Source organism: Mixophyes fleayi, chromosome 6 (genome assembly GCF_038048845.1).
Source record: "Mixophyes fleayi isolate aMixFle1 chromosome 6, aMixFle1.hap1, whole genome shotgun sequence".
Classification (NCBI taxonomy): domain Eukaryota; kingdom Metazoa; phylum Chordata; class Amphibia; order Anura; family Limnodynastidae; genus Mixophyes; species Mixophyes fleayi.
The window spans coordinates 140,071,323-140,215,501 of NC_134407.1; the positions used below are offsets into that span (position 1 = coordinate 140,071,323).

Genomic DNA, 144,179 nt, shown 5'->3' on the forward strand with positions numbered 1-144,179 from the left:
AGTATTTGAATTTCGATGCCAATTTTAACTGTAAGCCTTCTAGCATTTTCACGGGACACTCCCATCCCAGAGAGAACACGCTAGATTTATCCCAATTAATTTTTAGGCCGGAAAAAAACCCAAATCCATCAACCACCCGCAGCAAATGTTTTAGGAAAGTGTCGTGATCTGAAAGGAACAGCAGCTTATCATCTGCATATAATGCCACCTTATCCTCTCTGTGCTCTGATCTAAGTCTCACAATTTCTCTATCATGCCGGATCTTACAGGCCAGCGGCTCTATTGCTAATGCAAACAGAGCCGGAGACAACGGGTATCCCTGTCTAGTACCCCGCTCTAATTGAAATTGTTGAGAAAGATGCCCATTGACACAGACCCGCGCCACTGGATGTGAATACAAAAGTTTAACCCATTTTATAAATTCCGGACCCACTCCAAATCGGGACAGTACCTCCCACAGGTATGGCCACTCCACCGAGTCAAACGCCTTGGCTGCGTCCAAGGACACCACAACTTCGCTCTCAGAAGAGGGTGACCGCACCTGCAGGAGAGTATACAGCCCTCTAAGATTGATAGACGTGGACTTGCCCGGCATAAATCCCGTCTGATCCGGATGAATTAATTCCAGCACCACTCTACTTAACCTCAAAGCCAGTAATTTTGCCAGAATCTTAACATCATTTGACAAAAGTGAAATCGGGCGGTAGGACTCAGGGTACAAACAAATCTTTCCCTGACTTAGGCAGCACCACCACTATTGCCTCTGCCATTGAAGGGGAAAGAGCGCCAGTCTCACCCAGCTCGCTGAATGTATCCAACAACCTAAACACAAAAAAGGGCCGGTGTTTTTTATATAATTCAATTGGGATTCCATCTACTCCAGGGGCTTTACCATTAGGGAATGACATAATAGCTATATCAATCTCTTCAAGAGTAAAGGGTGAGTCCAAAAACTCCCTACTATCATCGGAGAGCACAGGAAGGGAGATACCATTCAAATACCGCTGTAACGTATCCATGTCATATCTGACCTGTGACTTATATGTATTAGTGTAATATTTATGAAATACCTCAACAATATCAGGCATCAGATACCTCTTAACCCCACTGTCATCACAGATAACCGGTACTGCCGCATCCGCCCTCTCCGCCCTTGTCAGATAAGCCAGGAAGCTACCATTTCTATCGCCCTCTGCATATCGTACATGCTTAGAAAACAGAAATTTACATTTGGATTTCTCAAATACATACTCTACCCACTCTCTCTGGGCCAACTGCCATGTTCCCCTTGCAACCTCAGTTTTGTCCGCAATGTATTGGGCTTCTAAGGATTTACACTTTTTCTCTAATATCTGTTCTTTTTGTCTGGACGACTTTTTAATTTCAGCTATGCCAGAAATTAATGTTCCCCTTAAAAGCGTCCCAAACTATAGGTGGCCTTGCTGTTACCAGATTATCTACAAAGAAGCCTTCCCACTGTGTCACCAATGTTGCTCCTGTACCCATCAAGGAGAGCCAGAAGGGATTTAATTTCCAAAAGGACTGGTCTCTATCAATTGCAAAATCAATAGATAGGCAGAGGGGCGAGTGGTCAGAAATTCCCCTAGCCCTATATTCCACGCTCTTTACCAGCGGTACCAGAGAGTGTGACAGCAGAGCCAGATCAATTCTTGAAAATGCATTATATGATGTAGAAAAGCAGGAGAATTGGACATCTTCTGAGTGCCTTAAACGCCATACATCTACTAACCCCATTTCCTCAACCAGAGCAGAAAAAGCCGACTTAGAGTTGCCAACTACAGCATTTTTCTCTCGCCATCTGTCCACCTCTCCATTTATCACATTATTAAAATCCCCTATACAAATGGCTGGAACCTCTGGGAATAATGCCATGAATTCTCCACATTTCCTTAACACCTCACCATTATACAGTGGGGGTATATATACAGCTAACAGAATCACCGGAACCCAATTAATGACAGCCTTCATCAGTACAAACCTGCCCCCTGCATCCACTTGAATTTTTTCCAAGGAGAAGCAGAGACGTTTATGTACCAATATAGAGACCCCTCGAGAATTAGTCGTGTAAGTAGAGTGGTATGCCCTACCTACCCATGCTTTTTTAAGAGCGAGTATTCTATCACCGTGTAAGTGAGTCTCCAATAGACAAACAATATCAGGATCATTTTTTCTAATTTGTCTTAGTACAAGAGAACGTTTCACAGCATTATTTAGGCCCCGCACATTCCAGGAGAGAATTTTCAGCTCCTTATCAGATGTACCAGAATACATATAATAGTAGTCCCTCTTATCCCACTACCCCGCATCCCACACCCCTGCAGAGCATACATTGATATACTTATAAGCACATATAATCCTTGTCTATATATTTGCGATAACATTAAAAGTACCCACAACTTAAATAACTTTAATACTAAACCCACACCCCCACCCTGTATATTCCACCCAACTTAAGTATACCTTAAACCCTAACTAAAGTTACCTTAAGATTTTCAGCAATGTCAACATTTTAATCCAGTCGACCTAATGAACATGTTGAAATTCTGAATGTTGACCTTTAACTGTGGTGACATTCTGACTGTCAACATTATTATGTCAACATTCTGAATGTCAACAGGTTCATTGTTGACATTTTGACTACATCCCGATTCTAGCACAAGATCACATTAGTCACAATACTATACTGTGAATAATAATATAAATAAATGATGATGATGATGATAATAATGCAGGTACTGACACAGGTCTAGTGTAAAGTTTGCATACTGGTCTGGCAGCCTCCAAGAAACAGACAAGGGTCATCTAGGTGACCTTTGACCTCTGCTCTGGACTGTGAGGGAATAGTCACAGTCCAGAGCAGAGGTCAGGACAGGGGATGATACAAATAGTAGTAAGAGTTCAGAGCTGAGGTCAGGGCAGACAGTGATCTAGAGAATCAGAGTCAAAAGCAGGGTCAGAACCAAAACCAGGACTACACATACTGACATGCAGGCATATCACAGAAACAGAGTGACTGCAACTATAATCAGTATAGCAGTTCTGAGCTCCCTGTATAGTGATTTGATGTAATGCGATCACATGATTGCACTGCACTGCCCGACCAGCTGGGAGGCATCCATAGCAACCGAACAGTCATGTAAAGAGCAAGAGGATTATGATGGAGCGCGTCTACGCTGGCCACTCCCTACACTTATATAGTCAATCTTTGCTGCATGGGAATTTAGTAATAATAGCTAAGATCTTTGTACAATTGGATGTATCTGTAAAAAAAATAATCCTGGACACTCTTGACAGAGAGGAGGAACCAGTGACATGTGCGGTCCATCTTGTAGAGCTCCCCTGGAGAGATCTGTGTGTGCATTACTTTATAAAATCTGCTAGTAGGGAAACTGGCTGTTCCCTCATGTCACTCAGTGGGATGATTGCTGCATGTGTAAATACGTAAATGTGCGAGCAACGCATATCAATAATGTGTCTTCAAACGAATGTCAGTACTTATAGTAATTTTTAATGCTAGTGCAACGCATGTAAACTATAACCTTAGTATGACTGTAATCCTTTATTGTTAGGTATATCCACACTATGCCAGAAAGTAATAGGCAGGCAACTCCACAAGTATCCACTAATACGATATTCACTGATTGGTTATTTTGGAAAACTACAATTGTTACAGTGCCTTAACAAAATGGTGTCAAGATCACAGTTCGATGGATGACATAGGGGAACTCACCCCAAACAATTTGGTGAGGAAGACAACAAGTGTAGAAACATACTGCCACCAAGTACTGTACCTTCGAAAAATGGCAATGTCCTCACACCATTATTATTATTATTATTATTAATTTTTATTTATAGGGCGCCACTAGGTGTCCACGGCGCCGTACAGGGACAAACGAGATTACAATACGAGGTGAGACAGCACAGAACAGTAAACAATAATCACAGTAACTCAATGAGCTCAAGGCACAGCTAGAGGGGCGGGGGAGAGGAAGGTCAGCCAACAACGGCACCTAGGAGGGAGGGCACGGATGAGAGGGAGACCCCCAGGGGGAAGAGGAGGGAGCGAGAGGGGACGGGGGAAGAGGGTCCTCGAGGAGGAAGGCAGGGTAGCTGGCGAGCATAGTTAAAAGTGGTGAATACAGGAGGAGAGAAAGCCCTGCTCAAAGGAGCGTACAATCTAAGGGGAGGGGTAGACTGACAGAGAGACACAGGGGAGAGAGGGAAGAAATAGCAACTGCTCAATGGTTGGAAAGGGCCAACAGCCAAAGTGATTAGCAATACAAGAACAGTAAGCAACTGTGAGCGTACCTTGATGCCCTGGTGAATACAATTAATTGCACTGAGGATGATGATGACTTGTTCCACCAGTTACACACCACCACGAAGAAAGAGAATAAAAAATGATAGGCATATTTGTACCAGCTTCTATATCAAATTTTAGACAAAGTCAACATTGCTGCAGAACTGGTCAATTGAAGTAAGATGACATTGACCTAGTTGCTCAGAAGTATTGTTTAAATCCAGTTGGTGCTGTCCTCCTACCTTTGACCAATTCATCAAGGATGGACAACATGCGGAAGTGGGGAGTGAAGCTAACAAGATTATTATTATTATTATTATTATCATTTATTTGTTAGGCGCCACAAGGTGTCTGCAGTGCCGTACATAGTACAAACAGTAAACCATACAGGGTTAAACAGTACAGAACAGTAAACACAAAGTACCAGTGCTTCAGAAACTCCGGGACAGACAAATGGAGTAAGGAAGGAGCAGAAGAACAGGTGGGGAGACACGAGGGAAGAAGTGCCCTGCTTACATCCTAAGGGAGGGTGGACGAAACAGACACAAGCGGGAGCGGTGATACCAGGGGAGAGAGGGAAGAGCGAGCAGAGTAGGTGAGGGGTTAGGTGGATGATTGGTAGACTTTAAGGAACAGGTGAGTTTTAAGTGCTCGTTTGAAGGAGCACAGCTTGGGAGCGAGACGGATGGAGCGAGGGAGGTCATTCCAGTGTAGGGGGGCAGCTCGGGAGAAGTCTTGGATTCTGGAGTGGGAAGTGGTAATGAGAGTGGAAGAAAGGCGACGGTCAGTGGCAGAGCGCAGGGATCGGGCAGGAGTGTGAATGGTGAGGAGGTCGGAGATGTAGGGGGCAGTAGACTGGGAGAGAGCTTTGTAAGTGGTGGTAAGGAGTTTGAAGAGGATTCTGTAGGGGATGGGGAGCCAGTGTAGGGCAAGGCAGAGAGGGGAAGCAGAGGAGGAGCGGCGTGAGAGAAAGATGAGTCGCGCAGCCGCATTGAGTACAGAGCGGAGGGGGGCGAGATGAGAGAGGGGGAGGCCAGTGAGGAGAAGGTTGCAGTAGTCGAGGCGGGAGATGATGAGTGCATGGATGATGGTTTTGGTGGCGTCTTGTGAGAGGAAGGGTCGGATGCGGGCTATGTTGCGAAGTTGGAGTCTACAGGCTTGGGCAAGGGATTGGACATGGGGGGCAAAAGAGAGAGAGGAGTCAAGGGTGACACCCAGGCAACGGAGTTGGGTAACAGAGGAGATGGTGGTGTTGTTAACAACGATAGAGAGGTTGTGGTGGGAGGGGAGTTTGGGGGGAGGAAAGACAATGAATTCAGTTTTGGAGATGTTAATTTTGAAAAAGCGGGAGGACATCCAGGAGAAGATGGCAGAGAGGCAGTCAGATACGCGAGAGATAAGGGAGGAAGAGAGATCAGGAGAAGAGATGTAGAGTTGAATGTCGTCAGCATACAGGTGATACTGAAGACCAAAGGAGGAGATGAGCTCACCAAGGGAGGAAGTGTATAGCGAAAAGGGTAAAGGGCCGAGGACAGAGCCCTGGGGGACGCCTACTGGGAGTGGGGAGGGGGTGGAGGAAGAGCCAGACATGGAGACAGAGAAGGTGCGGTTAGCGACGTAGGAACAGAACCAGGCATGGACAGAACCGGAGAGGCCGAGAGAGAGAAGAGTTTGCAGAAGGAGGGGATGGTCCACAGTGCCAAAGGCCGCGGAGAGGTCAAGGAGGATGAGTAAGGAGAAGTGACCCTTAGATTTGGCTGAAAGGAGGTCGTTGGTAACTTTGGCCAGGGCAGTTTCAGTGGAGTGAAGGGAACGGTATCCAGATTGGAGAGGGTCAAGGAGGGAATTGTCCGAGAGATATCTGGTGAGGCGACAGCAGACTATCCGCTCAAGTAGTTTGGAGGCGTAGGGGAGAAGTGAGATGGGGCGGTAGTTGGCGACAGAGGTGGGGTCAAGATTGGGTTTTTTGAGGATCGGAGAGATAAAAGCGTGTTTAAATGAGGAGGGTACTACACCGGAGGAGAGTGATAGGTTAAAAAGGTGTGCCAGGTAGGAGCAGGCAGTGGGAGAGAGAGAGCGAAGGAGGTTGGAGGGGATGGGGTCGAGAGGACAGGTGGAGGGTGGAGAGGAAAGAATAAGGGAGCGGACTTCTTCGCCTGATGTGGGGCAGAAGGAGCACTAGAGTTGATTGTTGGATGGGCGTGGAGCGATGAGGACAGCAGGTGAGGGTTTAGAAGCGGAGATGTCAAGTCTGATGGCTTCAATTTTAGAAGAGAAAAAAGTGGCGAAGTCAGCAGCAGAGAGGGACAGCGGGACCGGAGGGGGAGGGGGAGAGAGGAGGGAGGTGAAGGTGGCAAAAAGGCGGCGGGGATTAGAGGACTGAGAGGAGATGAGGGACTTGAAGAAGGTTTGTTTGGCGAGGGAGAGGGCGGAGCAGAATGAGGAGAGAATAAATTTAAAGTGGAGGAAGTCGGCCAGGGAGCGAGATTTCCTCCAGAGGCGTTCTGCAGTGCGAGAGCATTTTTGGAGGAAGCGGGTGAGTTTGGAGTGCCAAGGTTGGGGAATGAGGCGGCGTCGGCGAATGGGAGAGGCTGGGGCAACAGCATCCAGGGCAGTAGTTAGGGAGTGGTTGTAGATACAGGACGCTTGGTCAGGGCAGGCCAGGGAGGGAATGGGGGAAAGGAGAGAATCAAGAGAGGAGGAGAAGGCGATGGGGTCAATCGCTTCAAGGTTGCGTCTGGTGAGGGTAGCTTGAAGAAGGAGGTTTCTGTGGACAAATTGTCCCTAGAACATGAGAGTGAGATGGCATCGGCAACATGCTTTAGTGATGCAATTGTTAGCCCAGGTAACTGAATTGAAGATGGACATAGTTAAATTCCCCTCTTGTTCATTAGGAAATAGTGAAGGAACAGAGAGGGGCCACTTGAAATGCTATTGCTATGGCAAGGAGAGGCATTATTTGAGTTTGAATAATTTTCAGAATGCTAGACAAATAGATAGAATAGATAGAAGATGGAAACTTTAACATGAAGAACGTAAGCACTCAAAAAACATGGGAAAGGAGCAAAGGAATCATTGAAAAAGCTTACAGGTTCCTAGTTGAAGAAGTGAAATAATGGGCACCAGTACAAACATATTTGGCATTCTCACCTAATGGTGCCAGAGAACTGGGGAGAGGGCTATGCCTGCACCTTAAGTTTTCACCCTCATGTCCCTTCTGAATTATCAAAAGAAGGAAAACATCTCACCAATGAAAAAGGATAATAGAGTGGATAATGAAGAGAGCCTTTGTGCTTTCTCTAGAAGATTATATGGAGAGCCTGTGTCATGGTCAACAGGTGTCCGTGGGATCCCTAGAGCCTACTAGGTTCAGTGCCACCTACAGCATGGAGTCTAATGGGACAGAAGGCTTTCACCAGTGACCCCTGCAAGGAAGTTTGGGCTTAGCGGCTTCTGCCATGCAGATTGCGGCCCTCCAAGTAGCCACCCAGCTAGGCCCTGTGGAAAGTGCAGAATGGAAGATCTGCAGCAAGTATACACAGAGGTCTGGGTAGCAACAAGCAGGAGACTGGATCAGGCAGATAGATAATCTGCAGCAGTTATACACCAGGTTCCAAGTAGCTTGGGAGCTGGAGACTGGATCAGAAGTTTAAATAATAAACTGCAGTAGTTATACACCAGGGTCCAGGTAGTGGCAGCAGGAGACTGGAACGGAAGGCGCGATGTTCTGCAGAAGGTATACACAAGGGTCCAGGTAGCAGCAGCAAGAGACTGGATCAGAATGTGTGATGTTATACACCAGGGTCCATGTAGCGGCAACAGGGGACTGGATCAGAAGGTGCAATGTTCTCTGGCAGGTGTACACCAGAGTCCAGGTAGCAAGCAGGTGACTGGATCAGAAGGTGTGATGTTCTGCAGCAGTAAAACCCCTGGGTCCAGGTAGCAAGCAAGTAACAGAAACAGAAGCACAGGGTGAAATAGACACAAGATCTGGCAGAAAAAGAGAGCAGCCAGGTGTAAAATATATCCTGCCCATTAGAGGACACTGTCCAATGGGAAGGAATGGTAACAGATAGAAGATGGATCTGCACATGTGCAGAACCAAATCAAAGACAGTGATTGCAAGAGGCTGCAGCAGGAGACTAGGCCGGGGAAGTCCCAGGTAAATGCACCGGGACCCGGCCGAATGATTGGCAGGTCCAGTGTGTGACAGCCTGCAAAATTCCAGGGGTGTCACACATCGGTGTCTTAGCCGCACTTACCACATCTGCCACCGTCATGTCACAGCTACTGGAAACCCTCCTGGTCGCCTGCAGCATTCCTGTCCATCACATCTCCGTTTGTAAACAAACACACTGTTTGTTCTGCTGCATGAGCGTGGCCATCTTGGACGCAGTCAGGTGATCATTCCAGACCAACCAGATTCAGCAGCTGTGATCACATGAACTGTGCAGCCAATAGTTGTTTTGTGCACGCTATTTAAACCTGCTGTTGAGATCTGTTTATTGCCAGAACAACACACTTCTCTCCCGCGGATAGTTCTTGGGCTCCAGGTTCCAGTTGTTTCTGCATTGTTCCTGATTCCCTGAGTTTGCAAAGTAATCATCTTCTGTGTATCCTGCATTCTAAAGTTCTTCATTCTGAAAGTGCTTTGCACTTCCAAAATGCTCATCTTCCTGCAATATTCTGCATTCAGAAAGAGCACTTGCCTCAGTAAGAACTTTGCACTATCCAGTATCTATTCTGCAGTACCAGTGGTGGCTTTATCGGTATCACCTGTTCTGTTGCTTCGGCTGGTTCTGAGTCTCCAGGGCTTATTTCTAGTTCCATGTATCTGTACGTGGGTTTCAGGTCTGTGGCTGCCACACAGTACTGAGTTTGCGATTCTGTGTCACAGTTCTGATTTCCCTGTCTCCAGTTCCAGTTTGTTCTGTTCTGAGTTTCCATGTGTTTTCTATTGGAGTTCTTATTAGTGGGTTCCAGTCCCGTGTGCCTGGCTACAAGAGCCACGATTGAGTTCCCATGAACAGTTTAAGTCAGTTATTACTCCGGATTCTAGTCCAGTACTCGGCACAGACTCTGATCCTTAGTCTTCTATACTGTGCTACTCTGAGGACTCTAGATGAGCAGAGAGATTATCAAGGCGTCTAGCTTCCTTTTCAGTCCTGCTCCAGCTAGACCTAAGTGTCCTGAATCGGATCGAGAAATACAGATGACTGTGAAAAGGGGTGGGTTGGAGATATGAAATTAATTTTATATTTGTCAGGGAGACCTGACTCTGACGAATCGCTGATCATATAACTTATCAAATATTCAAAAAGGCAAACAATATATCACCTCTATTTTTTTTAGAAAACCGCTCCTAACTACCTTTATTAGTCACAGACCACACTCTGCACACTCATGACTTAGAAGTTTACTGTTAGAGAACATCCAGGATTCCTGCCTAAATCTTGAGCTCACCTATACCTTAGATTACAGATCTAACTGGTCCCTTCCCCAACACAGGCAAACATTTGCACACCTCCAGAGCTGGATTAAGGCTTTGGGGGGCCCGGGGCACTTAAGACAGGGGGGCCCCTAAGATCTAAAATTAAGGGCATAGTGACACATCCTGCATTACATCACCTACAGCCCACAGTATGACACTTACAGCTCTCCCAGAGGGCTCGCCTAGGTTGTCTGCATAAGAAAAATCATTGTTTCCACAAACTAAAATACTGTACATTAAAACAATCATCAAAACACCACATTAAAATTGGTATTGACACCACACAATAAAACTAGCAATGATACCGCATATTAAAAATTCCGTTGATAATGCACATTAAAACTAGCAATGATACCGCACATTAAAACTAACACAAAAAATAAACATTGATAACATAACGCCAATTTTGACTAATTATATATATATATATATATATATATATATATAATGTACTACAATTTTATTCAATATTTATTCAAAATTGCTAATGGATGTGTTGATGCACCCTCCTACAGACAAAAAGACCTGCATTGTTGTGTACACCATTGAACGGTCACCAAAAATTAGGATTGTCCCACTAGAATAACAACGTTTCACAGACTCTGCTGCTCTCTCCTACCTGTTCTTCTCACTTTCACCACCTGTGCTGCAGGTTTCCTTAGTTGCGGCTTGTCTGGATCCTGGAATGTTGGAGGACCTATTTGGAAAAAAATGGGGACATTTAGAAAATTACAGCCAGCCCTGGCGTTAAATCAATACCACCCATGATTAATAATTAAGCCTTCCTCCAGCCCCAACATTAAAATAATAGTATTCATATTTAATAAATAAACCTATTTCCCTCCCTACAAACAGCCCCAGCAATAAATTAATAGTATTTGCATTTCAGAAATATACCTATTTCTCGAACCTGTCACTGCCATTAAATAATTCATAGGCACATTTAATAGAGACCTCATTCTCCCCAAACTCACCCCCAAACTACCCCATCTTAAATTAATAGTCCCCACTATTGTGACTCTCTCCCCCCTTTTTCTATATACTGTGCCTCTCTCCCACACTTTTTCCTCATACTGTACCTGTTTCCCCATTTTTCCTCAATCTGTGCCTCTCCCCCTTTTTTTCTCATGCTGTGCCCCCCCTTTTTCCTTACTGTGCCTCCCCCCCCTTTTCCTTAATGTGCCTCTCCCCCCCTTTTCCTTAATGTGCCTCTCTCCTCTTTTCTTTACTGTGCCTCTCTCCCCCTTTTCCTTACTGTGCCTCTCTCCCCCTTTTCCTTACTGTGCCTCTCTCCCCCTTTTCCTTACTGCGCCTCTCTCCCCTTTTCCTTACTGCGCCTCTCTCCCCTTTTTCCTTACTGTGCCTCTCTCATCTCCTTTTTCTCATAGTGCCTCTCTCATCTCCTTTTTCCTCATAGTGCCTCTCTCATCTCCTTTTTCCTCATAGTGCCTCTCTCATCTCCTTTTTCCTCATAGTGCCTCTCTCATCTCCTTTTTCCTCATAGTGCCTCTCTCATCTCCTTTTTCCTCATAGTGCCTCTCTCATCTCCTTTTTCCTCATAGTGCCTCTCTCATCTCCTTTTTCCTCATAGTGTGCCTTTCTGCTTAATTCCCTTTCTTCACTTACCTTTCTATTAGCTTTTCTTTTCTTCTCCTCTCTTCTGTCTTCTCTCTTCTTGCTTCCTCTCCGCGCTGCTCCTCACTGAATGACAGGCGTGACTTGATGACGTCACGCCTGTCATTCAGCATTAACAGAGCAGAGAGGAAGGAGGGACGCCGGCGCTGAGATCAGGTGAGTAAATTTTTTTTTTTTTTTGCTACCCCGCTCCCCCCACCAACGAGGAGAAGCCCAGAACCTGCCCGCAAAACACCCAACCCCCCCCCCCCCCCCCGCCGCCGCCGCAAAAAAAAATAATCATGCCCAGAGCTGTCAGACAGCAACTGACAGCAGGGGCAGGTTAGGTCATACGGGCGACGGGGGGAAGCCGCGGAGAGAGGGGGGCCCGGAGCGGTTGCTGTCAGTTATAAACTGACAGCAGGAAAGTTCATGCGGCAGCGGGGGGCCCTTGGAGAGAGGGGGGCCCGGGGCACGTGCCCCCTGTGCCCCCCCCTTAATCCGGCTATGCACACCTCTTCCCAACTGCCATCATCTACGTATAAGTGAAGACTGCGCTATGATAGCAAAAATAGTTAACACTTCCCACACTGTTATTTAAAGGGGTTTAACAGGCAAGCAATAAACCTCTTCTAAACAGGCAGTGAAAATTCATTTAGAGGACAGTATGTGGTGACAAAGCCCATGTCTCTTTGTGTAAGACCCCCTCCCAGGTCGATTCCATAAAGTCTGTTCAGGTGCCAAAAACCACTCCCGTACCAGGACATAGCTCACCACATGAGGTCTCAGAAGCTGGTCATTTACCCCTACAGGTGTCAATGTTATCTTGTTGTCCTTGGTTCTGAGCAAGCAGAATAAACACAGGACAGTATTCCTGGCCTCACATTTTACACCTGTAGTTAGGTCATTAACCCCGTGAGAGCAGGCTTTGCTTTGAAGTAATTTGCATTACCCTGTAGCTTACTAAATGGAATAATTTGACATATAGCTTTTACAATACAGTCCCTTATGATTATGCTTTATAACTGTAATTCCTCCCTTTTCACTACACCTCCCCCTTTTAAGAAGGTGACAAGAAAACTGTCTATTGCAGGGTAGTTTTTGCATCCACCTGAAGCAATACTCATAAATTCAGGCACAAAATTTTAGCATGTAAGCATTATTTTCTCAGCATTTCCCTGTCCCCTATGCCAGTTTCTGTAACTGGCCTCTCTGTGAAGCTCAATACAAGGTTTATCTACTAGACCTCTACATTTTGTAAGCTTGAGATGGAATACTGGGCATGCTGCACTGCAGAGTATTTCACCTCTAATTCAGTAGCTTGGGACAGAAGCATGTGTATGCGGCCTTGGATCTAATGGGTTCTCCCTGATCCACACAAACAGGCAGACCTGAGTCCCTAAGCTCTATTCCAGAATTTCTTGTCTTTACTGTTCTGCAGGGAACGATATTATTACCCATCACTTTAGAGGTAGAAGGGGTTGCTATTACCTGTAATTGTTTCCTGACAACTCTGTGTTTTTATGTAGGGACGTAAAGTAGCAGGGTTGCTGGGTTCCTCAGCTACTCTCTCTGTGTCACTCACTGACTACGGGCTAGATTTACTAAGCTGCGGGTTTGAAAAAGTGGGGATGTTGCCTATAGCAACCAATCAGCTGCAGTGCAACTGCAGTGTCTAATTACATGTGGATAAAGGGACATTGTAGCTCATTGTAAATATAGATATTTTCTATTGTATACTGATGATGTGACAGTGAGGTCCTTAATGTGAAGCCGGGTGGGTTATGTGTAAAGATCAGGTGGTATCCAGGATACAGGTGAGGGGCCTGGAGCTACATTCATTCTCCCCCCTCCTTCCTCTACAGGAAGCATGGAACATCTGGGGATCCTGTGACATCACAAAGTAGTGTGAGATGTTGATTTTAGGAGGGGCTGACAGCTACCTTATCTTTGGAGGTGGGGGAAGCCAATTAGTATCCATTGTTCTCCATAGGACTAGTTCAGACATTTTGTCCGAGTCTCAGCAGGGGGCTTCTGTGGAAGCACAGCTGATCTCCACTCCCCCCTCCAACCCCCCTGTTTGCTGAGGGATGGGAGAGCACTGTGGAAATTTGACCCTAGATACAAGGAGCCACTCCAGGGGGGGGGCTCTCCGACCCGCCATCTCGCTGTGCGCGGGAACAATAAAGTTCTGTATATTCAACACAACACTGAGACAACGTGCTTCAGCGGAAACTACATCTCCCGTGATCCTCCGCGGCGCAAGTCTCTCCCCCGCCAGCCCGGCATCTATAATGAGTCCATGCCGGAGGGAGTAGAGGATTAGTCCCTGCAACCACCGGGGTCAATAATCCGCGACAGTCGCACACTTCCAGGAGTTGTAGTTCTTTCACATACTTGGTGTCATCGCAGGCACCATTGCAGGGGTAAAAGGCAGAAGATAGGGCTAGGTAGCGGGCAGCTGCTGCGCCCCCTTGGGCTTGCGCCCTGGGCGACGGCTCTGCCCCCCACTATAGTTTGGCATAGGCAGCCCCCCTCCCATTATAATTTAGCATAGCTAGCACCCCCACTATAGTTTGGCATAGGCAGCCCCTCTTCCCACTATAGTTTAGTATAGGCAGCCCCCCTCCCTATAGTTTAGTATAGATAGGTAGCCCCCTTCCCTATAGTTTAATATAGATAGACAGCCCCCCTATAGTTTAGTATAGATAGGCAACCCCTCTCCCTATAGTTTAGTATAGATAGGCAGCCCCCTATAGTTTAGTATAGTCAGCCCCTCTATACCACACAGTAGTGCCCCCAAAACAATGTTATGTCACATAGTAGTACACCCAAACTATGTTATGCCACACAGTAGTGCCTTAAACAATGTTATGCCACACAGTAGTGCCCCCAAACTATGTTATGCCACACAGTAGTGCCCCTGTTCAATTTATTGTCCTCCCCTCATCCCTCTCCCCTCTCTGTTATAATGACAGGCTTTCGGTGAGCTCACCTGTACTAACCTTTTTTCACAAACAACAATGGCTGGCTCTTTTCATCCTGTTCCTCTGGGCGGCAGCTCCTCCTCCTCTGTGGGCAGGTCTTCTTCCACATGACTGAACATCATTGCCGGCAACAACAAGGAGCAGAGAGCCGAGACGCGGCTCTCTGTAAGGGAAATCGCTCGTGACGAGCGGTCATCTGCTGCTCCGCCCCACCAACAAAGGGGGCGGGGCTTTCAAGCATCGGGGCCTACCCGGAATTACCCTGTCACCCTGACACTGGGTACAACTGAACATACCTTTTGCCTGTCACAGCCTGGTGCCTTGGAAAAAACATGGGTACTTTCAGCAGAGACAACATTATCATCAGTGGAGACATACTGAGATAGAATGCTCCCTAAATCAGTTCCAAGGACCACATTTGCAGGAATATTGTCTGCTGTCCCTACCTCATGACAAGAAGTCAGTGGAAAAACAGATTTAGATTCTATCACTGTAACATGTGTGCTGTTAACATCATTACTCATCTCACTATTATTAGGGGTTTCAAAATTTTCCCCTATTACCTCAGGTACTTTACATAAATGCACATCATTGCAGGAGTTAACACTGATACCTATCCACTTCTCACCTTCACATATCTCTATCACATTACAAGATACAAAATGATTATAGAGCATTTCAGGTTCTTTACACAAAGTCACACCATTGCAAGATTCAGCATTATCACATACTAAACACCAATTGAGTGTCCAGGTTTGACACAAGTTAACTACATCTACTTGACTAAGTCGAGTATATCAAAGTATAATAACCAAGCTATAACTTTACTTTGTGTAGTACCACTTGTCAAAGGCCTAAAGAGCTCCATTTGGTCAGCATTTGGCCCATTCTTTTTTTTTTCTTTTTATCCAGCACAGACTATTACTAAATAAACACTGTTGGCCTGATTCATGTTCAGGTGTCCGCCTGTGTAGCGTATCTTGTTTATGCAATTAATATTAAAAAAGAAGTATGAATATTATATATTTGAAAATAAATGTTCATATTAATGATTGTACCGATCAAGTAAAAATGTTATACGTTCTGATGTGACCTTTTATTGTACACATACGTGTGTACATTGCAGTCTATTCTGTGCTTCTATGTACGGCAAGTACTCTTTAGGCAGAGCGTACTTACACCCAAATTCAAATCGAAACGTATCTTGAGATATTGTTTGATTTGAATATGTTCGGAACTACGCTCAGGTTCTGTGCTTTTTTAAAACACTCAACTTGTGTACAAGCTGCATTCAGACTTGAATCAGGCCCTTTATGTTTCAAGCATGGTCAGGGGCCATCAGTGTCTCTCCCCACCAGTAAGACTACTCCACTTGGATCTTCTTTTTTGTGATTCCAATGCCACATAGTGAGGTCAAGGCATTGATACATTATATCTAGAAGGCTAGTCCATGACTGCATGGTAACATTTTCTCACCAGCATGATGGGTTAATCTGCTGCTAAAAATGTAGAAAAATGTCATGCTGATTCACTAATCTCATAATGTGATCCGATGCTTCTTCACAATAGAAATTGCAGTGTAAGGCCCCTTTGTGAACCCCATTAATTTATTTTTTTTTAACTGCACTGCTTTAAAGAGACAGTACTGACAGAAACATAATTGCCTTACGTTAGTTAGACAGGCTGACCCCAGACAATTAAGTGGCTTTTTAAGGTGTGTGTTGACTATTGTATTAGGATTTTTTTTGTTCTGAGTCTTCATCTACTACTTGTCAGGCTGTCCCCAGTTTAGAAATGGATGGAGATAGTACAAAATGTAACCAGATGATTAGAACACTCACAGAAGCTCAGACTGTTAAATTATGTGTGGAAGACTATTAGTGAGGACAGAGCAGCATATGACAAAGGTAGTGTCATGAAATGGGAGGTAAATTAAGACAAGTAGGGAGCCACAGACAGCACATAGTATGTTACTAGTGATGTGAGCCTCCTGTAATACACAGGCAGGATTGTGGCAAACGCACCTCTATATCAAACACAGTTCATAAATGTTGCTTTATGATAATATTACTTAACTTCTGTGCATTCCTGTACTGCATTGCAGAAACTAGGTTTTTATTCTCCAGAGTTAAACCAAGGCATTCTTCATCTTTTCTCCATTCTTTGTGTTGACAGTTGATGGATAAGCAGCAAGGATAAGTGGATCTCCAAACAAATACAAAACAGGATATGCTGACAATTTGTTAACCTTATCATCTGCTGACCATAAGATGTCTTCTGCTGACAGTGGTATATAAAAGTTAATGTGTTATATTGATCTAAAATGTACACATTTTTAAATGTGATCACGCAATTGCAGTACAGAAACAGAAATGACATTTAAGAGTATACTTTTTCAAATGAAAATGGTCTGTATGTATTATCTCTGTGATGATCCTATTTTAAGTGTTTCTGGAATAGACAGCTAATAGACCAAGAGGAGATCATGATTGCTACATACTCTCTGATAGTTCTTTGTGGAACCCTGTTGAAACTTTTATCTTCCATAAGCAAAAATATAATCTGTGTTCAGGAACCCTATCTTCTGTAAAAGCAAACGTTTATAAAACAAGCAGTGACATTAATGAAGCTGACAGGTTATGAGCATCAAGCCTATCATTTAGGGCTTTTAAACCTGAAACACTTCTGTTGATTTGCTGTGTTTTCCCATGTCGCTGTTCATTATATAATAAAGTTTGGCTTTTACCAAATATTGGGTGTCCACCATTTTCCTGAGCATGGATCATATTTTACTCTGTCACTGATTCTAAGGAGCTAGTCAATTTCTATATCGAGCATCACCGAGTGAGCCTGGGCTGCAGTGACTTTGCTTATTAATTAAACTGGACAGTGTGGTTGAACAGTTCTTATGTATCTTGAAAATATTTGATCTGGCAAGTAAAGTCCTGTTACAGAAGAATAGGGAACAATGAGCCCTCCAGCTGTAGTGGAACTACAACTCTTGACATACTATTTAGACAGAAATATTGGGAGTTGAAGATGATCATACAATGTATTATTCAATATCAGGCTGCTCTTATTTTCATTTACTAGTAAATTAAGATAAATTGGTTTAGCTTGGAAGCTTTAAATAAAGCTGACTTTTAATGCAAGATCTCTCACAAAGGTAAAAGCAATACCTAGTGGACATTCTAAGTGTGGCTGGGAAGCCCTTCCCCCTCACATGCTGCAGAACAGAATTCCGGAATTGGATATTTTTGTTTTCCATGAATGTAAAATGTTTTATGTGCCAAATGTTATGTTATGCCCGCTCCAGTCCCTGCACATGTTGCAGGAAACATTTTATGCCTAATAATATCAACACAATGCAGGTCCCAGCGAGGTTGTTTGGACTGCCTTCTATGCTCCCTTGCACTGGGAATGGGAGAAGGCAGCTCTGGGAGCTCCACATTGGCTCCTTACAGGGTTTGCAGTAGTGAGTAAAGTAATGACCAAGTAAAGTTTTATACGGCTGGCTGCATTATAAAAGTAAGGAGAAGGCTTATAGTACAATATTGTTGTATATACTATAATTGTGTGTATATATATATATATATATATATATATATATATATATATATATATACACACACACACATACACACCATAGTGTTCAATAGTACTTTGTATTAGTCTGTAAAGCTGCACTGTAATGTTTCTTGTTGACCAAGTCCTTCTGAAATAGGATAAAGTACACTGGTATCCTGCATTACAATATTGAACATGGTTGATAAACCAAGCCTCAATTGACGCCTGTATTAGGGAATTAGAGTAAAACCTGTCCCGATAGCTGGAACCATCCTGAGGGACCACAGTATCTGACTGAGGAGGGACATCACCAGGATAACTGATGTATTTTAACACTAGAGTGGAAGTGGTAAACTTCTTAGCTGACCAGTTAATGGAGAGTGGCCAAGAAGTGAAGTAGTGCCTTCAATGGGAAATAGGTGTTGTCGTTTTCTTTCAATCAGTTCATTTTTGTTTGTATTGCTTGAGCTGATTAATGCTCGTTTATGTTAAAAAGTCTGAGTTGCCTGGTGAAAACGCATATGTTGCACCTAACCACTGTATCCTTGACTTTGAGACTCTTCCCATCACATATAGGAGAAGTCAATTCAGCAGAAGGTCCTGAAGGAGCCTCATGTAACAAGACTCTGCAGGATTTTTGTTACCAAAAATATTGCCAATTTTTGCTCACACCTCATAAAGAGGGACCTCGCACTGAATTGAATTTCCTCCATAGTGTTCAATAGTACTTTTTATTACTCTGCAATGTTGCACTGTAATATTTCTCTTTGAGCAAATCCTTCTGAAATAGGATATAGTACACCAGTACCCTGCATTACAATATTCAACATGGTTACATAACACAAGCTATAAATTAACCTCATAGTTGACATGGTAACTTTGCAATACCCTGCATTGCTATTTCATGCATGGTAATACTATACTACTCTGTGACATACCATAAATGTTTAGCACTTAACTATGACACAAAACACATTTTGATTTGCATTTTATTGTTCAGAAATTATGGTTTCTTCACCATCATATTGTACACAACCCTTAATATATCCCTCCCAAACATTCTATTACTATTTCTCATTAACCCAACCCCCTAACTTCCAGTTCCACCTGGCGAGAATCCAAGGTCAAGGATCTGGGAGTTTTTAAACTTTTAGCAATAAAAAAAAAATCACAACTTGGCTCCATTCCAAGTAAATTCCAAATGTGCAAATAGCATGATCCATGGGTTATGATGACACTGCCTGCTGGTAACCAACCCCTCAGTGCCCCAGCCCTGATGGAAGTCTAACTGCTCAGTGTCTCCGCCCTGCTGGCATCATTGGAACACAAGCCTTCTTTGTGAATTTGGTCAATACCACCAGATGCCCATGCTCCAAGTCCTTACAATCAAATATTAATTCCCTGCATTAATCTTCAGTTCCTGAGCAAGTCAAATCTGAGAAATTCCCAAGAGGGGGGCCATGAATTAAGGGGAAAACAGCCATCCCCCTAGAAATAAGCCCCAGCTTTGAAGAATGAGCCCATCCCAGTTCCCAGCCCTCCCAACCCCAAAAAATATTTGATATCTTCCAAAAAAAGGGAATAGACCTCCTATCTTAGGATATAACCCTCTATATGGAATGCATTCCTGCCTCTCAGTACTGGCACTCTCTACTGTGCTGCCTCTTCTTATCCAGTCTAAGATATAGGCACACACTCCTCTGTATAAATATATATTGTGTTAGAGAGAAGATATGCGACACAGAATTATTGTTTAGTGTAAAAGAGGAGACTGAAAGACTGCTGTGTGGGAGAGATGTAGCTCAGACATGCATTATGTATACATGCACAGATTCTGGCAGTGGCAGAGATTAATGCACATGTGCATAGACACGTGGGAGACACAGAGCTAGACATATAGACAGAGCTGAGGCTGTATGGAGCTGTATAGTGGCTGGTCTCCCCCCTGCTATGTGAGGGGATCTGAGGTCAGTAACACTTCCTGAGAGCTTCTGAGGATAAGAGTGAGACAAAGGGGAGGAGTCGTGTGCAGAGTGGGGTCCTGAGGTTTATTGATGGTGTCTGAGACCCTGAATTACAGGGAAAGAGTCCTGAGGTCTTGTCCTGAGGTTTTACATTGTACAGAGGGGGATGAAAATATAAAAGATTTCATAGATAAGGGAGACAGACAGATAAGAGAGACAGATAGATAACATAGAAAGATGAGATAAGACAGACATATAAGATAATATAGAAAGCTGAGATAAGACAGACAAATGAGATAAATAGATTGATAGATAGATATGAGAAAGACAGACAGACAAGATAGACAGACATACAGACAGATAGTCATACAGACAGACAGCTAGACAGACAGACAGGTAGAGAGATACAGATAGATATGAACACAAGCATGAAGTCTCTCACACACACACACAAACACACACACGCATATGTCCTTACCTGCCTCATGGCTCTGGGATTTTTTGCACCCGGTTGGACTTCAGGAATCAGTCAGGACCAGGTTAACAGACAGTTAGTGACACATGCAGAGTGTGTATGTGTGTGTGCACAGTATGTCTGTCTTATAGGCCCAGAAATGATGCCAGCACAGTAGAGAGTGCTCAGATTGGAATGAAAGATCATTCTTCTGAGGGACAGCTAAAGAGAGTGCACTGAGAGACAGCGAGGAATTCAGACAGCAATGTGAGTGACAGCAGGGAGTTGTCTATGAGCCAGAAGCTGAAACAGACAGCAGAGAGCACCCTGAGAAACTGAAGCGTGTGTGTCCGGATAGACAGTTAGGACAGAAAGTGCTCAAAGACTGTAGAGAGAGTGTTCCATGCTTTCACCTTTCTCATTAGTCGGAGAAGTCTGTTGACAGTTCCACTAGGTGTTACCTGCTGCCGATGCCTCTCTGTGGGATGTAGGGTCTTCGTTTAGAATGAGAACACCAGGTCAGATACGCTTCCAAGGATATCACTCCCAGAAATCATCTCCACCACCTCAGGAGTGCAGTGATCAGGAAACTCAAAATGAGATCCGCTGCTCGGAAGGAGCTCTCTGTCTGGTGGGACGCTGAGGGAACTAGAGTAAAGTCCAGGCAGACTTTCATCCAGTTCCTCATCTTCCTCAACTGGCTCTGGGGAGGACGGCAATGAGCGGGCATGAGGGGGCACCTCTGGGCTACGTGCTGATGACTCCCGATTCTGCGTCTCTTCTGATTGGTCAACTTTATCCCCCCCCCACCCAGGACTTTCTTCCCCCCAGTGCATGCTGGATCCCAAATTCACTTCCGACTGGCATGGTGAGGGAGCAGGTTGGCAACTAGAGGTGGTACGGGGGAGCCTGGCACGTGTTCTGCCTGCTGGATCCCGGGTACGTCTGCGTGGCCGGTATTTGTAGTTGGGATAGTCAGCCATGTGTTTGAGTCGTAGACGTTCAGCCTCACGGACATAAGGTATTTTATCCGTGTCCTCCAGTAACTTCCAACGCTGGCCAAGGCTGCGAGAGATGTCAGCGTTGTGCATGTTGGGACACAGAGACATCAGCTTTCTTCTCTCAATCTGAGACCATACCATGAAGGCATTCATTGGACGTTTAATGTGCCCACTAGGAGTCTTACACCAGCTGGGCCCCCCAGGAACAGCATCTGGTGTTTTGGGGCTACTCTCCACAGTCTTGTGTTGTACCATCCTGAGACTTGAAAAAACAAGTTGCTACACAATAGCCATGCTGCTTCTAGTAGACAGTCCAAAATCGTGTGTAGGCAAGTAAAGTGGGCACCGAGAAAAGAGTGGAGAGAGGGGAGTAAGCTGCAGAGGGCTCAAGACAGGAAACAGGGCAGAGTAGAAAGAGAAGGGTATGTAAGGGTTAGCAGGACAAGGGCACCTACAGAAAGGAAGCAGGACAGGTGGGCAGAGAGAGTAGTGGAGCAGGGTGCTGAGGAGGGAGCTGACACAGCTAAATAAGGTCACAATGCCAGTTAGTGCCCAGGAGTTTTTATATCTACTCCCCCTGCTCTCCTTCTCTTCCTCTTCCTTCCTTTGTCTCTCGCTCTGCTCTCTCTCTGTCCCAGACGCTGCCTCACTGCCTGTCTCCCCACTTCAGTCTGGGGGGGTCGGTGTAAACACAAGTCTGCCTGCAGCCCCCCCTTCTCCTGAGCTGCTATTGGTTGCTGGGCGGGTCTGAGTCTGCACCAGCTCATTAATGGGCAGAGAGACGAGAACAGCTCAGACATCTCCAGCCCAGAGACCGTGTGTGACACTGTGTGTGACAGTGCACACAGCCATGTGTGACTGGGAGCCGGCCAGCACGTGTATGGTGTGTGTAGGAGGAACAGACACCTGCACCATGTCACATCTGTATGAAAAGATGCCAGTTACATACACAGAAACATTTCTACACATGCATAGAATCAGAATGGACTCCAAATTGTGTATATATCATATATACACAACTCAGGCAGACAAGATACAAATAAGTATTACTATCTGCCACCTCTGTATTTTATCAACATTGTCCAAGCACACATGTATATTATAAAATAAAAGGAACTCCAAGGACATCTTCTGTGTCATTTTCACGCTGTAATAACTGCAATAAGCACAAGTGCTTGCTGGTGGCAGTGTTGAGTTAATTTAACTCCTGAGGTCCTAACTAGCGTATTTAGCTTTCATTAAAAAAAGTCCAAATAAAGTAGTTCCAAGTTAACCCCAAATTTGACATTAAGGATTTTTGGATAATAATGATTATCCAGATTATGACTATGATTATAAACTCTACTATACATATAATATCATGTGTATTGGATTTCAGTATAGAGGTATTTTTGCAACTTAAATACTCCTCTTAGATAAATATTAACATATGAATCCAGGATATAATAATACATTGTCAGACATGCATCTGAAATGCAACTACTCCTGACTACAAGTTAAAGAGCACCTGTCAACTATACACAGAGGGGGCAGCCAGTAAGTGGGCTGAAATTATATTCATGAGAATGGTGCTTATGAATTCATTTTGAGCCAGTGTCTCATGAAAATAACTCAAGCTTCATTAATATTGGTCATGATTTGCCTCAGTGATGTCAATAGTTCCTAGTACGGTAAATTGATTGCATGCATTATCACTAATATTGCACCCTAAACTGCGGCCTAGTTTATTGGTTAATCAGGCTTTGAGTAAAAGTGAAGCTTTTCTACATTTCTGACATAATTGCTTCTGCTTTTTATTATTTGTCCTGTATTTAATTCTCAGTAAGGTAATTTACAAACATGCAAAATGTGCCCAGCACCATGTATGTTTTTTTTGTAGCATCTTGTGCAAATGCATTTGACATAGGTCTGCACATAAAGCATACTTACCCACTTTTGAAGGCAGCTGTCCGGGAGGGGGTCCGTCGAAGGGGCGTGGGCACGTGTGGTGCACCATTAGGCTCCGCCCCTGTCAATCTTATGCAATGCTGGCCAATCACAGCAGGGGGCGGGGCCACGGTGCCACATTTAGCCCCACCCCCAGCCATCTTCACAAATTTAGCATCTAATACAGGGAGGACTTTGGCAGATCAGAGCTTTTCTAGCTATATGTGCACTGGGCAAACCCATGAGCCTTAAATTACTACCACATGCAAAATTTAAATATGTATTACAAAATTTAAAGCAGATTCAGAGGTGAATAGCTAGCATTTACAGGCGTGTTCCTAGTTTGTAGGCTGACAGAGAACATCTTTCTACTTGTAAAAGGACTGGTTGTTACAGGCAGGGGCTAGCTGGCTGATTTTAGCATGGGGGGCAAGCACACTATTTTTTATTATTATAGCTGATAAATCTTAAATAATGAAAATAAATAATGCAACAAAAAACAAACCTCACTTTACATTGCATTTTATATTGTTATGTCCCTCCCCCTACATTTGTCTTTATATACCTGGCTGATTATAATGGGGTATATATTTATATCATATTATAGCAATAGATTAATTAATGTTGTTCAATTACAGTACTGAACACATGGGCTGATTTATAAAAGTGCAATAAGCCTTTTTGCTTTAAAAACCTGATGTTTTTACCAGCATAAGGGCTTGAGCAGAGCACTGGGTATCAATCTGACACCGTGGTCCAGAGCTGGATTAAAACTCTGGGGGGCCCGGGGTACTTAAGACAGGGGTGATCATTTCAGAAAAATTTTAGACTAATACACAGGCAAAACTGTGTGCACTACTGTTAGGTGCACGCATCTCTGCCTTCACTAGCAGTACAGCATAGTTGCCTACTCTCCCGGAATGTCCGGGAGACTCCCAAATTTTTGGGAGTTCTCCCGGACTCCCGAGAGAGCAGGCAAAAATCCCGGATCCAGCTGTCTACGTTGTTGAAGATGGGTGGGGGCGAGGCTAAACATGGCGTCGTGGTCCCGCCCATGCTGTAATTGGACGAATTTACATAAAATTGACAGGGGTGGAGCCTAACGGTGTCCCACGCATGGCCACGCCCCTTCGACGTACACCCTCCCGAACAGCTGCCTTCAAAAATGGGTACGTATGCAGTACAGTGTGAAGCAGGACATACCTCAAAACTGTCCTTGTAGTCGGACCAAATCCTAAGTGAGACAGTCACCCAAATTTGGAACTGCCCCACCAGTTTCAGGACAGTTGGACTGTCCTGCTCTCTACTACCTGCTTTTGTCACTTTCGTCACCTGTGACTACTGGTGTCTTCAGATCAGTTGCTGCTTGTCTTGATCCTGGAATGTTGGAGGCCCTGTTTGGGAAAAACTCAACCAGCCCCAGTGTTAAATCAATAGCATCCACGTTTTATAAATAGGCCTCCCTCCAGCCCCAACATTCAAATAATAGTATTCACATTTCATAAATAGACCTATTTCCCTCCAACCAGCCCCAACATTAAATTAATAGTATTCCCATTAAATAAATAAACTTATAAATAAACCTATTTCCCTACCTCCAAACAGCCCCAGCAATAAATGAAATAGCATTTACATGTAATAAATATACCTATTTCCCACACCAATCCCCGGCATTAAATAATTCATATTCACATTTAAAAAATATCCCCAAACTCAGCCCAATATTAAATTAAAAGCCCCAAACCACCCTGACATATAAATTAAAGGACCCATCACTTCATCTTAAATTAATAGGTCCCGCTATCAAATTAAATAGCCCCACCAATAAATGAAATTTCCCCATCACCCCACAAATAAAATAGCACCTATTAATAATTAGCCCCTAGCTAAACTCAACCTAAGCCCCAACCTAAAATTAAATTATTAGCCTACCTTCCACATTATATTAAGACCCCTCCCTCCCTTCCCTCACACATTATATTAACATACTCCCACCTCTCACACATTATATTACCATACTCCCCCACTCCCTTCCCTCACACATTATATTAACATACTCCCCCTCCCTTACCTCACACATTAACACACTCCCCCACTCCCTTCACTCACACATTATATTAACATACTCCCCCCTCTCAGACATTATATTACCATACTCCCCCCTCCCTTCCCTCACACAGTAACACACTCCACCCCTCCCTTCCCTCACACATTATATTAACATACTCCCCCCTCTCACACATTATATTACCATGCTCCCCCCTCCCTTCCCTCACACATTAACACACTCCAACCCTCCCTTCCCTCACACATTATATTGACATACTCCCCTCTCTCACACATTATATTAAGATCCCCCTCCCTTCCCTCACACATTAAATTAACATACACCCCCCCCCCACACACACACTTACCTTGTTCCATCCGCACTGTGTAAAAAAGTTGCTCTGCACAGATGGGACAGCACCAATCATGCGTCGCACGTGACACTGGGTCTCTTACACCGATAAGAGGCAGCCACACATAGGGAGATGGAGGGAGGGGGGACAGATTATAAGATTCACGGTCAATGATAGAAGGTGGCTGGTCCCGGAGAAGGGGCCACACACCAAGTACTAGAGAGGAATGGACTTTGGCTATGGCCCAGCCCGCCCCTGCTTACAGGTGCTCAGGAGGTGCCAGTAATCAGGAGTCATCATATACTTTCAATGCTAGCGATATTTTAAAGAAAATCAGTGAGCTTAGTCATTGGGGTGATGTTTGTTACTTTTTGCACCAGGCTCATTTCTGCCTGGCCAGCAACCCAACAAAAGTAGGTGCAGGGTGATGCCTTTCAAGTTAAATAGCAAAGCTTTGACTGACATAGAATATAGAATTGAAATGATACAATAAATAACCCATATTCCTCCTTACAGGGTTTAAGGGGAAAACGCATGTGTTCCTTCATAAGACCAGTTGAAGGATTGGCAAGACAGGGTTTTAACTTTACCAATAATACACATACTAACTGGATTTTTTTCTATCGCTGATGAGGGGGTCGGTATGTGGCAAGTGCCAAGAACAGAGATATTGTTAGATGTTGCTCTTATACCCAATATGCATTTTTTTTATATATAGACGTCACGCAGCTGCAAGAGGCCAGAACAAAGAAAATACTGGAGTATTATTCGGCAACATTGAAGTTAAATCTCCACGTATAATTGTCAAGTACTGTAATGTAATTATTTTCCCCATTTTTTTTTTGCTGAATACCAGTTCTCGGATCTAATTGTAGACAATGCTTGAGAGTCCAAATGTGAGTAGCAAAATAATAATAAAAAAATAAATTCAACTAAATAAGGGGCTGCTTCCAAATTAAGTCCCTGTGCAGATTAACCAAAAACAAGACGCATAGCAGTCCATGCCAGAATGTGTCTTAAGAAATGCAAACATCTGAGCGCATAATCTCCTTTGTGCGTTAGTTTCATCACCAAGCATCACTTGGGAAATACATGACAAGTATAGTACTTATCTATCCTTCTATTGAGGTGTCAATTTGACAGCAATTCGATTAGCAACATCCACAGTTTCTGCTATGTGGCTCTCCGTTAGTTGTACTGTATCTTCCATTTCCTTCAGATGTTCATGAATAAGCTAGTAGGCTTATTTCATTGTCTCCTTTTGGTCCCCTGACAGATGTAGCGTCTCATCTTGGGACTGCAGATGGTCAGCCAGTATCCTGAACCAGGCTTGTTGACCAAGTGTTGGCATTACTGGTGAAAGTGCCTGAAAATATCAAGAAAGAGTCAGTTATCAGGTAAGTTGTGTTTATTTGTTTAACTGGTTAATGTGTACAACACTGGTAGCATAATCTTTCCTAGGCTTTCCTCCTATACTTGACATTATCAGGGTTTGTGAAGATACGGGATTTAATGTAAACCTCTGTTCCGCACAGCTGGTACAGAGGTTCAAAATCACCCAGGCAAATATCCAAAATAAAATAAATAAGTTTATTTGACAAAATGGTAGCACCAAATAGCAATAAACATATTTAAATAATAACCAGCAACAAATAACACTACAGTCTGGCACAGGCAACATACAGGGTATAATGAAAGCACCTCACCAGTCTACTCTCAGGGACTGCTGTCTATCCATCCAAGCCTCTCCCCCTCCTCATTTGAGGCTACCAGCAAGGCAGTGGTCCTGAGTCACTGTCACTACGCTCTTGGCGGACACACAGCTCCCCAATACCTCTCCAGGTAGATCAGAGAAGAGGCAGTACTCCAGGGACCGATTGTCCTTTTCCTGTCAGAGGCAGAGGCCGAGGCCTCAACGCCAGCCTGACTTCAGCTATCACTGGGTAGTGAATGCTAATTTGCTGCTCTCTGGAGCTCCTTTTTATAGCCATAAATGACCTTCTCATGAGTTTCAATACCTGCCTGATTGGTCCTTTTCTGTGTTTACTTTTTCACAGGTAAACATACAGACAAAGGGATAGCAGATGAGTTACTCTTGATATAATTACGGATAGGTATTGTTCTGTGGATATACAGTAGAATTTGTTTAAACAGGAGAGATCACAATCTAGGCACATTACATTTCAATGCACAATGCAGTTCTCTGTAATTAAACATAGAGCTCTATCTGTGGACTTTTTCCTATCTTAACACATGAGACCCCCCTGGTGTGATGTACATTCATACAGGACTGGTGGACAATAATCATTTTGCCTAGGCTGAAACAATGGACTAGTCTGCAAGATAAGAAAACCATGCTGGTTGACATTTTAACTATTTACAAATAGAATATATACAAGTTAAATATGATTGACAAATATGGGGAACCAGAGGGCTACACAAATATAAGTTTTTATAGTCTACAGTTTGTGAGAAACGAGGTGCAGACTGGTTGAGGTGATATTAATACCTCGGTTCACCACAGGGTTGTATGCCATTTTTTCTCTGTTAGAAGTTAATGTTCCTACTAGCCTGAATCCCACACTCCAATTTTCATCTTTACTTTGAAGCTAGCAACAGTATTTTGAGAAAATCCACTTTATTATTCAAAACCTTATTCAAATCTTTGCTCCAACAGAGAGCACAAGTACTGTATAACCTGTTTAATGAAATGGGGTTCATTATGTTGTTCAATAACTTTTGGGGCTCCAGCAAGAAAAACACTGTGTTCAGAGTACTTATGCTTTCTAGTGGACTGTAGACTTGGTAGTAAAAGCTACCACCCAGTTTGTAAATACATACAATATCACCGGAACATACTGTGGCGAAACAAAGTGTTAGGACTATTTATATTCACCAGATAGCTGGTTTTCCACAGGACACGAGATGTTCTTGGGTACTTTTTATCCTATGTTCCCCAGATGTCCTCATGTGAAAGGAAAGCTAGATATCTGGCACTTTCAATAAAAGTTAAGTACACTCAACTGTCTAGGTTAGCCGCCTCCCTGATCTAATAACTTGTCAAATAACCAAGCAGTCAAACAAAATATCACCTCTAGTTTGTCAGGAAACCGCTCCTGACTATTTTGACCTGTCACAAACCACACTCTGCACACTTGTGACTTGGAATCTTACTGTAAGGGAACACACAGAATTCCAGCAATTCAATCTCACACTCGCCTCTCTCTAAGGTTACAGATCTAATTGGTCCCTTCCCCTACACAGCACCCACTTCCACACTTCTTATACACTTAGGTATAAGGCCCGTAGAACGCCTATAAATTATTAAACAATTGCGCACACTCTGCTCTCTTCCAGCGAAAATAGTTAACACTTTTCATACTGGTATTTAAAGGGTTAACATAGCCAAGCAATCAACCTGTTATAAACAGTCAGTGAATTCGTTTAGAGCAATAAGGACAGCACTTTTGGATTTAATATACAAAACAAAGTACAATGCTTACAGGTTACAAAAACAATTATTAAAAGGTGACAAAATATACAGCAAACAGATAAAATAAAAGTAGAAAGTTTCAGAGTATAAACATACATAAGAGTTGTATAATCTGCGCCAAGGGAAATTGGCTTGGAAGATGGACAGCTCCTCTTTTTAAGACACTATTTCCACCCATGCCCTCCTACTGGGATGTGGTCTCCAGGGGAGGCTTGTGACACATTTTAAAAGCACAATTTATATCTTTCCTGTTTAATCCTCAATGCTAAATTGTAACATATCTTTCCTAGGGAGTGTCACACACACAATTTTATTATTAATAAATACAATATAGATATCAAATATGCATAGGTCCAGTGGATTAGTTGAGCCGAGACGGATTTTCGCTCATTCCATGTGACAGACAGCTTTATTCGATGTATGGGTCGCCCTTCATCGTGCAATTTATGAATATGTGGTTGATCACTAATTATATTGATTGTAAGTGGTGTTTTGGAAATGAAATTATATTTGCCTATATAAAATATAGGGATGTGCATCGGCCACTTTTCGGGTTTTGGGTTCTGATTAGCTTGAGGTTTTGGGTTCTGATTGGTTTTGCCAAAACACCCCACTAAAGGTTTTGGTTCTGATTTTGGGTTCTGATTTTTTTTTTTTAAAAAAGCATAAAAAGTGCTAAAATCCATATTTTTGGACTGCAGGAACAGTGAACGTAGTTTAATCTCTGGTACTAATATTTCTGTCCTGCAGGAACAGTGAACGTAGTTTAATCTCTGGTACTAATATTTCTGGACTGCAGGAACAGTGAACGTATTTATATATTGCAGTACTAATATTTCTGGACTGCAGGAACAGTGAACGTATTTATATATTGCAGTAATAATATTTCTGGACTGCAGGAACAGTGAACGTATTTATATATTGCAGTAATAATATTTCTGGACTGCAGGAACAGTGACCGTAGTTTAATATTGCAGTACTAATATTTCTGGACTGCAGGAACAGTGAACGTATTTATATATTGCAGTAGAATTTTTTTTTATAGTTTTTTTATAATTTTTTTTTATTATTTTTGTATATTTTTTTTTTTTTTTTATAATTTTTTTAGAAATTTTTAATAACAATGGACTTAGCAGGACAAAGCACTGGACACAGCACCACTGGACTCAGCAGGACAGAGCACAGGACACAGCACCACTGGACTCAGCAGGACAGAGCACAGGACAAAGCACCACTGGACTCAGCAGGACAGAGTGACAGGACACAGCAGCACTGAAAAAGCCAACCTCCCTCTTCCCTGATCTGAGCCCGACTGAAGATGGCGGCGGCAAGCGGGGAATTTATAGAATCCGAGTCTCGTGAGATCCGACGGCGGGACTTGGAGCTCAGCCTTGCTTTCAGCGTTTCTTCCCGCCGGAAATACCCGAACAGTGCTCGGATCGCCGTCGGATCCGCACTGTTCGGGTGGGCTCGGATTGCGATAATCCGAGCCCGCTCATCTCCAATAAAATATAGCAAGCCATCATGTGGTCTCCCTGTGTAAGACCATATGCCGAGTGGTTCCTAAGTCTTTTCAGGTGCCAAAAAAACATTCCCCATATGGTCTTTGAAGCTGTTCAGTTCCCCATAAGGTGACAATGTTATCTGGTGACTCTGGGGTCTGCAGAGCTTTGCATTTGCACTACCCTCTAGCTTACACAGAAAAACAAATTATAAATGGATTAATTTGATATACTGTATTCTCAATGCAGTCCCTTATGATTATGATTAATACCGCTTTCATACTGCCGCCCCGGCAATATCCTGGGTTTTTGCCGGGGCTCGGAGCGTCCCAGCTCAGAAACACCATTCATACTGCACCTCGGACCCGGGAATTTCCCGGGTTGACCCCATTCATACTGCACAAGTCTGTGCCCTGGCAATTTGTGGGAGTCATCACCAGAGCAGTTTTCATTGGCTGAAAAATGGTGATGTCATTGAAAGGTGACTGTTTTTTTGACGCATAAAGATGATGCAAAAGTGGGTGGTGATTGTTTACCACATTACTTTTCTACCTCAAACTCAAACTCCGATTCTGCTTCAGCTTGATCTGCACTCCACCATCCACCATTTCTCCTAAACTCCTTCTCGAATCTTCCAGGGGCTCCCACCGATGACATCATCCTCCAGAGACAGGCTGACAGCCAATCAGCTTGTTTTCTGTGCAACCCGGGTCTGATCCGGGAATTACCCCTCGATAAATCCCGGGTTTTTAGACCTGGGATTATTGACTTGTACCATTCATACTGCACCAAGACCCGGGTCGTTTGAGCTCGCCCCGGCAAAAACCCAGGATTTTGGTGCAGTATGAATGGGGTATTATTCACCAGTTGTTATTTGTTAATCCTTACAACTGTAATTCCTCTCTGTTCACTACACCAACCATTTCCTCAGTAGACAGAATTCCTGTATTGTATAATAGTAATGGTGTTGTTAGTGTAACCCCTATATATTTCATTGTAAAATACTCCCTGGGATTATCTATACCACAGGGACTGCCTTAAACACCACCTTTTCCCCAGGATGTGCAAAGTACTAGCTGTCACGCAGCAAGTCTCAGGACTATATATATATATATAGATGGCTTGACCAGAAGTGCCAGGGAGTACGGAGTTCTGGATCCACAAAAAGACTGCAAATGTTTCATTCAGGGAGGTTACTACAGCCATCTTCCTCTGCAGTGAAACTCTGGAGATCTTGAAGACAGGACTGGCTAGGCATTTTCTCTCTTGCTGGACAAGAATTTGAAGCTACATAGAAGAATTCCGAGTATTGGATATTCTCTTCCTTCATATACGACTGGGTCTTGTGGAGATGTGTGAACACCAAAAGTAGGCAGGACTGCTGCCTTGCTGTCTGTAAGGCTGATTCTCTTGGACTATACCGAAGCAGGATACCCCAGGGATTGGACTAAAGAAACTGGTAATGATGATCTGTTTCCCCTTTATATTACATTGCAGTGTTTTACAGTGTGATTGCTTAACTGTTCATTAAAAGTGCTAAAGTACTGTTGGTGAATATGTGTTTATTAAATTACACATGTATTTATTCAACTATATTGTGGTGGGTGTTAGGATAAAACATTAAATCTGGGTACACACTCTGCTGGTTTGTGCAGGTAGATAGCCTTTAGGCTTAAATGTCAATGCTGGCCACTATAAGCCCACATCTAAGCCAAATGTTTAACATGGTATTGATGACTGTCACAATCTGCCTCCAGCAACACCCTTCATGGGGATGCTGCTTTCTGCAACTCCTGCCTATAAGGGACTATATTAGACTCTGCCATTATATGACCATTACCTGACACCTGCAGTACCTCTGTACCACCAAAGTGGCACTGTTGTACTTGGACTACTCTCCTACCTGCAGAAGATAAGCTCATTATTCATGGATGCTTATCACCTGTCTCTGGCCTTTAAAAGACTGCCTCTTCCAGCAGTCTTGGCCAGTTCATCCATTGTCTTAGCTGTTGCTGCTTGTTCTGTGTACTCCTGTATGGATCCTGATTGACTTCCTGGTATAGACTCCTGCTTGTCCTGTATTTGTATCTCGTGACCCTGGCTTTGCTGTGGACCTTGCTTGCTGATGCTCTTGCTTTCTCCCTGGCATCGTGGACTTTCTGAAACCTGGCGTGTTGGACCCTCCTCTTGTCCAGTCCTCCCACCATTGTACCTCTGCTGTTTCAGCCTCTTTGCTTCCTACCACACCAGGACCTCCATGTACTTCTACCTGCAGACCATTACACCTTCTCTGATCCAACTCCCGCGCCTGCAGACTACTGCACCTTCAGCTATCCAGCTCCCGTGCCTGTAGACTACTGCACCTTCAGCTATCCAGCTCCCATGCTTGCATCCTGCTACAAACTCTCCAGCTTGCCTGGGCTTCTGTGTTACCTGCACGTGCAGACTATCCCTGCTTAACCTGGACATTCAGCCTCTCTCAATGCTAATCATTTCACCTGCCTGGTTACCGTATTCCTCAGCCCTATCTGGCAATCCTTTCATTTGACAGTACCTGTGTTTAATTTGCTTAATTTCAATCCAATCTGTATGTTCCGTGCCCAGTAAATCACTTTGCTTCATTCTACATTACTCTCCGTGAATACCAGCTTCATTGTAGAGAGCTGAAATAGATAACACTGCTATTACTAATTTGTGTTATTGAGATACTGCCATTGCTGAACATCCCTCCAGGTATGCTGCAGTACCCAGCAGTGCAGGGCCTACATGAAGGCTCAGAAACTTCACCTGTAAGCATGTGAACAACAGATTTGGGACTATTTGGGATTCATTTTAAATGCTCTTTTCAGGAGGGCCTCCCAAACACTTTGAATTATGTCCATGTTTTGTTTTTCAGTTGGCCTAACACAGAAACATAGAATTTGATGGCAGATAAGAACCACTTGACCCATCTAGTCTGCCCATTTTTCTAAGCTACGGTAACCTCAAACCCTATTTGAGCCTTAGTTTTTTTGTAAGAATATACTTATGCTTATCCTTAGCATGTTTAAACTGCTCTATTAGCCTCTACCACCTCTCACGGGAGGCCATTCCACTTATCCACTACCCTTACTGTGAAGTAATTTTTTTCAAACTCCTCTGAACCTACTTCCCTCCAGCTTCAGTGCATGTCCTTGTGTTCTAGTACTTCTCTTCCTTTGAAGAATGTTTACCTTCTGTACCTTGTTAAAACCCTTTACGTATTTGAAAGTTTTTTTTCTTCTCTGCTCCATACTATACAATTTAAGATCTTTTAGTCTTTCCGGATAAGCTTTTTGCTGTAGACCATACACCATTTTAGTTGTCCTTTTTACAGTCTCTAATCTATTCACATCCTTCTGGAGATATGTCCTCCAGAACTGAACACAATATTCTAGATGAGGCCACAACAATGATCTATACAGTGGCATTATTACTTCTTTCTGCTACTGATTGCTCTCCCTATGCAACCAAATATCTGACTTGCGTTTCTCATTGCTTTGTTACGTTGCTTACCTGCCTTTAACCTGAAATAGGGACTCCTAGATTAATTTCCTCCTCAGTAGTTTTCATTATAGCGTTGTTAATGCTACATTTAGCCGTTGGGTTTTTAAAAGCCAATTGCATGATTTTGCATTTTTTTTTTAGCATTAAACTGTAGTTGCCACGCTCTTTACCAATCCTCTAGCCTACCTAGATAATCAATCATTTGTTTTACCCCTCCTGGTGTGTCTAACCTGTTGCAGAACTTTGTGTCATCTGCAAAAAGGCATACTTTCCTTCAATACCATTTGCAATGTCACAAAAAAACCATTAAAAAGCACTGGTCCCAGAATGGATCCCTGGGGTACTCCACTGGTAACCTTTCCCTCCTGAGAATCCACTCCATTTACTAAACTGTTTTTTATCCAGCAACCCTGATCTTATCCATTCAACCATTTTAGAATTTAATCCCAAGCTTTTCGAGTTTATTTAAGTCTGCAATGTGGGATAGTGTTAAAAGCCTTACTAAAGTCTAGATAAGCTACATCTACGCCCCCCCCCCCCTTTTATTACTTTAGTCACCCAGTCCAACAAGTCAATAAGATTTGTTTGACATGATCTTCCCCCATTAAATCCATGCTGTTTGGGATCCTGTAAAGTTCTGGATGTGAGATATTCTACAACTCTTTCCTTTAAGTGTTTCCATCAATTTCCCTGCTACTGATGTAAGGCTCACTGGTTGGTAGTTGCTTGCCTCTTCCTTGCTGTCACTTTTGTGCAGTGGGACTATGTCCGTTCTTTTCCATTCCCCTGGAATTACTCCTGTAGGTAGTAATTGGTTAAATTATTCCGTTAATGGTGTTACCAGCACCCCCTTAAGCTCTTTTAGTATCCTTGGATGTATCCCATCTGGCCCCATTAATTTATCCACTTTCAGTTTTAAGAGCTGTTAGGACCGTCTCCTCTGTAAATTTACTTTTATCTACCTAATTTTTATGAATATACTTGCAACTTAACTGTGGCCCCTTCCCCTCTCTTTCTGTAGTGAACACTGAGCAAAAATAATTATTAAGATCTGCTTTTACCTTGTCTTCCTCAACAAGACCCTCACTATCTGTCTTTAGTCTTATTATTCCTCCTTTTGTTTTTCTCCTTTCACTTATATACTCTTCAACTTGTGCCTTTGCACATTAAATTACCGTTCTCTTGTGGTCTTGTGAGATTACCACATCACATAAGGCAGGACTGTCCACAACCGCACTGATAGGCAACTGGGGTGATAAAATGGCTGGTGGGGGGGAAGGGGGGGGGGGGTAATGAATTAGCTTTGGGAACAAGTGACCAAATGGCTGGGGGGAGGAAATGGCTAGGGTGTAAGGAATTGGCTGTGGGGTCATGGATTGGCCACTGATGGTTGTTGTTGGCTGGTGATTGATGAAATGGCTGCAGGGATAATGAATAATGAATTGCCTGGGAGAGTTGATGAAACAGATGATGGTGGGGGCATGATCTCTGTATCGTGTGCCATTTACAAGGATGCTCTCTGTGGTCATTAGAATGCTAAATAGTCCGCTAAATCAGTCCGTGCTAAATACTGCATCCAAACTCGTCTTCCTCTCCCACCGGTTCTCATGTCTCCCCTCTCTGTAAGCTCTACACTGGCTCCCCCTCAGCTTCAGAATCCTCTTCAAACTGCTCATCCTCACCTACAAAGCCCTCTCTGACTCCACTGCTCCTCATCTCTCCAAACTCATCTCCACACATACTCCTTCTCGCCCTCTACTGACTGCTGCCTCACCTCCCATCTGGTCACCACCTCTCATTCCTACATTCAAGATTTCTCTCCTGCCGTCCCCTTTCTCAGGAATGAACTTCCCTGTTCTATCAGGCTTTCCACCAGCCTGCCTAATTTCAAACAGTCCCTCAAAATCTGTTCAGACTAAATTATCCTTCCTCCATCTAACCCTGCCCTCCTTTATCCCTCTTTACCTTCTTTCTCCACTTACCATACTTCACCTCCCATCACTTTTTCTCTGCTCCTTCCTACTCATGCCAACTCTCCCCTCTGTGTTCTTGTCCCGTCACCCTATCTTCCCACTCTGCGTCTCCCCCTGCCACCAGACTGTAAGCTCCCTTGAGCAGGGCCTTCTAGCCTCTTTACCTTTGCCCCCGGCCTCCCCTCTTTTCTCCTCTTTGCCACTTGACTCCTGCCGCTGTCTCTCCACTTGTCCCTTGCCTCCACATCTCCATCTTTGTCCTGACCCTGTTAGTAGCACCCTCACTACTGGGCACAGGTTCAGCCTCCTATTCTTTCCCCTCTATCCCCACTCTTTGTGCACTGGTAGTCCCTTTCACCTCTTTGTCTGTGCACCTGCTCTCTGCTTAGTTTGAAATGTTTCTACTTCTGCGCATTATTTGTACTTCTTATTTGTATTTACTGTCTGTACTTATTGCACCTTGTCTTTGCTCTGCTTGTATGCCTCGCATTGCTACCCTGTACTGTTAATCTGTACTGTTGTCCCATGCTCTATGTACGGTGCTGCTGCCCCTTTGTGGCGCCTCATAAATAAACAATAATAATACTAGTCAGATGGGGCTAGTAGATGTTAGTATTTGATTATAGCTCTTTGACATTTTTTCATTGTCTATATATGGCATTGCTAGGGGGTAGTTTTATCTTATGTTTGAACTAAAGAGGCTAATCATTCAGAGTTTGTTAACATTTTGCATTGTAATGCAATTTTTGCACATTTTCAAAACAAGACCAGAACTTTGCAGAAGCCAGACAAACAACAACAAATTTGCAAGAACAAGCAAGAGAAAATTAAATGCTGGATAATACTCCTTAATATTCACATTCAGGAGTATTCCTATACACTGGGGGTGATGGAGAGGCAGTGCTTCCGGTGTATTAGACTCGGGCGGCCAGAACACTTAATCAGGCCCTGAGTCAAGTACCTGGGCTAAAGTCCAATTAAAAAAATTGTTGTGTTTGACAACTCTATTTCGTCTTCCTCAACCTCTGCTAGTTACTCACCACCCATTAGTGGCAAATATTACAGTATAACAGGCCCAACATTATTTTAGAGTTACTGCTCAGGAGGAAATTTCCAATGGGCCTCAGATCGCTTCTGCAAGGGTTCTAGAACCTAAAGTGCACCCCCACCCGATCGGTTCAGATGGTGGTCCACTAAATGTGATTGCAAAGGTCCTGCTCTCAAGAGTCAATTTCCAGCAAGTTAACCTTTGGGGAATAGTCTACTGATAATCTTTCATTCATTGAAAGTGGTTCAGCAAGGAATGTTATGGACATGACAGTTGCCCAGACTGTTAAGATACCCACTTTACTACTTGAGTCAGATTTTGAACTATATGGGTTGTATGAGTCACTTATCTGGGGGGGTTCCATTGGTTTTTGTACTTCTCCGGGTATGAGTAAGGTTGGGTCATTGCATAAGGAGCTATGATGTTTTTTTTCTTGTGTATTGGGATTTACGTGGTTGAGAACTCATAATTCTGTGATTAATTAGAAAGAGATAGTCAAATGGGGTAAGGAATGTAAGACTGTATGTTTGTCTCAGCCCATTTAGTTGGCTACAACTTGTATACAGAATGTTTCTGCACAGTATATTGAATAAATAAATATAATGATGTATTTTGCAAGAAATTTGCTTCTAGATTGCCCCTGCATTGCGACTTTCACTGTTCTACTGAACTTATGCCAAACTCTAAAAAGTACGATTTTTTTTTGCCTTATCGAAGCTTAAATCTCATGCCATGGAAACTGATTGTCCTTGCATTGATTACAGGGGACTTAATAAAATTACCATTAAGAACTAATACCTTCTTCCACTAAGCTCACTTGTCTTTGATCAGATTTGGTGAGCCATAGAATTCAGAGCATCTTACAATTTCATTAGGATTAAAGAGAGTGATGAGTGCAAAACTACATTTAACATCCATACCTGTCATTATGAGTACTTAGTGATGCCATTTAGTCTATAACGCTCCAGCTGTATGTCAAAATTTTGTGAATGAGATATTTAGAGAATATTTGGGCAGATTCATGGTGGTATATTTGGATGACATCCTCATATTTTCATCCTCCCTGGAGGAACATCATTGTCAGATCAAGATGGTTCTGCAGAAACTAAAAGGAAAAAAAAAGCTGTATGCCAAACCAAAAATGTGAATTTGAAGTGGATGAAGTAGCATCTCTAGGTTATAGCGTTTCCCCCCTTTGGTTCTGTATGGATCCAGTTAAAGTCAAGACCATTATCAATTGTACACTACAATGCAGTCTCAAAAGCCATGCTGAGATTTCTGGGCTTTTCCAATTATTACAGAATATGTATTAAATCTTTTTCAACTATTGTGATGTCTATTATGACTATGACCAGAAAATGAGCTGAACCATCTTTGGTCACCATAGGCACCAGGAGCTTTTAAGTTGTTAAAACATAGTTTTATCTTGGCACCTGCGGCATCCTGATTCCAGCCATTAGTTGTTGAAGTGGGTGCCACAGAAGTAAAGGCATGAGCTGTATTTTCTCAGACTAATAGTGTGAATGGCAAATTACATCCCTATGCATAGTATTCCAGAAAATTTAATTTGGCTGAAAGGAATTATAATGTAGGTAACAATGACTTGTTGGCCATTAAATGAGCATTTGAGGAATGGAAGGTGCATTCCATCCCATTATGGTGTACACTGATCACAAAAAATACAATATATTGAGTCAGCTAAAAGACAAGCTGGCTAGGTTCTGTTTTTCTCTCACCTTGACTTCACTATTTCTCGTAGACCGAGGTCAAAGAACACTAATGTCAATGCTTTGTCCTAGAGTTTTTACAGGAACATACTGAGGTTTTGGAAAGTGTACCCTTGTGTGGGGGCCATTTATTAAGAGAGATACACAGGAATATGTAGCTGCAAGTGCCATTTGTACCAGTTACCAATTAATGCCTTTGTCTGCATCAGCAAGAGCTTGGATGCACCTGTTCATGGACATTATCATACAAATACCACCCTCAAAGGGATACAATACCATACTGGTCATTGTGGACCATTTTAGCAAGATGAGTTATTTTGTACATTTGACAGATTTACTATCAGATAAAATATTGGCATCTACATTTCATCATCATCATTTATTTATATAGCACCAACATATTCCGTAGCACTTTACATTGGGGACAAACATAGTAAACTAATAAACAAACTGGGTAAAACAGACAAAGAGGTGAGAAGGGCCTGTTTGCAAGCTTACAATCTATTGGACAATGGGAGTTTGACACATGAGGTTAAGTCTACATTTGCAGTCGGCCCAGCCAGACTGCAAAGGTAAAAGTGACTCATAAGCTAAATGATCCTGCCACACAACAATGTTGGTCATGGGGTAGTTGTATAACAGGTGGTAATAGGGTAGTGTAGTGAGGTTAAGAGGGTGGTTGAGGAATATTATAAGCTTGTCTGAAGAGGTGGGTTTTCAGAGAACGCTTGAAAGCTTGTAGACTAGAGGAAAGTCTTATTATGCGAGGGAGAGAATTCCATAGAGTGGGTGCAGCCCGGAAAAAGTCCTGTAACCGGGAATGGGAGGATGTAATGAGTGTGGATGAGAGACGCAGATCTTGTGCAGAACGGAGTTGCCGAGTTGGGAGATATTTTGTGACAAGAGAGGAGATGTATGTTGGTGCAGCTTTGTTGATGGCCTTATAGGTTAGTAAGAGTATTTTATATTGGATTCGGTAGAAAACAGGCAACCAGTGTAGAGACATACAGAATGTCACGGGCACTAGGAGTCTTGCCCAGGATTTCACCAGATGACTGGGCTTACCAGAGTAGTGAAGTTAACACAACGGTCCTCTGGTAGCAGGGTGACTATCGGAACATATATCACAGCAGATGAAGAGAGAATGCCAATAAAGAATAGGAAAATCAGTGACTTGCAGCAATCTTGGTCAATGAGTCAGCGACTAGCTGATATTGTGGAAAGGTAGATTTGAACACGGAGATCAGGATGGACGTGAGCAGATGCGGGAGGTAGAAGGGAAGTCAGTGGTCTGCGTACAGCAAGTTGTACCACTGCTATGGTGAGAAGACTTGTCCAGGTGCAGGTAGGTAGCGGGGAAGTCAGTGGTCTGCGTACAGCAAGTTGTACCACTGCTTAATAGGTGAGGATGTGTACAGGTGTCGATGAGTGGAGGCATACAAAGGATAATAGGATGCAGACACTGAGAGCACAGAGGAACTTGATCCCAATAGATATGCAGCGTATCCAGCAAAGTCTATAACGGTATGTGGTGCTGCTTGGTAGAGACTTGCTCAGCACAGATATGCAGGCCAATAAAGGATAGTCAATCACAATTATGCATATAATGACTGAGTAGTACGGTTAATTCCAAACAGATATGCAGCGTAACAATAAGTCTATAGCGGGTATGGATACCGCTGCTGAGAATGGAAACTTGTCCTAGCGGATATGCAGAGTAAACGTAGAAAGTCAATAACAGATAGGCATACCGCTATCCAGTAGAACAGTCTGTCCACAGGAAGATGCAGGGACTGCAGAGACGCTGAACGGCAGAGACGAGTGTAGAAACCACAGGTGAGTAGATCCGGTAATCAGAGTCCAGCTGAGGACACAGGCAGGAAACAGGAGACTGTAGCAGGTATGGAAACCAGCGATGAGTAGCACAGGGAATCCACAGGAACTGAAGACACTAGTAGTACACAGGAGACAGTAGCGGGTATGGAGACCAGCGATGAGTAGAACAGGAATCAGCAGGTAGTAGAACACAGGAGACACCTTCAGAGACTCACAGAGAATGAGACTCAAGATCAGGCGATGAGGTAATGAGCACAGGTTCCCTTAAATAGGGAGAGTTGCCTGATCAACCAATTAGATTAAAAGCAACAGTCACAAGAGTTCTTGGGTGCTGCGCATGCGCAGTCCATCAGAATGGCGGACGGCCGCGGTTCAAGATAGGTGAAGTGGCAGAAAGACAGTCAGTTACACGGGACAACACAGATGTTGAGAGATCAGGAGAGGATAGATAAATTTGGGTATCATCCGCATAGAGATGATACTGAAATCCAAAGGAACTTATTCAATTTCCAAGAGAAATTTGTCCCAAATGAGGTCAGACTACACAGTATTCCAGTATAAGTAATTTATGATCTTATGGTACAAAAGAACTGGGCCTCTCTAGATGATATTCACCAGTAATTTCCCTGACTTCGACTCATTCTTTCAAGTTAGGCATTTCCTTACTGCCCTTCCCCTACAGATACCTTGAAGGATCTAACCCCATTTGAAACAGTCTGCCTAAAGACCCCAAAAGGAAAAAGGTCTGCCTATAGAGGTTTCTCTTGACTCTCAGGGTCAACACGAGAGGGAATGAGAGAGGGATCTTGGACCACCACCTGATAAAACCAACTGAGGGCAGATGCAAATATACGCTGATGATGACAGATCCCAGATTGCCAGATTGACTGATAGCAGATTCACCTCTGAAGCCTATAGGTGCTTTCTTTATTGATCGTGCATATAATAGGTTATATGATTTTATGAGCGTATTTTAGCAAAAACATTTTTTATTTGTCCATAAGGAGTTATACCTTCTGTATTTGAGAGGATTTTTTTTATTTCATTCCAATCTAATAATGAATGCTATCAAAACCAAAGTTTAAAAATGGAGTGTAAGTGTATCTGATGTAAATCTGGCACAAATGCTACTGATACAGAGCTGCACACATCTTGATGTTCATCAAAATTTGCATATTTATGCAATTGTGGGTTTATTGTGAACGCATTTTACTTCTGCATTTTTGACACAAAGGTATTCAAACTCAGCATGAGCCCTTTTATGTTTGTGTAAGTGGGGACACTCTGTGCATGGTGGCACTGATAGTGTGGCCACATCACGTACGCATGGGTCCAAGAGGGGTTTGCCTAGCGACTCCTGCTCTGCCTCTCAAACATTCAGAACAAAAGTTGATTCAGTGTTACAATCTATATAACCTACCAAACAGATACAATACACACTAGGATTCATTTTGTCAGAAGTCATTTAACCTACATGTATGTCTTTGGACTGTGGGAGTAAAGCGATGCGCCCAGAAGAAACCCACACAAGTACTGGGAGAACACAGGAACTCCATACCCTGGCATTCTTCCCAACTGTCCTGATTTCAGGGCTCAGTCACACCGTCCCATGGATCAGAATGTTGGGAGGTATGTTCCTATTCACTGCAAAGCAGAGCAGCGGTGAACAGGTGCCGGGTACAGCTGCCCCTGGTGCGAGTGACAATGAATGGGTTTTTTGAGGGGAGGGGGTTAAGGGCCTGCTTAGTGATATGTGTCCCAAATTGATCCAATGCAAACTTGGGAGGTATGCCCTTGTTGTCACATGTGGCAGGGGTTTCAGACGCTGCAGGCTGTCTAAACATATCCCTGTGTGACTAGTATATGTATTTATTTATTTGCATTTATTTAACAAATTTATATTTTCTGGTGCAATTGTGTAGTAATTTCCACAGTGCTATTCTTTTTTGTATTGGTGTGATTTTTCTGTTTAAAGGATTTACAATAGACCCTGATTCAGCTGTAGTGGTAATTGCTACTTTGCAGTTTTTGATATTGGTGTATGTGTTATTTATTGTTGAAACATAATTAGAGGCTTGTTCTTGCTATAAGCGTCAGAGTTTGTTCTTCCCTGGTAGAAGGTTGCTTTTAGGTTTTCCTGCTATAGTGCCACACCAGCCCTTGCTGGCATTGCCTAATGTTGGTATTGGCAAATTTGGGGAGACCCAACCCTTTTAATCCCCATATTTTGCCGATACCAGCATAGACTGGTAACACTGAGGTAGTTTTACCTTTGGTGTTGGACCGGTTCAATTTCTTTCCTTTTTATTTTAACAGGCAGGGCAAGGTCCATGATAATGATCATCATCACAGCACAGATTATGCACCGGGGGGGGGGGGGAAGTAGATGCAACCTAAGAGATATATCTGTGCCTGTTATTATACCTCTACATAGTACATTAATAAGCCCTTACTGTACTCAGGCTACGCTAGCCCACCCCTTCCGTAGGATGTTCTGCCTATCTACAGGTAGAGAGGCAAAACAAAAGGAAGGAGATTCTGTCGCACTAGTTCATCATCTGAAACTGTAACCCCAATGAATACGTTATATATATATATATATATGATATCAACCTGGGGGTGCCACCTTAACTTTAAATACTAATATTTAGAAAAGGAAAGAGAAAGAAGTTATATTGTAGGTGCACTGACACTTTCTGATGATCGTATTGGATTGTAAATATAAGATATAACTTTTATTAAGTATTGGTTAAAATTAAGCAATACTTAATAAAAGTTATATCTTATATTTACAATCTAATACGATCATCAGAAAGTGTCAGTGCACCTACAATATAACTTCTTTCTCTTTCCTTTTCTAAATATTAGAGAGGCAAAACAGTCTGCATACAGACTGACACATACACCATTTTTGGCACAAGTGCAGTACAGAAAAGGTGCATTTTACACCCAATTCAGTAATAGCCCCTATATGATTCTGGCAGCTTTTGATTTAACAATGCCAAAGTGATGACAGTGACTGACCTAAAAAGGATTGCTATATATTGTAAACTCTTCGGATTAGGACATTTTTTTGATGTAATCTTTAAATTGGCTGAATTAGAGCCCCATCATATAGAGTTACAGACAGTAATGGAATTGCAAAATGATACCGATAATTGTAAGCGTATAGCGGCAGAGAGATATAAACAATATATTTAATTAGATATGGTTTTAATATATGCTCATATACAACAATCCGTCCACTATTAGATAATTGGGGACATGAGGTTCTTTCACTTCCTAATAAGGGACGTAACGAGAGCAGGAGTGGTTTAATGAATAAATTAAATAAGGAAAAAGCATCATCCTCCAAGATAGCTAGGAACTGCTGTAAGTATTCCCTGCAAAGTGCCACAGCTTGTACTGTCCGTGTATATGGGTGAAGATGGCTGCTCTTTTGAATATATTAAAGTTCAGTTTATAGACGTGCAAAAGTACAGAGCAAATGCTGTTTTGTTATGTGACAGGTCATCTTTTGGTCAAAAGCACTCGTACTTACTATATCAGCATGAATTTAAGTGGCAAGATGGCCACGCCTGCATGGGTGCAAAAGTTTGCTAGTCTGGTGGGATCACTTTTTTTGTGGATTAGGCAAATGAGGGCATTCACTTTTATTATTATCTTTTATTTATAAAGCCCTGACTTCTTAAGCAGCGCTGTACATTGAAAGAATGACACAAACAAATTACATGCAATGACATGAAACAGAAGGTAAAGAATGCTTGGTTTACAATCTAAGAGGTGTGGGGGACACTTAATACACAAGCTGTGTCACAATTGTAGTTGTTGGTGGGGAAAGAGATTGTGGTTATTGTTAGGCAGCAGCATTATCAGTCTCCAATATTAAAGCAGTCATTGGCCACTGGCATCTCAGCACCTACATGCAATAATTTATGGAATGTCTAAATGAGACCAAGGGATGGAATCAGAGAATTTAGGGGTAGTGTCCTGCTTTACAGGAGGATGTACAGTCTCTCTCTCCCTGCAAAACGATTTTCCTCCACCTCTGAGGTGACAGAGAACGAGAAGAGCGCCTTGTCTTGAAGCAGTGCGGATGTGCATTGTTTTCTGTTCATAAATAAGCCTTATAGTCGGATTTCAGCACAGTGGACATTAGAGAGCTTTCTATGAAGCAGATCCAATTCCCTGCATTGTTCTTAAAAACAACGCGGCCGCGGGATTTCACAGAAAATCTCTGCTGATTTTTACTCGCGGCTCATAGAGCTGTGAGCAAAGGTGCTGGCTGACAGTGATGACTGACACGGCATAGTCTTTGTTTAGAACTATGTGTGCTACTAGCTAGTACAGAACATGTGCATGTCAAGATAGACCATAAAATCATATTGTATGTATAGTACGCATAAAGAAGATCCTGATTTATGTATTTAATGTAAAAAAAAATATATAAAAATATTTATTTTAACCAACCATATTTTTATTAAGGATTATACTGTTTAGAGTAGTTCATTTATTTTATAATACTGCATGAACATTTTTTATATGTGTCCTGATGCGACCTTATATTAAACATATGCTTGTGCGTATACTGCAATCTGTTCTGTTTGTCTACGTACAACAAGTACCATTTAGGCAGAGTGTACTTACACACAGATTCAAACAGAAACAAATCTTGAGAATCGGCTGAATATGAATATGGTCGGAACTACACTCAGGTTCTGTGCTCTTTTTTTCTTTTTTTAAACTGTCACTTGCATGCGGGTTGCGTTCTGAATTGAATCAGGCCCAGAAGGTAGGATTATACCTACTATAGGAAATAGAGCCGTAGTTCTGTGCATATGTTCATATATACAGTATAGGAAGAGGCACTACAAAGTAACATCCAGAATACTGAACAAGAGAAATGGATAATGTGCAGATATCCAAACATAAGAATGGATACTGAGAATTGCATTCAACACATGGAACTAGTGAAGTACAATGTACAGTAGTCTATTCATGAAGTCCTAAGTGATCTCTGCTCCTACAGGTAAGTTGTTTCATTACCCATTACTTGCATTGTGCATTGCTTCAGGTATGTATCAAGAAGTGGGTGCATGACCTTAGATCGAGAATAATCTGCAATTCTATTCAGATGTTGCTTTGTCTTTGCATAATTAAAACTTCAAGATGAACAAACTACTTAAACAGGTTATCCACCTTCAGATTAGTTCCATTGATTAGCATATACAATACAACTTTTAATAAACATATAGCGTTATCCTACCTTAGCATGCTTTTATGTTTGTAAGCAAGGACTTTACAACATCCAGACAGACTTGTTAGTGTAATTTGCCCTTGTATATGAAACAACTATGCTATGATAGCTGATAGGGAACATTTGCATTCAGAGAATAGTTGTGCATGATATTCCAGGGCAACAAAAAGTAGGTAATATTTCATGATGATAGAAAGACTTAGGTTAACATCACAGATGGAAGCCATAAAAGAAAGCAATGTGTTTAGAAAAAGTTGCAGGAGGGCAGAAGCCAATGAACATGAGAGTGAAAACCCCCTTTTAAGCTGTGTGCAAAATACAATAAACATTATAATGTAAAAATACAAAATATTTATTGTGAAAGTAAAGCCTAAGAAGTAGATGTAACAAACCTTCTAAAAAGGAAAAGTAGAGGTGTTTTCCATAGCAACCAATCAGATTCTACCTATCACTTATCTAGTACATTCTAGAAAATGATAGCTAGAATCTGAATGGTTGCTATGGGCGGCACCTCCACTTTCCTTTTTAGAAGGTTTGATACATCTACCCAGGGCCGGATTTACCGCTAGGCAACCTAGGCACCTGCCTAGGGCCTAGTGGCTCTCGGGGGGCACAGCTGGGGGGGACAGGAGCAATTTTTAAAAGAATTTTTTTTTTTTTTAATTCGGCCCCTCCCCCGCGTGAGGGGGGGGGGTGCCGCGAGTCGGGGGAGGGGGGGGTAGGGTGTCGCGAATCGGTCCCGGCAGCCTCTTCTCCTCTCAGTGTCTCAGTGTTAGAGAGAGGAGGAGAGGCTGCCGGGACCCGACGAGCGATCACATTACTCTTTTTTTTTTTTTTTTTTTAAATCTGGACTGACCGAGGAGAAGCAGCGCACCGGAGAAGAGAGGCAATAGAAAGGTAAGTAAAACAACGGAGGAACAGAGGTGGTGATGGTGAAGGGGCACAGAAGTGGTGATGGTGATGGGCACAGAGGTGGTGATGGTGAAGGGCACAGAGATGGTGATTGGCACAAAAGTGGTGATGGTGAAGGGCACAGAGGTGGTGATGGGCACAGAAGTGGTGATGGTGATTGGCACAGAAGTGGTGATGGTGTTGGGCACAGAGGTGGTGATGGGCACAGAGGTGGTGATGGTGAAGACGCACAGAGGTGGTGATGGTAAAGGGCACAGAGGTGGTGATGGTGAAGAGGCACAGAGGTGGTGATGGTGAAGGGCACAGAGGTGGTGATGGTGAAGGGCACAGAGGTGGTGATGGTGATTGGCACAGAGGTTTTGATGGTGATTGGCACAGAGGTGGTGATGGTGATGGGCACAGAGGTGATGGTGAAAGGGCACATGTGATATTGTGAAGGGGCAAAAGTGACAATGAAGGGGCACAGTGTGATGATAGAGGGACAAAAGTGACAAGAGCACATACTTGGATTTATGCGTATTATTTTTCCAAACAACTTAAATAAGTATTTCTGCCCTGACTTCAATATTTATTAAGTTGTTTTGACCCAACTACTTAAAAAAACGTGACTGCTTGGTAATTATTTAGGGGTGCCTTTTTCTGCAGCAGGGTGGCCTTGCTCTTTTCACATGTTAGGTACGCCCCCAAAGATGCAAGACACGCCCTCACTTCCTGCGGCGGCACATGCTTTCATATCTACTTAACTATAGGGGTATATGGTAGGCTGCAAAAATATAGTGCTATGGATTGTTTCAGGGAGGGGGCCCAAAAACAGTATCCTGCCTAGGGCCCTATGAGGTCTAAATCCGGCTCTGCATCTGCCGCTATGGGGTCTATGTATAAAGGAAAATATGGAGTTGTGCATTTCCACTCTTTTCTCCACATTGGCTCCGGACGGTTGCCCGCTGGGTGGCATGCCCAGAGGAGGTGTTGGATGAAGTTGAGGCTTGAACGCATGGGCAATGAGATTCCCATGTGATGCACTGCACTGTTATCTACAGTCCTACCTAAACCAAAATTCTCCATCACCTCTGAGGTAGTGATGGTCAACTAACTTATTATATAGGGCCCCAGTGCTCAGTTTTTAAGCAGAGCTATGTTACATGCAATAAGTAAATATTAAATATGGTGCTGCTCTGCTCCAAAAACAGAGCACTGTAGCTCCATGTAAGTTAGTTTACTCAGCTTATTGCCATACTGTCCCATCTTACTGCCACTACAACATCTTCTTCAGTGATACTGTCAGGGTACGGTTGCTATAGGACTTATCAGTGGATTAAGCAGCTAGTCGTATCTTATGACTGATCATAGGCTACACTATAACCTCCTCACCCCTACCCTATTCATGTCCCCGTGCAAATGATTAACTGCAGCCTCAGGCAATCTTAGACATCCTTATATTGGATCAGAATCACATGTGGAGTCATTCCACAGGCAACAGGAAAGAAGGGACTCATGCACGGCAAAGAAGATCTTAGGTAAGTGGCCGACAAACGGTGACTTGATGAGGAAAAAATACTTTTAATTTCTTGATAAAACTGAACTTATCAATATTGTATTATGCACATTATTTTAGTCCCTCTTTTACAGAGTTCCCTAATATTTTGTAACTAGTTTACTGAACTCTGCAGAACATTCCTCTGCTCCAACTTGACAGACAACTGCAGTTAAATTCTACAGAGCATCCCATACATACTGTAGATTCAAGAAATAGCTTTATATATTTTTTTTACTTACTTTTGTATTTCTAAAGTCAAGCTTAAGCAACCTGTGGCCCTCCAGCTGTAGTGGAACTGCAAATACCATGATAGTAGAGCACCGTAACTTGCCTAAGTCTGATTTAACTGAATTCTGCTGCTATCAATTCCCTAATGATGACCAATGAATAATATTTCCAAAAACATTGGCAGTCATACAACTAACGCCAAATCACTAGATACAAATTCTGAGGTCAACTCTCATTTTCACTAATTACCTCAATAACATAATTTTTAATCCAAAAGCTTACAACATATGTGCCCCTCTTTAGAAAAATGTGCTTAGCTAAAAAGAAAACACAAGTCACTGTACTGTATTAGTAAATTCATATGCTAATAAAGACCAGCCAGACCATTTATTCTCCTCATTTTACTTGATAATTGTCTGTTGTAAGGACAGACTTGTCATTATCACAAGTGTACATAATCCCATCCCAACAGTCTGCTGTATATGTTACAAAACGGCGATGGCATGTTTGCGTGTGTGCAAATGCTAAAAGCTGTCAAAAAGGCCACCTCTACTTCTAATAATAGACAGTCCTCAGGCACCCATTAATTTAAATACAACACTAAAAGTCAGAGCTGCCGCATTAGGGCTTGCCGGACAGCTCATTGACGTCATTGTAACATTATCAAGGAACAGTTCAAAGGGGGCTAGTTAGGTGCAGTTACCCTGATCGAGGTCTCTAAACTTGCTACCAAACGAAAGCCCTTTGTGTCCTGCTTTACAGATAAAAATGGAGGCAAACATACAGCTAGCTATGTTATACTAGAAAATAATATATGTAAATTAATATTGAGAAGTATACCAAAGTTACTCCCATAGTTCATATATACGGTATCATAGTATGTTGCTCCCAATGACCTCCAACGATTGCTCAGCCTGAATACAGACCTTATCGAAAAAAAATTAACACATTTCATTGTACTTACATGTGGTAACCAGTCACAGTGTACCTACAATAGTATGAAAGACAATATAAGTAGTAGCACATGCCAACATATATAAAAAAAAACAGTGCAATATTAATACATTCACAGTCATTATCCCCCAACCCAAAACAGGAAGGAGGACATACATTTTTAGACCACATGGGACTCGCAGCTTAATGTTTCATTCATCTCAAACACCAATAATTATTGTCTTGTCAAAACTATAGGAGGAAAGTATCAATCAACAATAAGTTATCTGCAGCTACCATACGTAGTTCGTACCAAGTTGTGTGCTTCAGACACTCCCGTATTTTAGATTTGAAGGCAAAAGGAAGTGCATTAATGTAGCTTTCCCACTTATCAAAGAACTTCTCAGCCTGACGTTCCGTATCAATCAATATTTCTACCCAGTCCATTCTGAATTTAAAATTTAGTTTTATAGGAGGGGCTGTATGTTGTAACCAAAGATGCAGTATTGATTTCCTTGCAACTGCACTTATGGCCAACAATAAACGCTTGCCTCCTCTGGAAAGTATTTGTGTCGCCGGAAGAACCCCCAATATGGCTCACTCCGGAGGAAAAAGGGATATAATTTAACAAAGTTTCTTCTACGTACCTCTTTATCTGAAGCCAAAATGGTCTAACTAGGGGGCAGCTCCATAGGCAGTGAAACAGATCCACATCAGGGACTAGATTTACTAAGCTGCGGGTTTAAAAAAGTGGGGGTGTTGCCTATAGCAACCAATCAGATTCTAGCTGTCATTTTGTAGAAGGTACTAAATAAATGAAAGCTAGAATCTGATTGGTTGCTATAGGCAACATGCCCACTTTTTCAAACCTGCAGCTTAGTAAATCTAACCCCAGGTATCTGACATCTAATACAGTCACTAGGTTGCAAAAGACCCATTTGGAATTGTCTCAAGGGGTTCAATTATAGGTTACGATATATGTTCAGAAACATTTCGGTGTATACCTTATCGAAATTTTGATAGGGTTAATTTGTAAACCTGCTTGACCAATGGTCACACTCACATGCATAGTGTTATCAGCTGACTAAAATGGATAATAAATATAAAGCACACTTAATAGTGTATCTATCAGTAACCCTCTAATTCATTCACCTGTGTATCAAAGCTAAGAGAAAATAACAGTAACTGGTGCCCCATTTGTATTGGCTATCAATTCTCCAATTTGTCTCCAGCCTTATTGTCTTGCACCAAATATATTATCTCTGTTCCAATCTCCATCCTCAAAACTCATTATGCCTTTCTGCCAAATTTACCTGCTCTTTCCATGGTCCTACATATCTCTGAAACACTTTTATTACTATTCCCTGCGTCAGACCTACTAACTGCCATTTTTTTACTGACTAAACAGATATGAAGACTGCGAGGAGACTGCTCGCTGGCTCTTGGACCGTGTACAGTTTACCCCTGATATTGCCATAATCTGTGGCTCTGGCCTGGGACTACTTGCAGATACACTGAGCAACCCAAAGACCTTTGACTACAGCGAGATTCCACACTTTCCAGCAAGCACTGGTACATATAAGAATTGGCCTTAATTCTGTACATTGGGGAGGGGGTAACTTTTGTATGTGGCAAAAAAGGGTAATTGTTATTACTTAGTAATATACAATTAGAGGCGAGCACTCTAATCTGTGTAGGAATTAATCTTAGTACAATGTATTAAACTGTATAAAGCATTTAATGTAATGACATGAACGTTTATGAATGTCATTCCAGTTGCTGGACACTCTGGGCAGTTAGTCTTTGGAACTCTGCAGCACAAGTCATGTGTTTGCATGAAAGGCCGTTTCCATGTATATGAAGGATATCCACTGTGGAAAGTAGGATCTGTGATATATTCTTGTGACTAACTCACCATCTGTGTCATTCATTCTCTTATATAATCCCATTCCTTCCTTAAACTGCATCCATATGGACATGTTTGCAACAATATCCATATGTATTACCCCATTCAAGTCTAGTAGAAGTTGGCTTAGTTAATTTACAGTCCCCTGCTGCCTAGAATTTCATCCAGTGCTCCATTACTAACTGAAATTGTATCCAACCCATCTACTGGCTATTCTTGCAAACAACCTAATCTATCATATTAATTACTTTGTTCTCATATACAATGTAGAGTATGCCCAGTCTAATGACCCATTCCTAAATTGTAACAAAAACGATAAAATTACTCTGGTTTATAACATTTATGATGCTCTGTCTTCTGGATGTAGTCTCTGTATCTGTTCATATTCTATATACAGATAACTAGAGAGTACTATTACTCTTATATTGTTTTTAGTTCTCAATACCTGGTGATATTCTGTATATATTAACAAATATACAATAGAGTTTATCTTGTTCTGCTTGCTAAATGTAATTCACAGTAATCTGTTCTTATTCTATACGTATGAAAAACTACACAGTACCACTTCTCCTGTTCTGTATTCTGGGTGTAATGATCAATACCTGCTCTTTCCTACATGTACATGGTTATGGATAGCGGCACAGCTGTACAGTATTTGTAGTATTCTGAATCCTGGAGGCAGTTCAGTGATGTCTCAGCTATTTGCTAGCAAATAAACGCCCAACACTCCCCTTTATATAGTAAACCTTTGCCTCACCAATCTCTGACATGCTGTCGATCTCTCTAGGTCACTTTCCCAATCAGAGTGTTTATGTTGCTGGGGGTCAAGGTCCTGATGGTAACAAATGCAGCGGGATCACTTTGTGAGACATACAAAACTGGGGATGTTATGATAATCCGAGATCACATCAATATGCCAGGGTTGGCTGCCTTGAACCCTCTGAGAGGGCCAAACGATGAGAGGTGAGTAAAGATAGGAGAATGCGCTGCAAGCGAATAAGCTCTTGTACAGAGTTTGTAATGAGTCACTAATATTTGACATGTACATTTTGTTTTGTTTTAAACAAGGCCACATTCTACAGCAGACTTGGGCAATTTGTGGTTTTTCTGAAGTTGAGGAACCACAAAGCTACTCGAGTAACAGCTGGAGAGTAACAGCTTGCCTACCTCTGCGCTAATATGATAGATACATGATGGTGTGATACTCTGCAGGTGTAGGTATATAATGTTACATTTTAGAAAATGTAGGACATATTTTATAGCTGTGTGATGTCCTGCAGGTGTATATCATATTTCTCATGGTGCGATATTCTGCAGTAATGTCAGGAGTCTAGCTGAAAAATGCTGTAACAGATGTGAATTTTTTATTGGACAGTACTTTACAGGTTTTACTAGTTAAAGATGGTGTGATAATCTGCTGTGTGTGACAGGTTCAAAACGGTGTGGTGATTTGCTGTGTAACAAGTTCATACTGACGCATTGCCCTGTGTTATTGTCTTGCAGATTTGGTCCACGATTCCCTTCCCTCTGGGATACATATGACCGTGACCTGCGTTCCACTGCCCTGGAAATTGCCTGCAGGCTTGGGCGAGCAGAGCTCATCCACGAGGGTGTGTACTGCATGGTCGGAGGGCCAAACTTTGAGTCAGTTGCAGAAGCCAGATTTCTGCATAGGTTGGGTGCGGATGCTGTGGGTGAGTATACTAAAGTGAGAGACAGTCCTTGATTTCCACATTTGTGCCTCTTTGGCAACGAATCAATGAGCATTTGCCTCTTTGCATAGATGGTTTGCGTGCCCAATCACCCTATGTGTGCAGACTGCATTGGCTATAAATTCCAGTGAAAGCAATGCATAACTTACATTGGGAATGAGCTATCTTCATTTCAAATGTCATAATTGTAACCAGTGGTCGAAGTGGAAATTTAATAATGAAGGTAGGGAATTTTAGAAGTGGCGGTATGGAAAAATGTAAGTGAATGGAATTTGATAGTTTTACAATAAAGAAGTAGGAGTATGGCATACCACCGTATACCAGCCCAGTTCGAACACTGATTGTAACATCAAATACATTTCTATATGAGCAGACTGTAGATAATGCTCTTTATGATAGTAGCTGATAGCATCTCCTTCAGGATAGTTTTAAAATCAAGGCCTTTTGCAATGCACAAAAGCTCTGTGACAACAGGCAGAGTGATGAATGCCTTGACCCCTACGTCTTCAACACTTATAGCCCATAAACTAAATGATGAGACTTTTACAATATAATAATGCCAAACAAATACGTCAATGTGAATCGGGAACGCACTGTGCCGTCCATCACTAAGAGATATCCTGTGCTCCTCTGCAAAACCCACCATCTGGCTTAGCAAACCTGTGCGGTTGCATGTATAAAGATCCTAGCTTGGCTTTACCAAACAATCACATTTGTGAGAAAGCATAGAGCGATGGAAGTATTGTTGTTGTATGCTTTGTGGAGCTTCTCTCGTCATGTCGACTGTTTGTAATCACATTTATGACTGACTGCAGCATGCTCATTTGGCAGTCATACACAGATGCAGTAGTGACATTATACTAAAACATTTATTTTAAAAGTATTAATAACATTGAAGAGAACAATGATATTCTTTAACCCATAATAACCAGAAAACAGCTTTTATCTGCCTAGCGTAGTCACACTAATACAGTGCTTGGTAACCTGAAACACTTTGGGGGCCTCATGGTATGGCCCTCTAACCTACAAAAGGGTCACAAATTACCCTTAATCTCAGTAATAAGTACAATACATTTTAATTAAAGAAAGAGACACCTATCTTTAATAACATATCAGCAAACATTTTAAACAAGTCTCAAAAGCTATAACAAACAAATCTGACAATAAAGGAAGAAGGAGCAGGGGACTGCAGGTGATAACACGGAGGGCCTCATGCGGCCCCAGGGCCACCTGTTGCCCATCACTGGACTAATGGAAGCTGATATATGGTGTTCCAAATTACCCAGTGCAGTCTGTGACTGTGCTGGGAGTTTGGGACTTTAGACCCTTCCTTATAGGGAAAGGGCCCAATTACTCCCCTTTCCACAGGAGCAAGAAGTTCCCAGAGAGGGAAAAAGGGTCTTCAAGCCCACCTTCACCAAAGCTAGGGCCCCTTAGGAGGCATGCCCCTTTCTTTCCTAGCTAGGCCAAAGCTTTCCATAGATTAACTGGTTCTTCAGCTGTCCCCAGAAGGAGTAAGCTTCCTATGGCTTGGGGAGAGGGTTGTCTATAAGGGTCTATATCCAAATCCCCTCAAAAAAATGTGGAACTCAACAAACGAAAAACATAATAAAGTGCCTCTTGTTGTAAGTGTTAGTGTCCATAAATAGTAAGTGCCAGTAGGCCCCAGCCCAATGGCCAGTTGGTATAAAAAAAATTCTGGTCAACTCAAAAGGCCAGGACCAAGAAATAAAGGGGCATATTCAATTAGGTTTCCGGTCCGCGGTAACGTGTGTTACCGTGAAAAGTGCGCAGTATTGACGGTAATACAGTACCCCAATAACACGGATTTTCCTGCGTAACTCTATGGAGTGCGCACGAAAATACACGTTATTGCGGTACCGTGCCTTCGCGGCCCGTTCCGGCGTGTTGCCCCGGACCGGAAACCTAATTGAATGTGCCCCAATTAAAGATGCAGGAAGGAAAAAGTGCTTGGTGCTTGTGTCTTACTCTTTTGACCGTGTGAGTGCAGATATATCACCTCCGGGGACACATCAGCACCTCGGGCTCCTAACACCACCAGCCCTTTGACAGAGGACCAAGGCAGCACTGCCCATTCTCAGGATGGTGAGACGAGGCCCCCTTGATAAGAACAGATACTGCATTTGATCTTAACCAAAAGACTAATTTTCAATAACTGTTTTAGTATAATGTCACTGCTGCAACTGTATCTACATGACTGTTGGATGAGAGTGCTACATGCTACTAAGATAACAGACAGCGTGTCAACATGACATGACCAATTACAGGCCACTATTCCTAGTGTAGCCTGTGGAATCACTCTTTGTTAATAGCAATTTAGTCAAATTGCCTATATGAAGTCAACAACTGATACAGTGTGCCTAATACAGACACTTCCCCTCACGTACATTCTGTCCCATGCAGACGCGCTGATGTTTCAAGGCTGAGTTTGATAAACATTTTGCAGGTTAAATGGACAATGACCTTATATAATTGGTCACTGTTCATTCTATAGAAGACGAGAAGGTCTATTGCAGTCAGCCCAAGGCTACAAGATATGCTAAAATATGGTGCACTTTTTTGTAATGTGATTCAGAAAATTTAGGACATAAGTGATCAGGAAGTATATGAATTTTTTTTAACGAACCTCCCTCTATTATTATTATTGTTGATTTTTAAGTGAACACAGTGCTCCACAGCACCGGACAGTGGGGAAAACAGGACACACATAAAACACGGACATACAAGGAAAACAAAATAAACACAAATAAAAACAAACAGTAATGAGGGCCCTGCACATGAGAGAACTTACATACTAATTGGAACAGCTAAAACAAGAGGAGCGTGTGTGGCTCATGGAGGAGATTGGCACAGTTGTGAGGGTGCATTAGTGTGGGTAGTATGGGTTTGAGTAGTATAAGCTCTAATAAAGAGATGTTAGGGAATTCCCTTTTTGCAGTAGCTTACGTGACTTGTGATCAGAGTTCAGCACTGGCCACATTTTGGGTTCCAGCACTCCATGCACCTTTCACTCCTATTGTAAAATCCTCTCTGGTGACATCACACTCCTTAATTAGTGCTGATGCATCTAGATTTTCGACACAGTGCATGGATTTGTATGCCCTCCAGTTGCATTTCTGTAGAGAACTGCATTTCTAGTTGTACAACTAACTTGTTTTAATATGATCAGGCTCGCAAACATTTATTTATACAATTCTTCCCATAAAAATACTTATTGTATAAAGTACTACCATGATTTAATGCTCTTCTCTCTGCAGGTATGAGTACAGCCCCAGAAGTTGTGGTTGCAAAGCACTGTGGGATGCGAGTATTCGGCCTCTCACTGATTACTAATCAGGTGGCTCAGGAGTATGAGATGCAGGAGTCAGTGAATCACAGTAGTGTCCTGGAGGTGGGAAAGCAGAGGTCACAGCTACTGCAGGATCTCATTACTGAGCTGGTCCAAAACATCAAATTCACGGAGGACAGACAGGAAACAGCATGAGGCATTATACACTGTGCAGGTGTTGGGTAGTCTGCTACTCATGTGCCATCTGAAAGCATGGCAGACCAAACCATTAATAGCCCCAGCTCTACTAACCAACACACAAGACCACCCTGCACACAGTCTTGAACCACTATGTTCCATTACACTAACATCCATTACTTTCCTTATGTATATTGTGAACAGGCTAATTGTATAAATGGAGCATAAGTAAATTATATTGCATGTGATATTTTAAAACAAAAATAAAAATTGATCTGTACTTTTAAACTGATTTATTTTGTAGTGACGTATAGTGATTTATTTTGATTAAAAAAGATATTGAACAACTGGGCTTATGGCAATATTGCAATGCCCACAGCTGCTGCATCAGCAGTCTACAGTGGCTCAGAATACTGAAGGGCAGGTGTTAAACAACCTTTTTTTTTTTACACCAAGAGCCGCAATATTTGAAGAGAATGCAACAAAATTTGCTTAAACATGTGAACTTACTACAAGAAAAGAGGAACCTCTCTGCAGTTGTGCCATACCTCGGTTACACCATATTATTATCTTTTATTTATACAGCGCTAACACAAACAAATGACAAAGAACGACATAAAACAAAAGCTAAAGATGACCCTACCCAAACGAGCCAACAATCTAAGAGGTTTGGGGGAACATTTTATACATAATGTAGAGAAATAACAATTGAAGCTGTTGGTGAAAAAGGAAAAATGTGTGTAGATACTACATTATAAGCCGCCATTAATAAAGCAGCAATAGGCCGCGAACACTAAAGCAGTCCTTGTTAGCAAAGAGGAGTATTTAAATTTCAAAAATAACACATTAACATAAGTTAACATATCAGAATGGGGATTGTAATGAATCATGGCTTACCACATGTAATCTGCTAATACACTACCACATAGTAAAAGGTGCAGAGACAAAACTGCAGCAGCAACAGGAACCAGAGGTGGTCCCTGTCGCCATTATACACCCGCAGCCTGCACCCACCATCTCAGACCATGCGCAGTAAAGCCCAAATGGGTCCCCTGAAGAACACCGTGTGGCGGAAGGTTTTAAGCAGTAAAAACCAATTAATTACCGCCATTATAAGTTGGCAGACCAAACAGATTTGCCGGCTCTGTATTACAGAACCAGTAGTGCCCTGAGAAAAATGCTGCATTTAACAGCCCCAAGACCTCCTGCAAGGTGAGGGCTGTACTATCACCTTTTACCACCATCTGCACCAGCAATGAATTGTCCCTAGAAATTATTTTAAAATGTTGCCAACTATGCAGCAACCTATAGCAACCAGTCAGGCATTACTTAGTTCCATGTTAAAAACAGCACTGGGACATTAAAGAATGTTTGTTATAGGTTACAGCACGTTTTTCATAAATATCTCCAATTTTCAAAATATAACTTTCACATAGGTTACTTTAGAACAGCATATTTGGAATGTCGAAAAGCTCTGCGGTAATGTTACATAGAATGACGGTATTAAGTGTAGTTGATCCGTGGGAAAGACTGGTAAACGCCTGGTTACACAGACAAGAGATTTATGTCGTATACTACTATGTATAACACCACTTTAGCTGCGAAGTACTTACTGCACAGCATGTAAACATGACAAGACCTTCTCCCCCTACTGGAAATTACACTGAACACTTCCCTTCAGCTCATTGGTGACAGAGAGTCATGGGTACCCAGCCGCCCTATTGGCACACCTCTGACGCTTGGGTGTGGTAAGATGGCGGCCGGATTCTTAATGTAACTTTGTTGTCAGGGTAACGAATTAACACTGACATGGACAGACCGGAGAGAGAACAGAAAAACGACTGAAATCACAGACACAAAGAGACCTGGAGGGCACATTAGTGCGGAGTACGGAGCGGCAGATATAAGGCTACAGACAGACAGTGTTGAGAAACTTGTACTGAGGACAATGACCCCGGCTGGGCTAACTCTCTGAAGACAGGTTGACACAAAACTTCCATCTTACTATCAGCCTATCAGACATGCCAGCAGATCTCTCTACTAACCGACAGTATATAGACTGATTGATAGAGACAGACTGACTAACTAACAGCACTCTATAGAGACAGACTGACTGACAACTCCGACTGGCCAGGTCTCTTTATAGCAGTGATGGGCAATAGACGGCCTCCAGCAAGGCTTCTCCTGCTGCACCAGCTCTTTCCTGGTTTATTGTCAGATTTGTATGTTAGAGCATGTAACACTTGTTTAAAATGCTTGCTGATATGTTATTACAGATAGGTGTTTCTTTGATTGAATGTATTGCTTTAACTTATACATACTTGCCAACTCTCCTGGAATATCCCGGCCACTCCAGGGAGAGTGGGGAATCCTCCTGACTCCCGCATCCAGAATTAGAGACACAATGATGCGACTCTCAGGGTATCGCATCATTTTGGCTCCAGCCCCAATTTAAAAATGACAGGTACGCCAAAATGACCTGATTTATTAAACCCTACACCTAAGGCCATCTTAACAACATTATGGGCCCTGGGCAAAGCAGTGCACTGGAGCCCCTACCAACACAACCACTCACAGGAATAAAAATGTGAATTATCGATAAAATTAAGTTTGTATTTATTGTTACCTGCTTAAAAAGTGAGTGTTTTAAACATTTAAACAAAAACATGCTGTACTACAGAGATTAATACACATAAACGTTTTTTTCTGTTTGCCCCCCTTCATCCTGGTTCTGGTTTCCCCCTGTATTACACTGTGCCCTCCATTATGCTCCTGTTTGTCCCCCTTTACTTACCTTTCTATCACCTTCTTCTCTTCTGTTTTCTTTCTTCCTCGCTTGCTTGTCCATCACGTTGTGGCTCCTCTCGGTGTGCTTCTCATTGAAAATGACGTCACATCCAATATTCTGTGCGAGCTCAGCAGGGAAGAGGGAGGGAGCTGGATGGCCGCTACGTGACCGCAAAAAAGTAAGTTTTTGTTTTTTTAATTACTTCAGAGCCCTGGCTATGGGGCCCCTATGCACGTGGGCCCCCGGGCAGTTGCCCAGCGTGCCCAGTGGGAAAGACAGCCCTGCCTGCCCCCCTCCACCCATATCCCCTCTGGGAGTTTTCGAGAGGCTCCTGAAAAAGCTTTTAAGTATGACTTATTACTGAGGTTAAAGGGCTGCACCAAGCGGCACCCAAAATGTTTCAGGTTGCCCATCATTGCTCTATGGAGCCATTCTGACTGACACAACCTTTTGGAAACAGACTGACAGATAGCTCCCTGAAGACAGACTAACATATAACTCTGCAGATAGACTTGAGCAGAAATTTATGAAACTGTTAGGAAGGTGCATGACTGATGGAGTTTTCAAGGTCAGAGAACAGTGACTGACACATCCAGGGGCTGGCTTGCAAACTTTAGCCTTGGGGTGAGACTAGGCTCAGCAGTCTATTATAAACATTTTAAAGGAGAAAATGCAGGCAGCATAGTGACCTAGTCCAAGGCAGCCCACTATGGGACTGGTCTGGGGAGCTGAAGCCACTATGGTAATCAGTTTGATTACTAAATATTTACATAAGATATGTATATATATATATATATATATATATATATATATATATATATATATATATATATATATATAATGGGGAGGGTGCATTTTAGGGTTGTTTCTTGTGAGAAGGAGTGCACAGACATTTTTACTCTACAAAAGAACTTTGCTTTTGAACCAAAATTTGGGTCTTATACTTGTATTGAGACCCATTTTGCACCTTCATCTTGCACTTCAGTGTAGAAGTACATTTGTAGATGCACTCCAATCAATATACTGCAACACTATACATACAAAAATCGCCACATGTAGTAGAGATTGTCCCAATGTCCAGTCATGATTAAATAAAGCCATAACTGACTTTAAATCAAGCAGTATTTTAGGAGAAAAACTTAAAGGTTTTACTTACTGAAAAGACATCACTAAGAAGCAGCTCTGCAAATCAAAGGCATTTTGCAGTTCACCTCGGGTGTGCTTTGTATATGATGTCCTCTATACTCATCATCCCCCAAACAGTTTTGTTAAGTAGGTATGGTAAATGACATCTTCAACATCCACAAGGTGGCGTACTTCATTGCAAGAATTCACTAGTCACAAATGTCATAAATACTGGCATGAAATAAAATAAAATTATGCAACACTGCAGATTTGTAGATCTCTAGCTGTCAGGCTTACTAGCTGTGAGATAAGTCCCTACTCCAGATGTCAGAAAACTGCAGTCCGCCACACAAATATTTATTGCTTATTATTAAATACAGTCAATTAACACATTTCCAGAAAGTGTGTCTGCAATAGAAGATATGCCAGACGATAACTGTTATTCATACTTGCATACTCTCCCGGAATTCTCGGGAGGCTACTGAATTTCGGAAGAGTAGGGAAACCTATCGGACTTCGCCGCAATTCGCGGCATTGAATGGTGGGGCGGGGCTTAATCGTGTCATTAAGCCCTGCCTCACTATTCAATGCCGTGAAATTCGGCATTTTATAGTGGAGGTGGGGCTATGATGACGCGTCTACATCACAACGCCCCCTCCTATTCCCTGTCACATGACTTCTCCCCGAGATCTCCCGGGTGAGAGGTTTTGAAAGTTGGCATGTATGCTGTTATTCACTATCAGGCATATAAGATGTGAACACATGAAAGGGGAGACTGACACACCACTCAGTATAAAACCCCCAGCCACACTCTGACTCTATGCTTTCACTTTTTACTCAGGACTTCAGCAAGACACCGCAGATATTGCTGAACAGCCTGTAATCAGTGTCCAAACGATCAGTACTTCACGCAGAGAGATATGAGAAGGACAACTGTAACAAACATGGCTACTACACACCCTATAGGTAATAATAAGGAATGCACTGTGCAAAGATCTATAGATAAGTATATATATATATATATATATATATATAAATAGATATTGTGTATATATATATTATATATATATATTATAATATATATATATATATACATATATATATATATATATATATATATATATATATATATATATACACTCATCATAAATCTGTTAATATACCTGCTGCTTTGTATATTAGTTATTGTTATGCTTGTATTTATCAGCTTTCCTGCACATCAGTAAGGAGAAGCCTAGAAGGAGAGAGAGGCACAAGCCCCCAGCTTCAACTGTACATCATCAACGAAGCAAGAATCATGTTGTAGAGAGTTACAAGTTACTCGGGAGCCACCCCTCTTTGCTGGTATGTGTGATTATGTTATGTTACATATAATTTTTTTTTAATCCTTTTCTTGCTGACAGTTTTCTGATTGTAATGCCAGTGGCCTGATTATGTAAAAAAGTTGACAAATACAACAACTACTCTAGTAGTTAAAAAATAAATCTGCCCACAAAGACTGTTTTTGTGAGAGGATCAATATGGTAATTATAACCCTTTTTTGTCATTTCACTATTAAGTAGGCAAATCCTTTCTAGATATTTTTTCTTTTTCTTGTTAAAAATATATTATTTTTGAACTATCTAGCATTATTATAATCGTTTATAAAGAGCTAAGATAGTACACAGTGCTGTACATTGAGAAGATAACAATTCAAACAAATTACATACAATGACATGAAACAGAAGGTAAAAATGTCCCAGCTCAAACTGGCTTACGATCTAAGAGGTCTTGGGTACGCTTTATACATCAGGTAGCAGAATAACAATTGTAGCTGTTGTTGGGGATACATATCCACGGATAGAGACACCCTCCTAGTTACTGGCTCCAGGCAGTTGATCATTACAGGTACAGTGTAATTTCTTGACTCTGGGCAGTTGGTCATAACAGGCTCTGTGCTAGTTACTGGCTCCAAGAAGGTGGTAAGTACAGGCACTGGGCTAGTTACTGGCTCCAAGAAGGTGGTAAGTACAGGCACTGTGCTAGTTACTGGCTCCATGAAGGTGGTAAGTACAGGCACTGTGCTAGTTACTGGCTCCAAGAAGGTGGTAAGTACAGGCACTGTGCTAGTTACTGGCTCCAAGAAGGTGGTAAGTACAGGCACTGTGCTAGTTACTGGCTCCATGAAGGTGGTAAGTACAGGCACTGTGCTAGTTACTGGCTCCAAGAAGGTGGTAAGTACAGGCACTGTGCTAGTTACTGGCTCCAAGAAAGTGGTAAGTACAGGCACTGTGCTAGTTACTGGCTCCAAGAAGGTGGTAAGTACAGGCACTGTGCTAGTTACTGGCTTCAAGAAGGTGGTAAGTACAGGCACTGTGCTAGTTACTGGCTCCAAGAAGGTGGTAAGTACAGGCACTGTGCTAGTTACTGGCTCCAAGAAGGTGGTAAGTACAGGCACTGTGCTAGTTACTGGCTTCAAGAAGGTGGTAAGTACAGGCACTGTGCTAGTTACTGGCTCCAAGAAGGTGGTAAGTACAGGCACTGTGCTAGTTACTGGCACCAGGCAGTTTATGATTACCTGCATCCACTAACTGCCTGTACCTGTAATCATAAATTGCCTAGAGCCAGTAACTAGCACAGTGCCTGTACTAACCACCTTCTTGGAGCCAGGAACTAGCTCTGTACCTGCATCCACCAATTGCCTGTACCTGTACAGTACTAGTTTCTGGCTCCAAGAAGGTGGTAAGTACAAGCACTGTGCTAGTTACTGGCTCCAGGCAATTTATGGTTACCTGCATCTACTAACTGCCTGTACCTGTAATCATAAGTTGCCTGGAGCCAGTAACTAGCACAGTGCCTGTCCTTACCACCTTCTTGGAGCCAGGAACTAGCACTGTACCTGCATCCACCAACTGCCTGTACCTGTACAGTGCTAGTTTCTGGCTTCAAGAAGGTGGTAAGTACAGGCACTGTGCTAGTTAAAGGATCCAGGCAGTTAGTTGATCATTACACGTACAGGCAGTTGGTGGATGCAGGTACCGTGCTAGTTACTGGCTACAAGAAGGCGGTAAGTACAGGCACTGTGCTAGTTACTGGCTCCAGCACGAGTGCTATGCTAGTGCCATTATATGTAACTTATAGTATTTATTGAGTCTAAATGTTGTAAGTAACCATACTGAGATTCATACTGGCACTTTGGAGGAAAGAGGAATTCTGAGGGTGGGGTATTGTATCTTCGTTCTCTGGGACTAGGGCAGCATGGCAGCTATTCGCACTGGGACATTGAATCCCTGTAATGTCATTTTAATGACATGTTGTAGGGTTAAGAGAGAACAGTGCTTGACTGGGAAGAACTGTTTACTGTAGCAACCAGAAGACATGCTTATACCTTAACAAACTTAGATTCTGTAACTTTTTATGACAATTTCTACACCACGTCATTTGAATGAGACTTTATCTTTGCAAATAAACAGAAGCAATCAATGACTCTAGTATAGTGAAAAAGTGTACTGTGAAAATATCACGGTAACTCTAACTCTGTAACTATATAGTATAAAAGTACCAGAGAAAGACTTAGGGCTAGATTTACTAACTGTTTGAAAAAGTGGGGATGTTGCCTATAGCAACCAATCAGATTCTAGGTTTCATTTATTTAGTACCTTCTACAAAATGACAGCTAGAATCTGATTGGTTGCTATAGGCAACATCCCCACTTTTCAAACCCGCAGCATAGTAAATCTAGCCCTTAAAGTCTGAAAAAAAGGTAAACAGATATAAAATCATATTAAGTAAATATATAGGTTGTTTCAAAAACAAACTGATACCATAAATAATTTCACAGTTTAGAATAGACAAACCTTTTAAATGTATTTTAAACACCAGCCTAGCATAAACTGGCATTGTATATGCAGTGCTGAAGTAAACCTTTAGATGTCAGCAAAACAGCAACAAATAGTAACACAGCTATTTCCATTTTATTTCTTTGCAGCTATGGGATCTATTATTCACAATACTTGGAACTAATGAAGTGGCTTAACATAGACAGATTTATTTGTTCAATCTAAACAATTTCAATAGCTTAATTTGATAAACAACAAATGTGTGTTTTTGTGATTACTACCCAGGTATATAGCTTTAGACACAAACTTTAAATACAGCTCTGAACATAAATGGTCATTAGTAAAGACATAGCAGTTTATTTATTTATATTGGGTTCAAATATGGAGGATATTAAAAAAATATTTCTAAAATAACAAACAATATCCCAGCAATGTTTGCTTCAGACCACGTATGTGATAATTCAATTCCGAGTGGTTGTAAAAGATATGTGCTCCGCCCAGAAAAATTGGGTGTGGGTGCTAATTGCTCGGCTGGGTGCACACTACAGTGTTTTCAGCCTATTATCGGGCCAATCAAGTGATAAAAAAGCGTTCGGGCCCAATATCCCTTTTGTGTTCACACTGCAACGATAAACGATTACCGTTCCAAAGCACATCGTATAGGATAATTTGATTTTAAAACCGGACTTAAAATCTCATTCAACGATGGAACGATGTCGTTCCAATTCTGCAGTGTGTATGCACTCATGACCAGCAGTGTCCATAGATCTCTATGGAGTGTGCAGTCACTGTGTTTTCAGCCGATGGTTATGACAGATGAAGATCTAAAGGTAAATTGTGTAAAATGTGTTTAGTGTGTACACATGAATCTGCATGCTGAACAGGGCTAAAATCATTAAGGATATCTCATTGGGAGAAATTTTGTATGGTGTGTACTCAGTCTTAGTTCCGGACAAGTTACATTGGTTTTTCAAATGTGATCTTTCTGTTATGAGCCACGGCTCGCGCTGTGTCTTTCCTCGCAGTGTCCCAGCTGTCATGGGAACAGCCAGGACATCACTTCCCTTGCTATGTCCCGCCCGTCACCAGGGCAACGGCCGGATTGCTTATCTAATCAACGCTGCATCCCGGCATCTGTAAGCAGCCGGACTCGTGCACATTAGGTATACATTAATTAAGCGGCCTCCTTGGGCTTATTAAGCACATTGAATTTCTGGCCCCTGATTGGACAATTTGACTGTTTAAGGCAGGGAGAGCTTAGCCTTATAGCATCGTGTGTGCTGCACAAATTGCTGACCTGCTTTCTGTTCCTGTGGATACCCTGCTATCTTTGACCTGATTACCTGTTGTGATGTGACCCATGGCTTGCTTTTTGGACCTTGCTTGAACTCCTGTGCCCTTGACCTCTGCCTGTTTTTTGGAATTCCCATGTTTGCAACCTATCCGGACCTTTGGCCTGTCCCTCAGCTATCCTGATCGCTACTGACTCACGACATTTGGCCTCACTCCAGTACCTGCTTCCAGATTTCCAGTTGCCCTCTACCTTGCACTTCAGCTATCACTGATAAGCTTTTACTACCCTACAGTTAAGTCCTGTGGGGCATCCAAGTACCTCCGAACATAATCAATTCTACGAGAAAGGAGGCTGCTATAGGTGAAGAGCTCTATCAGTCTGGTTTCCGGGAGAAAATTCTGTATTGTTCCAATTAGGAGTTATCCGATGGGGATTCCCAACTAGATCAAAGGTGCAGGTACAGTAGGTCCAGATTCGAAGTGAAAATCGTCGAGTAGGCGGGAGGTGTGAAGAACGGGGGCAGTCTTTGGTATCCAATAAAAGGTGTTATGAGAATGTATACAGAGTAGATGGCCTTCAATGTCCAAAGTGCATGATATCGCTCTGAAGGTCCTGTAGGATGTTGGAGGGGACCCGGATCTGGAGGGTTTGGAAAATGTAAAGGAGTCTGGGGAGAATATTCATCTTGGCCGTTGACACTCTACATATCCAAGAAATATCTTGTTGAAGAGCTTCTGTTAATGGTGACAAACAAGCGGAGAATCATGTATCATAAGTTTAGAGTGATGAAAATTGGAAGTTAGTTTTAAGTAGATGCAGAAGACATTGGGATACGTTATGGGGGAGAGTCTTATCGGTGTGAATGTTAAAGTTCCAGAGTTGGCCATTCTCTCTTATTTTGTCCAAGATGATAGGCACAGTGATGTGAACATTAGTTAATGTAAAGAGTGTGTCATCAGCATAGAGGGCCAGCCTGTGATCCTGAGAGCCAACCTTAATTCCCAAGACATCAGGGTTATTCTAGAGAGCGGCTGCCATGGTTTCCATGGTTATGGCAAAGAGGAGGGGTGACAGGGGGTAGCCCGGTTTACCACCATTTTTTATTCACACGGGGGGTGAGGTTTAGCCGTTGGGTTGTAATAGTGTACTAAGACACCTTTAAGTAAGGAGCCAAAAAAGCCCATTTCCCATAAGGTGTGACACATGAACGGCCATGCTACTCGGTCAAAAGCCTTCTCGATACCAAGGGCCAACACCAAAGCGAGAGTTGCGGTCTTGTTGGCACTGTGAATCAGGTCTATAGCTTTCCGGGTATTGTCCACCGCTTGTTCATGGTGAACTAAGATTGGTATGATCAAGACCATTCTGTTAGCAAGCAATTTGGAAAAGTGCTTGAGGTCTACGTTGAATAAGGAGACTAGATCTAGGTCTATAACTAGAGCATAGGGGCGGGTCACGGCCCTCTTTAGAAATGATCACAATGTTGTATCTGGTGGTGGCTCCGTCAAATTTCCTGCTTCAAAGAATGGAATTGAAAAGGTCCACAAGGGGGGGCCAGGGCAAATGATTTGTAGAATGCAGCTGTGCAGCCATAAGGACCCAGAGCATCTTGATAGTCAGTTTGTGTTCTTCTGCGGTTATGGCAGCTAGTTGGGCACGGGAGAGACGAGGGAGTTGTCATTTCCATAGGTAGTCTTTGATCTCTCCTTCATGTTATCTGGTGGGGAGGGGTCTGTCAGTCTGAAGATCATATCAATCAGAATTAAAGGCACATAATTGGTTTGCAATTTTTTTGGGGTTGTAATGCAAGTGTCCATTGGAATCTTTGAAAGAAATCAACCTGTTTCACGCTCTCTTCAATCTTTTGGGCCAGGATGGCTTCGGCTTTGTCACCGCATTTGTAGTATAACGGACAAAGTCAGAGCAAAGTTTTGGCTGGCTACATTGATAAAAGCAGGTTGAGTTGACTACGGAGCGCTAGCAAATTAGGATAAGTTACATTTAGGAGGGCGTTGTTGACTCACCGTGAGCAAGGCAATTGCATTCTCAGGTTCAGAGACGCATAGCTTTACTTTTTTCTTTTCACCGCTGGCCAGACTGATAAGGGTACCTCTAATGGTGGCTTTGTGGGCTTCCCAGACTAAGGGGAGACTTCTATGGAGGAGTTGTTTTAGATGAACTCTCGGAACACTCAGGCCACCTGGTCTCTGTTTTTATTTTATAAAGAAGGTATTCTTGCAATCTCCAATGGAACCGTGTTGGGCTGGCGGTCTGAAAGTCCAACTCCAGTGACACTGCAGATTGATCTGATCAAGAAACTGGGATGGTATCCTTTTGTGGAGGAACATTCAAGAAGTAACATAGGCATTCTCAATTCAATCTGGCGGGGGACTCAATAATGAGTGAAGGTTTTAACAGAGGATTAGAGGACCCACCACGAATCATAGAGGTTGTGTAGTGTCAATATTGAGATGAGCTTGTGCAAGTCTCTAGATACATTTGCGCTAGGTGCAGGAGAAACAAAGTGGTCTAATTTCAGAATGAGAACTGCGCTGTAGTCTCCTGCAACAATAGTTCTACGACTTTTTAGAGTTTTAGGAAAAAAATCGTTGAAGAAGGCACCCTTGCTAGAGGTCGCTGGAGAATTACGCATCTACTGTAATTGGGGTTACGTTGTGCAGTAATATGGCTGTACCCTTGCTTTTAGATACAATGTTGCGTAGTAGGCATGGGGGTATTGTCTGCCCGTTGAGTTGGATTTGAATGAGTGAAGTGTGTTTCCTGTAAAAGTACTATGTGGGTTTTGAGGTGTTTAAAATATTGGATTGCCATGGTCCGTTTTTGCGGTTGGTTCAGCCCATTAACATTCAACAAGACTTTCAACATTCAATCTTAAGAGCCATAGCTGAGTAATGAAAAGAGGCAATCTGCTTTGAACGGTCCAAGATAAGAAATAGTGGACCCAGTCAGGGAGGTACAGAGGCATTGGGCATGAACTGCATATACATTGACAGTGATTTGTAGCAAAAAGAAAACTTGACAGTAAACTCATCAAACAGCAGTGAAAACAGTACTGAAACTTGAACATATCAACGGTATGTATAACAGCGAACATTAATAGAAAAATCAGGCTGTATATGTGAGATAATATAATGAAGGGGGAAGAGCCTGTGATATAACGATTCTGAGGTATAGAAAAAAGAGGGGGTGTTAAGGGGAAGGAGGAGTGCTAGAGTCCTCTATGTGAGGATAGTGGTGAGCAAGGCTTAGTGGGGGTTCTCGGTGTCTCCATCTCATTTCCAAGGAGGTCAAGATAAGCAACACAATCAACTAGGAGGACAAAGGGTTCCAGTGAGAAAACCACTAACAACAAGTATCATAAATATGGAGAAACCTGTGAGATAACAATCAGTGTCCATTCTTAAGAATAGCTTTAATCGCTGCAAAGGTCTATGGTTCCTGTAACAGTAAGAGAAAAATGGAGGGAGTGGGCAAAAAAAGAGGTGCAGTAAAGAGGGCTAAAGTAAGTGACTGAATGTGGAGGGTGATGAAATCATCTTAGTCAATGAGACGCAGGCTGGTACCTGTACATAATCACACTTTGTACTATTCTGTTGAGGGAGGCTTCCTGGAGAAGGAAGTCGCCGATGGGGATGCAGCAGGAGTCTGAGGAATCCCGATATTTTTAAGTGCAGCAAGGCCTTCTTCAGCTGTTTTGATTCTGTAGGCGATGCCCTCATCGGATAAGGTGGAAGGGTAATCTCCACTGGTAGTGACTTTGTGATTTTGTAACACTTTGGTAATGTTAACCAAGTTTGTCCTCTTCTGTAGAGTGGAGGGTGCTATATCCTGGTATATTTGCAGATTATGGCCTGAATAAGGGACAACTAGAGCTTTGCGAACTGAAGCCAAGAGCTGCTCTTTCACCCTGAAATAGTGGAAACGTACCACTACATCTGAGTGGGTGCATTTATAATGACGTTCCATGCTGGACAAAGAGACGCCCTGCCATTGCAAATCTGCAAAAGGAATTGAATTTTGCAGCAGCTGGCATATGGAGGAGATCAGGGAGTAAATGTATCAAGGTGCAATTTTGCAAATCCAGCGATATACTTGGGAGAGTTGAAACTCGCTGATGTATGAAGCTGAGATTTCATGTAAAATCGCCGAGTTGTGTTTCTGTCAAAAAGCGTTATTTCCAAATCGATAGAGATCAAACTCCCGACTGTCTGCCACTCTAGCTATACAAGTCTCAAATGTATGAAACTGCGATTAAGCAAACTCTCCTGAGTTTGATTTAAAAATCATTACATACAACACGCTGCATCATAGCTGTTTAGTAAATACATCATTGTTACACTGTCTGTCTATACAGCCGCAGGCCCCCACGGCTGTGAAAAGTTTAAAAATAGACTAAAGTGACTTAAAAAAAAAGTGTTGGGTCCCGCCCCACCACTATTAACCCTAGAGATGCCAGCCTACTGCTGGTTATGTGAAAATTGGTGAAAAAATTTGCGTGGAGTCCCCCCGATTTTCACTTAAACAGCACTAGGCAAACCAGCCTGGGGTGGGTGGCACTATAGCAGGGGGACACGCAGCAGGGGTTCCACTGCCATAATGACAAGCAACCCCTCATTGTTCAGCGCTGGGATGGATTCCCTAGGGAGTGGGGTCCGCTGAAAAAAATGAGCGTGCCCCCCCTTCTAGGGACACCCAGCCCAGTGCTGAAAGCACTAGTGCTCTTCCTACACCCCTGGGCGGTGGGTGTAGGGTAATAACAGTGAAAGTAATGTAAAAAAATAAACAAACGCCATTTTGTTTTGTGGAACTACAAGTCCCAGGCATCCCAGACTGCCATAAACAGTGTGGACATGCTGATACTTGTATAACTACCAGCATACCCATGGCAGTCAGGGCATGCTGGCACTCGGGGAACCACAAGTGCCAACCTGCCCTGACACCCAGGGCTGGCTGAGACCTGTAGTTCCACAAAAAAAATGTTAAAGAAAAACACCACACCCTGTTTACAACCACACAATTTTAATTAAAATAATAAAACCCCAATAAAAACAATACACACCCTCATTATTACCACATATATTTATTAAAAATAAGAAAACCCCAAAATACTCACCAAAATGAATTATTCTTCTTTCGTCAGCAGCCTTTAATCAAAAAATGTTTGAAAACCAAGTCCAAAAGTATTTGTAATTCCAAAGTCCTGCTTGTAAATGTCCAAAATATATTTGTAATTCCAAAGTCCTGGTTGTAAATGGCTTCTGTTCTTCTTGGGCGAAAAGCCCCCCTAGTTGCTTGCAGTTTTTAGCCAGAGGGGCTCCATATTTGTAATCCAATCCGGAACATGCTTGGTTAAAAAAATTTTTTAAAAAAAGGAGAGACGCCGCAAAACTGCCGAAACAGGAGGTTATCACCCGCGATTTGCAGTGCTTTTCAAATGCTGAAAAAATCGGACCTTGATACATTTACCCCCAGGTTTCATCCTCTGTTTTAATAGGATGCATTTTGCTTCCCATTAGTTGCACTTCAATGGAAAAGAAAATTTCTAACCACATTCTGGCCAGTGTAAAAGAAAGCTTCAAACATACACAAGAGTGCCAAATGTAATAATATCAGACCCTATTTCCCCTCACTCTTGTAAAAAAAAATAATTATATATGAATTTATGTTTTATATGTTTGGATACATGATGTCATTACAAAAATGTTAAAATAAATAATCAGACAGAATCTGAGATTTTGCAATAAATTCAGTAATATAACATGAAAACATGGGATGTTAACCTGGTAAAGGGAAGAGGAGAGGGGGGGGTAGGCTGGAGTATTTCTTTTCCCTGATTGTTTCTGTTACAATTCAAGATTACCTTAGTCAGTATTTATAAGAGTCTAACGGCCTAGGGCGCGGAGTCTAACGGCCCTCCCGGTCTTCTCCAAGAACCGCCGCAAGGCAGGATGGGTTTTGCTGCCGCAGAACCGCAGGTCGCGGCCCCCAGGTTAGCCTATTGACGTAAGGAGAGAGCTCTATGAGATGGACAGGCAGAGGCACAAATAGGACAGCAAGGAGCTAGTGACCAAGCACACTAACCGTGATGTCCTGGAGATTGTAGCCTGGAACGAAAGCCGGGTCGGTACACAGGAGTCAGTCCAATGCGTAGTGCCAGGGATGTGACCAGAGGGTAGCCAGGAACACAGCCGAGTCAGTACATAGGAATCAGTCCAATACGCAGTGCCAGGGATGAGACCAGAGAGTAGCCAGTACACAGCAGGGTCGGTACACAGGAATCAGTCCAATACGCAGTGCCAGGGATGAGACCAGAGAGTAGCCAGAAACACAGCCGGGTTGGTACACAGGAGTCTGGATAAGCACAAGGGAAGCACACAGGAGACAGGAGCACAGGAAATTGAGCCAGATGCAGATAACATGTTGCTCTGACACAGACAGTGTGTCAAAGCAGCGCTGAAGTAGACTTTGAATTCCCCGCCCATAGATCACATGATTGCCTCCGGGACCTACCCGGAAGTGCGGCGGAACGGAGCTGACAGGTAAGCACCGTAACAGTTTCCCAACATTCCTCATCAGGGGAAGGGCTTGAATTTCATTTCCAGTCCCACTGATGTCTGTCCTGGGACCCCAGGACCTGGTCCAGTAGAATTTCATACAGTGAAGAAATCGCCCCTCTTTTCATGATGGAGGGAATACATAGCTTTTTACATTCAGTGGGGATTCTGAAAATCTCATCTGATGGAAGGAAGCCTCAAGAATTGTTTCAATTGAATGAAATTAAACAGCTTGCTAGAGAGCTCAGGGGGTTTACTTAATAGACCTTCAAAGGTCATCCAGGAGCCAGTTAAGTCGTAGGTGAGATTATGGGGAGGCAGGCCGAATGTGAAACGTTTCCCAGATCATAGTTTAAAGTGTAGGGAAATATTCAACCTATGCTGTTTGTTAAGGCCCCAAATGTTGGAAAATGAACAGAATTTGAGAATAGAAGAAAGGGCAAATGTAGCTGTTATTTAACGGACAGTTCTCGTGATTAAGATAAACTGAGCAGTATTTTTTCAGATTTTTTTTTAAGTTTAATGTAATTAAATATGTGGTTCTAAATTTGTAGGAGGTCAGACTTCCATGAAATGTTTATTCTTTTGCACAGTGCTCCTCTAAGATTTTCCCGCCTCCTAGCACATCTTGGCACACTTCTAATTTGCAGGTAATCTTCAAACAGGGGATAAATTTATCATGCTTTAAGTTTCCGGCAGGTTTGAAAAGTGGAGATGTTGCATATAGCAACCAATCAGATTCTAGTTATCATTTATTTAGTGCATTCTAAAAAATGGTAGCTAGAATCTGACTGGTTGCTATATGCCATCTTGCTCCATAAATCTATGTGGTTTATAGGATGCTTGCGCACATCAAAGTTTTTCTCTGCTGAGCCATTTTGCACTTCATAAATGAACTTCTGAGACAAATCTTTTGCCATACTTACAAATGGCACAGTCTAGTACTGCTGATGACATAACAATGAACCTTACTGAATTACTACATGTGGGACACTATCCTAAGAGTTGGGGTGTTTCTTAATAGACAACTCCTTTAAAGAGGTTTACTGCTTTTAAGTTTTGCATATGTTTTTTTTAAATATAATTTTGCTAGTTGTAGGGATGCAACTGTTACTATTAATGTATCATTTAAAGAACCACTAAACCTAAAATACAAGTTGTCTTATATGCTCTTTTATATAGATTGCTTTCCCTCCCTCTACTGAGCATACAATTCAAGGATTTGACTATTGTCTACTTCTCATATACAATTAAAACTTGGCAGAACATTTAGTATAGATAACACATCAGTTCTCTTGACACCTAAGGCTATGTACACACTGGCCCGATGATTGCACGAAAAACCTCCAATCAGCCAACATCCGACCGTTTGGTCAGATATCGTGTGAGTGTGTATAGTGACACAATGATCTAACGTCGTCCCAAAGGGCCGATCATCGTTTCATTTGGTTAGTTGTACTGTTTAATATTTTCCAACCAATCACTGACCGATCCTGTAGTGTGTATGCCCTCTTGCTCACGATCTCCATAGCGTTTACAGAGTCCTGTTATTTTCAGCCGATGCTAGCGATGAATGTTCTGGAGAGTGCTGTAAAAGAAATAATTAATTTGTTCGTTCTGAGACAGAATGTTTTGTTTCAGAGTAACAGAAGCTAATAAAATTCGTTAGGACATGTGTATAGCTATAACAAGACGTTTTAATCAGTGTGACAAGAATGAATAAATGAATGTTGTGCTGTCATTCTCTGAAGACTAGAGGACCAGATGAAGATCACAGATCTAAAGGTAAATCGTGTCAGTGTCTATGAATAAACCGCCAGACTGATTGGATCCTCAGTCGTATGTACAATCGTTTCAGATATCGGGTTGGTCGGAAAATTCATCAGTGTGTACCTAGACTAAGGCCTAACTACTATGTTACCAGTTTTACATATATTAATATACAGTATTCTACCCTTCGAAGAAAAGGTCTTTGTTCAATGTAATCCTTACAGTTAAATTAACCCCCATATCACTGAAAGGTGATTTGTGCTGATACGCTTCGGTGGGGAAGGTGTAGTGCCAGGTGCAGGGCTGATGGTGTGGAAGGTGTGGGGCAAGGTGCAGGGCTGATTTTGGTGGAGAGATCGTGCCAGGTGCTGGGCTGATGGCAGGGAAGGTGTGGGCCAGATGCAGGGCTGCTGTTGGTGGAGGGATCGGGCCAGGTGCAGGGCTGATGTTGGCAGAGGGGCCAGGTGCAGGACTGATGTTGGCGGAGGGACCAGATCCAGGTCTGATGGTAGGGAAGGTGTGGGCAAGGTGCAGAGCTGATGTTGGGGGAAGAGCCAGATTCAGGTCTGATGGTAGGAAAGGTGTGTGGCCATGTGCAGGGCTTATGTTGGCAGAGGGCCCAGGTGCAGGTTTGATGGAGGGGAAGGTGTCAGGCCAGGTGCAGTGCTGATGGTGGAGGGGCCGGGTGCAGGGCTGATGTTCCGGAGGGTATGGGGCCAAGTGCAGGGCTGATGTTGGGGGAGGGGCCAGGAGCAGGGCTGATGTTGGTGGAGGGGCAGGTGCAGATCTGATGGTAGGGAAAGTGTCAGGCCGGGTGCAGGGCTGATGTTGGCGAAGGGGCCAGGTGCAGGGCTGATGGTAGGGTCAGTTGTAGGGCTGATGGTAAGGAAGGTGTAGGGTTAGTTGCAGGGCTGATGTTGGCGGAGGGGCCAGGTGCAGGGCTGATGTTGGTGGAGGGGCAGGTGCGGGTCTGATGGTAGGGAAAGTGTGAAGCCGGGTGCAGGGCTGATGTTGACGAAGGGGCCAGGTGCAGGGCTGATGGTAGGGAAGGTGTAGGGTCAGTTGCAGGGCTGATGGTAAGGAAGGTGTAGGGTTAGTTGCAGGGCTGAATGTTGGCGGGGGGGCCAGGTGCAGGTCTGATGGTAGGGAAGGTGTGGGGCTAGGTGCAAAGCTGATGTTGGGGGAGGGGACAGGTTAAGGTCTGATGATAGAAATGGTGTCGGGCCAGGTGCAAGGCTGATGTTGGCGAAGGGGCCAGGTGCAAGGCTGATGTTGGCGTAGGGGCCAGGTGCAGGGCTGATGGTGGGGAAGGTGTCAGGCCAGGTGCAGTGCTGATGTTGGAGGGGCCGGGTGCAGGGCTGATGTTCCGGAAGGTATGGGGCCAAGTGCAGAGCTGATGTTGGGGGAGGAGACAGGTTCAGGTCTGATGATAGGAATGGTGTTGGGCCAGGTGCAAGGCTGATGTTGGCGAAGGGACCAGGTGCAGGGCTGATAGTAGGGAAGATGTAGAGCCAGTTGCAGGGCTGATGGTAGGGAAGATGTTGGTGGAGGGGCCAGGTGCAGGGCTGATGTTAAGGGAGAGGTGGGGCCAGGTGCAAAGCTGATGTTGGGGTAGGGGCCAGGTTGCAGGTCTAATGGTAGGAAAGGTATTGGGCCAGGTGCAGGGCTGATGTTGACGGAGGAGCCAGGTGCAGGTGTGATGGTAGGAAAGGTGTGGGTCCAGGTGCAGGGCTGATGTTGGTGGAGGGGCCAGGTGCGGGTCTGATAGTGGGGAAAGTGTCAAGCCGGGTGCAGGGCTGATGTTGGCGAAGGGGCCAGGTGCAGGGCTGATGGTAGGGAAGGTGTAGGGTCAGTTGCAGGGCTGATGTTGGCGGAGGGGCCAGGTGCAGGTCTGATATTTGAGAAGGTGTGGGGCTAGGTGCAAAGCTGATGTTGGGGGTGGGGCCAGGTTCAGGTCTGATGATAGAAATGGTGTCGGGCCAGGTGCAAGGCTGATGTTGGCGAAGGGGCCAGGTGCAAGGCTGATGTTGGCGAAGGGGCCAGGTGCAAGGCTGATGTTGGCGAAGGGGAAACAAGCAGGGCTGATGGTAGGTTAGACGTAAGGCCAGGTGCAGGGCTGATGGTAGGGAAGGTGTAGGGCCAGTTGCAGGGCTGATGTTGGCCGGAGGGGCCAGGTGCAGGGCTGGTGTTCAGGGAGAGGTGGGGCAAGCTGCAGGGCTAATGTTGGGGGAGGAGCCAGGTTGCAGGTCTGATGGTAGGAAAGGTGTCGGGCCAGGTGCAGGTTTGATGGTGGGGAAGGTGTGGGGCCATGGGCAGGTTTGATGGTGGGGAAGGTGTGGAGCCAGGTGCAAGACTGATGTTGGGAAGGGGCCAGGTGCAGGTCTGATGTTGAAGGAGAGGCGGGTGCCAGCTGCAAGGGTGATGCTGGGTGTTTTTGTGATTTAGTGTATTGTCTTACAAAGGCAAATATAATGAGAAAGACAGGAATGAGGAGAAGAGCTGTAAGTATATTTAAAAGATGGTGTATGAGCAAATATAAAGCACATTCTCTTTTTCACTGTCTGGCATGAATGAGAAATGTCCTAACATGGCCACCATTGGGAAAGGTGTTGTTATTATCTTTGATAACTAGTGATGCCAGATGTGGGCAAAGATGAGAATATCTTTCACTGCTGTTTATACAGCTATTCACACCTCTCAAGGGAATGCAGTGTCGTTTTATAATTCCAATTACCGAATAATGGTTCTAATGCTTCAAAGGACTGTAACAATGTATATTTTTACAGTTATTTATCAGTATGTATTTCTCCTCCATCAGTCCTGTAGTAAGCCAGCCATATCCACCCTGCACTCACACAGCAAATACTTGGAGCAGGAGAATGCTGCCATTTTGAAAAAGATCATTGAGATGGAAGATCGGAGTATGAAGAATGCCAGCCAGCAGCTGCAGCAGTACGACAAGGCAGAGGTAGGTGTTGGGATACAGTAGATGGAAACTTGTGATTATTTACTTATATTTACTGAGGCTGGCCATAGACAACAAGTTTTCACATTTTAGAACAATTTATGTTATATAAAATTAGATTAATTGTCAATTACAGCACGCACAGAAATATTAAAAAGGAACCATTGTTTCACACATTATAGCATTATTAGACTTGTGGCCATGGTTAAATTATAAACCCTTTAATGAACGTCAGTTCTATCCCTTCAGTTTGTAATATTTGGCCTTTATCCTATTATAGATCAATTCAAATGTCATATTGAATCTAGTGTCACCCACACACACTTTCATTTGGATACAGTTTTGTTCAAAATAATTGGATCTTTTGATTGAATATTAAGGTTTATGGCAAACTTCAATTAATTGAACTTCATTGACAATTACTACATAAAGTGTCAGTGTGAAGGGCGAACCAAGAAATCTACCCATGGCACCAAATTATTTGATAAAAATGTGGTTTTGGTTGGAAAATAATGAGAAAAAAACGAAATTGTACTTAGATTGGACGCACCAGCGGACAGCGCATCCATTGTAAGTACAATTTACTTTTCTTGAGCATCCATTGGGGTCCCTGGAACCATAGGGTGTAGGACTGACAGTGACCAAGGAGCACTTTAATAAATTCTTAGCTGAAGCCTGGGCTCCTCCCTCTCTATATACCCTAGATCTTGTCATTTTTTTCAAGTAACCACAGCAGCAGAGTAGCACCAAAGTTAGATTATATTTAATTTATTTTCTTTTAATGTTTTCTTTTTTTTATATTTAGTCACAAGTAGCTGTCACACAACCTATCTACTTCAATACTAGGGGCCTGATTCATTAAGGATCTTAAATGAAGAGGATCCTTATTTCAGTCTTCTGGACAAAACCATGTTACAATGCAAGGGGTGCAAATGAGTGTTCTGTTTTGCACATAAGTTAAATACTGCCTGTTTTTTCATGTAGCACACAAATATCAACTTTAAATTTCAGTGTACAAATAAGCTATCAAGTATTTGTGTTTTACATGAAAAACAGTCAGTATTTATCTTATGTGCAAAACAGAACACTCATTTGCACCCCTTGCATTGTAACATGGTTTTGTCCAGGAGACTGAAATAAGGATCCTCTTCATTTAAGATCCTTAATGAATCAGGCCCCAGATCTCTAAGGATTGGGCTTCAGAGAAGGGTAACTGGTCGCTACCGCTGCAGCAGGGGCTGGTTGGACTGGGGGGGGGGCATCTGCCCCCAGGCTGGTACCATAGTAGGCTATCTTGGGCTTGATATCTGGGCTACCTGCATTCTTATTTCCTTAAAATGTACCTAATAAGCTGCTGATTTGAGTCTTGCCCCCCTCCCCCCCTCCCAAGCTAAAATTTGCCAGCCAGTCCCAGCGCTGCATGCGATGACTGCAGACCCGCTACTGTGTTTAAGCAGACTCCTTTTCCCCTTCATTGAAGCTTGAGAAGAGTCTTGTCTTGCAGTTTATACTGACACTGGAGCTAGCTGTGCTGAGCCTCTGACACCCATGAGAAGGGTCAGGTGATTACTAGCTGCGCTTAAATGGTTTTCAAATCAACCATTTTAAGTTGACTGAAGATGGTTCCGGTGAGTTGTAGGAGCCTATTATTTGAATTTGAGTCTCTTCCCTGTCAGGCTTTTACTCTCACAGAAAAGCCCACCTATAGCTGACAAGACTCAAAGCCACATCATCGTTTCCTCTACAGCCATAGGGAAGTAATAGAGTGTGTTTATTTCTTGTACTTTATCCTATTTCTGGGATGTTTTGTCTCTATTGTAGTTCACTCTCCTTCTAGTGATTGTGTTCTAAGACTCCACTTTACTCTCACTTTTTCTGTCATGTCACATAAAAGGAGTAGTACCAGAGTTTTTTCTGGTGGTGTAAATTTAGTGATATTTATTACATGTTCCAATTGTCATTCTAAACTACCTAACATACTTTCCAGGACAGATGCCCTTTGCCCGCTTTGTGAAGCTGAGGCTCGTCAGCTGTGTACGCCCGCATCCTGGCGGAACCTATTTAGGCTAAATCATTAGCCAAGTCCATTCCCGAGCATACTCAACTTGCCAGACTACTGAGTGAAGATAATATTCCCTCAGTCTCCCCTTTTAATTTTCCTGCTTCTGAACCAGGACCTGTAGGGATCCTTTCCCAGGCTTCATGCCCTATCACCTCAGAAGAACTGTCATGAGCCCAACGTTTGGTCAGATTGGTTCAGAACTTGGTGAATGTTTCTTCATCTTTAGATAGGATTTTAGAATCTTCATCTTCTTCTAGGCTGGGCAAGTGCCATATCTCTGCTTTGGTCCAATCATAGGATGATTTTGATTCTGACCTCTACTCTCAGAAGGAGGAAGAGGAACAGGAAGAATCCAACATAGAGGAATCTTCATTTACTATGAGGACTCCTCTAGATGACAATATTCTGGACACAGAAGATCCTGTATCTTCTGAAGGTCCTTGTTTAAAAGAAAACTATTACCTATTAAGTTTCTTTTCTGTTTTCTTTACTTTTCTGCCCCCCCCCCCTTCCCCACCCAATTAGTCCATTCACAATTTGGGACTGGGTTATGGTCCCTGACAGAATCAAAGTTACCAATCAATGTTCTGGAGCTAAATGTTGTCTGAAGCTGAGACATTTCCAATAGAAAAACCAGTAAAAATTAAATCTGACAATGAGCTCTGGCATACATCGACCGCCAAGGAGCCACAAAGAGCTAACTGACAATGAAGGAAGTAAAACAGATCATGTGCTTGGCGGAACTAGATGTTTGATCCATCTCAGCGGTATTCATCCGAGGAATGGAGAACTGGGAAGCAGACATTTCCACCAGGAATTCTCTAAATCTGGAAGAATGGTCCCCCTTCAGCCACGTGTATTTCTAAAAATAATAGCGAAAGGGATTCAACCAGATGTCGACATGATGGCATTAACGGTGTGGCTGCAGAAGCCATGATAATTAGGGCTAAATGTTGTCATGACAATAGGGTTTCTGGGATACATCTCGGGACCCTTGGGACTATCTATTGCAGGAGTGTAGGGGAAACTGGGAGGCTGGATGAATGTCTTGCTTATAGAGCTTGCTGAAATAAATGACTGGAATCTGGACCTGTTGGACTGGAACTTAGACATGGGAATAGGGAGGACCTGAACTCACTAACAGAGACTCAGTACCTTCAAGAACTCAGAGATTCAGACAAATATAGTGCCACAACTGGGACTGGGAAGACTCAGAACTCAGGCAGAGAATATACAGGGGTGGCAACCTCCTGAACAGAATAAGCCTGGAACTGGCCCTAGACAACTCAGAACCTGGTGTAGGCCTGGAACTGGAAGTCAGTACCCCGAGACACAGAGATGGCTCCAGCAGGTAGGTGACTCAGAACAACAACCTATTATCCCAGAAAGCCAGTTGAAGAGACAGGAATAGATTGATGAGAGGAGGATCCACACAGAAGGTAACAGCTGGAATCTGTACACGAGCAGATAGAATGAAGGTCAATACACACGAAGGAATAAATAGCCAAAGTCTTTATTTCAGCAGGTAGAATGAAGCCGAAATCACACAAAGGGTTAATGGTTTAAAGTCCATATAACAGCAACAGGATAAGTCTGAACTCACTCAGAGGGTAAATGGTTGAAGTCCATATAACAGCAACAGGATGAATCTGAAGTCACTCAGAGGGTAAATGGTTGAAATCTGTATTCAGCAGGCGGAATGAAGCAGCAAACAGGATGAAACTGAATTCACATGAAGGCTTGATGGTTGAAATCTGTATACAGCAGACAGAATGAAGCAGCAAGCAAACAGCAACTGTTGTAATGTGGAACCAGGAACTAGGAAAGTGTTGCACTGGCAGTTTGCTGATTGTAGGAAGAGACTGTTATAGTCTGCAGAGGAAGCTAATTGGTGAAAGAGATCAGGTGTTCAGATTCATCAGGATGTTTAGCAGATGTCTCATCCAAGATGGCAGCCTCCAGTATTGCAGAAAGAAGTGACGCTTGTCTCAGGGTAGAATTCTACATTCGACCAAAAGGGAGATGTACGGTGATATGGTACCATCGAGTGGTGTAAACAGGACTAAGACCCTGATTCGTGACAAATGTCTCTCGTATAACATAGTGGAAACCTGGCTTAAAACTAGAAAATCATCTTAGAAATTTTATATATTTTAGTGTGAACAGAAGGGATTCTCAATCTCTTACTTTAAACAGATTGTTTTAGTTGTTGACAGCGGTTTGAGTCTTAGTTCCCTAAAACCAAAAATGTACCTACAGCTTGTCCGCTTTTGATCCAGTGTCTAGACAGCATTGGGTTACATTTTCACTAGTCACATTGTGTTATTACGAATGTTTTTTTATTATGTTGATTCCTATCACGAGATTGGGCGTGTATGTGAGTCATCACTTTCATGAATGACTTTTGTCTCTGATTGACTTAACATTTCACATGACGATCGTTATGTGGATTGGTCACTCTATACCACATGATCGGGACAATACAACATTTAATAGCCCCGTGAGGATTTACCATCATTACCTCTGATGAAACGGCGATTCAACGCCGAGAAACGCGTCAGGTTACTCGTGCTACACTATCTGGAGGCTACTAATCGATTGACCAGTCTTTAACCCCGGGGTTGGGTTGCATCACTTCCTTTGCGTGTTACACAGTACCAAGTGCCCGTGGGACAATTCCAGCAGGAGATCATCGTTATACTACACAGGCAGGGCCAAGGCTTCCACTAGGCAGAGTTAGGCAGCTGCCTAGGGCGCCGTGCTCTGGGGGGCGCCACTGAAGCCATGTAATAGTTAATAATGTCTGTAATACTAGCGGCAGCCGCGGGCATGATTAACTGACCTACAATGCCATTAGCCGCCGCGCATCTTATTATTTGACCAGGATCTGCAATGGAGTCATTCAATGACTTATTGCACAGCTGTGCAGCAAGGCGCCCTCCCCTTCACAGCTATTCTCCGCCCATGGAGGAGGTACTGAAGGAGCCATGGCGCCCAAATCCTCACTTACCCCCGGATGGCTACTCGCAGGTCACAGCCAGGGTGACATGCAGCTACTCCGGGTGTTATCGCTGCGTGGGTGCCGTTTCAATGTCGGATGCTGCAGGAGTAGATTCCGGCGGGAGGCTTGATTGTCTGTGCAGCCAGTGCACACCATTGATCCCCGGGCTTGGTACATTCAGATGCAGCAGAGAGCTGAGAGTCCGGCAGGGGAGGTGCTGTGGCAGCACTGCTTAGAATCACTGTGAGAAGGAGCAGCGTTGTTCAGTCCCCTGGACTAAGAAACTGGAGAAACTTTGGTGAGCAAGGTAAAGAGAGATGTCTATGTGATCCACTGATAGCAATGCAGAATGACAACACCATGACACCCTCAGGTTCCTGTGTCCCCCTGCCCATGTGTCCCCCTGCCCATGCGTGCCTGTGTCCCCCTGCCCATGTGTGCCTGTGTCCCCCTGCCAATGTGTGCCTGTCTCCCCCTGCCCATTTGTGCCTGTGTCTCCCTGCCCATGTGTGCCTGTGTCCCCCTGCCCATGTGTGCCTGTGTCTCCCTGCCCATGTGTGCCTGTGTCCCCCTGCCCATTTGTGCCTGTGTCCCCCTGCCCATTTGTGCCTGTGTCCCCCTGCCCATTTGTGCCTGTGTCCCCCTGCCCATTTGTGCCTGTGTCCCCCTGCCCATGTGTCCCCCTGCCCATGTGTGCCTGTGTCCCCCTGCCCATGTGTGCCTGTGTCCCCCTGCCCATGTGTGCCTGTGTCCCCCTGCCCATGTGTGCCTGTGTCCCCCTGCCCATGTGTCCCCCTGCCCATGTGTGCCTGTGTCCCCCTGCCCATGTGTGCCTGTGTCCCCCTGCCCATGTGTGCCTGTGTTCCCCTGCCCATGTGCGCCTGTGTTCCCTTGCCCGTGCCCTCCCCCACTTTGAATGTGTACAACACTGACAAGACAATAGGGACCCACCCCTCCCGTCTGAGTGTTCTCTGGGCTCCCTAAAGACCTAAGTCTGCTCTGATGGTGCCTATGTTACGTAGCCCTTGAAGAACAGCAGCAGCAGTTGAGCCACCAGCTTTGCTACACCCTGACAGGCAGTATACATTTGTTTTTAGGTTAGATAGTGACTTAAATAAAATAAACAATAACCAATAAATGCCCACTTATACTCATCAGAAATGTGGAAATGATCTAGAAGGATGTTATACTCACAATAAGCGCACACTTAAAAAATAACCTTTATTCTATTTCCATAAAACACAAATACGCTAAATAGCAAAATATTAAAAATGATATGATATTATTGATTAAATAAGGTTTGGGGTATATTGCTTTTCTACCTCATGTTCAGTATTCTTGTGTTATATGCCAATAATTGTGTGGAATTCAGTCACTTATCATTTACCTCATTTTACAATATAGTGAATATTTGTTCATTTAGGCACTATGGAAATGTGAAATGTGAATGTTCCTCTATTAGTAAATCAATTGCATTTTAAATTCCCTTTAAGCTGACTTAAAGCATTCAGTTCTCTTCTTGATGAGTTTGAGTATGGGTCGAGGGTGTTGGTGGGGGGGGGGCAGGGGCGCCAGGCTGGGGCTTTGCCTAGGGTGCCCAGAAACCTTGCACCGGCCCTGTACACAGGTTGGAGCGCTTTTTGAATTATCAGGTCATTGGCAAAGTTGCTGCTCTCTATATACCATGTGTTTATGATTACAAGTGGGTATGCACACAGAGCCGTGCGGACTGTCATTCTAGCCAGTTTGTCTTTAACTGGTAATTCACCACTTTGCTATACCATGCTGGATTATACCTACATTGGACTTTATATTTTCCTTTTATAACTGGCATTATAATTGAGGTCTGTGTTACCAATATTGTTACGACTGGTCTCTATAGTAGATTTTTCTGTGGCTCCAGACTTTTATATGTGTATTATTAAATTTACAATAGTTATTAAATTGTTTTATATACATTTCAAGCTTTGCGCTATTTCTGAATTTTTCCATACTGTTGTGTTTTAGCAGGATCCAGAACCTGCACAGATAAGCTGCAGCTTGATTTTAGCAAATAAGGTTTATTAGCGCCCTCATACATTGTTGTTTGTGTAGTTCCCTAAAAGTTACAGTTTGCACTTTGTCGGTCTTATCTCAGAAAAGATTGGCACTGGTTCCAGAGGTACAAACAATTTTCCAAGGTGTTCAGCAGCCTTCATATGTTCCTCCTGTTGTGCTGTAGGATTGTACCCTTTATCAGTCTTACGACATCCTCCATTTGAACCGTAGAACTGTGTGGAAATTAAGTTTCTAAGCTAGAGAACAGTTTTTGGCTATTGGCTATTTTTACGAGAAGGGTGTTCAAATTGGGGGCTCTCTCTTGTAGATCCCCTTGCACCTTTTTCCAGTAAGACACACAAAGCCATCCTTTCAACCTAAGACAGTGTCTAGATTTCTTCTTAACAAGGACTCCTAGGACCAACTCTGGACAAAGATGTAGACTTGTAATTAAGTCCATTGGTGCATTGTAAAAGTGCAACTTTTGAATTAGTGTTAATTTTAAATCAGTCATTATATTCAAATGGTTTAATTTTTGTAATTATGTAGAGATATGTTGCCCCTTAGTACATGACATTAAATTTCTGGTAGCATAGGCTCTCTATAGTACCTCAGACATTTGCGCATTTAGGGGGGATTTCCAGTTACCTGGAAACCACCACTTTCAATCCTGGACCTATTGACAGGCTGGTTCCTTCCACACCAGACATGTTACTACATGAGGAAGCGGATCTTGCAGATCCGTTCCTCACCTCTCTTTCCCCTTACGGTATTTCTCATCTGTCTGCCTGTTTGCTTTCTGCACATGAGGGGCGTGTGCATGTCAGGTGGTGCGTGCCCCACATGAGAAATACCGTTATATGTGTTGTATCGCTCGCTTTTATTTGAGTGTTTTAGCTGTCTACTCTTCCTGTCTTCCCTCAGAGTGCTGTAGTCTCTCACTGTTTCCTGTCTTCCCTGAAACAGCTGTAGCTTCTTGCTGTTTTATTTAAAATATGTTTTAACTGTACAGTCTCTCTGTATTTTCTCATAGTACTGTAGTCTTTCTGTTTCCTCTATTATAGTTGTCCAGTCTGTTTTCCCTCAGAAAGCTGTAGTCTCTCTCTGTTTCCTCTGTGTGTTGTTTTAGCTCTCTAGTCTCTCTGTCTTCCCTCAGAAAGCTGTAGTCTCTCTCTGTTTCCTCTGTGTGTTGTTTTAGTTCTCTAGTCTCTCTGTCTTCCCTCAGAAAGCTGTAGTCTCTCTCTGTTTCCTCTGCGTATTGTTTTAGCTCTCTAGTCTCTCTATCTTCCCTCAGAAAGCTGTAGTCTCTCTCTGTTTCCTCTGTGTGTTGTTTTAGCTCTCTAGTCTCTCTGTTTTCCCCTTAAGAAAGCTGTAGTATCTCTCTGTTTCCTCTGTGTGTTGTTTTAGCTCTCTAGTCTCTCTGTCTTCCCTCAGAAAGCCGTAGTCTTGCTCAGGGGCTGGCTGAGCAGTGGAACCTCTGATCCCCTGGCTATTCCCATAGTGGGCTACCGTGGGCTGGGTCATTGGGCCACCTACATTTTTTTATTTTAAAATAGGCTGCTCGAGTCAAGTCTTGGCTCTCTGGCTATAATTTGCCAGCCCACCCCTGGTCTTGCTCCTAAATAATGTCTAAACCATCTAGTCTCTCTGTTTCCCTCAGAGTGCAGTTGTCTCTCCATGTTTGCTTAGAGTATTGTTTTAGCTGTCTAGTCTCTCTGTCTTCTGTCAGACTGCTGTAGTTTCTTTCCTTCCTCTGAGCAATAACTTAGCTGCCTAATCTCTCTGTCTTCCCTCAGAGTAACATCCATGCGGTGCAGGCTTGGACAGACCGTCAGATTCAGGATGCTCATCGGGATCTGGAGGCAGCTAGAGAACAGAGGGAGAAGCGTGTGATGGGTGAGGAGTCACAGTGCCGCTGCTTGCTGTAAACCTGTTATTATAGAACACTAATACGTTTGCACACATAACACAAAACTCACTAGGCACATAGGAAAGGCAGCTCATCATTGGCAGGGACATTCACAACCAGACACTGAATGTTAAAGACATAAAGATGCACCAGAGCCACAACTGTAGATGAAATTAGCCTGAATACTAATGACCTGTAGTAACATTCTGGTTCCGGGTATCCGTATGCAAACCTTAACTCTCTTAAATTTGATCAATCGCTTGAGGCGGCTAAAATTATATATATCATTTTACTATTTTGGCTCCTCCTGTTTACTTTTATTATGCCAATATACATACATCACAACATTCCAAATTGGAGGACCAACGCAAATTAGGCAACACACCACCTTAACCCCCAACTAACCTTGCTCCATCAGTGCCACTCCCATCCTCTGCAGGGCTGCACCCCTTTCCTGACTGACCACACCTTTTTGACCTCTAACAATGAAGACTGCTGAGAGATATGACAATAAAATTTAAATTCAGCTTCCTATTCTGAAGAATATTCGATAAATGGTTACATTTTTGACCAAAGCCCAAATTTTGATCTGTATGTCCCTAGCCTGGAACAGCTTGTTCTTGTGTGTAAGCCATTAGAAGACATGTCCAGCATGTGAAATAGAGAGAATCTAAACACATAATCCACATAGTTGTACAGAATATATATTATTACCTAGGATACTGCAAGCCTGCCATTCGTACTGCTATGCGGTCTTAAAACTGCCTCCATAATTCAGAATCTAAGGGGTAAATGTATGAATCTCCGGATTCTTCATCTCCGGCGTGTTCAGCCCCTTCAGCGCTTAAATTTAAAGCGGCGCTGCATTGTAAAGGGAAACTTCCCTTTACAATGCAGCGCCGCTTTAAATTTAACCTGTATGGTCTATCCAGAGCACTTCAAATTTCACGCCGCGGGTCTGAGTAGGTGTTTTTGCAAACTAGAAATGCGCCTTGCTTTGTGAGAAGATGAAAAAGTCATAAGAGATGCACTGTGCAAAGATGTAAATGTCATTAAAAAGTCCAACCTCCGACCACTTTAGAACTATCTCATTCGTTTATTAAACCGTTCCTGTTTTACACCTAAAATACTGCTTGGTTCAGCCTAATTTATATTATTATTATTATTATTATTGTTATAATATAAGCCCAAAAAAACCAGGAAAGTGCAAAGTATATGTACCGCTTTAGTATGCTCCCATAGTTATTAACAATCTTTATTTTAAAAAAATCTATCTCTCTCTCTCTCTCTCTCTCTCTCTCTCTCTCTCTCTCTCTCTCTCTCTCTCTCTATATATATATATAAAATGCGGTACTCGTATTTGCCAAATGCGTCGCAGTATAACTTTAAAACAAGTTCCGGGCAACTCCAACTCTGGAAATGACTGTATGGCCTTTTAGCCTTCCACACTTTTATATAATTTAATGATCTTGGACCGCAAAACAGAATTTTATTTTTTGCATACGTCAACGCGTTTGCTCCCTCCAGCTCAGTAAACATAAAAGAAAAAATAATTTAAGTAGAGGCACTCTTTAGCTAGTTATGCAGGCATTTCTTATAAGAAATGAATTGTTAATCTGTATGTGGTCAAAACTCAATAACTAAGCAGAAATAAAATCTAACTTATATTACGTGTCTTTAAAAAGGAAAACAATTCCACGAAAACAAAATATTAAAATGTCAAAATTAGGTGAGCAGATTGGAGATATTCAATACATAGTACGTGGTTTGTCCCTCAGTAACTAATAGTTGGGGTATCGTATATCGGGCTTTGTACAGCCAAAAGCAGGCCAGCATGTTAATATAATTATCACTAGTTTTCAACTTCACAATGCTTGATAACAGAATTAAAAAAAATTCCCAATAATTGATCAGAATAATTCTATTCTATTCACACAGAATTATTGTCTACATAAATTATTCTGTTCCTTTATTTGATCCGAATGGGTGTATAAATTCATATTGGTTTAATACATTATTATTAGCTCGTTTTAGCTTTATATTAGCTCAGCTTCATGCCATGCATTTTGATATGCAGAATGTGATTTTTTAAGGAAACCATTCTCTGCACAATTACCTTGTTATAAAAATTTTCAGTGCGTATTGATATCAGATACAATTTTGTTATGCACTGAAACTTATTATTTAATAGTAAATGTTGCCAGATAAAGAAGGTTTCTCTCTGTGAAATGAACTCATGATTTTATTGGGATCTTGATAACTTTAAGATATTGGATACATAGGATTCATACAAATCAGTTTGACCTCTTTATTCAACAAAAACGCTAATTTCCGCAAATATGCTAGTTCATTCTTATAGCACTTTACAGTAGTTGTATAAGCCAAATTGCATCAATCGATAGAACTTGCATATACATTCCTTCACATCAAACATAGGTGATTTAATACAATGAAGTTCTTTCAATCAGTAAAACTGCTGTCTACCCCACTCCCATGTGCAAGAGGCTTTAGTTGCCGTATATTCACTGGTTTCTCTTAAGTATCAAATAATTTTTAAGGTAACTTAAATCGATGAAGTCTCTATGTCAGTGGTTCCCAAACTTTTGCAGTTCGTGGCACCCTTAGAGTCTCCAAATTTTTTCAAGGCACCCCTCCAAAATAATTACTGGGCAGTCCTGTTTTAGAAGTATTTGAGTCAAAAAAATGTAATAAGTATTTAGGTCACGACAAAAATACTTATTTAGTTGTATGCAAAAATGCCCCTCTGCATCCAGACACTCTGCCCCCTCTGCATCCAGATACTCTGCCCCCTCTGCATCCAGGCACACTGCCCCCTCTGCATCCAGGCACACTGCCCCCTCTGCATCCAGGCACATTGCCCTTCTCTCACGCTGTACTCTCCTCTGCCCTCTGTCACGCTGTCCCCCTCCTCTGCCCTCTGTCACGCTGTCCCCTCCTCTGCACTCTGTCATGCTGTCCCCTCCTCTGCCCTCTCTCACGCTGTCCCCCCTCCTCTGCCCTCTCTCACGCTGTACCCCTCCTCTGCCTCGCTGTCCCCCTCCTCTGCCCTCTCTCACGCTATCCCCCTCCTCTGCCCTCTCTCACGCTGTCCCCCTCCTCTGCTCTCTGTCACACTGTCCCCCTCCTCTGCCCTCTGTCACGCTGTCCCCCTCCTCTGCCCTCTGTCATGCTGTCCCCTCCTCTGCACTCTGTCACGCTGTCCCCTCCTCTGCCCTCTCTCACGCTGTCCCCCCTCCTCTGCCCTCTCTCACGCTGTCCCCCTCCTCTACCCCGCTGTCCCCCTCCTCTGCCTTCTCTCACGCTATCCCCCTCCTCTGCCCTCTCTCACGCTGTCCCCCTCCTCTGCTCTCTGTCACACTGTCCCCCTCCTCTGCCCCGCTGTCCCCCTCCTCTGCCCTCTGTCACGCTGTCCCCCTCCTCTGCCCTCTCTCAGGCTGTCCCCCTCCTCTGCCCTCTCTCATGCTGTCCCCCTCCTCTGCTGTCTGTCACACTGTCCCCCTCCTCTGCCCTCTCTCACGCTGTCCCCTCCTCTGCCCTCTCTCACGCTGTCCCCTCCTCTGCCCTCTCTCACGTTGTCCCCTTCTCTGGCCTCTCTCACCCCGTCCCCCTCCTCTGCCCCGCTGTCCCCCTCCTCTGCCCTCTGCCCTCTGTCACGCTGTCCCCCTCCTCTGCCCTCTCTCACGCTTTCCCCCTCCTCTGCTCTCTGTCCCCCTCCTCTGCCATGCTGTCCCCCTCCTCTGCCCTCTCTCACGCTGTCCCCCTCCTCTGCTCTCTGTCCCCCTCCTCTGCTCTCTGTCCCCCTCCTCTGTCACGTTGTCACGATCCCTCTCACTGCGCCAGCCATAGAAAAAAGAAAGAACACAAAAACTTACCAATCCGCGCGGCGCCGGGAACCAGCATCCACCTCTCTCCCGCAGCTTGTCACTGACGTCGATATTCAGTGACAGCTGAGGGGTGCCGCGGCGCTACTTTGGGAACTGCCGCTCTATGTGACTGATTCTATGATTGATGGACTAGAACGCTAGCCAACAGTCTATGCTGGCTTTGAGCTATAGCGTATAGGATTAATTATCAGGCATGATTTCTAATTGGAATGATTTAGCCCCAATCTCCCTCGCTGCTCATTGGTCTAATCTAGTGTATCACAACGCTTTCTACACAAATGTACGTTTTGCTAATGCTTGTTTAAAGTTGCAACCTGTATTCAGGAAGGGCTGATTATTTAAGATAATCTCTATCTAATCCGTGTTCCAGCTCACCTCAGTTAATCATGTCAAATTTTGCTACTTCGCCATCATGACATTGTATGTTCTGCAAACCCATTCAAATGGAGGTGAATTTGCACCAAAATAGGCATTACATATCACTAAAACGAAATTTTGCACTGCGCCTTGGCAGTTTTGCCCATTATAACTGCTCTCCATTGAAGGCAAAGTACCTAGATATGATCATCACTTCCTACTAGATATTTGTTATTACTACAGTGAAAGAATCTTTAATGGAATTAGCACTTGGCAGCTATTTATAAGCTCTTCTCAAAAACTTAAACTGAATTAATACACTAATGGCTTTTAACAGTGTACAATAAACCTAAGTAAAACTCAATTGTGTAAGGCTGGAATCCTTTCAGCTAATGCCTTGTAGCATTTAGTACTCAAATTGTAAAAGTACACCTTGATACACACGTTATAAGCTTGGGTTGTTCCCAAACATATCACCCCTTTAATACAGAGGCACACACTTGGTTATAACAAATCCAGGTGATAGTATTTATTGCATTGTAAAAGGATGGCTGGCAACAGCACTGTGGACACCAGATCTTGCCACTTACATTGGGGGGAAAGCTCCAGTGAGTCCACCATAACCAAAACACTGTGTGTGGGTTGGAGGGAAGGGGCGGTAGCTCCTTTACATATGTCACTATCACCCTACTAGCCTTCGCTATGACCCACCCTGGTATGTGTTAAGGGCAGAGTAGCACGAGATCCTCAAATGCTAGAACCGTTTTGCGAGATGTTCATTTTTAGCAGCCCCCTTTCCGAGGAATTTGTTAAGTTCCACAATACCCCCAGGACTTAGGCTCGGGTAGTAGCAGTTGTTGATCTAGCACCTGCCCAGTGGAGAAGGCAGGACACAGTAGGAGGTAATGAGAAAACAGCATATATTAGCAGAGCCAGACAGGCAAGGGTTAATGTAGACTGGCCTGGCACTTGTCTGATGAAGTGGAAAGCTCATGGTAACAGGTAGTGAGCAACCAGAATGTATTTGGCAGAACTCAGAGTCAGACGGGCAGGGATCAGAAGTAGAGAAGACAGCGGAATCCTTTAAAGAAGTCAGGGGTTAGGGCAGGTAGAGATATGAGAGCAAATCTGTTTAACAAAGCCAAGGGTCAGGAGTGGAGAAGACAGCAATTCCTATAAACAATCTGCTTCAGACACTGATAACAGAACAGGTCAGGATACAAGGCACAATAGGTCAAATAGGAACTATTAACAGCATTGGTATGCTGCCAGGAAGAGTTTTATAAAGGAAGCAGCACCAATCACAACTGTAGGATGATTAGCATACATATTAGTAGCAGTAATTGCACAAAAGATAGTTCAGCTAAATTAAAATGTTCTAACTGAGGGTCACTCGACCATGCAGAGAGTGGTTCCTCCATGTACATTCACTCTGGATGTGAGAAGTATTAGAGCTTTAAAGACAGCAAACACTTTTTTGCAGTGGTCAATCAAATCTGTGAAAATGTCCATACTAACACCCTGGTAATTAATATAGGGTGGACACTTTGCAAATAAGAATGTAATAACATATTTTAGACAATCCAAAACCACTGGTCAAATTTAGCATGATGTTGGAGTCGGAAAAAATATTCCCTTACATAAGCGGTCAGTCTGGTCCAAAATTAGACAAGGATTATTGCATTAACCCTAAATGTTATACCAGAGTTTCTTCACTAAGATAAATACATTGCTCGGCAGAAATGCAAACAGTGCAGAGAGGTAGATGGCCACATTCAGAGTTACAGGCAAGGAGCAAATTTGTTCCTGGACAGACAATGTTGCAATGCAAGGGGTGCAAATGCCCTATTATTATTATTATTATTATTATTATTATTATTATTATTATTTTTTGCATGCAGTAATAATACTGCATTTGCATGTAACATACAAATACTGGACAGTTTTACTCACACTCATCAGTGCTAGTTATAGCTGTAACTGTATCATGTATTTGGCTTTTTGCTCACTGTATTAGTTATGTATTATCTGTATTTGATTGTCTGACGCTATGGCATCTGTGGCCACCTTATAATAAATAATAATCTGTGTGCAGATTTTAAATTTGCACCACCCCCTGCAGTGCAACCTGGATTTGCCCATGTTCAATTTTGATCATCACTCTAAAAAACGTAAAAGAACGCACACGATAGGACAGATTTTATATTTTGTATTTAGAGAAAATTCGTATTAGGAAAACCAATGACAAACATGTGGAAATATTTAGCAAACTGTATAAAACATTCATTAAATGCATTCTACTCACAACCTGGCTAAAGAATCCACCACAGAATGAAAGGCTAAAGTAATATTGAGTAACAGATGTCTGACGGTCTAATGCTATGTTAAGGCATAGCTATAGCTATAGCACAATTCAATAATATGCAGGGAAGCAGGGTAAAAATGGAAGAGCGACATGGGAAACGCAGCAGCAGAGTTAGTGAAGATATAAAGGGCAAAGAAAGGGAGAATGTAAATAGATCTGTTGAAATTAAAAAAAAGGTTCCCTGCAGGGTGAGGACCCATTCCCCCACCTCTTCCCACGGTATTAAAAGCATCAGGACGATCTCATATGGCCAAACCCTTCTCTGAAGGCTTATATAACTTCAGGGCTATTCAACAGTCGGTCTTCATTATAGGTCTCAATTATACAATAAATGAATTTTCGAGTGTTTTTAGTCCAACGATTCTCAGCTGTGATCTTCAGTTTTGGCTGTGGCTAACGAAAGTTTGAGGATTTTTGTGTGGCCACAGCAAAACTTTATGACTGCACTGAAAAACTGCTGTGGGGGAATCAGCACTGATTAGTAGGAATGTTGTCTGTTTCTGTAACCTCCGATTGGCTGTTGGGAGAGAAGAAGCATCCAGTATTTCTAGCAATCAGCACTGGTTGCTTTACATTAGTAGAAATGCTGGCTTTCTCTCCTGCCTTAATCTCCAACAGCCAGTTATGAGTTGGAGATTACAGTAAGGACAGTATTTCTAATGCATCAGTTGGACAGCAAAAACCCTATTTGCTGAACGGTAGCAAGACATCAAGGTATGCTTAAAGGTCAGGAGCCTCTGGGTTTTTGTTGCTGGTGAAAGGGTACTGGATGGTATCTAGTAGCCAAAGGTGTGGAGTGCTGGTCAAAAGGTGCAGGGTGCTGTTAACTGGTCCAAATATTTCTGTTAGCGGTTAAAGGGTACTGGGTCCTGATTAAAGAGTGCTAGTTGCTGGTCACATTGTGCTCGTTAGTGATCAATTTATGCTGATTGCTAGACATAGGGTGCACCATGAAGATAGGGTTAGTGCGGTGTGATCTGGCACTTTCTCTTCACTTGGCATTAGCTATAAGTTAGGGTGGGGGCTATATAAATAGAGGTGGTTACTCAGAAGCAGATGTCCCCTTTGATGAGTTAATGAGTATGCAGCCTTTCAATTCAATTGAAAACTAACATCACTGAGACACTGACAGTGTAGCTTATAATTTCACTAGGAACCAGTTACATCTCTGACATTGCAGACTGTCATTTCACCAATAACCAGTGACATCATTGAGACACTTACAATACAGCCTATTAATTCACCAGTAATTAGTGACATCAATGAGAGCCTCTCAATGCAGCCATTCATTTCACCTGTAAACAGTGACATCACTGAGACACAGACAGTACATTGTGATTTCAACATTGACATCACTGAGAAAATGGAGAGGTGCACCATAATACCTTGAATTTTCACCATTGCGCCTCATTGGTCCCCACATCAAGGTGCACAGCTTTTCTGAGCAAAGTAAAAGTGCACCTCTAAAGCTACACTGTGCAAAAGTGTAAATGTCACATCAAAATTCAGCCCCCTACCCCTTCATTACCACTTACAGTTGAATAATATTTACATTTCTTCTCCTAAAACTCAGCTTGTTGTAGCCTTATTATGGAGTAAATAAATCATTAGTGAGGGGGCATTGGGAATGGTTTTGTTACTTTTATCCATTTTGTGTGTGTGAAGCTTTTGATTACATTGCTTGAAGTGCTCCTAGAAGTTATTTTCTGCACCAAAGCATAGGTCGCATTTTGTCCTATACTTTTAATGAGATAAAATGTTCCTCATGCACAGTGCACTGCTTGGAATAAAAAAAACAAATAGTTAAAAACGGGCAGTATCCACCTTTTCCCTTAAATCTTCAATCACCTCTAGTGCTAGAAACCCTGAGCTAGTTGCCACTATGACAAGAAAATCACTTGTTGCAAAAAAACACTTCAAATATTTATTAATTAAATAAAAGATTCACCAAAACCCTTGTTAAATAAAACGTTTTCTTGATGCGTTGTAATCTAAGTGGTAACGAAAAATCCACACAAAAAAATGATACTCCCTTTCACTGCCCAGCCAGTCACAAACATTTTTTCCACATTGGCTACTTCTCATTGGAAATGTAGCCACTCATGGTAAGCCTCCTCCAGGATAATCATGGCTGTGGCTAGGGCCGGTGAAGGGCTCTCTAGCACCTCCCTGCCCTTCACTGCTCATGCTCTGGGGAAGCCATTCTTTTTCCGATACAGGCTTGATTTAGAGTGGGGACTTGAAACAAGGTGAACGTCACCTATGGATGACAAGGGAGACGTCACCCATGGGCATTTTGGCTGGCTTACCATGCCAGACTTCTGTGTAATTATTGTTATTTGACAATAAGTCATATTAAACAACCACATAACCATATAGGTACTGTATACACTTAATGTGTGCTGCTTGGTGCACCAAAGTAAGTCCTGCTATACTGTTGTTGCCAGAAACCATCTGTATAAAATGGGGGCAATGCAATTTCTCACCTACTCCCCTTACCAGTCCTCAGTTGTCTGTTAGCATCTCTATGGTTTCAGTGAGATGTGAGTTGCCTTGCCTGTTATTTTCCTGTGTGGAATGTACCCCTAGTAAGTACAAGCAAAAATGGACGAACTAAGCCCTTTTTTTAGACGTGGACATTACTGCAGATCTTGTAATTTAATTATTCTAAGTACATTCCATGCGGAAAAATAATGTGTGAGGCCATTCACATCTAATTTAATCGCCCCCAATACGTGTATATTTTACATACAGCATATACTAACTACAATGCTGTGTTTTTTGTTTACTCTGAGTGCCTAGCTCTCACTGGTACTTTTAATTTACAGCACTGCGTCTTCAGCTACAGGCCTGTGAGGAGAAGATAAAAGCGGCTCAGGAGGACTTGTATCGGCTGCGAGAGTATCGTGACCGGGAGCATTCGGTGAAAGTACTGGAAGCTGCAGAGCTTGAGAGACAGCTGCGAGTTTTAAATGAGGCCCATCAGGTGGGAGGAGTTAGGTTGTTTGTGGTGAGAACACAATGCCTGTGCCTGTTTGTGCGTGTAAGTGCGGTTAACACTACTGACTCCTTTCTCTCATCTTGATCAGGACCAGGCTACTGATGTGGAAGCTTTAGCTCACACAGAGATTCAGAAATTGTTGGAAAGTCAGCAGACAGTGAAGGATGCCACCCTCCAAAATGTAGTAGAGGTGAGGGGATTAGTGAGAGACACCTATAGCTATCTTTCCACAGTATAATATGGATGTTTTGCTTGGTTCCTGTCTTCATTTGAGAAACTTTACTACCCACCTCTCATGATGAAACAGGTGACAACACACAACCCCCATAGAGTAAAGTACTGTACTGACCTGGAGGCTCATGCAAACCAGCAAAATACGTGGATAATACTGACATAAAGCCATTTATTTGTGGCCCCAAAACTCTGTTGCCCTAACTAGGTCTTTATGATATGTAGGGGTTAGCATTGGTTGTACACCATATCAGGAGGTCAGGAGATTTGCCAAATGCCAAAAATATGTTTTCTGAGGCCAATTACTATGGCAGATAATAGTCACTTGATTATATAGTTCCTGCACCACTGTTATATATCTAAGTGTCTGTAAGAAGCACATTTACTGTATCAAGAAAACGCACAATTCTCAGACATGAGTAGTAATTACTGTGTGTCTCTGTTATCCCTGCTGAGAAGGGTCTGCTATCGGGGGATCTCCTCTCTTCCCGCAGCTATGTCTGGAACGTACCATGCAGGGTCCTCTCCGTGCTTCAAGCTGCATTCTTAGCTCATGTAAATCTTCCCAGAACACTCCAAAAAAGGAGGCCACTGCCGTTTTCAGATGTGCTGCTGCGATGTGTCCTATACAATGCATGTAGAGACTCCTGGATTGCCATGTTGCACTGTCACTGAATATGAGATTGCATTGCTATAGAGAGAGATAGGAGGTTTGAGGGTGAATAATGAATGTGCAATTTTTCTTTTAAACTTGCTATTCGCATGTCAAAACTAAGAATTTGTAGAAGCTGAATAACTAATTAAGCACCTGTCATGGTTGGCTCTTGCCATTTCATTGTGATCTAGACCAGTTTTAAAAATAAAACTCAGGCTATAATAGTGTCTTTTATACAGGTGTCTAATTATAAAGTCATTTAGATCCCATGAGATTCCCTGTTGAATGTGCACTGTGCCCCCTATTACGAAGCATGCACTGTGTACCTGGGAGGAAGTAAGCAGACCCTTCATGTCTCATCTCATATTAGGTTGAATATGCAGCAATAATTAGTTTTTTAGGGACACAGCCATAAAAATAGTTATTGTTTTGTTTATTCTAAGGACTAATGAACACAAATAATATGTAATTTTATTTATATCACATGTCCCAAATACCGTTCTTTCCTGCCCTTCATATTTTAATTCAGGGTTCCCCTGAGAACCCCTAGCATAAATTGCACAAATTCGCACTGTGCATGCCCACAAAGAGAACGGACGTATATGCACCAATGCAGACTTGAGGGAAGGGGCATGCAAATGCGGGCCAAGTTCAGTAAGGGCATATTCTCGCAAATGTAGCTAATGCAGACCTCCAGAAACAGATATACACCTGCTAGAGGACAGGTGCAAATATACACTGATGCTGATGACTTGGTGTAACCAGCCGCATATGCTGTCGATGCAGAGCTGAAAGCATCTGGAGGTGTGTACAGCTCTGCATATGGGCAATTTTTGTGTGCACTTTTTTAACAGTAGTTTACGCCAATTTTGCGGCCAACTCTGCATCAGGCCCTGTGTGTCCTAGCTTACCCAATTATACACCAGACACAGTGAATGAAACAGCAACACTCTAAGAATTTTTTACAATTCTGCAGTGTAATAATAACAAACTAATAGGTGAAAGCATTAGGCTGTGGGCATTGCATATGGCTGACTCCAACCAATCATCACTTATAAGTTAGCAGGTTACAGCTCATGTTGCCAAACTCTGTCTCTAAACATTACCATGAATTTGTTTCATTTTAAATTTGACGGGACTAACACCAAGGGGCATATTCAATTAGGGTTCCGGTCCGCGGTAACGCGCGTTACCGCGGAAAGTGCGCGTTATTGCCGGTATTACGGTACCGCAATAACGCAGATTTTCGTTCGCAACCCTATGGGCTGCGAACGAAAATCCACGTTATTGCGGTAATGTGGATTAAGTTTCGCGGCTGTTCCGGCGCGATCCCACGGACCGGAAAGCTAATTCAATATACCCCCAAATGTTCAAAAAGTTATTTACGGAGTTTGTGAATTTGGCTACAAAGCAGAATGATTGTGTAGGCAAAATTAAAAGACAAATCTTAAAGAAGTTCTTTTTCCAGCCCGTTGAGACCTAGCGCACATTACAGTGTGAACAAGTAGTAGACTATGACATAGGGTACAATTTTTTCTATATTTTCCCTCTGGTTTAAATACGGTTGGCACATCGCATTCAAATGCACTTCCTGCGTTGATGTGAAAGGAGTATATTCCTGGTGTCCTATGGTCTCAATGCTCCGCTCTTCCAGCCTGAAAAGTGCTGTATTTTGAAGATCCTGTAATAACACACAGTAGTTAATGGGATACTGAGTTATTAACATATTACCAATAATAGAAGCTTCAGAATGCTGCACTCTCCTGGTGTGAAACTTTCTAATTTGCCTGACTGACACCAGTGTTTCCCCAGCTCCAGTCTACAATTCTTTACAAAATCTTCATGTTACAAAGATATCCTCCAGTTTAGCTAATTAGTGTCTTGATCACTTTCCAAATGATCCATCAGCCAGAATCAGTGACATACTCATTAATTCATGTTTTAATTCTGTTTTACTCGTCTGATGCTAGTAACTAAGAAGTATACTGAATGTCAGAAGTGAAGACTTCCTACAGGCTGTGCTAATTTATATAAGAATGTGAATATATCCAAAACAAATTACTTGAAGCATTCATATCCTTTGTGATATAAAGGGTGTAATGTGCAAATGGCTGGTGTATTAAAAAGTTTGTCTGTAATTCCTAGCAAATGTCATTGTATCAGCATCCAATAAAGAAACTCTTTCCTGCTATAGCAATATCTATTGTCTCAAACTGTTTCCTTTAGCAACAGTTGGAGTCTCTGCCTCTGTCATTTAGGAGGTTGTGTCTTCAGAACCAGAAGCTGAAGCAGGACATTCATGCATACCAGCAGGTGAGTAGCAGAACTAGTGTCAGCCATATTGTGACTGGCATTTTGTAGTATGTTCAGATGTGTCAAGGTTGAAAGAGACCACATCATTCAGTGGAGGTCATTTTTGAAGTGCAGAGGAGCAGCACAAAATCAGCTTTGGCTCATCCGTCTGATTTGATTTGTGAATGTCTTCTAAAGTGCAATGGTTTACATAGGAAGATGGTAGAGAAGGAGCTAAAGATTGCACAGACTGAGCGGAGGAATTAGAAAGAGTTGGCATGCCTTGCTGTGTAAGAAATAAGCCCAAAAATAAAACAAATTTTGTATAGCGTGATTATAGAAATGAGATAAAGAGGTGAAGAGGGTTCATTTTCTAAAGGTGTTCCTTATTGTTTACAGGGATGTATGGCCATTATCACTCTGCAGAAGCTTAGAGCTGGCTGATCTCGTTTTATACCACACACAGAAGTGACACATAAAGGCAACCCAGATGCCCACTCACTCTCATAATTAATCTAAACCAGAAATTAGGCTGAACTGAGTAGTACTTTAGGAGAAAGTCGACCATGGTCTTATCTGTGTAGAGTTTGGATGTTCTCCCCGTGTTTGCGTGGGTTTCCTCTGGGTGCTCCGGTTTCCTCCCACACTCCAAAAAATACACTAGTAGGTTAATTGGCTGCTATTAAATTGCCCTTAGTCTCTCTCGGTCTGTGTGTGTTAGGGGAATTAGATTGTAAGCTCCAATGGGGTAGGGACTGATGTGAATGAGTTCTCTGTTCAGCGCTGCGGAATTTAGTGGCGCTATATAAATAATTAGATGATGATGAATTGTCTATGTAATAAGAGGGGTGTTTATAAAGTGGTAGAAGTTTGGCTTTGATGTAATGTTTATACTTTTGCACATCTCTTTAGATTTTTCTGCCTCCCCATACATCTAGGTATGCTTCTGGTCTGCCGAGATGTCTCCCAATAGCAGAGAATAGAAAAGCATCTTGATGTGCGCTGGTTTAGGTTTAGTGGTGCACAGTCCAGGTGTTTGGTGTTTAAGGCCCACATAGCGATATATATTTCTCTTTGTGTGGTGTAAACTAATGTGCTTTTTTATAAAGATAGTTGTGTAAATTAATTCACCTTAAGTTTTTGTTTTTTGGTCCACCTTTTGGTACAGTTGTTAATTAACTAGTAATATACAGGTAGTGGAAACACCAATATTATTATTATTATTATCATTTATTTGTTGGGCGCCAAAGGGTTTTCGCAGCGCCTTACATAATACGAACAGTAGACCATACAGGGTAAACATCACAGAACAATAAACACTAAGTACCAATGCTTCGGAAACTCCGGGCAGACATATGGAGTGAGGGCGGAGCAGAAGAGTCGGTATGAGGACAGGAGGGGAGAGGGGCCCTGCTCATACGAGCTTACATCCTAAGGGAGGGAGGACAAAACAGGCACGAAGGGAGGCAGTGATGCAATGGAGAAAAAGGGACCAGGGGAGAGGAGGGAGAACAAGCAGAGTGGATGAGGGGTTAAGTGGATGGTTGGTAGGCTTTCAGGAACAGGTGAGTTTTGAGTGCTCGTTTGAAGGAGTACAGATTGGGAGCGAGACGGATGGAGCGAGGGAGGTCATTCCAGTGCAGGGGGGCAGCTCGGGAAAAGTCTTGGACTCGGGAGTGGGAAGAGGTAATGAGAGTGGAGGAGAGGCGACGGTCGTTTGCTGAGCGCAGGGAGCGAGCGGGAGTATGAATGGTAAGGAGGTTAGAGATGTAGGTGGCAGTAGACTGGGAGAGAGTTTTGTAAGTGGTAGTAAGGAGTTTAAAGAGGATTCTGTAAGGGAAAGGGAGCCAGTGTAAGGCCTGGTAGAGAGGGGAGGCAGAGGAGGAGCGACGTGAGAGAAAGATAAGTCTGGCAGCTGCATTGAGCACAGATCAGAGCGGGGCGAGATGGGAGAGAGGGAGGCCAGTGAGGAGGAGGTTGCAGTAGTCCAGGCGGGAGATGATGAGTGCATGGATGATGGTTTTGGTGGCGTCTTGTGAGAGGAAGGGTCGGATGCGGGCGATGTTGCACAGTTGGAAGCGACAGACTTGAGCAAGGGATTGGGTGTGGGGGGCAAAAGAGAGAGAGGAGTCAAGGGTGACACCCAGGCAACGGAGTTGGGTGACAGATGAGATGGTAGTGTTGTTAACAACGATTGAGAGGTTGTGGTGAGAGGGGAGTCTGGAAGGAGGAAAGACTATGAGTTCCGTTTTGGAGATGTTAATTTTGAGAAAGCGTGAGGACATCCAGGAGGAGATGGCAGAGAGGCAGTCAGATACACGAGAGAGGAGGGTGGACGAGAGATCAGGAGAGGAGATGTAGAGTTGAATGTCGTCAGCATAAAGGTGATACTGAAGACCAAAGGAGGAGATGAGCGCACCAAGGGAGGAAGTGTAGAGCGAAAAGAGAAGGGGGTCGAGAACAGAGCCCTGGGGGACTCCTACTTGGAGGGGCGTGGGGGCGGTGGAAGAGCCGGACGTGGAGACAGAGAAGGTGCGGTTAGCAAGGTAAGAGCAGAACCAGGCATGGACAGAACCAGAGAGGCCTAGAGAGAGAAGAGTTTGCAGAAGGAGGGGGTGGTCCACGGTGTCAAAGTCTGCGGAGAGGTCGAGGAGGAAAAGTAAGGAGAAATGACCCCTGGATTTGGCTGATAGGAGGTCATTGGTGACTTTAGCCAGGGCAGTTTCAGTGGAGTGGAGGGGGCGGTAACCAGATTGGAGAGGGTCGAGGAGGGAGTTGTCTGAGAGGTATCTGGTGAGACGACAGCAGACTAACCGCTCAAGAAGTTTGGAGGCATAGGGGAGAAGAGAGATAGGACGATAATTGGCGACGAAGGAGGGGTCGAGGTTGGGTTTTTTGAGGATAGGAGAGATGAGAGCGTGTTTGAATGAGGAGGGTATAACACCAGAGGAGAGTGATAGGTTCAAGAGGTGTGCCAGGTAGGAGCAGGCAGTGGGAGAGAGAGAGCGAAGGAGGTTAGAGGGGATAGGATCAAGAGGACAAGTGGAGGGAGGAGAGGAAAGAATGAGGGAGCGAACTTCATCGCCTGTTGTGGGGCTGAAGGAGCTCCAGAGTTTTTTGTTAGAGGGATGTAGCAGTAATGGCAGCGGGAGAGGGGTTGGAGGAGGAGATGTTGAGTCTGATGGCTTCAATTTTGGAGGAGAAAAAAGTGGCGAAGTCATCAGCTGAGAGGGAGAGAGGGGCCGGAGGGGGGGGGGAGAAAGGAGGGAGTTAAAGGTGGCGAAGAGACGAAGGGGATTAGAGGACTGAAGGGAAATGAGGGATTTAAAGAAGGTTTGTTTAGCCAGGGAGAGGGCAGAGCAGAATGAGGAGAGGATAAATTTAAAGTGAAGGAAGTCAGCCAGGGAGCGAGATTTCCTCCAGAGGCGCTCTGCAGTGCGAGAGCACTTTTTAAGGAAGCGGGTGAGTTTGGAGTGCCATGGTTGGGGGATGAGACAGCGTCGGCGGATGGGAGAGGCAGGGGCGACAGCGTCAAGGGCAGTAGTGAGGGAGTGGTTGTAGAGACAGGATGCCTGGTCAGGTCAAGTCAGGGAGGGAAGGGGAGAGAGGAGAGAATCAAGAGTGGAGGAGAAGGAGATGGGGTAGATTGCATCAAGGTTGCGTCTGGTGAGGGTGGCTTTAGGCGGGGGGGAGCAGGGGAGGAGGACAGAGTGAAAGAGAGGAGATGGTGGTCGGAGAGTGGGTAGGGAGAGATGGAGAAGTCTGAGAGATCGCAGAGATGCGAGAAGACAAGGTCGAGGGAGTGACCAAGATGGTGGGTGGGTGAGACCAAGGGAGGAGGAGAGGGAGAGAAGTCTGATAGTGGCAGGGTCTGAGCAGTTGTCGATGGGGATGTTGAAGTCCCCGAGTATGACGGAGGGAAGGTCAGAGGAAAGGTAGTGGGGGAGCCAGGCGGCGAAGTTATCCAGGAACAGGGAGGTAGGGCCAGGTGGGCGATAGATGACGGAGACCCGGAGATGGATGGGGGAGAAAAGACGAATGGAGTGAACTTCAAAGGAGGAGAAAGAGAGGGAAGGTACAGTGGGAATGACCCGAAAAGTACAGCAGGGGGATAGGAGAAGTCCCACTCCGCCACCAGGACGTTCGTCCGGACTGGTAGAGTGGGTGAAGGAGAGGCCACCATAGGAGAGGGCGGCGGGTGAGGTGGTGTCAGAGGCAGTGAGCCAAATTTCAGTGATGGCGAGAAGGTTAAGAGAGTTGGAGACGAAGAGGTCGTGAATGGAGGTCAGTTTGTTACGGATGGACCTTGAGTTCCAGAGGGCACAGGAGAAAGGGAGGGAAGGATGAGGGGAGATGTGGATAAGATTGTCGGGGTTGCTGGAGCGAGGGGATGGGTGTGAGTCGGAACGGTGAAGGGGGCTGGGAGAGACGTTGAAAGAGTGAGGGGGGGATGGGATCGTGCGAGAGGGACAGGTGGCGGTGGCCCGGGGAGAGGATAGGTATAGGAAAGGAGCGGGGCGGCATATTGAGATATGGGGGACGGGAGTGAGAGAGACGAGGCAGCAGGGGCCGGAAGAGAAAATTGAGCTAGGTCAGCAGAGGCTGGAGGAGAATTAGGCTAGGTCAAGTAGAGACTGACGGGGCAAAGAAAGGCAGCACGTAGGAGAGTCGAGGATTAAGGAGCGGAGTGAAACAGAAGGGCAGTAGCAATACAATGAAGACAAAGCAAAGTGGGGAAGAGCAGCGGTAAATCAATGGGACAATGGGACAATGTGTAGTGGAGGAGAATAAATAACAATCTAAACAAAACAACCTAAATGATGAAGACAATGTCTGGTAGAGAACAATAAAATAAAGGTGGAACAAATAAATTTGATTAAAATTAAAATAAGCACATTAAGTTAGAGATAAGGATAAAAATTGATGGTTAGATCAGATAAACACAAGAACAGCAGTGAAGGACTACCGAGAGCCCATACAGGGAAGCTGGAGGGATAATTCAGGAACGGGGGAGTCCACGGAGGATCCCGGTGGTTGCAGGAGTCGGAGTAGTTGTCACGGGCACTAGGAGTCTTTACCCAGGGATCACCAGGTGATAGGCCTACCAGAGCAGTATAGGTGGTAATATGGTACTCTGGTAGCAGGGTGATCACGGAACAGGAAATAGCAGAGGATGAGATGCTCAGGAAAGTCTATGACTAGCAGCACTGGCAATATGATGGTAATAATACACGAGGAACTGTATGGACAAAGGACACGTGAAGGTAGTCAGTGGTCTGCGATAGCAAGTTGTACCACTGCTATAGTGAGGAGGAATGTCCAACAGAAACGAGGAGATGATGAGAGTCAGCGGTCTGCGGATAGCAAGTTGTATCGCTGTCAGAGTGAAGGAATAGAATCCAAGTGGAGGTATCCGGGGAGTCAGTGGTCTGCGTTAGCAAGTTGTACCACTGCTATGTGAGAGGATACTGGAACAGGTGAAACTGGAAACAGGGGTCAGTGGTCTGCCACTAGCAAGTTGTACCACTGAATATATATGTGAGGAGGTGCACGGGGAGAGACTGCAACACAAGATATACACGGGCACCTTAACTTTGATCCACAGTAATATGCACAATATATATGTATATATGACTGAACAGCACTGCCAATATAGAAAGTCTCTTGAAGTAATCCAGCACGAGATAACACAGTCAATGATGGCAAATAGACTCAGCGGATAGCAAACTCCAGAGGAGAACCAACACAGTCCAGCAAGGTATGCAATACACAGCACAGTCAATGAGAAGTATGCATACCGTGGTTCAGAAGCAGGCAGTCAGACAGGAGTGCAGAGATACCTGAACGGCAGGAGGCCGGCAGGATGCAAAGTCCCTGGATGGGTGAAGCGGTGGTCTAGTAGGTGCAGCGCACAGGTAGGTAGACCAGCAGGGAACACAGGAAAGCGTGGAGAGCGGATCAGCAGTAGATGGATGAGTAGCGCTGAGGAGTAGCAGCAGCGGGTCTCTGCGGAAACACGGAGGTAGCCAATAGCAACCAGCAGGTGCAGTAACGATGGGACACGGGAGAGCAGAGTTGAACTGGAACTGTTGATCACGGAGAGTAGCGGGTAGCAATAGTGGCAGCAGTCTCAAGGAAACACGGGAGAGTTGACAAGAACTGAAGACTGAAGCGCACAGAGGCAGCGGATAGGAATCAGCCAAACAGTCACGATGAAACACAGACGGGTTGCAGGTTGAAGACTGTAGTGCACGGAGGCAGCGGATAGGAATCAGCTAACCGTCACGATGATAAAACACAGACGAGTTGCAGGTTGAAGACTGTAGTGCACGGTGGCAGCGGATAGGAATCAGCTAACAGTCACGATGATGAAACACAGACGAGTTGCAGGTTGAAGACTGTAGTGCACGGTGGCAGCGGATAGGAATCAGCTAACAGTCACGATGATGAAACACAGACGAGTTGCAGGTTGAAGACTGTAGTGCACGGTGGCAGCGGATAGGAATCAGCTAACAGTCACGATGATGAACAGGTGAGTGGAGGTGGATGGAAGACTGTAGTGCACGGAGGCAGCGGATAGGAATCAGCTAACAGTCACGATGATGAAACACAGACGAGTTGCAGGTTGAAGACTGTAGTGCACGGAGGCAGCGGATAGGAATCAGCTCACAGTCACGATGATACACAGAGGGGTAGCTGTGGAATGGGAACCACAGTAGTAGAAGTGGTTTGGAAACCACAGAGGTAGAAGTGGTTTGGAAACCACAGGAATCAGCTGGGCTGAATAAACGAGGAAACACAGGAACACCTTCAGAGACTCATGGGGAATGAGACTCCAAGATCAGGCAACGTGGTGTTGACCACAGGTGCTTAATATAGGGAGTGTTGCCTGATCTGCCAATTAAGTTAAAGGAACATACACTGAAGGTTTAAAAAAGGGCTGCGCATGCGCAGTCCCTCAGGATGGAGGACGGCCACGGTTCCTAAATGTCCGGGAAGAAGCACTCACAGTCCGGTGAGTGACAGTAGTCCAGGGATCCAGCAATCAGGAGGTAGGCGCAGGATCAGAAAAGTCCTGGGGGGGTTGAGTGATCAGGATGGATCAGAGTTCCGGAGGGTCAAGATAACCAGTTCAGTGCAGAGTTTAGACCCGGAGAAGTACAAGAGTCGGAGGGTCCAAGGGGTCAGGAGTTACGGGGAGCCCGGTGGGACCAGGTGGGGTCATGAGGAGAGGCGGGGTGGGAGGATAATGGATATAAACAGGCCCTGTGTTGGTGATTAATTGACCAATTAATGGTGGATGATCCTGATTTTTTTTTTATTTTATTTATTTATTTATTTTTTATATAAAATCAACCAAGTGCTGGGGCAGGGGCATGAGAGGCAGCCCAGAGTGGGGGTAGGATCCTAGAAATGAGGAGGTTGAGGCCAAAGGAGCCACGGAGACTTCAGGGGAGCAGGGACCCACGTGGAGAGGCAGCCGGCGGAGAGGGACACAAGGGGTTAACTGAGTGCTCGCAGCAGGCGGGGTGTCCGGTGGAGCAGGCCGAATCTGCGGCCTGTGATCAGGTGAATGCAGGGGAGGGGACAGCAGGCTCACCGTTTGTTGCTGACGAAGATCACCTGAGATGGAGCAGCGGGACGAAGATCACCGGAGATGGAGCAGCGGGGCACATGGGCGCGTGCCGCTGGAGGGAATCAGGAGATCCAGGAACAGGAGACACATGGATTCAGCAGCAGCAACTTGGGTCAGCGACGTGGAGGCGGTAAGTAGCGTTCATGGGGCTCAGACGGCGGCGATGTAGCGCTCGGCACGTCCAGCACTTTCAAAGCTGGCCCACGTGGAGGCAGGAAGCAGCACTGGAAGCAGGCTGTGAACAGGCGACTGGAGCGGGAGGAGGAGCGGCAGGAGATGGCAGCGTGAAGGCGGCAGGCGGGTCAGGCATCAGGTTGGAGGTCGGGCTGCGGCAGGAGACGGCAGCGTGAAGGCGGCAGGCGGGCCAGGCATCAGGTTGGAGGTCGGGCTGCAGGTAGAAGGTACCCGGAGGCAGCGAGGCAAAGTACCCCAGCCATCAGCAGCACCGCTCAGTGGAAGAGGCAGGCATCTCCGTGTTGAGATTCGGGGCCCAGAGAGGTTCCAGGCTGGGCTCCAACGGAGAGCTGGCAGGACACGTCTGTCCTGTTCAGAGGTCAGAGGACTAAGACCAATACTTATTAGGGTATTGGCATGTCTGTATGTGCCTTTGCATGGAGTTTACCAAAGTATGGAATTGTACAGGAGGGATGCAGTACAATTCTTCCACAAAACGTGAGGCATCTTAGGGCTCAATTCGTGAGTGGGGCGAGGAGTCATGGAACAGTACACGAGGCGAAGAGTCCCGGCTCTCTAGAAGGTACCAGGGGGCCCAAACGAGGTTGAACTTATGACTTTTGTCATGTAGGTAGTAAGTAATGGATTCAATGACTACGATATGCCACACATAGTTTTTAAGGGCCGAAATAGTAGGGGGATTCAAGTTTTTCTAGTGGTTGGCTATTAAAGATTTGGCAGCCTCAATGATGTGAGACATCAATTTGATAGAGGGGAAGCTCTCTTCAGGCATAGGACGGGGGAGTAGAAAGATCCAAGGGTCCTTGGATATAGACAGAAAGGACTATATTCCAAAAGGGGACTATGAGTGGGCCGGTCCATTAGATATAATAGAGTGCACCCCCTCTGGCCACAGTTCCGCCAGCAGCTTGGAACTGTGGCCAGATGGGTACGCTCCTTCATAGGTGGGGAACATTTTGGAGAGTATATCAGGGGTGTAGTACTACCTGTAATACAATTTGTAAGTTGTTTCTTTGATTTGCGTTGAGATAGAACTAGTGGCAATTCCCTCTCTGACCCTCTCCCAACAGGACTCGTCTGGAGGGGGGCCCAGGTCCCTCTCCCAGTCCCGCTCATGACGGTCCTGGGAGTCAAAGGTAGTCTCAATCAACCAGTTCTAGATAGCAGAGATCATACTTTTGAAGAGCGGAGAGTACAGGCATAGCCGTTCAAAAAAGGTGAGGGCTCGTATTGTGTCTGCCGGGGGGGAGTGACAAGAGAAGGTGATGGACCTGGAAAAATTTGAAGAAGAGAGGACAAACAGGGGTATATTTATGCTGGATATCAGAGAGAGAGGCCCAGGCAGTGTCGGTAGTCAGGTCGTGGGCTACCCTGTTCCCAGCTCGACTCCATTTTGTGAAGAGTGGGTTAGAGTGGCCAGGAGAGAAATTGGGCTTGTTTCATAGGGACATGAGGGGGAAAATAGGTAACGATAAACGAAATTGGGGCCTGCAAAAGTCCCAGATAGATAAGCAGAATTTAAGGGAGGAGAATGAGGTGGCCCAGTCAGCACTGGGGAGACCCCAAAGTGACGCCAAGGTATGCACTTCAACAAAATGTGATTCCAGGTCCACGCAAGCTACAGTGTGGTAAGGAGCATAAGGGACCGCCAGTTGACTCAAATGAGTTGCATAATAATAAAACTTGACATCGGGAATCCCTTTGGATCCTGGGTTTCTTAAGGACTGCTAGAGAGATTTACCTTTACAGATAAATTTCAGAAAGGAGGATTGCAATTGCTTAATTATCAAATCGGCGACCTTAAAAGTTTGGAACAAGTATAGAAATTTAGGAATGAAGTTCATCTTGATAGCGATAATCCTCCCCAGCCACTAAATGATATATCCCATCCAGGTAAGAAGATGCTGAGTAATTCAGGTTAGGAGTCGGGGGAAATTGAGACGGTTATAGTGAGAAGTAATGTAGTGCAAGGTATTTAATCCAATGTTTTTGTCATTTCAAGGCAAATGACAATTGGATAGTGGCCTTCAGCAGGGGGGCGGAGGACATGTAGCAGCATGGCCTCAGATTTAGAGAAATTGATTTTACAGCCAGATAGGGCCCCATATGGGTCCATATATGGTGGCATGAAGGTCTGAGGGTGAGTGAAGGACAGGAGGCCATCATCAGCAAAAAGGGATATGTTGAATTCTCTGGGTTCCACCTCCACTCCGCGCACAGCATCAGTCTGTCTGACCATCGCAGCCAGTGGCTCAATGGGCAAACACCAGGGGGGATAGAGGGCAACCTTGTGTGCTGCCATTAGAGAGGGAGAAGGAATCGGAGAGGGAACCGTTAAAGAGGGCAGCACGGTGGCTTAGTGGTTAGCACTTCTGCCTCACAGCACTGGGGTCATGAGTTCAATTCCCGACCATAGCCTTATCTGTAAGGAGTTTGTATGTTCTCCCCGTGTTTGTGTGGGTTTCCTCCGGGTGCTCCGGTTTCCTCCCACACTCCAAAAACATATTGGTAGGTTAATTGGCTGCTAACAAATTGACCCTAGTGTGTGTGTGTGTTAGATTTAGATTGTAAGCCTCAATGGAGTAGGGACTGATGTGAGTGAGTTCTCTGTACAGCGCTGCGGAATTAGTGGTGCTATATAAATAAATGGTGATGATGATGATGAGAACCCTAGCTGAAGGAGACGCATACAAGGCAGCAATACCTGACAGAAATTCTACTTAGATACCATAGGCCTTCAGTGTTTGAAACATAAATCGTCACGATATCCAGTAAAATGCCATTTCAGCATCTAGTGAAAGCATTATCACCGGAGTGTGTCTACGATTGATTAAGGTCTATGGCCCTACGGGTATTATGCCTGGCCTGATACCCCGGATTGAAGCCCACTTGGTCATAATGGACCACAGACGGAAGGATCCTGTTCAACTGTGTAGCTAGGATTTTGGCATACAGCTTAATGTTAGTGTTGAGGAGGGAGATAGGTCTATAGCTGGCACAGTTACAGGGGTCCTTCCCCTCCTTGTGGATAGCCACAATACGAGCTTCTAGCATCATTTTGGGGAAGGGGAATCCCTGCAGGATGGCATAGAACAAGGAGTGGAGGGGGGGACCAAGAGATTACAATTTTTCTTGTGATAGGCTGCTGTGTAACTGTTTTTTTAAATAAACTGGGTGCTTTTATACATACCTCCCTGCATATTTTAATAAGTGCATTGCTTTTTATTTCTAGCTTTTTATGTGCTTTATTTGCCGTGTGTTTATAACATGAGGCTGTTGTTTATTTTTCTTACCTTTGGATATGGTTGGTTATTCTCTTTATACAGTTGTATCCAGTGCAGGGAGCAGAGCAGAGCTGTGTCATATCCAAAGTCAACAGAAATAAACATATCTGCCTGATAATAGAAATCCATGGCTGAAAAACACGGGGAAACAGAAAGATACCAGTATATTTAGTAAAAAGTAGAGCATGTACAAGACAATAATTTTCAGCTGTCTGGAGGAGGATCCCTTTACGTTTTTATCTATATTCTAGCACTGCAAGGAAAACGGGTGGATATGAGTCTGAATAAACAGTTGCTAAACATTTCAATATGTTGTTTTTCCATAGTGGAGGTTAAGAAATTTTCCTGCATAGATAAAATATTTCCCTGCAGACAGGGGTTAAATATAAAATAAAAAAAAATTAAACTAACAACTATATTTGGTGTAAGTTGTAGATTTATTACAAGTAACCCAAATTATTCATGAGAGTAAGGCAACATCATGGCCGTCTTCATCACACATCATTTTTGTGTGTTGAAGTTCATTTTAACATTTGGCAAAGGGTGTATAGATCTGCACTCCTATGCTGAAGTGCAGCTGGACGGTGTAATATGTGTCCCATCAAATGGAAACATCAAGACCAATTTTTAAGTGGAAATGGCTGTGTGGCCGCAACAAGAAACACCAGTAAAATACGCCCTCTCCACCCCCTTGATTTAAAAGTCCAGAAAGTGCACAGCTCCACAGATCTAGTTACACCAGTGGATCTACTCCATATTAAGGAAGGAACGCTCTTGCTTCGCCTAACTTCTCCCTTCAACCAGTGCAAGCTCCTGCTCCTCTGTAAACACTGCTCTGCAACACAATGCATTTGGTGGAAATCTAGGCACAGGATTTGTGCATCAGAAATGAGGCCCGGTAAAGTCAGCCATTATGGGCTATGCCAATATGTGAATGCAACCTATTAGTTCACTAGGCAATAGATGCACTTTAATGGTTAAACAGCTGAAGTATTCTGAACAATTATATGAAAACAGGTTTCTCCTGCAATCAGTTGCAAAGAGAACATATCATATTATCAGATTGCTGCGTTTTTCTCACTGGCCACAAACCACTCATTTGACACCAGCCTTACAGTGATTCCCTCTGGCAATCACTTCCCACAGATGGTTGCAGACATTCAGAATGAGGTCCTGGACTTGCTGGAAAAAGGAGATTCTCTTCGTAAGTCTTGGAAAGGTGAAACTGACAGACTCTGCAGAGACCTGCTGCTTGGCAAGCCCATGTATGTATACCTATGTTTATCGTTGTGGCTGTACATGTTTAGATCACGTGGGTGTATGGTACTATCTGTCAACAATATGATAACTAATTTATAGTTCTTAGGCATCCTGTCTTAAATTAACCTCTCCAGGTATCCTGCTCTCTAACATTGTCCGTGCATTACCAATAACACCTCAATCAAGGACATCCATTTTTAACTTATCCTTCCCACGTATTCTGCTCTCCCTTGCATTTCCAATGATTCCTTAATTGTGGGCATCTAGTGGTAGATTTGCTAAAACTTCTAAAAAGGAAAAGTGAAAGTGTTGTCCATAACAACCAATCAGATCCATCATTTTCTAGAATGTACTATATTATAGCGAGAATCTAATAGGTTGCTATGGGCAACACTTCCATGTTTTCTTTTTTAGATGTTGTAGTGAATTTACTTTGTAATCTTAATTTAAACTCCCTCATTATCGTGCTTTTTAACTTGTCCCTGTTTTATCAATAATCCCCAAGCATGGACATGCAGTCTTAATCCAAACTTCCTCAGTATCCTTCTCTCTTACATTGTCCTTGCATTACCAATAATCCACAAGAATGGACAGCCAGTCTTAAGCCAACCTCCCTCAGTATCTTTCAGGCTTACATTGTCCTAGCATTACCAGTAATCCCAAAGCATGGACATCCAGTCTTATTCTAACCTCCCTCAGCATCCTTCTCTCTTACATTGTCCTTGAATTACCAATAATTTGCAAACATGGACATCCAGGGGTATATTTACTAAACTGCGGGTTTCAAAAATGGAGATGTTGCCTATAGCAACCAATCAGATTATAAATTTAATTTCTTTAGTACATTCTACAAAATGACAGCTAGAATCTGATTGGTTGCTATAGGCAACATCTCCACTTTTTAAACCCGCAGTTTAGTAAATATACCCCCCAGTCTTAATCTAGCCTCCCTCAGTATCCTTCTCTCTAACATTGTCATTGCATTACCAATAATCCCCAAACATGGACATCCAGTCTTAATCTTACCTCCCTCAGTATCCTTCTCTCTTACATTGTCATTGCATTACCAATAATCCCTCAATCATCCAGTTTTAATAACATTCCTAGCATCCTGCCATTTGAATATTAATTACCTTGTTGTACACATTGTCCCTTTGTATTTTTCTTATTTACTTAAATAATGTGTATTTGTACAGTGTGTGTATTGGTTAACAGCCTATCTCCCACCTCTAGATGTACTCCTGATGAAGATGTGGTCCTCAATATTCCCCTCAACCAGCAAATGCCGATTTAGTGCCATGTGCATGGATACCTGGCCCAAAGTTAATGTTCTTGTAATTACAGTATATGCTGAAGTTACCATGAAACATGCTGGTGACTAAATAACGAAGAGTTTTTCTTTTGTCTCTGTCTTTATTTAAGTTTAAACACTAAAGAGCTATGTTTATGTGTGTGTAGCATTTGTTTCCATTGGCATTTGTGGCACTGGAGAAGGGTATATGTTCCATATGGAGACATATATTATAGTTTAAATATATTTTTTAATTTTACACCTAAAACACAATATGCTATATATAAAAGAGTTGCATTTAATATTCACAGATAAGTATTTCAGGAGCTTGTCAGAAATAACTGTATTTATTATGATTTTCTCAGTGGTAGAAATGTCAGACTTTCTGTCAGTAAAAGTTGTAAATATATATAACAAGATTACATAGATAAACATCAGAGTACAGAAAGTTTTACACACATATATATATATATATAATTTGTAGCGGGTTTGAAAAAGTGGAAATGTTGCCTAGCAACCAATCAGATTCTAGTTATCATTTATTTAGTACATTCTACAAAATAACAGCTAGAATCTGATTGGTTGCTATAGGCAACATCTCCACTTTTTCAAACCTGCAGCTTGATAAGTTTACCCTCATGTCTTTTCAGGTCATTTAGGTTAAACAGCAGTTTAAATAGGAAAATAAAGTAGTGCTATTACATGTAGAACATATAAATAACATGTTTTTAGTTAAGAAGAACAAATTTTCAGGAAGCTAAGTAGCTTCCATATATAGTAGCTACTAATGGACTAAAACAAGGCAGATGTCCATTGTAGTCTTCATAATGTAGCAAATTTAGTTGTGTAACGTGAAATTCACTAAAGTAATATTTTCTAACCTTCATCATAGAGTGTAAAAATATGTCTGGGGTGAATCTAATGTTTATTTTTATTTTTAAATGATGCATAACAAAAATGGTATAAGGAGCAGACAACCACTAGCTTCAACAAGTTTTTTGTCAAATTCATGAAGATTCCATAGCATAAAAAGAACAATTTTGCATCATCTTTTAAGAATAAACAAATTCACAAAGACATTTTTGTTTGTCAGTGAATTTTACTGCAACTATGTCATTTTATTACCTGTTTTTGCCAATTAAAATGCGACTATTGTGACTGGCTCTATAGCTGATCAGTCTTCCTGTAGGCCACATTTCTAGAATCTCATTTTACGATCTCGATTTACAAACATTTGTTTATTCACATCCCGCAATCTATTACATTGGACACACGTCCTGATGCCTGAAAAGGAGCACCAAGATGATCAGTGTGAGGATACCACCCTTAGCTAAGATGGCAGTTACCCTCTGTGGGATTCAACTCACTCGGGTAGACCAGAATATATCCAAAATAAGACTTTATTACGACAGCAAAACACCACAAGACATTCACAAGTTACAGGTTAAATAGTAGCATGTATCCTCCAACAGCCTCTTGCAGTCAGCAGTCCAAAGTAATAATCTCGGCCTCTTTCAGAGTCTTATCCTCCCACAATATTACCACTACCGATTAGCAAAACAGTTATGGTGTCTCCCAGCCTGGGTTACTGGCTCACACCAACCCTGTCCTGGTAGGGTTTCCTCCAGCGGCACCACCATGCCTGGCCCAGAGTCCTTTTCGCTGATGTCTTGTACACCAGGATCCTCCAAACTAGAATAGCTCCCCTGGCGTTCTCCTCTCTCTATATTATTTTGCTGTATACACAGGAAGTAGGGTCCACTGTCTCAAACCTCTCCCTTACAGAAGGGGTCTCCCAGTCAGCACTTTAGCTGCTAAACATACTGTCCCTGTTATCTTGATTATACAATAGAATGGCTTGACTCAATTAGCTGTTTTGGCTGGATACACTACACATGGGTTTACAATAGTACATCAAGGAATGACACAGCACGCTTACATGAAACAATAAGACTTTTGACACATTATATCAGCAATGTTCCACAATATAAGTCTGTGATACCTTTCGATACAATAACATTTATATTGATTATTAAAGTAATTCTATCGTTTTCAAATAAGCATTGCATAGGCGATTGTATTGTGTTTCCAACGCTCAAAGTGATTTATTTTACCAGATGTAAATAGTTAACAGTTCAATACATTATTATATTATGATACAGTACAGTACAGCCAATACCAAAAGATAAATACATACCGCTGCTATCGCATGCGCTCGCTGCGCTCCCACGGGACCCAGTGAACAGTATATCTGTTTAGAATACTGTGGTCAGAGTAGACTGAGGCTAGTGGGGGTGCAGCTATGATTATATATACATTCAGTGTTACAGAGTAAACAATAGAGATGACGTGTCTTGCTTCTATAGGTCCAGACTTCAGATGGGTCCAGGGTAAACAGGTCATAGGCTGGTTCAATCTAAGGAATCCAAAGGTGGGGGTCATCTCTCCAGGGGATGAGCTCTGTTTTTCCCGCCAAAACTCCAATTACAACCAGTCCATTAGCATTTTACAGTCAGTATCATATTAAAGGATTATTCCCTAACAACAATAACTTGAGTATGCAATGTGCTATCTCTTCGCCGAATGAACTGGACAGCTGCTGATGAATAGGGGTTTAATATGATACTAGACATGACACCTTTCCTATAACCTGAACCTTAAATAACACTGAAGTGTTCATATAATCATATTATATAAACTAATAATAAACTAAATACTATCTGCTCATAAATTACTGTGTAACGGAACCAATATGAATATGAATTATATAAATAACAATGTTGTAATGCGAGTGTGTATGTGCGTATTTTACCTTGCGGTCGCCGTATGCCACGTGTAGCGTGGCATACTGAGTGCAATCGACTAATAAATCAATATTAACCAATATACTTTCGTTCATCCAATTATACGACTTCGACATGATACATTTCCCCATGCTATTTCAGCCAATATATTACTGTGGAGGCACATTGTATATCATTTAGAAGTTCTAACCTCATTACCTCTCAGATTACCTGTTGACCTAGCTAATTAACATGGGCTGCCAACTAGTTAACTCAGACATTGTTCTTATTACAACCCAAATCTCAGCTGCACCTCATAGCGTTCACTTGTTGCACCTTGTTATATTCTTGTAGCCACCAGCATCGGTCAATTCCTAGAGCCTCTGCGGGAAGTCTTGGTCTCCTGCTCCAGTAGCCACTCTGAGCCCAACTGCCTGAGAGCCCTACCGACTGCCTTTCCCTGGTTGTCTGGGGTCCTGTCTGGCTACGCCTCCACCTCCACCTTCACCTTCCCCAATTCCCTTCTGCCCTGGGATTACTCGTTTCCCCAGTCTGCATCCACTTAAGGACTGGATTTTTGTAGGAATCCTGCTGCACACAATCTCCTACAGGGACTACTGAGAGTAACATCACGCAGTCATCAATGTCCTGCTTTCTATGCTGCCTTCTCTCCTCCTATTTCTGACCATTACTGTTGCAGCCCTGCCCTAACATATTCTTGCAGTCTGCACAGTTGGCTATGTAGCGGTCTACATCCCTCGCTAAACCTAACCACATGAACTGCTGTCTGATCCTGGCTCATGTTCTCATCTTTCCTTGGTGATCGGTACCCCCTTCCCCATGGGCCCGAGCTATAAACCGATCCCGATATTCGGGTGGGACTACCAACCTGTACTTATGATTTGGGCTGGACACCGTATACAGTAACCCGTCCAACCTAGCACATTCCTCTACCACCCCAGTCTTATATGACCTATCTGCTAGTGCCCGCATCCCTTCTAGATCTGGATCTAGTAACTGGGCTTCTTGCAGTTTAGATTTATCCTCTTCCCCCAGGACTAACTCCCCCTCAGGATGGTCTTGGCTACTCTCCCTCAGAGGCCCGGAGATGGAAAAGAGAGGTTGCTGATACCCGCTTGTCACTGACATGTAGGGGTGGTTGTTCTTCCTCTGACTGGGGCTCGCCTTTCTATGGGCATCTTTTCCAACAAAATAATTCCTGATGTCTTGCCCCAAATCATTGCCCAAAATCACCTCATTGAACATTCCCGCCATAACTTCAACTTCCACCAGGTTGTTACAATGATCCCAATGCAACTGAACTTAGGCTGTTGGAATCTCTGCCCATTGTCCATTCTCCATCCTAACTTTAAAGTACTTGTTGGGGATAATACTTCTGGAATCCACCAACTCGGGCCATACCAGGATGATGGCTGCCCCATAGTCCCTAAATCCTTGGGCTTTTCTGCCATTCACCCATACAGGTTTCAAATGCCTGTAAAGGCGTCCTCCTGTTGTTTGCCTCATGTCAGCCACAGCATTGCAAGTGGAACCTCCCTCACCTTTGGCGCATCAGGGTGGTAGTGTTTGTTCTTCCGGGGGTGGCTCCTGCCAACAACCCCCGTGGGTGGGAAATGGTCTAATTGACCTTCTTTCCTGGGACACTCCTGTCGAAGATGCCCCCAGTATCCACATCAATGGCACCGCTTCCAGACTTTTCCCGAGTGTGGAATCACTGGTCCTCGGTTGCTGGGTCGCCTTGGGCCTTCACTCTGCCCCTTTTCTGTTTTTTCCCAGGACTGTGGGTTACACTTTGCCACCCAATCCTGAAGGCTGGGAAATATTTCAGTCAGCCCTGCTTTTACCAGTTCAAGTCCTTTTCTCCGGATCCACTGACCGAGGACGTGCTGCAGCTCTTGACGAAGCTGACCATAGTCATAGCTTCCACTGTGCACTGCTGACTGGCCTGGGATGGGGGATGGGGGATGTCTGTATGGTAGCTGCGATGTCCTGAATCCTTACTGGCTGCTCCTGAAAGAGTAGGGCAAGGTCCGAGGGTTTCAGTCGTGCCTGCTCCTCGGGCAGTGTGGTAGTATAGTGACTCACCCCAGTCTCCTTGGACCATTCCCCCACCACATCTGGGAAGTTCTCCTGACTTTCCTTAATAAAATCCACCTCAGACAGTTTTGCACATATGAATTCCCTATCACTCTGCACCAATATACGAGGTTGCTCCTGGTCCTCACCCGACTCCTCGGCTTCCAGAATTTCTGCAACATAAGTTCAAACTTGGGTGGCTTCCACTGCTGGGACGTCTGCTATTTCTTTCCTGCCCGCATCATCGATTAGACACAGGTCCCACACAGGTCCCCTTTGCGTAATTTTTCCACTAGTTGTGGCCTGAAGTCATCCTGGGTAGTGGAAATTTCCCTTGCTCGGCATAATCCCCGGAGTTCATCCAGTTTTAGGGAGTCATACTTGTTCATGGCTCACGTTTCTTGCAACTCCTCTGATAGTCTTCCTCTGGGTGCTGTGTAGCCCGTGCTGTGCTGTACCTACAAGCCTCTTGGACCGCAACTGCTTGCGACCTTTGCAGCCTTCCCGGTTCTTGCGACACGGGGCCGAGTGACCCCACTGCTTGCCACCAAATGTGAGGATACCACCCTTAGCTGGGATGGCAGTTACCCGCTGTGGGATTCAACTCACTCGGGTAGACCAGAATATATCCAAAATAAGACTTTATTATGACAGCGCAACACCACAAGACGTTCACAAGTTACAAGTTAAATAGTAGCATGTATCCTCCAGCAGCCTCTTGCAGTCAGCAGTCCAAAGTAATAATCTCGGCCTCTTTCAGAGTCTTATCCTCCCACAATATTACCACTACCGATTAGCAAAACAGTTATGGTGTCTCCCAGCCTGGGTTACTGGCTCACACCAACCCTGTCCTGGTAGGGTTTCCTCCAGCGGCACCACAATGCCTGGCCCAGAGTCCCTTTCGCTGATGCCTTGTACACCAGGATCCTCCAAACTAGAATAGCTCATACTTCTCTACTTTTAGAGGCAGCTATCTGGGAGGGGGTCTGTCGAGGGGGCGTGGCCACGTGTGTTGCACCGTTAGGCTCTGCCCCTGTCAATCTAAGGCCATTTTAGCCAATCGCAGCAGGGGGCGGGGCCACGATTCCGCTTTTAGCCACACCCCCACCATCTTCAACAACAGCGACTTCTGGATCCGGGATTTTTGCCTGCTCTCTCGGGAGTCCGGGAGAACTCCCGGACATTTCGGGAGAGTAGGCATCTATGGAATAGCTCCCCTCGCATTCTCCTCTCTCTATATTATTTGCTGTATACACAGGAAGTATGGTCAAATGTCTCAATCCTCCCCCTTACAGAAGGGGTCTCCCAGTCAACACTTTAGCTGCCAGACATACTGTCCCTGTTATCTTGATTATACAATAGAATGGCTTGACTCAATTAGCTGTCTTGGCTGGATACACTACACATGGGGTTACAATAGTACATCAAGGAATGATACTGCACGCTTACATGAAACAATAAGATTTTTGACACATTATATCAGCAGTGTTCCACAATATAAGTCTGTGATACCTTTCGATACAATAACATTTATATTGATACATATTGATATATTTCCCCATGCTATTTCAGCCAATATATTACTGTGGAGGCACATTGTATATAATTTAGAAGTTCTAACCTCATTACCTCTCAGATTACCTGTTGACCTAGCTAATTAACAGCGGCTGCAACTAGTTAACTCAGACATTGTTCTTATTACAAATCAAATCTCAGCTGCACCTCATACAATAGACATTTGAGACAAATGGTAATTACATTAGCTAACACAAGCAAAATGACTGCTTTTGACAGTATGGCAATATTCTTTATATTTATACTACATACAATATTGCAGGTAATAGCAAGTGCAAAATGTACCTAATAACATGAAATAATAATACACATAATACACCAATGCTCTGGTGTATATACTTAGACTGGGCCAAGGATTAAAAAGTACATTAAACCATGAGAAACTGGTGATGAATACAAAGTTCTCAGTCCAGTAGCACCCCGTTTCCTCACAATCAGTATCCCAAAAATGATCCAACCAAAATCGATCACATGATTTTCTGGCATGCCCAAAAATGGGGTCAGCAGATATCTACTGTCCACCTGCGTGTGCTATCACCTACAGATTGCAGGTCTTTGTTCAACCTATCCAATTTGGCTATGTGAGGTCGAACTGAAAAGTACCCTTCTACTCAGCCCATGTGTGGAGAGCATTAGTGGGTATACATCAGATTGTTATAGCGTGATCTTACTGTCTAAGAGTATTAATTATATGTATACTGGTCCAGGTACCCCCATGTTAACCTCGGATAGATTCAAAGGGTACTTCCACCTGTTAAATTAAACTATGAATTATAGTACAATGTATTAAGAATAAATAAAACATACAGAACAAATTAGAATTAAGAAATTACTTGATAAATGTTTATACCCATAAGAATAAATTTACACATTTTAGGGGTTACTTGAGATTAATGTTCGCATGACATGGGGTATTTGGGAACTTTTTCCATCACACAGGGTACGTTATGCTAAGAAATATCTTCATGCAGAGCACGAGGATGACTTTTCTCTTTTTCAGCACTGGAGTGTGCTGCGATGTAATAAACAGTAGTATTTTTATGTCTTAATATGTATTTTCTGAAAGTAACTTGTACATCAATTTCCAAAATTTAGTAACTGGAATAATTTAGTTACACAATGTAATTCTGCGTGTGATGGTTTATCCAGGAGGAGGAGTCATATTGTTGTAGTTTGTGCTGTATAAAACACAACTGGGTGATAGTTAAAGATACAGTTGTCAGCACAAGAGCCAGATGCAGTGTCAGATATACACATCTCCATAGCAGAGAGAACACAAAGACTGTTCTAGGATCAGACTGCAAATATAATAATAATCACAAATATAATTCCCTAGAGAGGTTCAACAAGGAGAAAGTTATTTCAGTGTGTAGGGGGAGACTCAGATGAAACACTTACAGTTACAGTGACAAGTGGAAGACGAGTACTGGACATAGCAAGGAATCAGATTCAGCGTCCGCCACGGGGCAGAGGTAAGAGAAAATTTACTTTACACATAAAAAGAGCAAAATCACCTCTTCGCTTGACTTGAAGGCTGGAGATATGTCCAGGGGTCTGCGTGTCTACATAATGTAGTACATGGAGGAAGTTAGGAGACAAATATGTAGTGGACGTAACTTGAGCATTATTCTGCATATTAATCACAGCTCTCAATGCTGTGCACGATACCTCTCAGCTATCTATGCTCTGCATGTTATATCACAGTTATCTCAATGCTATGCATATGATCTTTCTAAGGCTGGGTACACACTGCAGTGTTCTCAGCCAATTATCTGGTCAATCACCCGATAAACGACTGTTCAGCCCGACTTCGCATTAGTGTGTACACTTAGACGATGATCGATTGTCGTTCAAAAGCACCGACCATCAGTTGTTTTGATTATTCAGCAGAACTATAAATCTTCCAATCCTGCAGTGTGTATGCACTCACAATCAGGATCTCCATAGAGTTTACAGTCATGATCTTTTCAGCCGACGGTTATGACAGTTGAAGAGCACAGATCTGAGGATAAATATTTTAAAACGTATCGTGTACACATGCTGATCGGGACTTATTTTTTCAGTTGTCAGTAAAATCCTTGTAGATAACACATTGGTCAAAAACTTCTGTAGTGTGTACCCAGCCTAACTTGATGCTCTCAAAATTATTTCTCAGCTAAAAACTGCATGTTATTTCACAGATAGCTCTATGCTCTGCATTGTTTTCACAGCTATTTCAGTGCACCCCACCTCTCTTCTCAATGCTCTGCACACAGCTGCTTGTTCTGCTTGTTATCAAATGCACCACATGTTATTTCACAGCTATCTTAATGCTCTGCACATTATATTTCACGGCTGTCTCAGTGCCCCCACACTATTTCACAGCTATGTAAATGCTCCACACATTATCTCACAGCCTCCTTAATGCTCTACATACAATATTATAGGTATTTTAATGATCTGCACATTATCTGAGAAATATGTAATTTTTCTCACAGCTATGTCAATGCTCTGCATATTATCTCACAGCTCAGTAGAGGCGTGCATGTTATTTCAGAGCTATCTTAATGCTCTGCATATATATTATCACAGATCTCTCAATGCTCTGCATGTTAATTCACAGGTATCTCAATGACCACATTAGTTCACAGCTATCCCATTGGCCTGCATGTAACGTTACAGCTGCCTCAATGCTCTACATATTATTTGATCTCAAGTCTCTGAACATTGTCCCTCAGCTATCTCAATCCTCTGCATGTTATTTCACAGCTATCTCAATGTCCGCTTTTTTATTTGGGCAACTTCACAACATAGGCACAAATACTCATATAATATATTGGTTGTATGCAGTTAGTAAATTACCTTAATTATTTCACAATTAGCTCTATAATCTATATTGCACAATGGCCTTCTAATTATAGCTATCTCGGTGCTCTGCACATTATCCCACATCTGTCTCTGCGCTGCAAATCTCCGTGCCCTGCAGATTATAATAGCTAACTAGGTGCTGAGCTGATTGTCTAACGGCTATATATAAATTCTCTGCAAATTATCTTACATTTATAGCAAAGCTCTGCTCATTATCTAATCACTATATATAAGTGCTCTGCACAGCTATACAACTCTGTAAATTATCTTGCATGTCAATGCTCTGCACATTAATAGTTATGTAAGTGCTCTGCATATTATCTCACAGCTTGTGATGCTCTTGTCTTACAACTGTTCTGCTCTACACATTATCTCACAACTATCTCACTGCATGCACATCTCACAGTTTTCTACTAGTGTTACCTGTGGCTATTACATCAATATTTCAGCCCATAAAGTTGGCCTTGTTAGAGATAAATGTTCAAGGAGTCAGGAATGATGCCCACAATCCTTACAGGAGCTAATAAAACCTGTGATTTCAGCCCTTGACTTAATAACCTTCTGAAAATGTTGCTACATTATTGCACCTCTTTTGAGGACACCTAGGGGTAAATTTATCAAGCTGTGGGTTTAAAAAAGTGGAGATGTTGCCTATAGCAACCAATTAGATTCTAGCTATCATTTATTTAGTATATTTTACAAAATGACAGCTAGGGGTAGATTCAATTAGCCATGTTGTAATTTCTCTGCGGAGCCGCCAGCAAAAATCAGTGGAGAAAATACCATAGTAATGATAATAATGCACAGCCAAAGGTAATAGTGTTGTTCTAAAGAACAACGTGGCTAATTGAATCTACCCCCTAGAATCTGATTGGTTGCTACAGGCAACATCTCCACTTTTTTAAACCCGCAGCTTGATAAATTTACCCCCCTAGAATACATGTGGGCATGAAAAGGTGTTAGAGGTTTTATTAATAGCAACTTCTGACTGCTTGATATAGATTACATAATATTTTTCATTAACACATTATTAGTGACAAGATAGTTGTTGGCTGGTAGCTGGAGATCCAGTATGCACGTGTATGAGTTCCTTTCTTTGTACCTGTTTAGATGTGTGCCACTCGCGCCCCCCTGCGGAGGAGAGCCAGCACACCCTTACCTTGTGCACACCAGAACCGCTCACAGACCTCTAACCCTGCAATGGAGGTGACTACTCCCCTACAGCCCACTCTTGACCCCCATGGCAGTGAATCAGTGGAGTCAGCAGACTCAGATGGAACATCGGAGGGGCTCTTCAGGGTTGTTTTGTTGGGAGATCCTGGGGTTGGGAAGTCCAGTCTGGTTGGTATATTCAGAAGAGAGCAAGACAGAGAAACACAAGAACAGCAACAAGGTGAGAGCAGGCATGGCCCCAGTTTTACTGCTGTTAGTCATGTTTTTGCACACTAAACCCAACCATGTGGGGCAGATACGTCCGAGGGTCTCATTAGAGGGAATAAGAGGAGTGGGAGGCTGCAGTTTACTTGATAAGCATCATTGGTTGGCTGGAGTGATGATACTCAGTGTAGAAATAGCTGCTTGATATGTCATGAAATCATCAAGGTGGCTCCGCCTTGTACTTGCCCTCCCATGTAGTTAGACGAACAAGAAGTATAAACAGAGCAGAGGTGGAAAAATCTCTCTGTAATAATATTTGTAGTTCCATTCTAGTGTATCTGTTTCCTACTCAGAAGGCCACACTCAATGTACATTGCACCTTGATTTTGCACTAGTTAGTACACATCAAGATCTACCCAGTCTCTGCACTCGAGCAGCCTCTGCAAGCTGAAAGTGTATCTCTATGTGCATAGAGGTGGAAAATGTAGCATGGTCCTTGAAAATGTCACATCATAGTCCAACTTCTGATCCCTTTTTTACAACCCCTTTACATTACATTTTTTCTCCAAAAATACTGCTTGGTTCACTTTTAGTTATGGCTTAAATAAATGATGGTAGTGAGGGAACATCAGGGGGTAAATGTATCAAGCTGAGAGTTTTCCGACTGGTTTGAAAAACCAATCAAATTTATCAAGCTGTGGGTTTAAAAAAGTGGAGATGTTGCCTATAGCAACCAATTAGATTCTAGCTATCATTTATTTAGTATATTTTACAAAATGACAGCTAGGGGTAGATTCAATTAGCCATGTTGTAATTTCTCTGCGGAGCCGCCAGCAAAAATCAGTGGAGAAAATACCATAGTAATGATAATAATGCACAGCCAAAGTTAATAGTGTTGTTCTAAAGAACAACGTGGCTAATTGAATCTACCCCCTAGAATCTGATTGGTTGCTATAGGCAACATCTCCACCTTTCAAACCCGCCAGAAAACTCTCAGCTTGATACATTTGCCCCCAGGACTGCTTGTATTACACGTCACTATATTGTATGTGTGTTTTATTACATTGATCATACTGCACCGATACTCTTTTTCCTTTCCTCTGGGAGATCCCAGAGGGGAGGAGAAGTGCAAGGGGGGTGGGGGGCCTCGAATTTCATCTTTTTGGTCAAAATGATGTGATTTGTTATGAGTCACATCATGGAAGCCCCTATCCTGCTGGGTGCAAGAGAATTGTCTGCTCTCCTGGGAGTCTGGGAGCCCTAACCAGAATTTGGGGGTCTCTCGGGCATTCCAGGAGAGTGGGCAAGTATGAATTAAAGATACAATGGAGTATAGTTGAAGACTAGAGAACCCTTTGCAGTTCATTGCAATTTAAATGAATACCTTATTGAAATACGCAATATATATTCATAGTTGTGGCAATGTGATGCATTTGTCATTAGACATAGACCCATGTTCAAGTTACATAACAGTAAAACATATAATTGGGAAAATAAAATTATTAATGCAATTTGGGTAGTTGCAGCACCTCTTCAGTACATCTGCCCCTTTCTTTCAGAGCTGTATCAGTGCACACTGACAGTGGATGGCGAGGATACCAGTCTGCTTCTAATGGACGTCTGTGAAGTTCAGGTAAGCAGGACTTATAGGCCTTGGTGTAAAGCGGCACAGTGGCACTTTGCTCAGTTTGCACATTTTTTTTGTATTCTAAGATTTTATGTTGGGGTTGAAAGAGCTGCAGTGGGAATGGGGTGGAAGTATTGGGTGTCATAGATATAGTGGCCTGTTGGGGGATTTAAAATGTAATTGTAGGACTGCAGGTAAGTTCGGACATTTGGTATGTCTGTGCATGGCACAGAGTACTTACTACTATATATCTTTTTTTAGAAGGGATCTGCTGGATTTGACAGTGCCATGCGTGTGGGTCATGCATATATCATCGTCTATTCCATCACAGACCGCTCCAGTTTTGAGAGTGCCTCAGAGATGCGAATTCAGCTCAGACGCACACGTCAATACGAAAATATTCCAATAATCCTGGTAGGGAACAAGACAGACCTGGTCCGCAGCCGTGAAGTGTCAGTGGAAGGTGAGTGATTGAGAAAAAGTGAAACCTGTTTAATGACATGGCAGCTTCCCAAGGGCTCTCTTTCCAATTTCAGTCATGCTTTGCCAAAGTCTGCTTCCTCCTATCTGCTCCGCCTTCTCCTAGTATCTGGTTTCTCCTCCTATCTGCTCAGCAGATCTGTTAGACAGCTTAATGTACTTATTTTCCATTTTTTTATAACCCACCCTTTGCCTTGCCTCTGACCCTTGTCTCTGCCCACTACCAGTATGTAACTCTGCCATATTTGCCTTCTAGCATTTATATGTTTTTTTTACAGAGGGTCGTGCTTGTGCTGTAGTGTTTGACTGTAAATTCACTGAGACTTCAGCTGCCCTACAGCACAATGTCCGAGAGTTGTTTGAGGGTATGGTACGGCAAATCCGGCTTCGGAGAGACGGGGCTGATACAACCGAAAGCTGTCGGATACGGAGTCAGCGCAAAGAAAGTCTTAGCAAGCGGGCACGCAGGTTTCTGGACCGGCTTGTAACCCGAAACAGCAAGACCGTCCTGAGAGTACATTCACGCTCATGCCACGACCTGTCTGTACTCTGATTGATTTACTTATGGATATTGGGAACTTGCAAACTTGGAAAATTCCAAACAGAGGTCATAGGCCATAGTACACCCTCCCTGGTCGAAAGCGAACAAGTCTACAGCTCGATTCACTTACAGCAATAATTAACCACTGATAGAGGATACAGACATCCTGCAGGAACAATCCCACAAGGACTGACCCTCATTCAGCAAATGCAAACTAAATGACTACTTCCTTATGGACCGTTTAAAGGATGTAAATTTTTGTGACTATTGTTTCTCTTCTATTGCACATTTCACTTTTTTGCACTATTGTAACCTGATTATTAGGACCACTCATAGAAGTCAAAAACAGCATTTTTTTTACGTAACTGCCATCAAGAAAATGATACACAGAGACCACATCTCATGATCAGCATTTGTCATGATAAACTTTTCCATTTTAATACTGTGCTTAAGAAAAGTGTGGGAAGCCATCCTGTTTCTCTTCTCTCCATGCTTCCATCTTTCTCTCTCCGTCTCTCCCTCCCCTCTCCCTTTCAGGATTTTATGGAATTTTGCCCAGCTCTCTCTAATCCAGCACTGACCAAACAGTGGAAAAATTGAGCTCAATGTTTATGGAGCCTGAGAGACTGTATGGATAGACAGGGGAGAGAGAGGAGGGAGGGCAATGAATTGCATATACAGTGTTTAAAGTTCAGTATAGGGAAGAGGATATTTCCAATCTACAATGAGTGCAAAATGTATCACTTGTGTGCAGCAGTCAGTGATCTGCAAGTAATGATATCCTGGGATCTGTGGTCTGCGTTCTGTAATGGTGTTAGCGGAGTATCTTCAGAACAGAGATTGGAGAGCAGTAGTCTTGGCTCTGACAAGATTGCAGTGTTCCAATGTGTGCTTCTTATACCCAGTAGACTAGGGTTTAGTATACCGAAAAAGACATACTGTATGCATATAATAGATGGGGGTCAGTGTTTTGCAAGTGGGTGATACTACTAGTACTGATGATATTGGAGTTCAGTACTCTAGAATAAAGTAGTGTGATTTTCAGAATTCTGTAAGGAAGGTTGCTATCAGCCCTTGGAGGGGTATTACATGCACACAGTATATTAGGGATTATAATTCTACAAGTAGGGGTACTTCTGAATGGCGGAGTGTATTCTTGGTTTCCTGTGCATCATATGGAAGAGTTTGGATACACATTACTAGTGAGATTTCCAGACCCATAATTATATGCATCTTATTGTTCCACTCACGTTACTCTGTTGAGGCTGGTGAGTTCCATCCTACATTTTGAGTCTTTGATTAAAGTTTTACTCTACATAGATGTGTGCTCTGTACATGGTATTCAGCCACATGTTGCTTTTTACACATGCCTGGCTTTCTTTTTTTCTTTTCATGAGCAAAAGGGGTCATGTTGGATGTTAAAGGGAAATTCTTGAAAGGTTGGATCAGTTTGGAAAGTTATATTTAATGAAGCATGGAGAAAAATGTACTTCAGGGGCATACATGTATAAATACATGTTTCTATGAAGTGTTTGTTGGTAACATATATTATAAATGGGCATCAATGCATAGTTCTTTGCAAAGAAAGACCGTTTTATTGCTCTTTATGCAGGGCCACGGGGAAACATTCCATAATCTTTATACGGGGAAAACTATCCAATTACTTGAGTGGATGGTTTAAGTCAAAAGTAGACAACCTGTGGCAGTCCAGCTGTGAGTGTATGTTTATATTGGGCAGATCTCTCATCATCATAGACGTGCGCCCAACTATACATGACTCTATAGACAAAGGTACAAGGTCCTGTATATTGGCTAATGGCTGTACAATTGTCAAAATAAGGGATTCTGCCGTCTAATTTCTCTTGAAGGGACTATAACACCATCAAATGAAAAAGATTCTAAGCATGATGTACACCTGACCAAAAAGTATCTATAACATCTATGCTTGTGATATACCACAGCCAGTTTCAGGGTAGAATATGTTCTTTTTCCATAGATACTGAGAAATGTTAGAATACACAGACTCTTTTTAGGCAGCGTGTTCTTCACGCTTGAAACATTTTTGCCATTACTAAGCCATTTAAATGTATCATTCATATAAGATTTAGTTGTAGTCTACAATAACATGAATCCTACATCTGTTCTATTGCCTATCACTGTACTACCCGCGAGCTGCTGGAGACATATGGGCAATGTATCAAAGTGCGATTTATTATGGTATTTTAAAATCGCCAATCGGATGCAGTTTACAAATACAAACCAAATTATTTCTTAATCTGTGGTTTACAAAAAACAGCATGCTGTTTATAGCAAACTTATGGTTTTCAAACTGAGCATCATGCAAAAATGGTTCATTTATGATTTAACCCTTTGTAAGGAGTCCAGTTTTGAATAACACGTACCTTTAAGAAACATCTTTTAGTGTATTATTGCAGCTACTTTGTGTCAACATTTTAGCAATAAATTGTAAATCAGGGACCTTTTTATAGGCATGTGATTTTACCAATCTCGCCCATGAGAACTATGTCTAAAATATGTGCGTTTTTTTGTCAAGTTTTGCAAACAATCATTTGATAAATTGCACTGTTAATATGGATCCCAGGCCAGAAAACTGGCATGGTGGTTTGCCATATGCTGGTTTGGAAAAATGCAGCTTTATGTGCGGTTTCTACTTTGATATGAATTGCACAGTTTGAAAACTGCACAAAAAGATGCATTTTAAATTGTAATTTGGAAAAATGCAGGTTGATACCCCCAAAGTCTGTGAGATTTTGTGTCTTCCACTGGATGTTTTTGTAGCTGTACATTACAAATCATCTGAATGTAAATACCAAGGAGTTATACCTGAATTAGACTGTAATATGAGCACCCACCTTCCCCCACACACAGCTCAAGCAGCTGGTGAAGACTTGTACAGCTGGTCATTCCCTCTTACCTGTTGATCAAAAAAACTAGCAAGTTACAAATTAACTCATGGTCGCTGTGTGGGACTCAGGTCATGTTTAATTTGATTCTTTCACGTGCAATATGGTTATTTTGAACCCTCTTCAAACATTTGGTGCCCAATATAAGGCTTTTCCAATATATAATGCTGTACTCTATTTAAATCCACCTTAGGCTCTACTATACTCCATCGATATCCACCTTAGGATCATGCTGTACTTTGTACCTACCATAGGCTCATATTGTACTATATAGGATCATATATCTATAACCTCTCCTCCATATGACAATACTGTCCTCCATCTATATACTCCATAGTATCATGCTGTACTCCATCTATATCCACCACAGGATCATTTTGTACTTCATCTATATCCTCCATAGGGCAATAGTGTACTCCATCTACATCCTCCATAGGACAATACTGTTCTCCATCTATATCTTCCATAGGACAATACTGTACTCTACCTATATCCTCCATAGTACAATGCTGTACTCCATCTATATCCACCGCATGATTATTCTATACTCCATCTATATCCTCCACAGAACAATACTATACTCCATCTATATTCTCCATAGTATCATGCTGTACTCCATCTATATCCTCCATAGGACAATACTGTACTCCATCTACATCCTCCATAGGACAATACTGTTCTCCATCTATATCCTCCATAGGACAATACTGTACTCTACCTATATCCTCCATAGTATCATGCTGTACTCCATCTATATCCACCACAGGATCATTTTGTACTTCATCTATATCCTCCATAGGACAATACTGTACTCCATTTATATCCACCTTAGGATCATGCTGTACTCTGTCTGTACCTACCATAGGCTCATATTGTACTATATGGGATCATATATCTATAACCTCTCCTCCATATGACAATACTGTCCTCCATCTATATCCTCCATAGTACAATGCTGTACTCCATCTATATCCACCGCATGATTATTCTTATACTCCATCTATATCCTTCACAGAACAATACTATACTCCATCTATATTCTCCATAGTATCATGCTGTACTCCATCTATATCCTCCATAGGACAATACTGTACTCCATTTATATCCTCCATAGTATCATGCTGTACTCCATCCATATCCATCACTCAATTATTATATACTCCCATATATCCTTCATAGGACAATACTGTACTCCAATTGTATCCTACGTAGTAGCATGATGTACTCCATCTATATCCACAAGATTTTTCTGTACTCCATCTATATCCTCCATAGGACAATACTGTACTCCATCTATGTCCTCCATGCGACAGTACTATACTCCATCTATATCCTTCATAGTATAATGATGTACTCCATCTATATCCATCACAAGGTTATTCTGTATTCCACTTGTATCCTTCATAGGATTATGCTATCCCTCATCTATATCCACCACACAATTATGCTATATTTATCCTCCATATGACAAGACTGACTCTATCTATATCCTCCATAGTATCATGCTGTACTCCATCTATATCCTCCATAGTATCATGCTGTACTCCATCTATATCCCCCATAGTATCATGCTGCACTCCATCTATATCCTCCATAGTATCATGATGTACTCCATCTCTATCCACCACATGATTATTCTGTACTCCATCTATATCCTCCATAGCACAATACTGTACTCCATCTATATCCTTCACATGATTATTCTGTACTCCTTTTATATCCTCCATAGGAAAATACTGTACTCCATCTATATCCTCTATAGTATCATGCTGTACTTCATCTACAGTATATCCACCACAAGATTATTCTGTACTTCACCTATATCCTCCATAGGACAATACTGCACTCCATCTATATCCTCCTTAGGACAATTCTATACTTGTCATGAATAGTAGTAACTGAAGCCTACTTGCTGGTATTTATGCTGCTTAACAAGGAGGCACGGAGTCTAAATGCACCACTGGTCTTCACCGGGTACCCCCGAAAGGGAGTTTGGAGTTAGCTGCAGAAGATGCGCACGTCGCGGCCCTCCTAGTTAGTCACCAACGAAGTAGTAGATGAACAAACGTGTTCATGCAATCCGAGGTCAGGCCGTGCGAGCAGAATGGTACAGTAGGGTGAAACAGAAGCGTAGTCAGGAAGTTGGAGGTCAAACCAGGGAATCTGTGAATGCCAAAAGGAGATCCAAAAGGGAGGTAAAGGCAGTAATAGTGTAGAGAAGTGTTTGATAAACTGCCTGTAGTAATTGCAAAGTCCGATAAACCGTTAATCTACTTTCAGGCCAAGGGGTTGCAGCCTGATAGTAGATGGCTGATGGGTGATGGCTGAATCCTTCTCATGGTCCATCTGGAGACCAGAACCCGAGACCAGGTATCATAGGAATGGGATCTAGGTGTAAGGAATTCCCTTGACATCTGCACCTCCAACCACTAGAGGTCTCTGTATTTTGTAACGTGCCCTTAGATTTGCCTTTATCCAAGATGGCCAGTTTGGCATCGAAGAGAAACCATCTTGGATCCTGTTTCCTGTTTTGGCCTATAAATGGCACTTCCTGGTTCAGACATGTGCTTGAGAATTCTGCTTGCTCAGCTCCTGCTACTCTACCTTGCACCTGTGACTACCTGCTTGCGTACCGACCTGGCAAACGTCTGACTACCCTTTTGTATACCGACCCGGCAAACTTCTGACTACCCACTTGTGTACCGACCCGGCAAACGTCTGACTACTCTCTGGATATCTACTCGGCTATTGGGCTTCAGATAATACCACCAGTATCGCTACACTAGGAGACTTCAAAAATGAAATTTTCTAATTTGCAGAAAAGTTGGTTATGCCATAGACGAGAGAGTACCTCCATAACATGAGAGCGATAAGAGGAAAGATCAGCGGAGAAAATTAGGATATCATCCACATAAATTACCAATAATTTGTATAGTAGGTCTTGGATAATCTTGTTAATAAATGATTGGAACACCACCGTAGCATTACAGAACTCAAAGGGCATCACCAGGTATTCGTAGTGAGTACTGAAGGTGGCCTTCCATTCGTCTCCTTCCCTAATATGGATCAGATTATAATCCCCTTGTAAATCCAGTTTGGAGAAAATTTTGGAGCCACTGATCCGGTCAAACAAGTCAGAAATGAGGGGAAGCGGATACCTGTTCTTAATGGTAAAGACAATTTTTTTATAAACCTTTTTTGCAGGTTTTCAGTAATTTATTGAGACATGGCATGGTTCTCAGGAAGAGAGAGAAGATAAATCCTGCCTTTAAGAATAGGTTTACCCGGGATTGAATTGAAGGAACAATCCCAGGGCCGATGAGAAGGGAGGACCTCGAAAGCAGCTTTACAATAAAAATCTTGAAAAGCTACATAGGGTGCAGGAAGAGATGGCTAAGAAGAGAGCATGTGGAAGGGAACAGCTGAAGAAACAGGTTTAACGGAAGAAAGGCATCCTTTGTCACATCATGGACACCAAGAATTGACTTGAGCAACCTCCCAATCAAACTGTGGTGCATGAATCCTGAGCCAAGGGAGTCCCAAGATGACCGAATTTACAGATTCCGGAAGGACCAGGAATTCAATCCATTCTGAGTGTAATACACCAACTGTCAATCAAAGAGGGATGGTAACCTGGGATATCGTACCGTTAGAGCTGCGATTGCCATCCACAGCGGAAAGAAATAGTGGCCGTGAAAGGGTCCAGGTAGATATAGTTGCGATGCCAAAGTGGCAGAGAAAAAAATTTCTGGCAGAGCTGGAATCCACAAACGGGCCGTTAGGAGATTCCAAAGATATAGCCATAGAAAAGTCCGGTCTGGTGGAAGTGTAGGGAGTAATAAATCTGACTCCTAGATCGGCCTCCCTGACACCGGCTAGGAGGAAGCGTTTCCTGGCCTCTTGGAACATTTGGAAATCAGATGACCAGATTCCCCACAGTACAAACAAAGATTTTGTTTGATGCGTCTCTCGCGTTCTTCAGGTGACAGATGGGACCGCCCAATTTGCATAGGTTCTTCAGGAGGCAAGGACGGGTTCTGAAAATGAGGAGCCAGACATTTCCTCAGTGTGTTCCCGGAAATGTAGGTCTACACGATTGCAGAGTGAAATCAGGGCATCGAGATCAGCAGGCAACTCACGGGAGACCAATTCATCTTTAAAACGGTCTGCTAATCCCTGCCAGAAGGTTGTCACCAGTGCCTCGTTATTCCAATTTAATTTGGAAGCAAAAGTGTGAAAAAGAACTGCATATTGACCCATGGTCTGAGTATCCTAACGCAAGTTTAAGAGGCTGGAAGCGACGGAGAAGACCCGCCCAGGCTCATTGAATACCTTGTGAAAGTCTTCAATGAAGGAAGAGGAGTTCTGCAACGGGGATCGTCTTGCTCCCAGAGGGGGGAAGTCCAGGCCAAAGCTTGTCCGTAAAGTAAAGAAATTATAAATGCCACCTTGGTACGCTCTGATGGAAGCGATGCAGAGTTGATTTCAAACTGGATCAAGCATTGATTCAGAAATCCACAACACATTTTAGGATCCCCATCAAATTTTTCAGGCCGAGGAATCCGTAATGTGGTAGCGGACGCTCTTGAGGTGGTTTAGACAGACTGTGTCACTTCTGAGGTGGTAACAGACACCGACCGAGAGGTCGTTAGTGAAGCCTGCAGGGTATCTGAAAGGTCAGACAACTGAACTGTGTACCAGACCGGGCTTGCCTACTGATCATTCTCCTTGGATCATCCCTCTGTAAGGTCAAACATCTGAACTGTGTGCCAGATTCAGCTTGCTTACCGACTACTCCTTCTGGATCTCCGATCTGCAATATTGACATCTGTACTGTCCATCTGATCCACTCCAGCATATCCTAAGCCACTGCCTTTTGTTTATTGCTCCGCTGCCATTTCTCCTATCTGTCTCTCACATCTAGGGGCCAGTCTAGACTGAGGCAATATCTCTGAGCGTAACACAAAGCATAAAGAGACATTAATACTCTGGCATCAGTATGGTGCCAGAGCCTTCTTTAAATAGACAAAGATGTAATGGCAGAACTCCATCTATATCCCTCATAGTATAATGCAGTACTCCATCTATATCCATTACAAGTTTATTCTATACTCCATCTATATCCTTCATAGGATTATGCTAGCCTTCATCTGTATCCACCAGACAATCATGCTATATTTATCCTCCATAGTACAATGCTGTACTCAATTTATGTCCTCCATAAATCCATGCTGTACTCCATCTTTATCCATCACAGGATTATGCTGTTTCCATCTGCATTTATCTAGAGACTTGATTATAAAGCCAATGTTATTTGCACATCTCTTGACCTAGTCACCTTTCACCTTCACAGAAAGTACAGCTTTGTGTCAGGCTTAAGGTGTGCTGCTTCTTATAAAGAACATTTACAACATCCTCCTATAAATGTTGGTAGTAGAGCACTCTTCTAAATAAATGGTAGCATGCTGCTCCTTATTTGGTTCAATAAGACAAAATATTAGGTTTGTGGAGGGCAAAACTATATATATAATCACTATATCACTATATTTGTGGCTGCTAGTTGAAATCCACATACATAGTATTCCCTATTTAGTGACAAATTATAACTTTTAGGTACTTACCTTCCTCGTTCCTGCTTGTGATCGCAGCCGGATAGCAGTGTTTCCGATCAGGGCACGGCTGCGGTCATGTGATCTCAGAGGCGGGGTTTTTGAAAACTCCTCTCCTATTTCTTTCTCTCTCTGACACACTGGCTGTGTCAGAGCAACGAGTTACTCCTCGGCATCTGGTTCCCTTCTGAGTTCCTGCAGTGAATCTGCGTTATCTCCTGTGTATGACCTCTGCTTTGTTGACTACCCCTCTGCTCGCTCCTTGGTGTATCTGACCCGGCTCATTCAGTGTACACGACCCGGTTATTTCTATTTGACCATTCTACTGTCCGGTTCTTGGTGCATCCGAACCGGCTGAACCTGTGTACCGGACCCGGCTAGTCTTTTGACCATTCTTCTGTCCGTTCCTTGGTGTTATCGACCCAGCTGAACCTGTGTACCCGACCCGGCTAGTTCTTTGACCATTCTTCTGTCTGCTCCCTGGAGTATCCTATCCTGCTGTGCTTCTGGACATTCACCCTGTGATTCTCCTATCTGTGGTTGCCTCAGTGTATCTGACCCGGAAGCTCACTGAGACTCATCAGGACTTCTGTTTCGGTGCTGTTACTCTCAGCTAATTGTCCTGCTGAGGGCTTCCACCACTGACTCGGTCCATTGGATCTTCAATCCACTGTTTCACCATCTATTACGTCAGGGGGCTAACCCAGGGCCCGTGACCTGCGGACCTTCGGCAGCCAAATCCATCCCGCCTTGCGGAAGTTCTTGGCAAGAGGGGTACATAGTGGGAGGGAACACATTAAACAATTCTGCTTCTATACCACATTATACACGAGGGAGGAAGACCAAGTTGGTTCCCTCACAATTCGTATGAGTTACCCTAGTCAGGTGGTCACGAGGGAGCTACTAATGGGACCGTTGGGGAACTACGCTCAGTGAGGGCGATATGAGAGGCAGATTATAATCTACTCGGGCTGGGGGCACACCCTCTCCTACCGCAACATACACGTGCCAGCTGAACCATTTCATTATCGGGGACGAGGGGGCAGTGGAATAAGGCATCCCCACTGTCTCTATTTCTAAGCTGAGTTGCACCTTGACCACTACTTTTGGTATCAGGGGTATCTGTGGGAACTTCCAACCCTGATCTATGAAAGCTTTTGCGGCAATCAGAATATGACTAAACACATATTTAGTATGTGGTGGAAACTGAGGGGGGTAGTGATGCAGTAACGCGACCTCCGGGGTAGGAGAGAGATTTTGTGCAGTAACCTTATTGGCGAAATGGAAGATTTGTACCCAAAACAGCTGTATATGGGGGCAGTTCCAAAATATATGTATCAAGTCACCCGGGATATTACATTGCCGCCAGCAAAGTTTCGACTTGTTATTAAGTCTAGTTGAAGTGAGATACAATCTATTGATTAATTTTTATCATTGTTTCTGTATGGTTTATACATCTGGACATTCAAAACAAATTAGTGAAAATGGTTTCCCATTCTTCACTATCCAACTCTAAGTGAAGGTTAGAATCCCACTGCTGTTGTATTTTAGTCTTATTTTCTGATGTGGAGGGGGGGAAATAGCGATACCGGAAGGTAATGCTGGCTTTATTATCTTCGTTTGTTAACTTAGTGAACAGCAAGAGCGGTGGTGCCGTAATGGGTAGACCTAGTGTCAGGCGCCGTCTCCGCACTGACACTTGGTGCAGGAGATGGACGCCTGCACCTTCTAAGTAACCACGACCTGTTGCCTAGCAGCGGGACGCTATCTCTGCTCACCTGTCTGCAGCCAGCATGTCTTACCGCCAAAATCTCCCTAACCCAATCAGGAGGCACCTTAGGGTATATAAAGCAGCCTCTGGCACATGTCTAGTGCCAGAGTATTGGTTCACTCCTGCTCCAGCGTTTCCTGAACTTCTGATCCAGTGTGTTATTTGGTTCTGACTCGGCTTCCTGTGACTACTCTCCTGTGTTTCGTTTTGGTACCTCGCTGCCCGGCTGGTTTGACTATTTGGCTTGACCTGACTTCTCTCTGGATCCTCCCTCTGTACTGCACCGCTCGGTTGGCTCTGACCTGGATTGCCTGTCTACTACTGTCACTACACCGGTGACTGTCTTGGAGAACCGCGACCTGTGTACCCTCTGCAGCTAAGCCCAAACCCCCTTGCGGGGGTCCCTGATGAATACCGGGGGTACGTTAGACTCCCCGTCTCCCTGTTCAGTTGCGCCAATACCGGTTAGCGGCCATCTCTGCAATTCCGTGACAGTATACTCTGGCCATATGAGTGGACAGTATGAACCCTCAGTTCGGGACCTTCTGCTCCACTTAGCCCACAGGGTGGATCAGCAAGACTCCAATCAGGCACATTTCTTGCAAAGTCTATATGGGGTTGTTTTTTAGACACCCTTCAGGGGTCTCTTCCAGCAAGCCAGGCGGCCTTAGCAGTACCCGTTACCTCCGCAGCCACAACGTCTACTGCCAGCAACGCTAGTTCCAGAAGCCTACTTATTCCACCGCCGGAAAAATATGATGGCGATCCTAAGAAATGTTGTGCATTCCTTAACCAGTGCGGTATTCAGTTTGAGCTTTCTCCAGAAAATTTCGGCTCCGAGAGGACTAAAGTGGCTTATATAATTTCCCTCCTCTCTGGTCAAGCCTTGTCTTGGGCTTCTCCCCTCTGGGAACGAGACGATCCTACACTCCGAGATTCTTCCACCTTCATTAAGAATCTCGGAGGGTTTTTGAGGAGCCCGGCTGTGTTTCTTCCGCCGCTTCTGGCCTTTTAGCTCACCGTCAAGCTTCACTCATTGCTGGGCAGTATGCCGTACAGTTTCGCACCTTGGCTTCAGAACTCCGCTGGAACAATGAGGCTCTGGTAGCCACCTTTTGGCAGGGGTTAAACGACCATATCAAAGACGATCTGGCCTCCCGTGAGCTTCTGTCTAATCTTGACGACTTGGTCTCTCTGTGTATCAAGGTGGACATCCGCCACAGGGAACATACTCAAGAACATGAACGGACCCGGCGCTCCTTCCATCGCCTGGCGCCTCAGCTCCAAGCTCCAGTGATTCTTCCGGAGGAACCTATGCAAATTGCCCACTCTCGCCTTTCCCAGGAGGAGCGTGACAGACGCATCAAAAATTGTCTTTGCCTTTATTGTGGGGACTCGGGTCACCTCCTCTCCTCATGCGCCAAGAGGCCGGGAAACGCCACATCCTAGGCGATGACAGGGAGGTTGTTCTAGGATCCAAGTCCCTCACTCCCTATTCCTTGAGAGATTCTGAATTTCTGATGCCTATTACGTTATTTTCTCCAGATGGCCTCCAGCAATTGAAAGCTTTTGTGGACTCTGGAACCCTGGGAATGTTATCTCCGCTGACCTGGCTTCCAAGCTTCGTCTCTCCATTCTTCCATTGCCACAGCCTCTGGCACTGACTGCAATTGATTGTATTCGTGTCACCAATGGTTCCATTGATCGCATTACCAGTCCCTTACAGCTGGCGGTAGGTGCGCTTCACACTGAGTGGATAAGTTTCCTGATTCTTCCTCAGTCCGTCAATCCTATTATTTTTGGTCTTCCCTGGCTTAAAGCTCACAATCCGCAGTTCGATTGGTCTCGTGCCCAAGTCATTTCTTGGGGATCCATCTGCAAGCAACATTGTTTGACTGCTGTACATCGTCGCAAGTCTTCAATCTCTTGTCTAGCCTCTACTCTGCAGCCCGCACTTCCTGAGGCCTATGCCGAGTTTGTAGATGTATTCAGCAAAGCTGCAGCCAAGTCCCTGCCTCCTCATCGACCCTGGGATTGCCCCATTGACCTCGTACCTGACAAGTGCATCCCTAGAGGCAGAGTCTTTCCCCTATCTCTCCCAGAGACCCAGGCCATGTCTGAATACGTCGCTGAGAATCTTGAACGTGGTTTTATCCGCAAGTCTTCCTCTCCGGTGGGTGCAGGGTTCTTTTTTGTCAAAAAGAAAGACGGTACCCTTAGACCCTGTATTGACTACCGGAGGCTGAATGCTATTACGGTGAAGAACCGTTACCCGTTACCTCTCATATCAGAACTCTTTGATCGGATTCGTGGAGCACAGATTTTCACCAAACTGGATCTTAGAGGGGCCTATAACCTTATCCGCATTTGTCAAGGTGATGAGTGGAAAACCGCTTTTAATACAAGAGACGGACATTATGAATACCTTGTGATGTCCTTTGGGCTTTGTAATGCCCCTGCCGTTTTTCAAGAATTCATCAACGAAATCTTCAGAGATCTTTTGTATCTATCTGTAGTCGTCTATCAGGATGATATCCTGGTCTTCTCCCAGAACATCACCTCTCATCGAGATCATGTCCAAGAAGTTCTGTCTCGCCTTCGTACTAATCACCTATACTGCAAATTGGAGAAGTGCCTTTTTGATCAACCTCAGGTTCCCTTCCTCTGGTATATAATCTCTGGCATGGGTCTTCAAATGGATTCAAAGAAGGTAGAATCTATCCTTAGTTGGCCTCAACCCTCTGGCCTGAAGGCTACTCAACGTTTTATTGGATTCTGCAACTATTACCGGCAATTCATTAAAAACTTCTCTTCATTGATCTCGCCCATCACATCACTTACCAGTAAAGGTGGGTTAGCCAAGAACTGGCCTCAGGATGCAGTCTTGGCCTTCAAAGTTCCTAAAGAAGCTTTCTCCACCGCTCTTGTCTTGAGACAGCCTGATCAACTACGACCATTCTTTCTAGAGGTGGATGCTTCTTCGGTGGGTGTGGGAGCAGTTCTCTCTCAGAAGAATTCTGCCAGCACTTTCTCTCCATGTGGCTTTCACTCCCGAAAATTTTTAACCGGTGAGGCCAACTATAGCATCGGAGACAAGGAGCTCCTGGCCATCAAGATAGCCTTAGAAGAATGGCGGTACCTGCTTGAATGCACTCTCCATCCTATCACGGTATTCACAGATGATAAGAACCTCACCTATCTGGAATCCGCTCAGTGCCTTAACCCTCGTCAGGCCCGCTGGTCACTTTTTTTTCCCAGATTCCAGCTGATTCTGACTTACGGTACTGGGTCGAAGAATTCCAGGGCCGATGCACTTTCCAGGTGTTTTGATCCTTCGGATTCTTGCCAGTTCTCTGAAGATCTTGGCTTTGACTAAATCCTCTGTTAAGACGCCCCCTGCTGGACGTTCTTTTGTGGAGACCCATCTTCGTCCCAGACTGTTGGCGTGGGCCCACGATTCAAGATTTGCTGGTTATACTGGGGTTAAGAAGACTATTGCTCTTTTGTCCCGCAGCTATTGGTGGCCATCCTTGAGTGCTGATGTTCACAAGTATGTTGCAGCTTGCGGTGTATGTGCCCATCACAAGACACCTAGGCGTCCACCTGCAGGGCTTCTTCTTCTGCCAGACTCACCTTGGGCAAGCATCAGCATGGATTTTATTACTGATCTCCCCAATAGTCATGGCTTCAATACTATTTGGGTGGTGGTCGATCGTTTTTCCAAATGGGCACATTTTGTCCCTCTCAAGAAATTGCCATCCGCTGCTGATCTAGCCACTCTTTTTATTAAAAATATTTTTCGGATTCACGGTTGCCCCATTGAGATCATCTCTGACAGAGGTGTACAATTCATTTCAAGATTCTGGAGATCCTTTTGCAGAAATCTAGGAATTAAGCTAAAATTCTCATCGGGATACCATCCCCAGACCAATAGTCAGACTGAGCGGGTCAACCAGGATTTGGAGACATTCCTCCGTTGTTACTGCTCTGATCACCTATCCTCCTGGAGTGATTATTTACCTTGGGCAGAATTTTCACATAATATCCATGAACATGAATCTACTGGAACATCTCCATCTCCCTTCTTTACCATCTTTGGCAGACACCCCATACTTCCCACCTTTTCAGAAATTCCCAGTGCATCGGTACCTGTAGCTCAAAAGATGGTCGGTGACTTTTCGAAGATTTGGACTCAGGTCCTATCTAAACTTTTACAGTCCTCGGAACGGCATAAACACTTTGCTGATCGTCACCGTAGGAAGGTTCCAGTTCTTCACGTTGGGGACAAGGTGTGACTGTCCACGCGTAATTTCAGGCTCAAGCTACCTTCAATGAAATTCGCTCCCAGATATATTGGTCCCTTCCTTCATTGCTCATATTATTAATGCGGTTACCTATAAGCTTCATCTACCTCCTTCACTCCCTGTGCATAACTCATTTCATATTTCCTTATTAAAACCTTTGGTTCTTAAACAAATTCTCCAACCTTCAGACTCCGCCTTCTCCCATCAAGACAGCCTTGGGCGACGAATATGAGATTAAACGCATCTTGAAATCCCGATCCATTTGTGGTAAGACTCAGTTCCTCGTCCACTGGAAGGGTTATGATCCTGAAGAAAGGTCCTGGGTGGATAAGAAAGACCTACATGCCTCTCATCTGCTTTCAAAGTTTTTGAAGAACCAGATTTCCAACTCCTTTTCTCAGGGGAGGGGGGTACTGTCAGGCGCCATCTCCGCACTGACACTTGGTGCAGGAAACGGACGCCTGCACCTTCTCAGTAAACACGTCCTTTTGCCTAGCAGCGGGACGCTATCTCTGCTCACCTGTCTGCAGCCAGCATGTCTTACCGCCAAAATCTCCCTAACCCAATCAGAAGGCACCTTAGGGTATATAAAGCAGCCTCTGACACATCTCTAGTGCTAGAGTATTGGTTCTCTCCTGCTCCAGTGTTTCCTGAACTTCTGATCCAGTGTGTTATTCGGTTCTGACTCGGCTTCCTGTGACTACTCTCCTGTGTTTTTGTTTTGGTACCTCGCTGCCCAGCTGGTTTGAATATTTGGCTTGACCTGACTTCTCTCTGGATCCTCCCTCTGTATTGCACCGTTCGGTTGGCTCTGACCTGGATTGCTGACTACGCCTGTCTACTACATCGGTGACTGTCTTGGAGAACCGCGACCTGCGTACCCTCTGCAGCTAAGCCCAAACCCCTTGCAGGGGTCCCTGGTGAATACGGGTGGTACGTTAGACTCCACGCCTCCCTGTTCAGTTGCGCCAATACCGGTTAGCGGCCATCTCTGCAATTCTGTGTCACCTAGTCTGGGAAGGGAATTAAACCACTTTTAGGAAGTTTAATACAAAAATGATGGTGCATATTTTTCAAAGGGCTTTGCCCTATATATCAAGGGGTTAAGACTCGTTTGCTTGTAATAGTTTCCCCATGCTAAGTGTGGGGAAGCCTATTTACCAAGCATTATTATTATTATTATTATTATCATTTATTTGTTAGGCGCCACAAGGTATCCGCAGCGCCGCACACAGTACTAACAGTAGACTATACAGGATGAAACCATACAGAACAATGAACAAAAAGTACCAATACTTCAGAAACTCCCGCTAGTCATACGCAGTAAAGACGGAGCCGAAGAATAGGTATGGAGACAGGAGGGGAGGGGGCTCTGCTCATACGAGCTTACATTCTAAGGGAGGGTAAACAGACCAGGCACAAGAGGAGCCAGTTGAGGCAAGAGGAGAGAAGGGAGGACGAGCAAAGGGAGGAGATGGGGTTAAGTAGATGGTTGGGATGCTTTGAGGAAGAGGTGAGTTTTAAGTGCACGTTTGAAGGAGCACAGAGTAGGAGAGAGACGGATGGAACGAGGGAGGTCGTTCCAGAGAAGGGGGGCTGCACGGGAAAAGTCTTGGATTCTGGAGTGGGAAGAGGAAATAAGCAGGCGCGGGCTGGGAGAGGGATGGCCGGGGGGCACACAGTCGGCCGCATCATATGACACGGCCGCATCTGATGTCATCAGATGCGGCCGCGGGGGGAAAACGATGTTTTTTGCATCTGGGGGGCGGCCGGCCGGCCTACCCCCCGACCCTAATAGCCGTCTGACCTAGCGGCCCAGGGGGCCGTTGCCCCCCTGCCCCCCGGGCCAGCCTGCCCCTGGTGATAAGGGTGGAGGAGAGGCGGCGGTCGTTGGCCGAGCGCAGGGAGCGGGCAGGAGTGTGAGCATTGCAGCGATACTTGTAATGCCACAATACTTGTTCTGTTATCACCATCACAGGATAACAATAACAGAAGAAAGTGAATAAAAAACTGCTTTGTTATTTGAATAAATAATTTTTTTCAATGGACAATGTTTCCTAAATGTTTTTTTTTTTTATTTCACTGCTTGTGAGCTAACCAGCCAGCTCGGTCACTCATGCACATATCCCCTAAAACTGATCCCACAAAGCGGTAAGTTAACCCTAAGTTAACTCTCTCGGCCAGTGCCATCTAAGCAGTTAAGCATTGAACAGCTGCAACAGCAAGATTTCATTGATAAATTGCAGTAATAACAGATAATAGATCGCAGCAATAAAAGAATTATCGTTGTCACCACTTGTAATTAATAGACCCCTATAACTTGCATCTATAACTTGCATATAATATCTATAATATCCAGTCTTGTAATAGTGTATAATTCATTGCTCTTCAAAAAGCCTGAGTTGGATAATAGATACTTAACTACAGCTGTATGGTCATTAGAGTTTCAGGGGGTCTGACACATCAATTTTAAGGTATCAGATGTAAGCAGGGCCTGATTATCCAATAGGCTGACTAGGCTGCAGCCTAGGGCACAGGGCTTTTTGGGGTTGTGAAATTGTAACAGGGAAAGGAGTAAACTTAAATTTATTTTAAAATATTAGAGAATAGTTGGTCTCCAAAGTAAAAATTAAAACATGAAGGAAAAATGTAATAAGTTTTTAATCTTGACCCATTCCTATGGTATGAAGACAATGTGTCATCCATGGGTGAGCACTTGAGGATAAGCAAGTAGGATAGACAAGAATGTTAACAGGCGCAGACATGACAGCTCACTCCTCTTTCATATCTTTACTCTCATTAGCATTCGCTCATGCCTCTGCTCAGCTATACAGTTGTGATTTTAATGAAAACAAAATGAGTGACAAGGATTGCTGTGACCCTTTCAAAACACTGGAACATAAACATTGGAGAGATTGAAGGAAATAGGATTTTTAAGGACAACTTTGTTTTTACCTACTGTATATTAGCCTGGCATGGAAGGTGATCGGCGTTACGAGTGTATTAGCCTAGGGCTACATGAACTCTGAATTAGGCCCTGGATGTAAGTGGCTCGTACCAATTTGTTGGTTTGGAATACTGTCTCCTAGCTCTTTCTAGAATCATCATCATTTATTTATATAGCGCCACTAATTCCGCAGCGCTGTACAGAGAACTCACTCACATCAGTCCATGCCCTATTGGAGCTTACAGTCTAAATTCCCTAACACACACACAGACAGACAGAGAGAGAGAAAGAGAGACTAGGGTCAATTAACAGACAATTAACCTATCAGTATGTATTTGGAGTGTTGGAGGAAACCCACGCAAACACGGGGAGAACATATAAACTCCACACAGATAAGGCCATGGTCGGGAATTGAACTCATGACCCCAGTGCTGTGAGACAGAAGTGCTAACCACTTAGCCACCATGCAGCTAACCACAGTGTCTGAAACCCCAGATATAATATGGGACCATCATATAGGATATAATGCAGTGTCCAATGTGTTTGTACTTCCAGATGTTTTCTTTAGGTAAGCCAAGTACAGTGCCACATCTGATTGTTTTCTATGTAGTATAGAGAAATTGTACTACTCTGCAATGTGTATGATCTTTTAAAGGCAGTATTACATATATTTGCTGTAGT

At 43.4% G+C, this 144,179-nt stretch overlaps 4 protein-coding genes across 9 annotated transcripts; 3 read left to right on the plus strand and 1 right to left on the minus strand.

Annotated features, from left to right (window-relative positions):
* Positions 1–19,531: 19,531 nt before the first annotated feature.
* On the minus strand, positions 19,532–24,951 carry SOX12 (SRY-box transcription factor 12). The gene has a single exon (XM_075176541.1). The coding sequence runs from the start codon at positions 21,652–21,654 to the stop codon at positions 20,899–20,901; it is 756 nt and encodes a 251-aa protein (XP_075032642.1). The 5' UTR covers positions 21,655–24,951; the 3' UTR covers positions 19,532–20,898.
* A 23,506-nt stretch (positions 24,952–48,457) lies between these two features.
* Positions 48,458–57,092, plus strand: LOC142094424 (purine nucleoside phosphorylase-like). The gene is made up of 6 exons (XM_075176540.1): positions 48,458–48,514; positions 51,104–51,267; positions 51,472–51,575; positions 52,389–52,564; positions 53,105–53,295; positions 56,592–57,092. Exons 1-6 carry the CDS (start codon positions 48,492–48,494, stop codon positions 56,816–56,818), a joined length of 885 nt encoding a protein of 294 aa, XP_075032641.1. The 5' UTR covers positions 48,458–48,491; the 3' UTR covers positions 56,819–57,092.
* A 1,439-nt stretch (positions 57,093–58,531) lies between these two features.
* Positions 58,532–112,720, plus strand: C6H20orf96 (chromosome 6 C20orf96 homolog). 6 transcript variants are annotated; one of them, XM_075176534.1, is made up of 11 exons: positions 58,532–58,781; positions 59,720–59,766; positions 61,555–61,679; positions 61,921–62,057; positions 76,989–77,138; positions 86,032–86,131; positions 95,600–95,757; positions 95,861–95,962; positions 98,885–98,971; positions 111,212–111,330; positions 112,559–112,720. In XM_075176534.1, the coding sequence occupies exons 3-11, from the start codon at positions 61,634–61,636 to the stop codon at positions 112,617–112,619; spliced, it is 960 nt and encodes a 319-aa protein (XP_075032635.1). In that variant the 5' UTR covers positions 58,532–58,781; positions 59,720–59,766; positions 61,555–61,633; the 3' UTR covers positions 112,620–112,720. The 6 variants fall into 6 exon arrangements, with proteins under 6 accessions (XP_075032635.1, XP_075032634.1, XP_075032638.1 ...); XM_075176533.1 differs by lacking the exon at positions 59,720–59,766; XM_075176537.1 differs by lacking the exon at positions 59,720–59,766 and having other exon boundaries at positions 58,532–58,687.
* A 7,508-nt stretch (positions 112,721–120,228) lies between these two features.
* REM1 (RRAD and GEM like GTPase 1) lies at positions 120,229–128,368 on the plus strand. The gene is made up of 5 exons (XM_075176542.1): positions 120,229–120,543; positions 123,029–123,311; positions 124,855–124,928; positions 125,184–125,385; positions 125,681–128,368. The coding sequence occupies exons 2-5, from the start codon at positions 123,029–123,031 to the stop codon at positions 125,953–125,955; spliced, it is 834 nt and encodes a 277-aa protein (XP_075032643.1). The 5' UTR covers positions 120,229–120,543; the 3' UTR covers positions 125,956–128,368.
* The last annotated feature ends 15,811 nt before the right edge of the window (positions 128,369–144,179 follow it).

What these genes read in the sequence shown, in the direction of transcription:
- SOX12 (XM_075176541.1), bottom strand. Translation starts at nt 21,654, where the DNA reads ATGGTACAACACAAGACTGTGGAGAGTAGCCCCAAAACACCAGATGCT.
- LOC142094424 (XM_075176540.1), top strand. Translation starts at nt 48,492, where the DNA reads ATGCACGGCAAAGAAGATCTTAG. An exon ending in AAGGATATCCACTGTGGAAA is followed by an intron (nt 51,576 to 52,388) that starts GTAGGATCTGTG and finishes CGATCTCTCTAG; the next exon opens with GTCACTTTCCCAATCAGAGT. An exon ending in GTTGGGTGCGGATGCTGTGG is followed by an intron (nt 53,296 to 56,591) that starts GTGAGTATACTA and finishes TTCTCTCTGCAG; the next exon opens with GTATGAGTACAGCCCCAGAA.
- C6H20orf96 (XM_075176534.1), top strand. Translation starts at nt 61,634, where the DNA reads ATGAGAAGGACAACTGTAACAAACATGGCTACTACACACCCTATAG. An exon ending in TTTTAAATGAGGCCCATCAG is followed by an intron (nt 95,758 to 95,860) that starts GTGGGAGGAGTT and finishes CATCTTGATCAG; the next exon opens with GACCAGGCTACTGATGTGGA. An exon ending in ACATTCATGCATACCAGCAG is followed by an intron (nt 98,972 to 111,211) that starts GTGAGTAGCAGA and finishes CACTTCCCACAG; the next exon opens with ATGGTTGCAGACATTCAGAA.
- REM1 (XM_075176542.1), top strand. Translation starts at nt 123,029, where the DNA reads ATGTGTGCCACTCGCGCCCCCCTGCGGAGGAGAGCCAGCACACCCTTA. An exon ending in TGGACGTCTGTGAAGTTCAG is followed by an intron (nt 124,929 to 125,183) that starts GTAAGCAGGACT and finishes ATCTTTTTTTAG; the next exon opens with AAGGGATCTGCTGGATTTGA. An exon ending in CCGTGAAGTGTCAGTGGAAG is followed by an intron (nt 125,386 to 125,680) that starts GTGAGTGATTGA and finishes TTTTTTTTACAG; the next exon opens with AGGGTCGTGCTTGTGCTGTA.